This window comes from Oryx dammah, unplaced genomic scaffold (genome assembly GCF_014754425.2).
Source record: "Oryx dammah isolate SB20612 unplaced genomic scaffold, SCBI_Odam_1.1 HiC_scaffold_5, whole genome shotgun sequence".
Taxonomy (NCBI): Eukaryota; Metazoa; Chordata; class Mammalia; order Artiodactyla; family Bovidae; genus Oryx; species Oryx dammah.
In genome coordinates, this window is record NW_024070189.1 from 51,351,439 (window position 1) to 51,495,617 (window position 144,179).

The 144,179-nt window shown below is 43.4% G+C and overlaps 2 protein-coding genes across 5 annotated transcripts in view; one reads left to right on the top strand and one right to left on the bottom strand.

Annotated features, from left to right (window-relative positions):
• Positions 1–4,795: 4,795 nt before the first annotated feature.
• On the top strand, positions 4,796–121,597 carry DPYSL3 (dihydropyrimidinase like 3). Of its 2 annotated transcripts, none has more exons than XM_040239765.1 (14): positions 4,796–5,373; positions 83,668–83,756; positions 88,844–89,028; positions 91,703–91,867; positions 93,678–93,739; positions 94,814–94,894; positions 101,015–101,083; positions 104,831–104,951; positions 108,789–108,945; positions 109,640–109,781; positions 111,611–111,781; positions 113,197–113,376; positions 116,935–117,097; positions 118,386–121,597. In XM_040239765.1, the coding sequence occupies exons 1-14, from the start codon at positions 4,993–4,995 to the stop codon at positions 118,472–118,474; spliced, it is 2,055 nt and encodes a 684-aa protein (XP_040095699.1). In that variant the 5' UTR covers positions 4,796–4,992; the 3' UTR covers positions 118,475–121,597. The 2 variants fall into 2 exon arrangements, with proteins under 2 accessions (XP_040095699.1, XP_040095700.1); XM_040239766.1 differs by lacking the exon at positions 4,796–5,373 and adding an exon at positions 54,688–55,348.
• A 2,535-nt stretch (positions 121,598–124,132) lies between these two features.
• STK32A (serine/threonine kinase 32A) overlaps positions 124,133–144,179 on the bottom strand; it is a 142,006-nt gene continuing 121,959 nt past the window's right edge. The window contains exons 9-13 of one of the 3 annotated variants that reach the window (XM_040239768.1): positions 143,603–143,719; positions 140,890–141,015; positions 139,122–139,250; positions 128,193–128,257; positions 124,133–127,800 (exon numbers count right to left, since the gene is read on the bottom strand). In XM_040239768.1, the coding sequence (XP_040095702.1) occupies positions 127,707–127,800; positions 128,193–128,257; positions 139,122–139,250; positions 140,890–141,015; positions 143,603–143,719 (531 nt within the window). In that variant the 3' untranslated portion in view covers positions 124,133–127,706. Of the gene's footprint in view, positions 127,801–128,069; positions 128,261–139,121; positions 139,251–140,889; positions 141,016–143,602; positions 143,720–144,179 lie in introns of those variants that run through there. The other 2 variants (XM_040239767.1, XM_040239769.1) reach the window with 2 other exon arrangements.

Sequence of the window (144,179 nt, forward strand, 5' to 3'; positions counted from 1 at the left end):
TGAATTGCGGTATAATATATTTATGGTATTATATTAGTTTCAGGTATACAACATAGTGATTCAAATTTTTTATAGATTATACTTCATTTGTGGTTATTATAAAATATTGCCTATATTCCCCATGCTGTCCAATATATGCTGTGCTGTGCTTAGTCACTCAGTTGTGTTCAACTCTGTGACCCCATGGACTGTAGCCCTCCTGGCTCCTCTGTCCATGGAATTCTCCAGGCAAGAATACTAGAGTGGGTTGCCATGCCCTCCTCCAGGGGATCTTCCCAACCCAGGGATCAAACCCAGGTTTCCTGCATTGCAGGCATATTCTTTACCAGCTGAGCTACCGGGGAAGCTGGTCCAATATATCCTCGTTGTTTGTTTCATACACAGTAGTTTGTATCTGTTAAACCCCATCCCTATCGTATCCTGCCCCCATCTTTATAAAACGCTCCCTTCCCAAGACAAAACAAACAAAAATGACTGCAGTGCAGTTTATTTCACATCAAAGATGTCCTAGGCAATGCTATATCCGGATTGCTCCGCACATTCCATTGCTTAGCATCCAGGAGTCTCTGCCTTCCGCTGATCTATAGGTAATAGAAGATGCCACCGGAATACATTTCCCTGAAGTTATAATCAGATACCTTATGGGCTCACTTCACAGGTCATCTCAATGCAAACTGGCAAGTCATTTACTACAGTTACAGAAAATGCAAATCTGATCAGGTATGTGACAAGTGGAAAGCTCCATTTTGTTGCTTGGTTAGAGAAATAGCTTGCTGTTTGTATGTGGTTTTGGATAACTTTTTCACCAGGAAGTGACTTAAGGTGGCCACAGACATAATAGTTCTCTTATGTCTGTGACTGCCCTAAGTAATGTCTCCTCTACCTCTCTAGGGAGAGATGTGACAAAATCACCGTGTGTTCGTGGGGCTGTGTCCTTTGTTAGCTTGGCACTGGTAGGGTGTTTCTTTATGTGAATGTTTGTCTGATTAAAGTTAACCTCTGCCCTGAAACAGTTGGATATTGTTTAGGTATTATTAGAATAATTTTCTTTGTTAACATCTCACTTTTAGTCTTTCCTTTATTTCTCCCTTTGGGTCCTTACATCAGAACTCTGTTGTGAGGTGTTGTTTAAGAGCACAGGCTCTGAGTTAGCTGGTGAAGGATTTGAATTCTAGCTTGAAGTGCTAGGTGTGATACTTTGGGCAAGAAATTTAACTTGTCCAGGCCTTGTTTTCTCCACTGGTCAAATGAGAACAGTCCCACCACATTTATGGGGTTGTTATGAAGGTTAAGGCCATGCATGTGGAGTTCTCAGCACAATGTCTTACTCAAGGAATGAAGTCCTTAATAATCCTGTTAAGTGGGTGAGGCAAATACAAAGAAGAAAGACATCTAGAAGTTAAGTAAGATGCTTGGCCAGAGGCCACATACTTGCAGAACTGGAATCAGATCAGCCATTCCCATTTCAGTCTTCATTTCAGGACTGCTTGGCTTTCTTAATTAAACACATATGTGTATATGCAGCTGTTGACTCTTAAAGGTGATGTTTCATCAACAAATGTAATTATGGGGCATGTACATTGCAACAGTCATAGTGGTGAGGCAATGTAACTCGAATAATGGAGCATATCTATGCCCACACATGGGAAAACAAACAAGCCTTGTCTACCTTCAGAATGTGCTCCTCTCAAAGGAAACCTTGGATTCTTGGCACATATTTTGCTTCCAATTACCATTCTGTCATAGCTTGGGCACTTAAGAGCCTCAGCTTCACTAGTAAAATAATGGCATTTGACTCATAGTGTCATTAAGATTAATCAAGACACAGTGGAAATCCTTAGCACTGAACTTAGCACAGAATTCCTGATAAATGTTAGCTGGTATCTTTACTGTTGCTGCTCCTGACAGTGAAGGTGCCGGTAGTGTTTATAGAAAGTCAGAGAAGGAAGACTTCAAGTCTTTCCTGGCTGGCCAGTTAAAAAACTGGCTATCTTACTTTCTTCATAATTCTTGTGACTATCTGACCTAATCTTTCTTACTGTCAGTTCCCTGCCACTAGACTTGTGTTCCACCAGGGAAGGAACCCAGGACAATGCTGGACACATAGAAAGTGTCCTCCTAACAGTCTGAAGATGAATCAATTAAAAGAGGAGAGATGAAAGCAATGGGAAAGGAGAGGAAGCTAAGGTAACCTATAGAAGCAAAGAGGGAGAGAATGGCCTGTTTTATGGATATTTCACATGAATTTCTTTTTTTTATATACATTTCTTTAAAAAAATATTTATTTATATTTGGCTGTGCTGGGTCTTCATTGCTGTGTGCACGCTTTCTCTAGCTGCAGTGCATGGGTTTCACATTGTGGTGGCTTCTCTTTTTGCAGAGCACAGCCTCCAGGGCGCGCAGCCTTCAGCAGTTACAGTAGACGGACTTAGTTGCCCCACAGCATGTGGAATCTTCCTGGACCAGATATCAAACCCGTGACCCCTGCACTGGCAGATAGATTCTTAACCACTGGGCCACCAGGGAAGTCCCTCACATAAATTTCTGAATCCAACATCACCAGCATTTGTTAAAAAGGAAGTATAGACAGTTTTGATGGAGTATAGACAGTCTTTAAGGTCCTTTCTCCTCATTGTGGGGTAAGTATAATTGGTGTCAATGTACTTGTCTTTGAGTTTATGTCAACTTCTATCCTTCAAACCACCAAGGCTGTTACAGGCCTGCCACTGAGATCCCACTTCCCACAATCCCAATTTCCCCCAAACTGATGTTCAGAGTTTCAATTCATGAACTTCAGTGTAGATGGCTTTAAAGATCATGTCTATATGCACAAAGAAACCTTCCAAATGCTTATGGGCACTAAATGAATTAATACATATATGGGAAACAATTACATTAACAAGTGGCACCCAGCAACTGTACCAATGAATGTTCCCTACTGTTGTTTTTAATGTTATCATCATCATCCATTCATTCAAAAGAGATTTACGGAGTACCTTAAGTGCCAACAGATGCTCTCAACTCAAGATATTATTCAAAGGTAGACTAAACAGATCAAATATCTGCCTTCATGGAGCTTATATGTAGTGGAGAAATCAGAAGATGAAGTTGGGCAGGCCAGTGAATGACTGAGCTACCCAGATGGGTGGTTGCAGTCTATACTTTCAATGAGGACAGGCCCTCATCTGGCTTGTTTAACACTGTCTCTCCAGTACCTTCTGAAGAGCAGAGTGGGCGTGCAGTTCACTAAGTAACTGCAGGAGTGAATTTCCAAAAAAAAAAAAAAAAAAAAGAGTGAATTTCCAAGAAGGGGTCCAGTTGAAGGTGGGCATTTCAGGTTTGGAGCTTAGGCAGGGTGTGCAATACGGTGTGAGCTCTGAGTTTGTGAACTCTGTGTTCAGGGGGCAGTCTGGCATAGAGTGTATGTGGGTGGACGTGGAAGAGGCTGCGGATGTGAGAGTGTGCATATGCATGAGTAATACCTGCGTGTGTGTCCACTAATAGGAATGGCAAAGTCTTTGGTTCTCAGTTTTGAGGTAAATCTGGTCTTGTGTGTGGGGCCAAGTGTAGGGTTCTGGCCTCAGTAAGTGAGGTATCAGCCAGGAAGTTGTCCGATGAGGACAAAGTATTAAAGAGTACTTTGCAAGGCTTGTCTGATCAGTAGTGTAATTGTGTGTGATGCAAATCAAGGGTGGATAGGGACTTCCCTGGTGGGCCAGTGGGCTTCCACTGCAGGGGGCATGGGCTCCATCCCTAATCAGGGGAACTAAGATCCCTCATGGCTGGAGGTTCGACCAACAAACAAACAAACAAAAAACCCTGACACCTTAAGAAAAAAAAAATAGATGTGGTTTTCATCTTTTACCTATTTAGGTAAGCACATAGTAGAAAACCAGACAATTCAAACCAAGAAGATCTTTTAAGTGACTTCCTTGGTGGTCCAGTGATTGATCCTCCACCTTCCAATGCAGTGGCTGCAGGTTTGATCTGTGGTCTGGGAACTAAGATTCCACATGCCAGCAAGTCATGGCCAAAAGTAAATAAACAAATTAAGGGTGGATAAAAAGCAAAATCCAGGGTGAAATATATGAAGTAAGACTAGGTTGAAATGGGAATTCCCTGGTGGTCCAGTGGTTAAGACTTCCCCTTCCAATGCAGGGGTGCAGTTGGATCCCTGGTTGGGGAGGGGTCCACATCAAAGGAAAATTAAAAGAATAAGTTGAAGTGTGTGAGTCTGTTACAGGTTTCTTGTGATTGTCAATAAGATGATGTGTCTGTAGAGCTCTGTAAGCCAATAATTCAGGAGTTCATTATGTGAGGGTGCAGGTTTGTGAGGCAGATTCTAGAACCGGGAGCAATTGTGAGACAATTCTAAGATTAGGATGGGACAGAGTCTGGGATTATGGGTAAACAAAGTCTGAGTTTGTGAGTCTGGTAAATCTGAGTTTGTGTGTGTGTGTGTTGCTGTAAATCAGGAGGAATTTAGAGTTTATATCAACCCACCTGAGCCAACAAAGTTTCTTCACCTGAGTAGGGCAGAGACGTGTTTGGGAGGCCAAGTTGGGAGTGAGTGTGGGTAAAACAGGGTTTGTGCTCACATGTGAGTGAGGCGAGCTCTTGAGTGTCAACCTGGGGGTTGTTGGGCGAGCTGGAAGCGTGCCTTCTGTGTGTGCGCGCGCGCCAAGTTGGATTTCTCCTTTGGATGGGCGGCAGGGACGCGTGATCGCGAGGCCACGTTAGGGTCCCGGCGCGCAGGAGGTGCGGCCGGCTGGGCGGGCGAGCGGAATACGCCGCCGCTCCGGCCCAAGCGCTGCGCTCGCTGGCTCGGGGCTCGCAGGGGACTGGCAGGAACCGGAGCAGCACTGCCGCCTCTGGCGCGAAGGCTCAGGCACCTCCTCCCGCCCCAGTCACTGTGGCTCGGCGCACGCTGCCGGCTGCTGCCCTTTCCGCCTTTGGGGAAGAGAACCCACGGGCCGCTGTCGCGATCCAACCATGGCCTCGGGCCGCAGAGGCTGGGACAGCTCCCATGAAGACGATCTGCCCGTGTACCTGGCCAGGCCGGGCACCACCGACCAGGTCCCGCGGCAGAAGTACGGCGGCATGTTCTGCAACGTGGAGGGCGCCTTCGAGAGCAAGACGCTGGATTTCGATGCCCTGAGCGTGGGGCAGCGCGGCGCGAAGACTCCCCGGAGCAGCCAGGGCAGCGTCCGAAGCTCGGGGAGCCGACCTGGCGCCGAGGGGGATACCCCGCACCGGGGCCAAGGCCGGGAGGAGAGCCGGGAGCCCGCGCCCGCGTCGCCCGCGCCCGCTGGGGTGGAGATCCGGAGCGCCACCGGCAAGGAGGTTTTGCAAAACCTCGGCCCCAAGGACAAGGTAAGGGGGCCCGGGTTTCCTCTCCGCCTGTCCTCGCTCCCTTTTCAGCCCCGGGGCGCCTTGGCCCGGGCACAACTTTCTCTCGTTCACTTTGTTGGGGGGGGGGCGGTGGTGGTGGATGGAGGATTAGGGGGAGGAAAAGGGCACCCTCCGCCGAGTGCATCGAGACCTTCCAGCCCGAATCTGGATTATTCACCCGTGTCCCCACTGTAGCATCTTTGTGCGCGCGGGACACGGGGTGCGTGGGTCCCCTCCCCTCCCTGCCGCATCCCCGAGCCATCGGTTCTGAGTGGGTGTGTCAGCCCGGCCAGTGCAGGAAGGCTGAGTGACTTCTAGCCCTTCTCTCGGTCTGAGTACCCACCAGGCACAATTGTCTTCTTGATCTCCCTTCTGACTCTAGATTAAATCTCAACCCAGGTCACCAGGGCAGAGGGCAAACTGGTCCCGGGAAAGCGGGGTCATCTCCATAGTACCCGGATGAAAGTACAGGCTGGGCGGTTTCCCCTCTCACTCTTCCAACATCAGCTCTGCTCCTGAAACTTTTCAGTGTGGAGCCACCAGACTAAACACCCGAAACCCCTTGCTTCTCTTCTGCCCTGGGTCGACATTTCACATCTGTGTCTGTTAAGTGTATATTTGTGTAGGTAGCTTGGCGCGAGGCCGGGGAGCCAGCTGTCTGGGGAACAGTGGTATTGTATTTTTGAAAATAGGCAAGAGTATTAAGGGCGCATATTAAACTAGTACAGCTGCAAGTTCCCCACTGCTCTTCCATGTGCCAAAGCCAGTTTTTTCTGTGCGTATTTTTGAGAAACTCATGTCACACTGAGCTTAAGATATGGCACTTAAGATGTGGCACTGAAACTCGGCTTGTCCTCATTTATTTAATAAAAAAGCAGGACCATAGTTCAGAAAACTCAGGGCCTGGGCGGGAGGGATTGGAGTATTCAGGAGTTCAAACTGACCCTTTTGAGTTGGGGAACAATAGTAATCAGATACCTCACCCTTGTCTAGATAATGGCTGCAAAATCCAGCCTGCATATATTGTATTGGACTAATACGGTTATGAATCATAACCTGAAATGGAAATGTTTGCCTCAGAGCAATTAAAGTTAATGCTAACCCAAGTTTTAGATGTTTTTCCATTAAAATGCAGCGAGCCAGTGAAAGGAGAGAACTTCTCTGTGCTGCTTAATTTTTGGAAGTTTAAAAAAAAATAAACTAAGTTTTAAGAATTGATAACAGGAAAGAAAGTACCAAAATGAGTATGGTTTTAAGGTGCCTTTGGGGAACAATGTCACTGTGTCTTGGAATCACTTATTTAGTTTGTGATTTTCACATCATCCTTAGAATGTGGGATTCCTCTAGGTCCCACTTAGATACCCTTTTAGGAAAAGCTTCTGATCTTTTGGGAAGGGTTTGGCTGATTTTGAAACTGAAGTATAGCCCTAGGGAAAGATTACTGCCTCTTTTCAGATCTGACTTTGATAAGTATTGAAATGTCCCCTTCCTGATTTGAAGGGATGGGAGAGGTGATGGAAAAGGTCGGTAACAATTGCTATGAGTCAGTGCTATTCCCTTTGCTGGAACACCCCTGATGTAAGCCAGATAATATGCCTGGTTTGCAGGATTTAAGAATGGTAACTAGAGAAAGGGAAAATGTTCCTCTTTTAAACCCAACATGTCTTTCTTTTTCTTTCTTTTTGCAAACCCTGTACTTTTGGCTCTTAATTGAAAAATAATAATACAACAAGGATTTGTAGTGCTATATGCTTATTTCTAAGTTCGGGCTTGCTGTCAGCTTTATCCAGACCATGTTATTATCTCTAATTTAGTTGAATCACACTGATCGAAGAGACATCAGAGGTTATCTACTTCTGAACTTATTTCCTCCAGGATGAAGATAGGGTGTTTAGATTTATCTTTGTGGCTGAAATGCCTGGTACATTGGAGGTGCTGGATAAAAGTTTGATAAAACCCCCATAATGAAGCCATCTTTTTCACTATGTAGGTACAAAATCATCATCTGGTCTCTGTTTAAATACTACCATTTTCAGGGAGCTCACTTCTTCACATGAAGCAATTTTGGAGGATTTTACATAAAAAAAAAAAAGTCCAAGTCTACCTACCTTAGTTTCTACAAACTGTTCTTGGTTCTGGGAATATACGAATAACAATGTTTCCTTATGGCAAGATATTTTAATGAGTTTAAGCAGGTAGGCTTTTGTATCTGTCAGAAAAGCTGAGATAATGTCACAGTAACAAACAGTCCTCAAATCCCAGTGGCTTAATCAAACGATAATGGTTTGGTTTTTGCTCCTGTTACTTGTCTATCATGGATCTTCAGGACACCTGTTAATCATTGCCCTTCAGAGACCTAGACTGATGGAGGTTCCATGTCCTCACATCCAAGGTAGGAAAAGCATGTGGTAAATTGCTCATAGACTCTTAAACTCCCACACTAAAGTCATGTATATGACTTATGGCCACATTTCCTGGACCAGAGCAAATCATCAGTTCATGTTCACCTTCAGAAAAATTGAGAAAGTTACTAGGATTCTGTAAAATGGAGATTAGAAATATTTGGGAAATAGCTTTAATCTCTCTCCCAGATCTAGGGGTGGATTAGTGGGATGAAAACTGGCTCAACCGTTATAAATTATGTGGCCACAGATGTGTAACGTATTCTCCGGGCTTCAGTTTTCCTCTTTTGCAAAATGCAGATAACAGTGACTACTTTGCATATGGTACTCAATACATGTTAATTATTATTACTCTTTGCTTTTACTGCCTTTTATACGTTTTAGGGCAATTAGCACATTCTCCCTAAAATTCTCCTTTTTAGCCTTATTATTCCTAGTTTCTTCAGCTCTCCCTTCTATGAGCCTTTCACCACTTGGATTTCCTTTTCAGATACTTTATACATATTCTTTCAAAAATATAGTGCCCAGAACTGAACACAGTGTTCTACATGGGATATGGCCATGCCCAAGTGCATTAGACTAGTTACTTTCCCTGATTTATATACAACTTATGATTCTATAGTAAAGATTACATGTAATAAATCAGTAATCCATGTCCTGCTGTTGTCTCCATAGTAAATTCTATGTCATTCAAGCCTTCAGAAACTTTTCCACATAAGCCAGGATATTGTTTTTCAGTTGCTAAGTCATATCCAACTCTTTGTGACCCCATGGACTACAGCATTCCAGGCTCCTCTGTCCTACTATCTCCTGTATTTTGCTCAGATACCTGTCATTGAGTCAGTGATTATCTATCCGTCTCATCCTCTGTCGTCCCCTGCTCCTTTTGCCTTCAATCTTTCCCACCATGAGGGGCTTTTCCAATGAGTCAACTCTTCGCATCAGGTGACCAACCTATTGGAGCTTCAGCTTAAGCATCAGTCCTTCTAATGAATATTCAGGGTTCATTTTCTGTAGGATTGATTGGTTTGATCTCCTTGAAGTCCAGGGTACTCTCAAGAGTCTTCTCCAGCCCACAGTTCAAAAGCCTCATCTCTTTGGAGCTCAGCCTTCTTTATGGTCCAACTCTCACATCCATACATGATTACTGGAAAAACCATAGCTTTGACTATATGAACCTTTGTCAGCAAAGTGATATCTCTTCTTTTGAACAATGCAGTCTAGGTTTGTCATAGCTTTCCTTCCAAGGAGTAAGTCCTTTAATTTCATGGCTGCAGTCACTGTTCACAGTGATTTTGGAGCCCAAGAAAAGAAAATTTGTCATTGCTTCCACTTTCCCCCTTCTATTTGCCATGAAGTGATGGCACTGGATGCCATGATCTTAGTTGTTTGAATGTTGACTTTCAAGCTAATTTTTTCACTGTCCTCTTTCAACCTCATCAAGAGTCTATTTAGTTCCTCTTTACTTTTTGCCATTAGAGTAGTCTTATCTGCATATCTGAAGTTGTTGATATTTCTCCCCACAATCTTGATTCATCCAGCCAGGCATTTGTCGTGATATACTCTGCATAGAAGTTAAGTAAGCAGGATGTCAATGTACAGCCTTTTTGTACTATTTTCCCAATTTTGAATCAGTCCATTGTTCTATTACAGTTCCAACTGTTGCTTCTTAAAGCCAGGATATCTGCATACTGTGTTGCTACAGTTGAACTTAAAACCAAAAGGAAAGAAAAACCCTTTAACTGTAGGATTTTAACTTTCCCCCCCTCTATAATATTCATCACCACTTTAGCTTATTTTTCTACTATCAGGATAATTTTGAAGCTTAATTCTATAATAAAATATCCCTTATTCCAGATTTGAACTGTCTATAGATTTGATAATATCTCTTTTTAAACATTTTCTATGTGCCTGACATAGATAGTGGGAAGATCTGCCCTTGCCCTACATTATGGTTACATGTCAAGAACAGACATACACACACACACACACTCCCCACACACAGATCTTCCCACTACATGCACCTTAAAAACCATCTACATCTCCCTGCCAGCCCATTATTCAGTATGCTTGGAGCTCAGTTGCTCAATATTTGAGAACAGTCTTTGCTGCAAAATCCTTATTCTTGCAAGTTAATGCTGCAGCTATCAAAAGAGTTTTTTAAAAAATATCATGATAAAATTAAAATATGCTTTATTTCTAACATATGTAGTTATTAATTCCCACCTGAAGGAAATCAGTTTGGTTAATAAATGAATACCTTATGAAAGGATTAAATAACAAAAGTGTTTTTTCAGAATAAAAATGTAAAAAATGTCACTGAATTATCCTCCAAATGCCAAGTTCCAGGTTTGAGATATCTCTGGGTGTTTCTCTTGTGGTTCTGGATCTATTTGTAAACATTTTGTTAAATTGTATATTTACATTTTTCTCATGCTAGGCATTCATATTGCCAAAATTCTCCAAACAACATTTTGTTTATAATTTCTGACAGTATAAAAAAGGCAATTCTAAGTGAAAAGAAAATATTTTTCACCATTTGTCAAGATGGTTTCCACATATGCAGAATTTTCTCTAGCAGTGAAGAAATTACTAAAGGGAGGAGAATTATCATATATGGTCTGCCAAGAGCAAATGATTCTGCAAAGACTGTCATCCGTAAAAACAAAGCAATGACATTATGATTACATAGGTCTATTGATAACTCCCTTTTGGGAACTGGGGGTCCTTTCTAGTTCCCAGCTTCTCACATGGGCCACTTTTGTGCAAAATGTTTCCTTATGAATTCAGCAGGGCTTTTGGTTCTAGGAGGAGAGAATTTTGAAACAAATGAGATATGCCTTTTTACCTTTTACCGTTTGCGTTTTTTTTTTTTTTTTTAATCCTGGGTGATGGTTTCAAAATGATTCAGAGAAATGAAGTCTTTGTCCTTACCCTCCACAAAGGAAGACAGCTGGCAATGGAATTCTAGGTCTCTCTGGTCATCCCATCCATACTCTGTAATGTAAAGGCATTTGCTGCTCTGGCAAACTAAAGTATACACTCAGGCTCGGGGAACAGCTCTTCCTGGCCCTCAGGCCACACTTGAATTGGAGAGTATATTTACTTCGCTAAACCTGGAAGTGTTTGAAACCATTCAAAACTTTAGTTTAGTTTGACAGTAGGCATTTGAGGAACATAAAAACTGTGCCTTCTAAGTAATGCTATGATTGGCAGAGTTCCCTCAAAGTAATGGTCCCTGGAGACAGGGTTTTGCTGACGATGCTTGTTAGTAATGTTTTAGAAGACCAGAGGACTGTCTGTGATGCTTTTCTGTTAGTGATTTCTATAGCTGATTCTCTCTATGATTAGTTTCCACTGAGCATTATCCCTGCAAATACTGTTCCTGTGAGACAGCAGGTAAAGCTCCCTAGGAAGAGGAAGGAAATCTGGCTGAGAAGAGTGCCATCCTTGAGTGCAAGTTCAGCCCTCCTTTTGCAGGACAAGGGAGAAGGTCCACTTGGGTGTGTAAGCACATTTTAAAAATTAAACTTTTAGGAAAATGCTAAAATTTATCTCACGTGATATTTAAAAAACCATTCAACTCCGTCAAAATCAGTGAAATGAGGCAGAAAAAAAAAAAAAAAAGACAACTGAGTAACGCATTACCTTCCTTTAACCATTAGTTTTCTTCAGCTATACAGTTTAGGTAAGTTTAAACTTGCTTCCCAGGTGGCTCAAACGGTAAAGTATCTGCTTGCAATGCAGGAGACCTGGGTTTGAGTCCTGGGTCAGGAAGATCCCCTGGAGAAGGGCATGGTAACCCACCCACTCCAGTATTCTTGCCTGGAGAATCCCATGGACAGAGGAGCCTGGTGGGCTACAGTCCATGGGATCACAGAGTCGGACACGACTGAGTGACTAATAGTTAGGCAAGTTACTTCACTTTTCTGAGTTTTAGTTTCATCTTTTCTAAAATAAAGAGGCTGGACCAGATGGTCTATAACCTTTTCTGAATGTGTACCTTTATGCAGAAAATTTTAGAGCATGCTCTCTTTCTGTATGTATATATATATATGTGTGTGTGTGTGTGTGTGTGTGTGTACACAGATATGCATATATATATTACATATATAAATATATTAATATCTTATGGCATTATTAAATTTAAGACTACATATAGATGTTATTGTTGTTGTTTAGTCACTAAGTCATGTCCAGCTCTTTTGTGACTCCATGGATTGTAGCCCACCAGGCTTCTCTGTCCATGGGATTTCCCAGGCAAGAATACTGGAGTGGGTTGCCATTCCCTTCTTGAGGGGATCTTCCCAACCCAGGGGCTGAACTGATGTCTCCTGCTTGGCAGGCCATGCATATATGTAAGTTACATATACAAATAATGTATTAATATCTTATGACATTATTAAATACAAAGAAAAAGTACAAACTAAAAAAGAGATCGTCAGAGATACAAGTATGTCCTGATATTTTTTTCTTATACTCTGGTGGCTTGTCTTGCCCACCCAGTTGGGTGAGTACCTGTAAGTCTGTGGTCTTTGGAACAATGCTGTAGCAGTCAGTGGTTCTAATATTATAGTCATTAGTGAATTCATTGTCAGCCTGAGTTCTTCAGGGACATATCCTCTTTTATGGACTAGCAACTAGAGAAAAGTTCACAGCCCTTGAAGGTTTATGATGAGGCTGCAGACCAGGTGCTGGTTAGTGCTCAGTGTACTTTATAAAAATGTATGTGTGGGGTTGGGCCAGTGGGATATGGATAACAAGGGTCACCATAAATATAATGAAAAGTCCCCAGATCTCCCTTTATGCATTAATTTTTTGTTTTCTCATTGATTCAAAACCGTTTACTAAGCACTAGTTATGTAGTGCACAATCAAAAACTAGTATTGGAGGAACAAAGATGAATGAAATAGGTAAACATAAACTGCCTTTCATCATAGTCTCCCAGAAAAAACTGCCGTTAACAGGAGTCTACTTTCTCCATTTCAAAATACAAGTGGGAACATGCAGCATTATCTGTTTTTAAGCAATTTTTTTAACCACTTTTTGAAGCATTTACTAAACTTTATTTCTGAGAGTAAGTTTAGGTTCATAGCATAATTGGGTGGAAAGTACAGAGATTTCCCATATTTTTCATGCATAACCTCTTCCATTCTTGCATAACCACCTCCATTACCAGCATCAGAGTTTGTTGCAATTGAGAACCTATTGATACATTCTCATCACTTGAAGTCCATGGCTTACATTAGGGTTCACTCTTGGTGTTGTACATCCTCTAGATTTTGACAAATGTATAATGACATGTATCCATCATTATTGTATCATACAGAGTATTTTCACTGCCCTAAAAATCCTTCGTGCTGTGTATATTCATCCCTCTCTTTCCTCTAACCCCTGGCAACTACATTAAAAAAAAACTGTTTCTATAGTTTTGCCTTTTCCAGAATGTCATACAGTTGGAATCATATAATATCCAACATTTTCAGGTTGTTTTATTTTATCAGTAATATGGATTTAAATTTCCTCCACGTCTTTTCATTTTAGCACTGAATATTCCATTGTCTAGATTTACTACAGTTTACTTATCCATTCACTTACTGAAGGACATCTTGGTTGTGTCCAAGTTTTGGCAGTTAGGATTAAAGCTGTTGTAAACTTTCATTTGAAGCTTTTTGTGTGGACATAAATTTTTAATTTGCTTGAGTAAGTTGAGTGTGATTGTTGGATTGTATGATAAGAATATGTTCTGTTTTGTTTAAAAAAAATCTCTAAATTGTCTCATAAAGTTTTGTATTCCGACCAGCAATGAATGAGAATTCCTGGTGCCCCACACCCCTGTCAGCATTTGGTATTATCACTGTTTTGGATTTTAGCCATTCTAATAGGTATGTATGTGGGGCTTCCCTAGTAGCTCAGACTGTAAAGCGTCTGCCTGCAATGCAGGAGACCTGGGTTCCATCCCTGGGTCGGGAAGATCCCCTGGAGAAGGAAATGTCATGTAGCAGTATCTCATTGTTGCCTTACTTGCAACTATGTTGCAGCTCCCTAATGACATAACATGCTGAACATGTTTGTGTATGCTTACTTGTCATCTGTTTATTTTCTTCTTGTGAGGTGTCTGTTCAGGTCTTTTGCTCATTTTTAAATTGGGTTGCTCATTTTATTATTGTTTTAAACATTCTTTTATATTTTGTACAAGCATCCTTTATCATTTGTGTATCTTGCAAGTATTTTCTCCCAGTCTGTGGCTTGTCTTCTGATTCTCTTGTCATTTTGTTGTGTGGAGCAGAAGTTTTAAAATTTTAATCAAGTTCACCTTATTCATTATTTCTTTTGTGAATTGTACCTCTGTTGTATCTAAAAAGTCATTGCTGTACCCAAAGCCATTTAGATTTTCTTCTATCTTATGTTCTAGGGATTTAGAGTTTTGCATTTACATTGAGGTTTGTGATCCATTTTGAACTAAATTTTGTAAAGGGTGTAAGATCTGTGTCTAGATTCATTTTTCTCTTGTGGATGTCCAGTTGTTCCAGCACTATTTGTAGAAAGACTGTCTTTGTTCCATTGTATTCCCTTCACTCCTTTGTCCAAGATCAGTTCAGTTCAGTCACTCAGTCGTGTCCGACTCTTCGCAACCCCATGAATCACAGCACGCCAGGCCTCTGTGTCCATCACCAACTCCCGCAGTTCACCCAGACTCATGTCCATCGAGTAAGTGATGCCATCCAGCCATCTCATCCTCTGTCGTCCCCTTCTCCTCCTGCCCTCAATACCTCCCAGCATCAGAGTCTTTTCCAGTGAGTCAACTCTTCGCATGAGGTGGCCAAAGTATTGGAGTTTCAGCTTCAGCATCAGCCTTCCAATGCACACCCAGGACTGATCTCCTTCAGAATGGGCTGGTTGGATCTCCTTGCAGTCCAAGGGACTCTCAAGAGTCTTCTCCAACAACACAGTTCAAAAGCATCAATTCTTCGGTGCTCAGCTTTCTTCACAGTCCAACTTTTACATACATACATAACCCCTGGAAAAACCATAGCCTTGACTAGAGGGACCTTTGTTGGCAAAGTAATATCTCTGCTTTTCAATATGCTGTCTAGGTTGGTCATAACTTTCCTTCCAAGATCAGTTGACTGTATTTATATGGATCTATTTCTTGACAATATCACACTATCTTGATTACTGTAGCTTTATAGTAAGTATAGAAGTTGAATAATATTGGTTCCTTAGTTTCTTATCATCAAATATTCAGATTATCTGTTTCTTCTTGTGTGAGTTTTAGTGGATTGTGTCTTTCAAGGAATGAGTCCATTTCATCTGGGTTATCAAGTTTATGGGCATAGTTTTTCATAATACTCCTTTATTATCCTTTTAATGTATATGTTGATATCCCCCTCTTTTTTCAGATATATGTAATTTATACATATAATTTATGTCTTCTCCTTTTCTTTAACTATCTTGCTTACTTATCAATTTTATTAATTTTTTTTTGAAAAATCAAGCTTTTGGTTTTAATTTTCTGTTTTTTTTTTTTAATTGAATGGATTTGTTCTGATTTTTACTTTCTTTTCTTCTGCTTAATTTGGATCTAATTTGTCTTTCTTTTCTAGTTTCCTAAGATGAAAACTTAGACTTGATTTTAGGTCTTTCTGCCTTTCTAATTTATACATTCAATGTTATACATTTTTCTTCTAAGCACTGCTTTAATTTCATTCCATGGAGTCTGGTATGTTGTGGTTTCACTTTTATTTTCTCAAAATATTTTAAAATTTCTTTTGAGATTTCTTCTTTGCCCTGTGTGTTACTTAGAAGGGTGCTGTTTAATCTCCAAGTATTTGGGGGATATTCTGGCTATCTTTCTCTTACTGATTTGTAGTTTAATTCTACTATGGTCTGAGAATAAATATTATGTGATTTCTATTCTCTTAAATTTAGTTAAAGTATGTTTTATAGCCCAGAATGTGGTATATCTTGGTGAATGTTTTGTGTGAGCTTGAGGAGAAGGTTAAAGCCTGCTGTAGTTGGATGAAATAGTCTGTAGATATCAGTTATATCTAGTTAATTGATAGTTCTGTTGCATTCAACTAGGTCTTTATTGCTTTTCTGCCTCCTGGATTTGTCCATTTTCAATAGGGGGGTATTAAAATCTTAAAGTGTAATAGTGGATTTATCTTTTTCTGTTTGAAGTTCTATCAGATTTTGCCTGACATACTTTAATGCTCTGTTTTTAAGTACATATACATTTAGAATTGTTATACCTTCCTGGAGAATTAATCCCTTTATCATTAAATAATACCCTTCTTTATACCTGATGACTCTGTTTCTGATGTTCATTCAGTCTCTTCAAACTGTAGAGTGTGTGGTTTGTTTTGTTTTTTTTTTTGTTTTAGTATGGTTTGTTATTTTTTGTTGAAAGCTAGACACAATGTACTAGGCAAAAGAATCTCCAGTAAATAGACCTTCACTAATGTGGTGGTAAGATGTGAGTGGAGGGGAAGCATTCTGCAGTGCTCTGATTAGGTCTCAGTCTTTTGACGAGCCTGTACTTCTGAAATCTGAACGTTAGCAACTTCACAATCCTTCCCTGTCACCCATTAGGTGGGACAGGATGGCTGGAGGGGACTGGAGTTGTGTACTTTCCTTCTCCCACATGGAAGCCTAGAGGTTGTTAGTATTGGATATTCCCTCCCCTCCCCCGCCATCAGGTAGATTAGGCTCGATCAAACTCCAGCAAGTTAGGCTCTGGTGAAGTAGTTTCTTCTGAAGTGAAGTGAAGTCGCTCAGTCGTGTCCGACTCTTTGCGACTCCATGGACACCAGGCTCCTCCGTCCATGGGATTTTCTAGGCAAGAGTACTGGAGTGGGTTGCCATCTCCTCCTCCAGGCAACTTCCTGACCCAGGGATCAGACCCACATTGTAGACAGATGCTTTACCGTCTGAGCCACCAGGGAAGTCCTACAGGATGCTCTGGTGTAAACAAAAATACTCCTCTCCCAGCAAGAAGCCACAGGGCTTTTTCTCTAATATTCACTCTGAGGACGGGATGGAACTGTTGGAGGCAACAGGCACAGAATGTTTCGGGTTCTCTGATAACTGGATAACTGGGTCCCCTGGCATTTCCAACTCTCTGAGTTGGCCAAGCTGTGCCTCCGGCAATCCATCAATCGCAGGTCAGCTTTTCTTGCCTCAGCAGTGTTTCCTCTGGGAGTGTTTGCTCCTGACTTTCTGCTCCGGGATGGTGTGATTCTGCACTCACCCCTCTGTTTTCTCCAGTCTGGGAGGCAGTGGTTTTCTCTGTGTCCTCTCCTTTCTGCTGGATCTAAGAACTGGTACATTTTTCAGCTTTTTACTTGTTAGGATGAAGTGGCAACTTCTTAGCTCCTTACATGCTGGATCTGAACTCCTAAACTATATATATTTTTTAAATCTAAGTTATTATGGTACCTTTACAGAGCACCAAAGATTTTTCCAAAATATAACTTACAATAGCAATATAGTACTCTGCTGTGAGACATCATGTATTTAATCACTTATTCCTTCTAATTGGACCATTTGAATTTATGTTTTGCCTTCAATTTTGACTTCATTTTTACTTTCCCCTTTTTTGCTGTTGTAAATAAGGAAGTGGTAGACCTCCTTCTAGCTAAATCTTTTTGTATATCCATTTCATTATCATTTGTCTGTGGGAATTTCCTATAAATGGACACTTGTGGTATGGTCATTTTCATGCTGCAGCATTACTGAGCATGGGGTGGTTGCTTCCAATGTGGAACTTCATGGGCAAGATTCTACAGTGTATAAAGCCAGGAAAGTGTTTTGTGTAAATTCTGTAAGAAAGATAGATGCAGTCTAGGCCAAACTGCTCAATAGCAGATGAGATTAAGGGAACACAAAGCCAAGTAAATGCAGACAAAGTAAAAGACATGAGAAGAAGATTTTAAGTCTTATCTGGAGATAAAAACCAATGAAGAAAGAAATTTGTAAAGGGCTATCTACCAAAATTCTCCTTGGCAGAGAATTTTTCTCTACCAACATAGTTCCTACCCTAATTGAGTTTAGAGTACAAATATGAGCTTCAAGGTATATTCTAATGAAAAGATCATTTATGGAATACTAATTGATGCAAGATGCTGCTGTTTCTAATCCTTACAATAACTCTACAAAATAGATACTAACAACTCCATAGTGTGGAAGAGAAACTAAATCTCAGAGAGATGATTTGACTTCCTGTAGTCAAACAAAACTAGAAATGAACAAGATAGAATTTAAGCTCTTAGGTGATCCAATTGCTTTTTATACACCACTTTGCTGTTCCCTTAATATATGTGGGCAGTTAAGAGTTAGTACTGAATAGGGCCCAGCACCTAGAACTGGCTTGGTTAAGAGGATTATCCAAAATAGACTGTCTATTAGTGAGACCTGTGGGAGAGTAAGAGGACTGTACTCCTAGAATCAAAAGAGTTTGGTAGAGTCCAAAAGGTGAACTCAGTGGCTAAAGCTGAAAATATTGGAAGTGAGATGGCCCTAGAAAGAGACCAGGAGATAGAGCCAGGGAAGGAATGAGTAAACAGGAACTCAGATAGTTATCATGAAATGCTACAAATGCCTAATAGTTATTTTTTAAAAATTATTTTATTGAAGTATAGTTTATTTATAATTTCCACTCACTTCTGCTGTATAGCAAAATGATTCAGTTATACATACACATGAAGTGAAGTGAAGTCGCTCAGTCGTGTCTGACTCTTTGCGACCCCATAGACTGTAGCCTACCAGGCTCCCCTGTCCATGGAATTTTCCATGCAAGAATACTGGAGTGGGTTGCCATTCCCTTCTCCAATACATATACACTCTTTTAAATATTATTTTCCATTATAGTTTATCACAGGATATTTAATGCAGTTCCCTGAGCTATATAATAGGACCTTGTTGTTTATCCTGCATTTGCAAATCCCAAACTCCCAATCCATGCCTCTGCCACCCCATCTCCCCCTTGGCAACCACAGTCTGCTCTTTATGTCCATGTGTCTGCTTCTGTTTCCTAGGTAAGTTCATTTGTGTCGTATTTAGATTCCACTGTAAGTGATACCATATGGTATATGTCTTTCTGACTTACTTCATTTAGTATGAATATTTCTTAAGTCCATCCACGTTGCTGCAAATGGCATTATGTCATTCTTTTTGATGGCATATACTGACAATAGTGAGTAGTATTTCATTGTATATATGTACCACATTTTCTTTATCCTTTCATCTGTTGATGGACATTTTGAGTTGTTTCCATGTCTTGGCTGTTGTGAACAGTGCTTCTCTGAACATAAGAGTGCATGCATTTTTTTGAAATACATTTCTGTCTGGGTATACGTCCAGGACTCGGAGTATTGGGTCATACAGTAACATTGTTTTTTTGTTTTTTGAAGAACCTCTATCCTGTTTTCCACAGTGGCTGCACCAATTTACATTTCTACCAAAAATGTAGGAAGGTTCCTTTTTCTCCATACCTTCTGCAGCATTTGTTATTTATAGATGTTTTAATGATGGTCATTCTGACTGGTGTGAGATGGTACTTCATTGTAGTTTTCATTTGCATTGCTCTGATAATTAACAATGTTGAGTATCTTTTCATGTGTCCGTTGACCATCTGGAAGTCTTCTTGGAGAAATGTCCATTTAGGTATAATGCCCATTTTTTGATTGGATTGTCTGGGTTTTGTGGTTGAGTTGTGTGAGCGGCGGGTTGTATATTTTGGAAATTAAGCTCTTGTCAGTCACATCTTTTGCAAATATTTTCTCCCAGCCCATAAGTTGTCTTTTCATTTTGTTTATGATTTCCTTGCTGTACAGAAGTTTATAAGTTTGAATAAGTTTGAATCGGTCACATTTGTTTGCTTTTGCTTTTGTCTTATAATTATATTCATTTGGTGCTGTGGCTTGCTGGTTGCTTGATCTGGTTTAAAGTTGCTTGCTAAGGGCAGATAGTATTTAAAGGATGGTGGCAGAGATGGAGCTCAGATCCAGGTCTGCAGACTCCAGAGCCCATGCACCACTATTAATAACCGTTTCTTTTGAGAGCAGAATCACTTGGTTTATTTCTAAGAAGCTGGACTATATCCATCCAGAAAAGCTGCAGTCCTTACATGGAATGGGAAGCAGGCGATAGAGGAGCTGTGTTCCTCTGACTATATCCTGTCACATAGATAGAAACAAATAAAGTCAGCGAGGTGGAAAGTTGTGTGATAAATGGATACTGAGAATGAAAAAAATACTGTTGATGAATAGTGGTATCTCACACAATTGGTAGGCAGGGAAAACCTCTCCAGAGATGTAGTTTTTTCCTATATACCAGCAAGGGAGAGTCAGGAAGCCAGTGAGATTACAAGTGGGGAGCAGGGAGTGGGAAATAGGTGGAAGTGATTTGAAACGAAGACAATATCTGGCAATTCTTGTTTTCAGCTAAGTGTCTGAAAATAAAAGGATGAGGTGTCACTGAATTGTCTATAATAAGAGTTTGTAAACTTTATCTGTAAAGGTCCAGGTATTAATGGTAAATATTTTAGGCCTTTCAGGCTATAAGGTATCTGTCCTAGCTACTAAACTCTATACAGCAAAGCCATCCATAGACAGTGTGTAAATGAATGGATGTGGCTGTGTACCAATAAATCCTTAGTTGCAAAATCAGGTGGTACGCTGGATTAGACCCAAGAGCAATAGTCTGTCAATCCCTGATCTTGTGTACAATAAAAGGGACATAGGTGTGTGTGTGTGTGTGTGTGTGTGTGTGTGTGTGTGTGTGTGTGTTGGAATAGCAGAATGAATCATGGCAATTTGTCAATATGAAAAGATTTAGAAATTTGAAAGAAGTATAGGAACTATGCAAGATAATCTAAAAGGCTCAAAAACACCTGTCCACCTTTCAGAATGTCCAAGATTGAGGGAGAATATTAAAAATAAATGTGTATCTGACCATAAAGAGGAAAACAGTGCAAGCTATTTTTAAAAATATTTTATTTACTTATCTATTTATTTTTGGCTGCACTGGGTCTTCGTTGCTGTCTGAGACTTTCTCTAGTTGTGGTGCACCAGCTTCTCTTTGTGGCGGTTTTTCTTGTTGTAGAGCACAAACTGTAGCCATGCTGGCTTTAGCAGCTGTAGTGTGTGGGCTTAGCTGCCCCATGGCATGTGTGGTCTTAGTTCCTGGGTCAGGGATTGAACGTGCATTGGCAGGCGGAATCTTAACCGCTGGACCACCAGGGAAGTCCCAATGCAAGCTATGTTAGAGAATGAAATATGAAGTGGAGGCAAGGCTTTGTAAAGAACAGACAAGAAAAAGAGGGGTAAAGAGGATGATCTGGAAATGACAGTGAGGAAGAAAGAAAGGAAGTCTGAGCGATTAGGAGGAGGAGGAGGTCAAGCTTTGCTGGGGTGCTCGAAATAGGAGAGGTGCGAGGCAGCAAACAGCCTGGAGTTGCAGAGCGGAACGGGGCTGGTGGAAAAGACCTCTTGCCAATTGTGAACAGAACTCAGCAGTACTAAGTGAACAAGGAGGAGGCTAGACTCATTCACTCTTTTTTAAAAATTTTCTTCTGCCTACTTGAACCAGTTTAAAAAGAACCACGCTCCTACTCTTGAGACATGTCAGCAGATTGAAAATAAGGCGCTTTGGGAGTGGACATAGTGGCTCAGCCAATAGTGTCTTTAGGAATTTTCAGGGAAAGTGTCCTTGGGTGAGAGTTTATTACCTCTTGGAAGATGTGTGCTCACCGTTCAGGAAACCTGACTGTGGGGTCAGCTGCAGCCGATTACGCAGGAGGCCTGCTGGCAGAGTCAGTGGTTTTCCACTCCCTCCTTCCTTCGTTGATTCTCTCATCCCTCCGTGCATCCAACAGATATTTACTGAGAGTCCACCATGAGCCTCTTCTGGATCACCAGCAGTCAGGGATCTGTCAGGAAAAGGGAGATCTTTTGAAGGGACTGTGTGGAAGAGGTGCTGGCAACTTCAAAAATGAGTGTTCTGAAGCGGGGAGCAGGTCAGAGGAGGGGAGGGCAGGAAATGGATATTAGTGAAAAGAGTTTTCCATCACTAGACAAATTCATCCAACTAGACTGTGGTGTTGGAGAAGACTCTTGAGAGTCCCTTGGACTACAAGGAGATCCAACCAGTCCATTCTGAAGGAGATCAACCCGGGGATTTCTTTGGAAGGAATGATGCTAAAGCTGAAACTCCAGTACTTTGGCCACCTCATGCAAAGAGTTGACTCATTGGAGAAGACTTTGATGCTGGGAGGGATTGGGGGCAGGAGGAGAAGGGGATGACCGAGGATGAGATGGCTGGATGGCATCACTGACTCGATGGATGCGAGTCTGAGTGAACTACGGGAATTGGTGATGGACAGGGAGGCCTGGCGTGCTGCTATTCATGGGGTCGCAAAGAGTCAGACACGACTGAGCAACTGAACTGAACTGAACTGAGACTGTGGAATCTCGGAGCTAGAAGCAGTTTCAAAGATCATTTTGTCTCTTTCACTTTAGAAACAGGAAAATTGAGACTTCAAGAGGGGAATAAGGATGAAAAATAAAATTTATTGAGTGCTTATTATATGCCAGGCACCATTTTTTTAAACATTGGTAAAATATGACATAAAATGTATCATTTTAAAACATTTTCAGTAAATTTCAGTCATAGTAAGTATATTTACAAGGTTGTACAGTTATTGCCACTATCTAGTTCCAGAACTTTTCCATCACCCCAAAAGGAAACTTTCCACCCATTAATTAGTCACTCCCCATTCGCCCCTCCCTCCAGCCCTCGCCAATCAGTAATCAGCTTTCTGTCTCTGTAGATTTATCTGTAATGGACATTTCATATAAATGGAATTGTACAATATGAGGCCCTTTTGTGCCTGGCTTCTCACACGTAGCATAATGTTTTCAGGGTTCATCCATGTTATAGCACCTATCAGTACTTCATACCTTTTTTATTTTACCTTTTTCCAACTCTGATGTCCAGAGTGGCCTTTTCCTACCTTCTCCCTCTTGCCTTTACTCTGTAATACTTAAAAATCTAGTAGCTGCATATTTTTAAAAGTAACACTCAATGTGTGAACTTTACAAATGAACCACCCCACTTTATTCCTTTCTGTGGCAGGCTAACATTCCAGTGTTAGTTCAGCTCAGTCTCTCAGTTGTGTTCGACTCTTTGTGACCCCATGGACTACGGCACGCCAGGCCTCCCTGTCCATCACCAACTCCTGGAGTTTACTCAGACTCATGTCCATTGAGTCAGTGATGCTATCCAACCATCTCATCCTGTGCCGTCCCCTTCTCCTCCCACCTTCAATCTTTCCCAGCATCAGGGTCTTTTCAAATGAGTCAGTTCTTTGCATCAGGTGGCCAAAGTATTGGAGTTTCAGCTTCAGCATCAGTCCTTCAAATGAATATTCAGGACTGATTTTGTTTAGGATGGACTGGTTGGCTCTCCTTGCTGTCCAAGGGACTCTCAAGAGTCTTCTCCAACACCACAGTTCAAAAGTATCAATTCTTTGGCACTCAGCTTTCTTCACAGTCCAACTCTCACATCCATACATGTCCACTGGAAAAACCATAGCTTTGATTAGACGGACCTTTGTTGGCAAATCCATTTATCATGTGTTTTTTTCCATCTACCTGTTGATGAACATTTGGAATGTTACTTCTTTTTTGGCTGTTGTGAATGGTGCTGTGCCAGGCACTTTTAAAAGCATTTTACATTTCTTAATTCTGTTCACAAAAAACCCTGGAGAGTATTACACAGATTTTATAAATGAGAAAAGAGACATTAGGTCACATGTTCAAGTCACACACTTAGAAGAAGGGGGTTGATAGGGTGGAGCCAAGACCCAAATTTCCCATTTCCCTAGGTAGTGCTCTTTCCACTCTGCCCACTAGCTCAGCTCTAGGAGGGCACGACCTGCCACTTGCTCCTAACTGCTCTTCCTTAATTCCTCCACAGTCACGTGCTCAGTGTAGTTGCTGTAAACCAGGTGAACTGAACCTCTCTAATGAGTAACATATAGGAAACAAAGGAAGAGATGGGGCTTCCCTGGTGGCTCAGTGGTAAAGAATCCGCCTGCCAGTGTAACAGATGCAGGTTTGATCCCTGGGTTGGCAGTGTCTCCTGGAGGAGGGAATGGCAACCCACTCCAGTATTCTTTTTTTTTTTTTTTCCACTGCAGTATTCTTGCCAGAAGAGTTCCATGGACTGAGAAGCCTGGTGGGCTACAGCCCATGGGGTCACAAAAGAGTCAGATACAACTTAGCAACTAAACAACAACAAAGGAATGACTAGAGATTATTTATAGGAAGTTACTTTTTATTTTAACATTAAATGTATAGAACATCCAATTCAATAGCAGGATACTGTAAATTATTTATGACCTATTCATGGGACAGAATACTATGGAGCCATTAAGAACAATGCTATGGAAACACAGTGGGTGAGAAGGTGTTCCTGGTTAGGCCCACCCCCCTCTAAAGGAAGCCACCATCAACAACAGCTCAAGTAGGAAAACTCATTTGCTGCTGCTGCTGCTAAGTTGCTTCAGTCGTGTCCAACTCTGTGCGACCCCATAGATGGCAGCCCACCAGGCTCTGCCATCCCTGGGATTCTCCAGGCAAGAACACTGGAGTGAGTTGCCATTTCCTTCTCCAATGTGTGAAAGTGAAAAGTGAAAGTGAAGTCTCTCAGTCGTGTCCGACCCTCAGCAACCCCATGGACTGCGGCCTACCAGGCTCCTCCATCCATGGGATTTTCCAGACAAGAGTGCTGGAGTGGGGTGCCATTGCCTTCTCCGGAGAATACGTTTACAGAGGTTCAATAATCTGCCTGAGTGAAGACAGCTTGCAAAGCCAGAATTCTGTCTAAATCCCCAAACCCGCACTGTCAGCCACCATAAAAAAATTAAACAGAAATTTAACAAAATCTTAGCAGTGAGATAACTTGTGTTTTCTTCTATTTCTTCAGAACATTTTTCACATTTTTTTTTTATCTTTTGGCTACACCGCATGGATCTCAGCTCCCTAACCAGGGATCAAGTCCATGCTCCCTGTGGTAGAAACAGAGTCTTAACCACTAGACAGCCAGAAAAGTCCCAAGAACATTTTTCACATTTTTTTTTTTTTTACAGTGAGCTTGCATTGCTTTTGAAATTGAGTAAAAGCATTGCATTTTCTCTTACAAAGAAAAGAATCCTACTTAAATGAACTTCAAAACGTAGTTGAAAAAAAAAAGATTAAACTTCTCATGGAGGAAAATATGGGCCACAAGGAAAGTAAGGAACAGTGCTGGCAAGAAACCCTCCGTGGGGTCTGGTTTTAGGGTTGCTTTATTGTCTCAACATTTGGGAACTATTAATGGGTGCTGACCACTCCTTTTCCTTAAATAAGCATTTTTATTTCCCAGTTCCCTTGCAAAGCTCTTCTGATGATTTGAGAGAGTAGTTAACAAACCACACCAAATCAGATGCAGTTGTAGCCTGGCAGAAATTGGACATTTTCAGTTACTTAAGTTACATGCTTCAGTTCTCTAACCTATCTAAAATTTTACCTTGCTCTCACTTCTTTTTTTTTTTATCAGAACTTTTTATTAATGATGAAAACTTTGAAGATCTACTGTCTTAGTAATTTTCAAGCATGCAATATAGCATTATTAGCTATAGTTACCATGCTATATATTACATTCCATGACTTACTTATTTTATAACTAGAAGTTTGTACCTTTTGACCCTCTTCACCCAGTTTGCCCTTCCCTGCCTGTGGCAACAGCCACATGTATCTTTGAGGTTTTTTGTTTTTGTTTGTTTGGGGTTTTTTTTGAGTCCACATATAAGTGAGACTCTCATTTCTGGTTGTTGCCAGTGAGCACTGGCTTGGGGCCTGATTTTTATCTTCTCTGTGTCATCTCCACCAGGGATTTGAGAAATAACCCTTCTTCACATTATTAGTATAAGAACAATACTAGTTTGTTATTGTTTCTTACTGTGGGTAGGAACCACATTACGAAAAACAAGTCCATTGTCGCTAAGGACTTAGGTTGTTGATGTTTAATTCCAGATTTCCCCTTTCAAGTCCCGTCTCCTCATTCAATCAGCAGTGATGTGGCTTCACAATAGCTGTAATATTGTCATAATTTCCATAGAAACCGTCGGTAAAGCTGCAAACACAGGATTACACCCTCGCTGCAGACTGAGGCAGGAAGGCCAGATGGGCTCTGAAGGGGAAAAGGCCCTCAGTGGGACATAAATCACTTGGTGCGGGGGTGGGAGTGGGGAGGGGATGGGGGCGGGGTGGGGAGGAGGTAGGAGTGGGGAGGGGATCGGTGGGGAGGGGGAGGAAACCACTTCAGGAGAAAACCTGTATTGGTGCAGTCTTTGCCACAGGGTGAAATTCCCAGATGAAGTGGCCAGCCATGCAGGCTCCTGTCCAAGGCCAGTGTCTGGGCCTGGTTATTTGTTTGGACCCAGATGCTAAGGAAGCTGGAGACAGATTTCTTCCTGTGTGGGCTGCTGACTTCCTTGGTCTTCAGCCACAGGCAGACAGACAGACGTCAGTTCCTGGTCAGCTCCTGTGTATATGAAGATAGGGACAGAAGCAACATGCCATCCCTGTGTGCCAAGCTGGACTGTTCACATGAATATCTCTTTGGACCTTCACAGCATCTCTGAGGGGAGGATATTATTATTGTTTCCATTTTTCAGGTGAGGTAACTGGGTTTCTCTCACTCCCTCTCCTTCAGATCTCAGCTTCATCTTGAGTGTTTCCAGGACCTTTTTCCGGGCCCTCAAAGCCAGATGAGGTGTACCTGTGTACTCACCAGTGTACATCTTTTGGATACCTATCATTCTTGTATTAGAAATTCTTATTTACCTCTTTCCACTAGCCTGGACCCCACTGAGGGCAGTGCCTTTGCACAGCAGTTAACTCATAGTTACATATTTTTGAATGAATGAATAAGAACTTGTAACTTAATCAAAATTTATCTTTTTCACAGTTGTATTCTTGGCAGTTAACACAATCCCTGGTATATAATAAGTGAAAGTCACTCAATCGTGCCTGACTCTTTGTCCATGGAATTCTCTAGCCCAGAATACTGGAGTGGGTAGCCTTTCCCTTCACTGGGGGATCTTCCTAACCCAGGGATTGAACCCAGGTCTCCCACATTCCAGGAGGATTCTTTACCAGTTGAGCCACAAGGGAAGCCTGGTATATTTATAATAAACCCTCATTAAATACTTACATGAAATAGTGAATAAGTGAACATCAGCTCATTCATCACACAGTGTCTCAGGGAGTCATGCCAGGCTATTCTAACTTTTGCACTGTGTTTCATGAGCTGGTAGGAGGTCATTTTCATGTTTGGCCAGGCAACTCAGAGTGCATGACAGACACTTTACCGTCTGAGCCACCAGGGTAGTTCCTCAACTATAGATTGGAACAAATATTCCATCATGATTGGGTTTTATGAGACACAGAGTGATAACTACCACTCACTGTGTAATTACTAAGTAAAAACTTGGCATATTTTGTTGGGAGCAGCTATATCGCTGCATGTTCGTGCTGGCTCTGCCCCAAAGACAGGGCTCTGAACACTCTTGGATCATTTCTCGTGGCTATGTTTTCAAGAAGCAAGCTTGAGAGATGAGGTAACGTTTCCCCCAGACAAAGAGTCGTCTTACTTCAGCTTCCTATAAAAGTAGCGAATCCCCCAAGCACAGAATTCCCCCACAACACAACCCACTGTGTGTATAGGCACCCACAGTGGGCTCTTGGTATCATCCCTGTGAGACTTGAGGTGTAAGCTCTCCATGAAAACTGACACAAAACTGTCTAATGCTATTGTCCTGAGTAATAACACCCTTTGTCTCTGACCCAGGAATCTCCTATCTTCTACCAGCATGCAGGAAATAGTAACAAGTTAGCTTATTAGGCTGTAAGCAGGATAAAATCTCAGACTCTACACATTGCTTGGCATATATATATATGACATTAATTAAATATCACAATAGCCACAGGCGGTAGGTAGTTCAAGTAACCATATTTCATAGATAACAAAAGTTAGTTTCGGAACAAAGTTCAGAAACTTTCCAGAGATCATGCAGCTATTATATGGCAGAACCAAGATATTAAACTAATATCTATCCTATTCCAAAAGTTATACCTTTGATTATATTTTCTTCCTAAAGCATATGAAGTAATGGCTAGGAAATCCCTTCCAAACTCTAAAGCATTATGCACATATGTTATTGTTATTAATGAAAATATAATTACGATGTGAGCTCTAGGAAATTGACTCATGTCAACACATTTGTATTGTCTGCTATGGCCTTAGCTCCCCACGGCAGACAGAGCTGCCTGTTGAAACTTCTTTGGAGAACCTGGGCTGCATAATCTTCATGCTACTGGCTATGTGACGTTGGACAGATAGTTGACATCTTTGTATCAGTTCAGACTCAGTTATGGAAATAGACACCATAATCGGTACTTTGGAGAGAAGGAATTTAATCCAGAGAACTGAGGATATACATATTGGAAGCTGCCAGAGCAAAAAGGAACATGGCAGTTACTTCAGAGATAACTAGAGGATATACCAGCCATCCAAAGCAGAGGGAACAAAGAGATGGGGCTGCCAGAATTGGCATGGGGTGGGGGTGGTGTGCTCAGAGGGGCTGCCCTGCAAGATTGGCTCTCAGAATTCTGAGGAGAGAGCTCCACCTGGCTGCTCCCGCTGCCCTTGAGAGGGTGTGGCAAAACAGACTACTGTATATAAAATAGACAAGGACCTACTGCCTAGCACAGGGAACTCAGTTCAGTATCTAGTAAAAACTTACAATGGAAAAGAATCTGAAAAAAAGTATGTATAACGGAATCACTTTGCTGTACACCTGAACTGTGAGTCAGCTATACTTCAGTAAAACACCTGAACGAACAAACACTGGGAGTGGGAGAGTGGAGATAGGCTGGAGGCTGGAGATGACTGCAGCTGCAGGAGCAGGGGAGCACGGAAGAAATTCTATTTCCCTTTCTTTGGCTTTCTCTTCTCCATTGTCTGCCTTCTATTTGCTGAATAGGGTCCCAGGTGATGTAGCTTGCAGACTTCCGGCTGTATAGGGATTAGCGAGCATGCAAGGTGGAAGGATGAACGTGGGGCTGAGAAGTGGTAGACATGTAACAGACACAATTGCTTTGCCTCATCCCCTGTCTGTAAAATGGGGATACTATCTATCTCATTATATTCTTTTGGAGGATTAAATGAAATAATCCGTTGCTTGAGACTGATTGCAAGTGCCCAGTAAATGTAAGCAATTGTTACTCTTAGGCTAAGCTTGCTTTCTGAATAATCTGCTACCTTTGTCTGAGTTGGGGGAGGAGGGGGAAGCTTGGGTGTTATGCTTGCTTCAGGAATTATCAGGCCAGCTGGGAAGCTGGTTTTGCTAAGCCCCATGTGGAGAACAGGCTTCAGAACACAGCACTCCCCCTCGAGAGTCAAGATGGGAACCCTCTCCCCAGAGATCTTTAATTATCTGGTTGTCGGGATGGTGTTGATAGATGAAATGCCTGTCTGAGATGGACTCTGTGGTTGCTCTGATGTGGGATTCTCAGTTTACTTCATTTGTCATCCTGCTTCCTCTCTTTCCCAACATAAAGGCCCCCTAGCCTTTCACTTCCCTCTCTTGCAATTATCTCCTCACAGAAGATAAAATGTCCTTGGCAAAGTCAGCCAGATTTGCATTAACACCCAGCTCCTCAATGCTCCCTTCTGGAGCACCCTCTCTGAGTATACAGCCAGCTTCAGTTAGCCTGATAATTCAGGATGTCGATGGTCAAGTAGAAACAACAACAACAACAAAAAAGAAACAATAGAAGTTCACATCCCTACACCATGTTTTAGTAACTCTGTGACCTTAGGGAAATCACCTCTCTGAGCCTCAGTTTCCTCATCTGTAAAATGAGCATGGGAATTGTATATGTATTATAGGGTTTCTGGGAAAATCAAGGACCCTAATCCATGTAAAACCCTAAACCCAGCATGCCTCACATTTTGTAAACCCTCGATATACAGTAACTATTATGACTGCCTATCTGCACTATGTTTTCCTTACATGAATTCCTGAAATAGAGTTGAAGGTATTAATTTATTTAATCCACAGATGTTTATTGGTCATCTGTGCAAATAATTGGTGAGCCCAAAATGAGCAAGAAGCAAACCTGACTTGGTGAAAACAGAATAGCGTTCCGGCCTTTAAGGTGCTAACAGTTTGGCAAGTGGTGGGAAGGAGATTGGTCACATTCACAAACACACTTGTGATATGGTGGGTGTGATCAGTGTTACAGTAGGGTTTGGCACAAGGGGCCACGGGGCTACCAGACAGATAGGAGACTGAAACAGGACCTGAGGGGTAGGGAAGACTTTCCATGGCCCAGCGTGCATCTGTGTTAGCCTGGCAAAGTGTGCACGTATGTTATGGTAATGGACATTTATGCTGGTGTGTGTCGTGTGTTGAGACAGGTTGGGAGGTGGGGAGAACGAGGGTGTTTCCAAGCTGGTGATCTGTAAAAGAGAAAGCATGGCATGCTACAGAATATGGAAATCTACATGGAAATCTATCTATCTACATGGAAATCCCGTAGATGGTGAGGGCATACATTGGGCAGAAGTCAATATCAGAGAGGTCGGCCAGGGCCAAGTTTTGCAGTGCTTTACAGAGCATGTGCGGGCCACAAGCTTCTGGACCCATCTCGCATCCTCTGCTACCTCCTTCTTTCCAAAGGTGCCATGTGTCTCAGATCACACTTCTATATATTTTATGGCCTTTGCCTAACCAATACTCAACTGTCTCCTAAGACAGCCCTGACTTTGTTGAGGAAGGCAGTGTGCCCAGCTTGAAAAACTCCGTTTTCAAGCTTCCCTTACAGAGGGAAATAGGCATAGCTAAATGCCGGTCTTCACTGACACTGATGTGTACAGCCTCGAGGTACAATGACCATAAAAAGTCAGAGTGTGTATTAATAAGATCTGTAACTCACTTCTAAAAGATTAGTAATAACAAACACTTGAAGCTTTGAGAGATGTGTTATCTTATGCAATGGCTAACTCAGGATAAACCCTTTACTGAAAAACATTTTTGTAAGAGCAATAATTAAAGAGAGTGTGCAAAATGTTAGGACACAAGAGACATGAATTCTGGTCCCAGCTCTAAAAAGTCTAATTGTAATTCTGAATGAGCGATTAGCTATCAAATCATACAGTTCCCTGGGAAAGTGGAAACAAAGTCTCTACTGTATTACTATTGTGAAGATCAAATGAAATATGGTAATAGTAATGACGCTAGGTAATAGTCATCGAGTTTTTCATGTATTCCAGGCAGTATTTTAAGCATTTTACATGTATCATTTCACTTAAAACACAACACGTTATAAACTATGAGTGCTACCATTTTATAGATACATGAAATGAAACAGAGAGACTAATCACTGACAAAGTCAGAGCTTCTAGTCAGTTACAATCTCTGCCATCTGACTCCAGAGCCCAAGGTTACATTAAGACTAATCTCATCATGTAGTAGAGATTTTGAAAAGCTATATACTACATCCAAAGGGAAAGATTGTTGTCATTTTCACGTGTGACTTGCATGGGCCACTGAGATTCGGAGCAAATAAAATATGCTAAAACATTTGCCTTGTTAACGATGCCAGGGTTCATTCTTTCAAAATCTGATACAGTTTCAGATTTTGAATTCTTTTGTAGTCATCTTTCTTTCTCTCTGCTTGCCTTTAGCATCTTTGATTTTAATAAAGGTCCTTCATCTCTGAATTCCACATATTTTTGAATCTGAGGATTCATATCTTTTATGAATTATGAACAATTCTGGAAATGTCTTAGCCATTACCTATGGAGAATAATCTCTCTCTATTTCTTTCTGAAATGCCTATTAATTACGATGAACCATCGCACTAATGTCTCAGTTTCTTAACCTCTCTGTTGTATTTTCCATTTCTTTTCATTCTTCACCACAATTAGTTATTTGATCATATTTACATTCCAGCTCACAAACTTTCTCTACAGAAACTTTCTTAATCTGCTTGATAACTGTCTATTAAGTATTTCATTTCATTGGCTATTTATTTCCAAAAGATATTTTCCCTTCCCCCTTTTTAAAATTTGCATTTTCTGTTTTGATAGTGTCTAATTCTGTTCCTATACTTAAATGTTATTTTTACTGGGGAGTTCATCAATTTAAATATACTGATTTTATTGTATCTGACTATTTTATCATATGAAGTTTTCAGTTTTCTACTGTATTTGCTGTATTAGCTAAATCTTGCTCATGATACGTTATTTTCTTACATGTTTTGCAATTTCTAATTGTGAATTCATGTTAGGTAATATTTTTCTGAAAGAGTCTAATGAACCTGGATCCAGGGCATCTCTTTTTGAGTGGTTTTGCTTTTGCCAGGTACCCCAGTACTTTCTTTGCCATGATCATTTTTAAAGTTAATATCCCATGTTAAGAATTCCTACTGGTTTATAGTAAAATCTAAACTGGTGTGAATATCCTCTCACTGACAAATTCTGAGGAGACTCACCCACAATACCACATCAAGAGCATGGGCCAAGGTGACAGAGCTCCATGTCATCATCCTTCATTAATAAGAAGATTTTCCTATTTTGTTTTTTTCATGGAAGGACCAAAATGTATGTGTGTGTGGGGGTGTCCATTCTAATCTCTCTGCCTTTGGCGAGGACCAGATGGCCTCATTTTTTGTCCTCCCAGAGCTTTAAAACCCAGACACTTGGTTACCAAGATGAGCAACTTCCCATAAGGCAGCCAAGTGCCAGCTCTCCTTCTCCTTACTTCTGTTTTCAGTTCCCATGTTTCTGCTCCTAATTATGCATTTATATTTTCTGTTGGAAAGGTTAGACTATCTAATTTGCCGTACTGCTGTCCTCATCATTATAAACATCAATTGTTTTGTAGTCATAGAAATTGTTCTCTGATTGGACCCTTGATAACAGAAAGTTTAGGTTAATTCTAATAAAATCAATTTGTTTCTTCCTTTGTTAGGTGATTGAAGGACTAATTAGCATTATGGAGTAATTTTCTATGCTAGAAATTATAGACTAATTCATATTTTTTATTTAATGTTGCATCTTAAAATGGGATTTATGACCATTTGTAGCTATATCGATTTCAGTCTAGGTCCACCACTTACTTGCTATGTGAGTTTGGTCAAGTTACATATATTCATTGTACCTCTGTTTTGTCATTGTAAAGAGGGCTGTGCTAATAGTATCAATCCCGCCAGGCTGTTATGGGAATTATGCAATAGATATACAGCATTCAGGAAAGGTCTTGGGCACATAGCATTTAACAATTGTATTTCTTATCATTATTATTACTGCCTGTAGACGCAGTATAGTCATCATACATTTATTTCTGAGGATATGTACATTGGTGCTGCTTTGTGTCCATACTACTTTGTATACATGCTTTTAATCCAAATAAATTAACTTCAGATTTTTTTTCACTATAATTTTCCTGTCTAAAACCTTTGGGAGTGTTTTCAAGAGTTTGAGTCATCTTCCTCATTATGATAACATGTTAAGACGGTCCTTGATGTGGGGTTTCTTCTGTAGTTTCTAATCACTTAGATATTTCCACCCTTCCAAAGGAAGCTTTTACTTATTTTTAAATTGAGCTTATATTTATAAACTAGCTCTGAGGCTCTGCTTTCATCTGTTTGTTCGAGGTGTTCTTTCCGTTCCCTTGAATGATTTTCCATTATGAGCAATTTGGTTTGTGATATAGATCTTTTTGTCAGGTCTTTACATCAGTAACAGTGATGAACGATATACCCATGTTAGTTTTCTGGTCTTGGCATTGTACTTCTGTTACATAAGATATGACCATTGACAAAAGCTGAGTCAAGTGTTCAAAGAACTCTCTGTACCATTTTTGCAACTTCCTGTGAACCTATAATCATTTTAAAATAAAAAGTGAAAATAACCGTGTTTCAAAAGGAAAGTCAAAATGAGTTTTAAAGAAGATACCCAGGGACTTCCCTGGTGGTCCAGTTGTTAGGTTTCCTCACTTCCAATGCAGGGGGTGCAGGTTCGATCCCTGGTAGGGAATTTAGATTTCACGTGCCACACAGTCATGGAATTTAGATTCCACATGCTACACAGTTGATTATGATGTGTATAATTCTATGCAGTTTTATTCTGTGCATATTCATATAAGCATCATGATGCAAAATATAGAATTGTTTCATCACTACAAAGGAACTCCCACATGCTACCACTTTATTGTCCACCTACCTCGGCCCTGTCCCCTGGCAACTACTGATCTGTTTTCCATCTCTAGAGTTTTGTTTTGTTGAAGGTGTTATATAAGTGGGATTGTTATAGTATGTTACCTTGTGAAATTATTTTTGTTTTTAAGTGTGATTCCCTTAAGATCCATCCTAGTTTTTCACCTTTTATCTATAATTTGACCCTTTTTATTGATGGAGTGGTATTGCGTCCTGCAAATATACCAGACTTTATTTTTCCACACCCCTAGTGAAGGAGACTTCGGTTGTTTCCACTTTCCGGCAATTAGAAATAGGACTACTATGGACATTCCTGAACAACTTTTCATGCGAAAGTAAGTTTTCTTTTTTTTGGATAAATGCCCCAAAGTACAATTGCTGAGTAGAACAATTGATACATATTTAGTCTTTTTAAAAAAATTGAAATGTAGCTGACATACATTTATGTTAATATATATTTAGTCTTATAGGAAACAGCCCAGTTATTTTCTGGAGTGACTGTACATTCCTCAACCAACAATGTAAAAGAGAACTGCTATTTTTGATACAATGATATTTTCTCCTTTAAGAAATCTCTGAAAATCCAGATTTTAAAAAATAAAAGACCTGTCTGACAATGAAAACATTCTCTACTTAGATTGTGGTGATGTTTGTATAGCTCTGAATATACTAAAAATCCCACCGAATTGGGTACTTAAATGGTGAACCTTACGGCTTGTGAGTTAAAGCTCAATAAAGATGGTAAAAAAGTAAAAGGATATTACAAGAAGTATCTAATTATATTACAAAAAACCCTCCTTCCTTCACTAAATCTCTAGTATTAAGAACTGACCATGTGGCAGGCATTACATGGAATGCTTAACAAGACACACATCCACCCCTGACTTATCTATTGACAGCTAGCATGTCATTTAACCATTCTCAACATCTGTATCCTTTTCTGTAGTAAAATTACCTTCCTTTGTGAGGATTAAATGAAATAATGCATATAAAGCCATTTAGAATGCTGTCTGCATAGTATCATCATTCTCATATTAAATTCATGAAAAGACATTTTCATCTTAGCAGTTCATGACAGTCTGGTAACAGTATTATGAGAAAAAAGAGCCATGTGTATTTATAAAAGATGACATATTTTCCCATTGTATATGCAGGAGGATGAAGGAAGCAGCTGGTGTTTACTGATCATCTACTATGTACCAGGGACTGTATTTATGAGCCACTCTTCTGTGCCTTTAATACAAACACCGCTCCACTATGGGAGTAGTTGTATCTCCATGTAATGGAAGAGGAAACAAACTCAAAAAGCTTAAGAAAACTTTCCAGTTTCATAAAGCAAGTATTTGATGTAACTAAGGTAGTGAACCAGGTCTGTGTCCCAAGTTCATGTTTTTCTACTTTTCATGGATGAAAGGAATTACTATAAATTAGACTTTTCTTCAAACACTGCTATTAACTTAGAGTATGTAGTCCTTGTAGCTTTTCTTTCCTATTTATTCAGAAAGTAAAACTCAGCATAGATTGTTGGTTGTTGGGGTCTGAGATATTTTTAACATTTTTAATTTGGACAAAATTTGTATATCCTTATGAGAGTTCAGAAAAAGTACCAAGGTTTTGTTCATTTTTGGATTTCCAACTGTTTGGAACTTGAATCTAGAGTTAAAGTGCAAAAAACAGAGGTGCTGGTGGGAAAGCCCATGGCCAGAAGTGCTCGGGAAGAAGTGAAGAGAGAGATCCTGGAGACTGGAAAAAGGCAAAGCACCCCCTGCCAAACTGAATTAAAAAATGAAACAAAAACAAAAACAGAATCCCACGCCAAGAAGAAAAGAAAATTGTTTGCAATAGTATGACAGCGAAGCCATTTCTCAAGTTTATTCACCCATGGATTAGTCTTGAGTTCTTTCTCTTTCTTCTGTAAATTCCTTTGTCTTCAGAAGCTGCCAAGTGTTGTAATGGAAGCAAAGACAAGACTCTAATGTCAGCCAATTTATTGAGGAAAGACAACAAAGAGAAGCTGTTTCTTTGTAGTGAGCCTCAAAGATTATACCTCCCATTCCTCAGGTTTATGGAGGAACTTGGCTGCAGTTTTCTGCTGAAAAGAAACAAGTGCTTGGAATTCCACTTGGAAAACTTAGATCTTCCTGATTTCTGGATCAACACAGGGGCAAAAATCCCAGTGAGCACTTGCATCAATGTGAAACAGAAGAAGATCTTTGGTTAGGAACCCACGAATTGATTTTAAGGGCTCTAAGTGCCTGGTTTTGTGTGTTGGCATGTTATAACTTATCTTATTTTCCATTATTTTATTTACTGTGAGGAGGAGAAATGAGGTCTGATTCTCATATGATTAAAAAAAACCCAAACCAAACAGTCTTGGATTGGGTTAGGAAGTTCTCTAAACCATGAGAAATAACCTCAAAAGTGGCCGAAAAACCCAACAAGAATGAAAAATGGCAGGCTGCAATTTCCAGGAGGATACTGGAGAGATCGGCTTCAGACGCATTTTATTTTGCTTTGTTATTAATGGCTTGGCAAAAGGATGTAAACCTATTATGGCAATTATAGCTGCAGATGAGGGTAAATAGGATGGTGTTAGAGACACTAGTGAGGAAGAAACATAGTACAGAGCAACCTAGAGAGATTAGAAATATGGGCAGGAAATGAACAAATGAGATCAGCCTGGAAAAGTAGAAACATGCATCTGGAGAAATACGTAATTTGAAAAACAGAGAGGTACTTAAAGGAAGGGTCATACTTGGAAAGCAACAATGGTAAATGAGCTTTGGAGCGGATATCAATTTGGGATATGTTTGTAACATAATGGAAAAATAATACGAAGGCCTGGTGTTCAGATAGCCTTTTGGAGTGCTTTTAAAAAAAAAAACCAAGGGCCTTTCTATTATCTCATTTGATCATCAGCCCAAAGAAGTTGGAAGCAAATAATTCAGTCTCCATTAAAGAGATAAAGATAGGTTAAGTGAGTTGCTTAAAGTCAAGCAATTTGTTCATAAAATAGACTTGGCTAAAAGGTGGATATCTTGACTCGTTGTATTTTTTCTCTTTTCATGACAACACCTTGTTATTATATCTTAGAGCTCGGAATAGTAATTGTTTCTGGCTTAGCATTTACCCATCTCTTTCTGATATTGTACATGATTTAATTTCATCTGAGACTGAGCATAATGTTACTAAAGCTTTAGACAGGGCATGAACCCCACCCTCCCCCACACCTCTTCCTGTCTTTCCAGGATGAAGTGCTGCAGTGTGGGATGGACAATGAATCTCTGGCTTAGGAGCCAGAAACCTACACTAACAGTGTAGGTTTCCAAGTGGGCAAACCTTGTGCCTTCTCTACTTGTGTGTGTTTTAACTGGTAGGACTGAGTGGGTTGATTGCTTCTGTAGTCTCATGGAATTGATCTCTTTGAAGCTCTGAAAAAACTGAAAAAAGAATGAAACTAGTGCAAGCAGACAGAGACAGAGAAGCCTGAGAGGTGGCGGGGAGAGGGGGAGAGACCTCGACACAGATGCATGTGATGTGTGGACTGTGGACAGTTGTTAGTATATGGCAAGCAGGCAAACTTACATTTTCGAGGATCGTCATTGCAAAACCTTCCTCAGGCTCCTCTCTCGTGCTCTTGTCAGTTCTTCTCTTAAAGTTGACTGTCATTTTCTTTTCTTCGGTAATGCAGTGTGAGTTTTGGTACACCCTCATCTGCCCCTTTTTGTGGATGGCAGGTAGCAATCACCTACCTTTCTGGGTTCTGCCAAGGTCATGATAGCCTCTACACACATGGGTAGGCTCCTTGCAGCCAAGAAGCTGATTCCTTCATCTCACGTCCTTAGTTGATTAGCCTGTAGGGTAATACGTGGTTCAAACAGAGCCAGCTCCTTCCGGTTGGGAATCAGAACCAAGAGAAACTCCTTTGATTCTCTCAGTGTGATTAGAACAAAGAAATATGGAGTGACTGAATGTTTCGAGAAGTGTGGCTGATGTTAACAGTGAATGTCTGTGAGGCCTCAGAAGGGAAAGGAGGTGCTTGCTGACAGATCCTGATTCCAGTCTGGCTGCTTACACTGAATCTTTTTAATACAGTCTCTCCCCCTGCCCAGCTACCACCACCACTTTAAAAAATTGTTTTATTGAGATATGCTGTAACTTTTCAACAAGATGTTTTCACTAAGAGTCAACCAAATTGACATTTGTTGTATGTATGTGTGTGTGCATAGATCCATGTATGTATGTATGTATGTATGTTGGTATGTATCCATCCACGGTGATCATCTAACAAGTGTCTCATGAGTGCCTTTATGTGCTGGGCACTGTGCTGGCACCAGAACACAGTAATGAATGAACAGAGCCTGACCCTCAAGAATCATGAGGAAGACGGTGAACAAAGCAGATAATCGGCACACACCCTATAAGCACGGAGCTGCAAGCTGGCAGAGGCTCACGGGAGCACCAGGGGTCACAGGACAGGGGTCAGGGGAACCTTTCTGGAGAAGATAGGGGCTGAGTTGATCTTAAAGGGTTATTTGAAGATTTCCAGTTTAAGAAAGGGATGATTGTTTCAGGCACAAAGTATGACATGGGCCAGCACTTGTAGACAGCCGCATGACATGAGAGGAACTCTGGGTTCTTAGAGTGATGGGAACATAAAGTACAATCAGGACTGAAGAATTATGAAGCCCAGAGATGAGCAGAGAGGCCAAGGATGGGAAGTTTTGTCTGTCATGTTTGGAATCTTAGACTTTAACCTGAGAGGACTGGGGAATGATTGGAGGCTTCCATACAGGTAAGTGAAGAGAGGACATTTAGGCGAGACCAGAATGGTAAGAAGGACCCAAACTGATTGAGGCTGATCAAGCAGAGGGAGCAGACAGTGCAGAAGCACCCAGGGCTAAGACTCAGGTTTCTGGTTAAAGACTAGGTGAAGTGAGGTATCACTAGCTAGGTCACAGAGCACTGGAGAAAGTGCAGAAGGTTCTGGAACCTACTTGAGACATGAGTTTTCTTCAGTTTCCCTGGGAATCAGATCATAAGACAAGATTAGCATGCAGAAAGGTTTCTATGGGATGCCCTTGAGATCAACAATAGTGGATGGGAAAGACGAGGAAGGGAAGGAAGCAGAATTGAGTAGAGGGAAAGTGCAGCACCAACAGAAACCAGAACTGGCCCTGCCAGGAGGTCTAGAAAAGGATGAACCTTCAGCTCTCAGTCAAGTTGGGCTCAGAGAGCCAGGCCTCAACTTCCCATCTCTGTCCTTGGATGTCGGCCACGCCCAAGGCTGTGTCATCTTGGGCAAGGTGGACCGCCTTAGGTGAAGCAACATGCAAACGTGGCTGACGAGTGAGAACCTCTGCTGGTGGCACCTGCGTAGCTGGGATCATAAGCCCTCTCCTGCTGAAGAGGGATCTGGGTGGTGGACCGCAGGGCCCACTGCAGGGGTGTGGAGGTTCTGGTGGCTTCTCAGGTAGAGACACCCCTTCCGCTTTTGGATGTTAGAGCTTGGAGCCAAGAGAGGAGGTCTGGCTGGAGAGAAGACTGGGAGGCAGTGTAATATCAGTGATGAGAATGCTTGACCTTTGGGGGGGTCATATGTACCCTTTTGAGAATCTGAAGAAAACCAGAGACACACCCTCTCCTGGAAAAAAAAGTGCCAAAATATATACCCACAGAATTTTTTGGCTTTCTTTGGGTCTGTTTCTGTCTTGTATATAAGTTTCATTTGTGTCATTTCTTTTTATATTCCGCATGTAAGGGATGTCATGTGATATTTCTCCTTCTCTGTCTGACTTACTTCACTCAGTATGACACTCTCTAGGTTTTTGGCTTTCCTTGGACTGGGTTCACTCAATAACACTCTCTACCCTGAGAAACATCATGCAGTATTTTAATTAATCAGATTAATCAATCCAGTTTCTTGGAGCATTCAGAGAATATCAGATACCGTCCCTTTATTTCACATAAAATGAAAGTGTTAATTGCTTGGTCATGTTTAGCTCTTAGCGACCCCATGGACTATAGCTTGCGAGGCTCCTCTGCCCATGGAATTCTTCAGGCAAGAATATTGGGATGGATAGCCATTCCCTTCTCCAAGGAATCTTCCCAACCCAGGGACTGAACCCAGATCTCCTGCATTTCAGGCAAGCTCTTAACCATCTGAACCACCAGGAAAGCCTATTTTATATAATCCTCATACCATATAAGTTAACCATATTGCCCCATTTTACAGAGGCAGAAACTGAGTTTAAATAAACTTATCTGGAGGCACCGTTGTTAGCAGGCACCACAGAGCTTAGAATTGCAGTCTATGTCACTAGCATTGTTGGATTCCATTTCTGAGCTCCATAGTTGGCTTTCTGTACATCCCTGGGGACCAGTCATTAGGTTTATGGACAGACACTACCCTCCAGCAGCTGTCGGGGTGCAGAGACCTGCATTCCTGGGAAGGAGAATCTACTGCTGGCATCAGGCAGATGGCTCCCGAGTGTAGGGGAGGGCAGCACTGACTAAGACCCCAGGGTGATGTTAGCTTGAAGGTGGTCCAAGGTCATAGGAGTTTGGCAAGGGAGGGGGACCCGCCATTCCCTCACTCTGTCCCTAGTGGTGGGCAATTGGCTGCCTCAGATGTTTTTCTCTTGTATGGACGTTGTGATGGAAAATAGCCCACCTAATGGTCTCAAGTTCACTAGCTAGTTACTTTCTATGTTACTTGAAAAAAAATGCCATAGAGGTGTCATTAGTTCTGCCCTTACTTCTAAGAGCCTTTACCATCTTTTTATACTAATTAATGAGAAGTCATTTAGCAAGACCATAGCAAATCAGTCATCACAAAGTGAATGAGTCAAACTGGCCTTCTGTGGCAAACATATTGGGTTGGCCAAAAAGTTCATTTAGGTTTTTGTGTTACATCGAGTGGGAAAACCTGAACGAACCTTTATCTGAGTAGGATCTTTTACAGCACTTTGTGATAAAGTAGTTTCCTATGAGAACCTTTCATAGTCCCAAGGTTTTAAGTGAGGAGACCTTGCATTAAAACATTAGAAAAGCTTGAGGATTTAGAGAGAAACTCAACTTGATGCTGATAAAATAGTATGCATTCACCTTAAATTTTATTCTAATTGTATGAAATATTCAGAAATCTTTTCTCTTCAAGATACCCCTATGAGTGATTTGCAGAACTCCTGCTTAGAAAAAGAAAATGGCCCTAATTTTAACTTTAATTTTAATAAAAGCTGAGTCAAGGCTATGTGGGTGTTTATGTACTTGTTTTCCACCGTGGCATTAGCTTAAAACCCTCATTACCACAGATCCATTGTTCCACTGTTCAGCATCTCATTATACATTACTTTCCCTCTTGCTATAGAGAATCCCCATCAAATACATAAAATAGGCAAGTGTCAATAACAAAATGTCTTTATCCATCTTGTCAGCAATACTTTAGGGTTTTTGGAGGTCACTGGAAATTATCTGTGGCTATGAAATCATGAAAACAGGACTTGGTTACATTTAAAAATATATATTAATTAATTATGCATACCTTGGAAGATGCTCAGTATATAGTACTTTAAGTCCAGACAGTCCTTATCTGTTTTGGTTATGATTACAGCAAAGAAGCAAGAATCGAATTTGACTGGGGCCTAGGGTAATCAGGGGTTCTCCATTTTTATCCACTCACCAATATAGGGACTCCAAAACCTGTTCTTTTAATCATTCTGTGCCACCATGATGATATGCACCAGCAACTGCTTTTTAATGAATCAACTCATCTTTTTGTTTCATCGGACCTGTTCTTTCATGGTTGTGTCAACCTATCCACTCAGCTCTTCTACTGACCCATTTTACAGATGAGGCAAACTTAGAAGATGTTCAGACTCATTCCAAAGTCAACTAATTGGAAATGAATTTGGAAAATCTCAGTTTTTCCTCTGTTTCACTCTCTGGCTCTCACCTCTTATGTTTACTATCTCCAATAAAAAATGAGTGCCTGGATCTTAAAAAATGTCGAGGCATTCTGCCTGGGGCCAGGTCAGCATTTGTCTGGAGTCAGAAATCCAGGATTTCACTTGGGATCAGTGCACACAGGTGACCAGTCCAAGAAAGAAGTGCTCATTCATTGACATACCAGTGGCATGCGAGAGGAGCCTGTTTTCCACTCCACTGTTCCTTTGGGGATTTGCTCAGAGAAACCTGTGACTGCACCCTTGGGCATATGTTTCTACCATTCCTATTTCTCTGAAAAGATAGGGAGCCAGAGGTTGTTGAGGCCCTAGAGCATTTGCTACAGCCAAGTACAGGAAACTGGAGGGAAAAAAAACCCACAAAAGACACGCAGCCAAAGTCCCTTCCTGGAGACGGGTGGGAAACCTGGAAAATGCAAGCTGGGATTGCAACCTTGCACTTGGGGGTTGGCTTGCTCTTTTGAGCCTCTGTCCAAGAGTGAGTCTCACATCCCTCATCTCGGGGTGAGCTGTTGTGCTGGGCCCGGAGAGACCTAAATTCAATCACATATGTTTCCATTCAGCCCAGAGGCGAAACTGATTGCACATAACCAGAGATCCTGCAGCATCAGCCCAGGCTCTCAAACTGACTTTTAGCAGAGGGTCAGGGAGTTCCAGGGAGAAGGCAATGGCACCCAACTCCAGCATTCTTGCCTGGAAAATCCCATGGACGGAGGAGCCTGGTGGGCTGCAGTCCATGGGGTCGCTAAGAGTCGGGCCCGACTGAGCGACTTCACTTTCACTTTTCCCTTTCATGCACTGGAGAAGGAAATGGCAACCCTCTCCAATATTCTTGCCTGGAGAATCCCAGGGATGGCAGAGCCTGGTAGGCTGCCGTCTATGGGGTCACACAGAGTCGGACACGACTGAAGTAACTTAGCAGCAGTAGCAGCAGGGAGTTCCAGGACTCAAGTCTTGTGGCTTAGGGCCCCCATGGAGGTAGCGTGAGGGTATGTGGGGAGGAGGTGTTTCCCTGGAGATAACTCATTGCTCTCTTAGTCCTGAACAGGCATTGAACTCTGCTTTGGGAAAGAATAACCCTCACCTTTGAGACCAGAGTCCCCATTCCTTAATGCCTAAATAACTCAGTCTCCAAGTGTCCTGATATCAGAAATTCAAGTGACTCTGAGGCAGGGAGGTGACATAAAAATATGGAAACCAACCCTACGTGAAGGATCTGGAAGCAGCAGACATTATAGCTTATTGGGGAAATATTCTTTCCCTACATGTGAACGGGTTCCATTCCAAGAGCACGTTCGTAAGTTCAATTTGTTCATAAGTCCAACAAAGTTAGCCTAGGTATCCAACTAACACAATTGTCTATAGTACCGTAGTGTAATAGGTTTATAATACTTTTCACACAAATATTGCATAAAAAATAAACACAAAAAATAAAACATTTTAAACCTTACACTATAGTACCTTGATAATGAAAGTCAGGGAAACTTGGTGCGCTGAAGTCCATGAAATCAGTAAGAGACAGATGTGACTTAACAACTGAACAACAATAGTACCTTGACAAGTATAGTAGTATAGTACAACAGCTGATGCTTCCTAGCAGTACCGGCTACATCACTGCAGCTTTCATGCTTGCTTCCAGATATCCTGGTCTTGAAATAAAGATACTACTCTACTCTCTACAGTTGTTATTGCTTAGTTGCTGAGTCGTGTCTGACTCTTTTGCAACCCCGTGGGTTGTAGCCCACCAGGCTCCTCTGTAATGAGGATTTTCCCAGGCAAGAATATTGGAGAGGGTTCCCATTTCCTTCTCCAAGGGATCTTCCCAACCCAGGGACTGAACCCATGGTTCCTGCATGGGCAGGTGGATTCTTTACCACTGAGCCACCAGGGAAGCCCACTCTATACAGTACTGTACAGTAAAGTATACAAAAGCAGAACCACTTACAGAGGATGCACACATGTGACAATGTACGCCAGAGACGTGAACCAGCATGTGATTGGGCATGCAAACACACGTTCGTAACATTGAAAGTTCTTAGGTAGGGGACTTACTGTACATGTTTGTTCCAAAGAGCAGCCTATCTTCAGCTCTAGTTGATAGGCACCAATGTGTGTCTATGAGCTCAGAATTGCCAAATGTTCCAATTAAAAAAAAAAAAATCTAAATTTGAATATTAAATCTGTACATTTAAAAATATTGGCTAAATGAAAAAAGTCACTCCACATATTCACTTAATACCATTCTCACTGCTGCAGGCTGGATTTCCTGGGAAACAGATTCTGAGAAGAATAAAATGCGGGAAGTGTGTTAGGGAGTGTACTTAGCCTCAACATTTGTGGAAGGGAAGGGAAAGGAAGGAATGGGCAGAAGGGGAAGCTGTGATGTGGTCTTGACAAAGACTTCAGTTGACTTGATAGGCCTGAAAGCAGAATAACCCCTTAGAGTTGTTGCCCTTTTGTATCTGGGAGGCCAGGCCTTTATATGCTCACATTAGCAATCACTGGATCAGGCTGCCCTTGTGGGCTGGGTACCCTAGACAAGGACAGTTTTCAGGAAAGGGTTGGAGCACCTGAGCGGGGGGCAAGGGCTGAGTCCTTCAGCCCTGAACTGGGGGCTGGGTTGAGATTCATACGTCTATGCAGACTCCTCCTTGCCCTGCTCAGATTCACCTCTTTGTGTAATTTCTGGAAGCAAAAACTCTAGGATGTGAGTGTGCCTCTTTTCTTGGGGGTCTCAAGGCCTCTTTTCCCAGGCGGGTCTTAGAACCACACTAATACTCATTAATGTCCTCTCCTAACCATTCTAGATTCTCCTTGAGCATGTACATGCTAAGTCTCTTTAGTCACGTTTGAATCTTTGTGACCCTATGGACTGGAGCCCACCAGGCTCCTCTGTCCATGGGATTCTCCAGGTGAAAATACTGGAGTGGTTGCCATTTCCTACTCCAGGGGATCTTACCAACCAAGGAGTCAAACGCTGGTCTCCTGCATTGTAGGCATATTCTTTATCATCTGAGTTACCAGGGAAGCCCTGGGCGTGAAAGTAAGAGGGGTCAGTCCTGCTTCTTCCCCTAGGTTCTCGGATCCACATGTTCTTCCTTTTGAGACACAGCAGTGTATAAAGGGCATTGATTTACAATGCGCAGGACATCCCGGAGGATGGTGCCTTATCCTTGCAAGCGGTCTTCTCTGAATTGGTGCCTCAGTTGTGCCTTCAGTAGGCCATTCCTCCTAGCTCGGGTTGGCAGCTTCAGGGTGATGTGGTATTTCACGTAACTGGTGGATCCTTCAGTCATGTGGCTTTTCTTGCATCTTATTTGTTGTCAAACAAGTCCCTTGATCTGATGTGATTGCTATGTGAATCCTTGCCAGTGTATCAAAATCTCCTTCAGTCCTCAGATCGGGTTACTGAGGCCACAGCAGCAGAAGGTGTACATCCATGTCTAGAATATGTGTTCGTTTCTATAAAAATGAATCACCGTGCTTTCCAATGTGAAAGGGGTCTAAGGTTATCTACATCTGTGTGTATCTTTGAGGGATGGTACTATCTTGGGGAGGCATCTGTTCCTGGCAGGCATGATGTCTGAGAGTATCAGTGGTGGGATCAACACCGGTGTGTGGACATTCTCTGCATGGCCTCCATCCCGCCACCGTGTCTTGTCTCTTCCATTCTTGGGCCCATTGTGTGCCAACATTGGGTTGAGGATAGCTGATGTCAGCTAACTGAGACATTTTGTCTGCCTCATTGTTTCATGCCTCTTCTGTGATGGATGCTCTCTGGAGGACATTAAGATAGAATATATCTAGACTGTATAGAATAGAATATATCTAGAATAGAATATACCTAGAATATATACATACACACATATATATCTTCTCTCCTTATGCCCACTCCCATAAGTCTCCCATGTGCTTCTAGCTAAGGCTACCTTTTCCTTGATCTTTAATCCTTCCCCTTACCACCTAAGAATGCTTCAACACTATGCATAATCTTGAACCAGTTTTCTTTCCAAAGCAGATGACTAGGTGTACTGCCCGAAGCTCTGGCCATTTGGGAAAAGATCTCTTCACTGCTGTCTTTCAGCGCCACCCCTGAGTGGGACTGTCAAGTGGCCATGGTCAGATTTCAGTGTGGTCTACCTACCGAGCCAGCCCTTCTAGAAATCAGGCTCAGGTGTTCTCCTCCTCCATCAGCTGATCCTAAGGGCCAGAGGTGTGTGCAAACAAAAGGTGCTGGAGCAGCAGTAGTGAATAACATGGGAGGTAGGGCCGCTTGCTCAGACAGTGTGTTTGTGCCCTTTAGCCCTTCTCACAGTCAACTGCTGCTTAGCCAACTTAATCTTATGACTTGGCGGTTCTGATAGAACCCAGCTCGTGGTGGATATTTCTGACTGCATGACCACTTCTTGACCCAGGTCAAATCTTCTGTCTCTACCAAGGCCCAGTAACATTCAAGGACCTATTTTTCAAATACTGCCTAATTCTCTTACCCCAGAGCCCTAAGAGTGTCACCTGTGAACTCCTGTTGGAAGTGCATAACCTTCACGGGATGACTTTTCCCAGCACAAACACCTCCAGTGTGGTAGAATGTACTGGGGCATATGGCTAAAGGGACAGGGCCATTTGTATTACATCCTGGACCTTCTGTGTCACCCTTTCCTGTCCCAGGCGCCGCTCAGAACTGACAGCCTTTGATGTATATGTGCTGTAAAAGTGTCTCCAGATATGGATTAAGTTGTCTTTAAAACCTGAAGAGGCCATCCAGGCTTTGGAGAAAGCCAGAGGCCTGCAGAATCATCCTCCACTGAGGAAATCAACAACAGTGTCCATCCGGGAAGGAGTAGGTTTGGTGGCTCATTGAGAAGCAGGTTTGGTCCCTGGGTCGGGAAGATCTCCTGGAGAAGGACATGACGACCCACTCCAGTATTCTTGCCGGGAGAATCCTGTGGATGAAGGAGCCTGGAGGGTACAGTTCACGGGGTTGCACAGAGTTGGACATGACTGAGGAACTATAGGTTTGCACACCACCACAGGTTTGCACACCACCACAGGTTTGCACACCTTGCTCATGCTTATAGAAGTTTGATTTGGAATAAGCCCCTGAGAATACTTTTCTTTGGCTATCACGGGTTTTTCTTTTTTTTTCTTCTTTTTTTGGCTTATGTGTTTCAAGGATAGGATTCTTTGTCAGGTTATTTCTGTGTATTTAATTTGTAAACATCTAATAATAGCAGGTGAATCATCACTTTGATTTTCATTCTGTGACACTGGAAGTAGATGAGTAAGGTTTCCTTTGTTTGAAATGTAGGTAAAATTAATGGACCCAGATGACTTAATGGGCAGTTCTGAGATTAAATGTTTATTCACATTAGAATAGCCTGTGTATTTCACAAAAGCCTTGTGTGTGGCTTTTGCCCCTTCACAACTCTTCTCTGTTTTGCGACTATGTTTTTCTTCATCCTTCAAATCAGGACCGGGGGAATATTTACCCTTAATTATTTAGCAAAATATAAATGTATTTTTAAAAAATAGAATTTTTCAGTAGTCAAAACTGTGTGAATTACCAAGCACTTATTTTACATATTTGAGGGATTAAAGGGAAGACAGAATATTCTTGACTTTTCCCCGCATTCAATTAATTTTCCCTCATTGATTCTACTCTTCCAAGCCTTATAGCAGAGTTGGAGAGTATAAAGATAAATAAGACCTAGTCCCTGACACAAATGAGTTCAGCAAATAGTAACCAGAACATTAAAAAATAATGGTAGGAGTTGTTGTTGTGCTTAAGTTGCTCAATTGTGTCCGACTCTTTGCAACCCCATGGACTATAGCCCACCAGGCTCCTCCATCCATGGACTTCTCCAGGCAAGAATACTGGAGTGGGTTGCCATGCCCTCCTCCAGGGAATCATGCCAACCCAGGGATCGAACCCAGGTCTCCCACACCACAGCTGGATTCTTTACCATCTGAGCCATCACGGAAGCCAGCTGCCATCTAATTAATTTAGTTTGTGCTAAGAGCTTTGCATGAATGATCTTATTTAATCTTCAATATATCTACTGTCCTTTGGCCACCCCACCCTCCATACTTGTGCCCTGCTTTCTCTCACAACCAGCTTAGATCCCATGCTTTACCCTCAGTTCCCTGAGTTTCCTTCTCCCTTCTCAGCACTCATCTAGCAAAACCCTGGTGAAATTCCACAGGCTGCCTGCTGCAAAACTGCATGTATACAGCTGTATATGACTAGAGGCATACTTCCTGGTCTCTCTTGAAATTTATGGTTGCTACCTGGGACGGGGGAGATCCTTGGTCCTGCCAAGGAATCATACTGTATTTCTGTAGTCCCTTTAGTCTCCTAATAACTGATTTTATCCCAGCTCCTCACCCCTCTTAACTTTTAGTACCTTTTCTCCCAGACTGTCTTGGCTGATGGCAGAGAAAACAGACACAGTCAGAAGAGAACTACTATAAACTCCCTCCATGGAATTTACCCAGCTGCCCATCTCTGCGCCAGTGTACTCTAACCCTCTGGGTGCTGGTGGGGGAACACTCTTTGCTCTTGAGTAGGGGCATGCCCTCCATCTGAACACTAGGTGTCACCTGTGGCGTCCCATTTCTCTCCCGCATCATGAAGTGACCCCTTCTTTCTGAATCAGCCCCACTGACATTCAACCCTGCTGGGCTATTTCCTTCATACTGGATTCCACTTTCTCTAGTTACTGCTCTGTATCCTTGCCCCTGTTTACAAAATATCCCTTGAAAGTGTTGCTTATATTTGGGATTTCCCATTTACACTTTGATTTTTTTCTTGGAAATACTCTAATCAGATTTTTTTTTTTAAGAATAGTCTTCATTCTTTCTTTTTTTTATTTTTATTTTTGGTGGCGGAGGGGGGGCTACATTAGGTCTTCGTTGTGGCCCTCAGGATCTTCCCTGTGGCTAACGGGCTCTCCAGTTGTGGTGCTCGCTCAGTATTTGCAGACTTAGTTGCCCTGCAACATGTGGGATCTTAGTTCCCAGACCAGGGATCGAATAGCATCCTCTGCATTGGAAGGCAGATTCTTAGCTGCTGGACCACTAGGGAAATCCTTCCAATCAGATTTCATTCTCACAGCTTTGTTAAGACTGCTCTGACAACACACACAAATACATAGTGGATGCACAGTAAATATTACCTGAGTAATTTACTACTTGCTCTCACACACTCTCTCACACACACACACGTAAAACACTGTAAGATGGGTATGAAGATACGCATTCTGTAGGTGCTCTGGACAAGGCCCTTGGTGATTTCACACAATGACAAATTCTCAGCTCCCCTCGGTGCTTGACCTTTCAACAGCACGTGAACACTTCTTCTTATTTGAAATAATTTTTATTTCTTGACTTTCACAGCACTGTACTCTCATGGTGTCCAGGCTGTCTCATTGACCTCTGTCCCTGCTGGTTCTTCTGTTAGCCCCAGGATGCTCACTTACCTCAGAGCTCCATTTCTGCTCTTGTCCTTGGCCAGCTCATCCCCAGTCGTTACTTTAAATAACACTCAGAGGTTAACCGCTCCCAAATTTGTATCTCTGGCCTAGCTCTTCCCTTGGATTTCTGATTTCGAATATCAGCCTGCCTACTCCCCATCTCACTTAGGTGTTGAATAAGAATGTCACACCCATATTTCTGACTTTCCCTCCCAACCCCATTTCTCCTACAATCCCCCTCATCTTTCCAGTTGCTGCTGCTGAGTCACTCCAGTCGTGTCCGACTCTGTGCGACCCCATAGACGGCAGCCCACCAGGCTCTGCCATCCCTGGGATTCTCCAGGCAAGAACACTGGAGTGGGTTGCCATTTCCTTCTCCAGTGCAGGAAAGTGAAAAGTGAAAGTGAAGTCTCTCAGTCGTGTCTGACTCTTAGCGACCCTGTGGACTGCAGCCTACCAGGCTCCTCTGTCCATGGGATTTTCCAGGCAAGAGTGCTGGAGTGGGGTGCCATTGCCTTCTCCCATCTTTCCAGTAGCCCACGCCAATACAAGTAGTACAACCTTTGATTCTTCTTTTCCTCATACCCCAATCAAATCCAGCAGCAAATGTTATTGGCTTTACCTTGAATTATAGCTAATACCTGACCATTTGTCACTGCTTCCACTGTTACCATTTATTCTAAGAGACCAGACCACCATCTCACCTGACCTGTGACCCCTGATGTGGAAAATTCCAGCCTATCCTCAAGACACTGGAATGACTTTCACATCCCCATCCCTATCTTATTCCCAGTGTACTTGCTACCATTTTAAACACTATGCTTTTTTAAAAAACACTGCTGCTGCTGCTGCTGCTGCTAAGTTGCTTCAGTCGTGTCCGACTCTGTGCGACCCCATAGACAGCAGCCCACCAGGCTCCCCCGTCCCTGGGATTCTCCAGGCAAGAACAGTGGAGTGGGTTGCCATTTCCTTCTCCAATGCATGAAAGTGAAAAGTGAAAGTGAAGTCGCTCAGTCATGTCCGACTCTTAGCCACCCCATGGACTGCAGCCTACCAGGCTCCTCCATCCATGGGATGTTCCAGGCAAGAGTACTGGAGTGGGTTGCCATTGCCTTCTATAATTTTTTATTCTTGATTTATCCCTTCCCTAGGATGGAAGCTTCATTAGGGCATTTTGTCTATTTTATTCAAATATTTGTATCCCTAGTGCCTGGAGACCCATAATAGGTACTCAATAAGTATTAGTTGAATGAATTAATAAATCATCACAAAAATATTATGTGGTAGGTCATAAGATGCTCATTTAGAGATGAGGTAACCAAGACTCAGAAGGCTGAAATAATCTGCTGAAGATCATAGAAATAGGAACTGGATGACTTGGAATATGGACTGAGGTTCCTCTATTTCCAAGTCCAGATCTTTAAGCAATACAACTTCCTGGGTTCTAGTCCATAGTTTTCTTATGAATTCAGTATAAATTTTTTAAAAAGAAATTCTTTAAATTAACATAAGGCTTTTGATCTTCTCTTATGCTTTGAGGGCAACTCATTTCAAAGTCACAGCTCTCTAACCACTGTTCAGGTACCAGATCTATTTTATAGTCACTCCTTGGCCCATTTATTGCCTTGGATTTAGCAAAATGATTCCTCACCGTCTTGAATTCAGTTGCTCTGAAATCCAGAATCAGGAAACCCTAAGAAGGCTTAGAGGAACAAAAATAGATCTTCTTAAATGCCCTTTAAGGACATTTTAAGAACAGGACACTCTAAGAAATTTAAGAACAGGAAAGTTCTTCTTCCATCTGTTTACTCTTTCTTCAGACACAATTTGAAACATTTTTACATTCACTCACCTAAGAATTATTGAGCAATTTCTGTGGGCATGGCCCTATTTCACACACTCAGGACCCAGCAATAAATAAAACACACACATTCCTTGCCCTTAGGGAGTTTACAGTGACAAGAAGGAAGATAATCATTAACATATCATGTGAGCAAAAGTACTGTGAAGATAAATAAAGCATAGACAGCGACTAACAGGTGGCACATGGTGTTCCCTTGAATAAGGGTATAAAATAAACTCCCTGAGACCCAGGATATTATTATCATCTTTTTTTAAAAAATATTTATTTGGCTACATCAGGTCTTAGTTGTGGCGCACGGGACCTCTTCATGGTGGCACACAGACTCTCAGGTTGTGGTGTGAGCTCCAGAGAACACAGGCTCGGCAGTTGTGCATAGGCTTAAGGCTCCACGCACGTGGGACCTTAGTTTCCAGACCACGGATTGAACTGGTGGCCCTTGCATTGCAAGGCAGACTCTTAACCATTGGGCCACCAGGGAATACTTAACATCATCAGTATTATTATTCATATCTGTAGCACTAGATCCTAGGAAAATAAGTAGTATACACAGGATAAATGCTGAATGTTGTGAGAATGAACGAATGCATAACCATGAAGAAGAGAGCCCAGTTAGAAGGTTACTGCGGTAGCTCAGGTGGTAGCTGCTGCTGCTGCTGCTAAGTCGCTTCAGTCGTGTCCAACTCTGTGCGACCCCATAGATGGGAGCTGGTGGAGCCTAAACACAGAGGGAAGCTTTGTAGATGGAGAGAAGAGATCATAGCGTGTACATATGTAATAAACCCAATACTATTTCCAACCTTAAAGTTGGATGTAAACTGCAAATTGAATTGTACTGAGGAAGAGAAGTCAAAGTTTGGACAATGCCAATCAAGCTTTGGCCTGAGCAATAAGAATAAAGTAGCTTTGACTGAGGTGTGGAAATCTATGGATGTGGTAAGTTTGGTGGCCAAAATTAAGTTTCTTTGGGACCATAAATTAAGTCGCTCTGCATTTCCCTCTCATTCTCTCTTAGTTTCCTGAGATACCTAAAGCCAAATACTGCTGTGTATCCAAGGAAAACCATTCAGAGTCATTCTTCTGTGGAAAAGAGCAAAAATCCATGCTGGTTCCACCCCTCACTCTCTTGGCCAGACACAGAGGCATCTCGTGTTGATCGCTGCCTTTCTTCTTACTCCTTGAATAAGAAGGACACAGCCAACAACGGCTTTTCCTTTCAAACTCATTTCAGACACTTGATTTTGATTTAAAAAAGAGAAAGATGATTGAAGGGGATGAAAGGGGAAAAAATAGGGTTTGTTGTACATTTCTGCTCATGGCAACAGCTTGAACCGATTAGCTGGTTATTACGCATTCTTGTGCATGGCTTTTCACAGCAGTCTGATCCAAAGAAACATCTCAAGTCCTTTTCTGCATGGCTTCTTGCAGGCAAACCCGACCTCAAAGAGATTAACCAAGCCTTGTAATTTGAAAGAACAGACACACCCAAAATCATCAAGTGATCAAAAATATGGTATAAATAATTTAGCAGAGAGTGTTCTGGATTCTAATGACCGTAACAGAGGAGATAATTACCATGCAAGAAAGGAAAAAAAACAAAACAAAAACAAAAACCTGACAAACCCGCTAAATTAAAAAAAAAAAAGGAAGGAAGACAGTGGCATTTCTTTAGGATTGTAAATGTCCCCTACATATATATATATATATTGCTTCTCCTAAGAAGAACTTGCAAGATCCCTTTAAACAAGTTTAGGGCAGTAAAATCAATGGGAAAGATTCGGACCTCTGCAGGGTTGCATAGTATGCAGTTAATTCTCTTTTTACTCTGTTCTAAATATAATCCTGCTCATTTGCATGCCAATCCCCAGAATGCTTTGTAATTTCACAACTCTTGGCTAGTGGTCTCAGCACTTATGCTTTCAGAACAAAGCAAAATGTTTAGGGCGTGTCTTTGGCTTTAGTCTTTTTTTCTTTTTTCCCCCTGTGCTTTGCAAAGAGTACAGAGAGGTGACCTTTTCTTGGCATTCATTCTGCAAGCCAAAGGATCACAGAAATAAAGTGGAGAATGCTGTGGACTTTTCCTGTGAAGACTGCATTCAGTCTAGTTACCCATGAATAACCAGCCACTTGGATTAACTCACTCGAGTGAGTTTCAGGGGGGTTTGGCCTGCCCTTTAATTATGTGACCAGGCTGGTTCATTTTAGGTTTAGGAAAAGCCTAAACCGAAGTATTGTGTACCCACATTATCCCGATGCTTTATGTAGCTTCTTTATTGCAAAGGAAGCCTTTAAATTAATGAAAAGATGTCCCAAAGTGTGGTTGGTGGCCTGCCTTATAGAAATGTGAATTCAAGTTCCCTAACACAGACCTAGTCATGCTCAATGATAATCTGCGGAATTTCTGTGTGTGTTGGGGGGGGGGGGTGGCGGTTAGGATTCATAAGCGGGTGAAGTGATCATAAGAGACTCCAGAAGGGGGCTTTATGATTTTTGCACAGCAAGCCATTGTTGTTGTTTTCAAATGGTGTATTTGGGTATGTCTTTTTTTTTTTTTTCCTGGAGAGTTTAGAAAGCTCCCCCATCTGACCATCTCTCAGCCCCCAGCCTATTTCCTCCAAACATGCCTTCCTTGGCCGTTTAATTGAAGCATATAGCAAAATAAGAATATATTCCAGCACCAAAAGATCGTGTCTTTTTCTCCTAATAGCCCACTTACCTTTGTCTCTCAGCCCTACCTAAAGTAAACTCAGGACTGTGACCAGCACACATCGGACCCCTCACAAAAACCGCGGCTGCGCAGTAACGCGCCGGGGCTTTTGCCTTCTCACTACAGGTGTTTTCTGCTCCTTGCTCACGGAGCAGCATTACTGCTGTTTCATCGATTCTGAGAGCCAGACAGTGGAATTCCTTTAAAGCACATTATTTCGAGAATTATGTTTACAATACAGAGAACAGCTTTTGGTAGCCGACACGGGGCCCCCTCGCAACCTTCCGAGAGTGAGGGTTACTTCGCATTTTTTAATCTCCATTTTCATGGTCTCGGGATAGCAGCGGCTGGCCAGGCTGCACAAAGTCGGCGCGGTTCTCGGCTTTCTAAGGGGATCGCGCCGGCTGTTTATACACTCGGCGACCAGCAGAGGCGGCGCCCGGCCTCCGCGGTAACAAAGGCGGCGGCTGCGGCATTCAGCCCGCAGGGTGGCGGAGGAGAGCGGGTGCCCGAAGACAAGCCCGGAACTGTCTTCTTTCTGAAACAGGGTGGGGAAGGTGGGAAATCGGATCAGAGTCAGGTCGGAGGCGTGGGCTTGGCCCGCGGGGACGAGAGGTCGACGCTGGTGCTTCTCTGCCGACACTGGGGACTGCAGTATCCCCGCCCCGAACAGTCCCTCGCGCCCCCTGGTGGCGGTGGAGCAGGCTGACTCTGCTGCACTCGCAAGTCACCAGAAGAAAAAAAAGGAAGAAAAAGAAAAAGTGGGTGAGGCAGATGCAAAGAGGAAAATCAATAGGGATAAGAGAGAAGAGGGAGGAGTCGCGGATCAGCCATTCTTGTTTTACGGGGTCCCAGCTGGTACCGCAAAAGAAAAAAAAAAAAAAAAAGCCCGGGCGTGAACGCGAGAGAGGAGAGAGTGTGTGTGTGTGTATGTGTGTGTCTGTGGAGCGGGGGGAGGTCGGGGGTGAAAGGGGGACCAGGGAGATTTACTATTGTCTCTGGCAGCCGCCGCGGGAGCCGGGGAGGGGGGCGGAGGCGAGAGGAGGCGGCGGCCGCGGCCAGCGCACCATTCGCTCCACCTGATCTCGGGGCGCTGTGCGCTGAGGAAGACGCGGGCGAGCAGGAGCAGAAGGAGGAGGGAGGCAGGCAGCTGCTGCAGCCACCGCCGCCGCCACCATGTCCTACCAAGGCAAGAAGAACATCCCGCGCATCACGGTGAGTCGGACGCCACTCCGGCTCGCTCGCTCGTTCCCGGCTGCTCTGCAGGGGCTTGGATCCTGCCGGCTTCCGCGGGCCAGTCCCCAGGGAGGGACCGGGACCCGGGGTCCGAGGGGGTGGAGAGCGGCGGTCAGTCCAGCCGGCGCGGCGGGGCGCCACCCAGACGGAGCGACCCTGGGGTTTGGGGAAAACCAAACAAAGAGGAAACCCAAACAGTGACAGTGGCGTGGAGAACTTTGGGTTATTTATCTTCCTTTCCCACCGCTGGGTAGTTCCCAAATAACAGGCCCTCCGTCGACCCCCGCGCCACCTGGGTAGTCCGTGTGAGCTGCCCCCGGCGAGACCTGATTTTTTTTGTAGAAGATTCCTTTTTGGCGGGGTGGAGCGTGGAGAAGTGACACCTTTCCCCAGAGGTCTTGGTTAGCCCTGCCGCTCCCATCTCTGAGCTCCAGCCCCGTGGCTCTGATGAGGTACCTGAACATCCGTCCTCACCTTGGCCACTGCTTGCTTGTATTAACCCCAGTGCATATCTCGGTGCGTCATACTCGGGACTGGACAGCTAACGTGGCTGTAGTGAGAATAACCAACTTTTTGTTTGTTTTGGCTCGGTGCATTTGCATTTTTTCCTGTAATTTCTCCCCTTCACCCCAAGAAAAGGCTGAGTTTTTAGAGCACATTTTAGTTTGCCGTGGCAGGCGCGTGCTGTGTGCACGCCGTGTCCAACTGCCATTGTGTGCAGAGCCGAGCCCCTGCGGCCACCGGGTGTCAGACGCGTTGGGCGAGCCCCTAGGGCGGGGTGGAGCGGGGATGTGCCATTACCAGGTAGAGAAGCCTCATTTTCGTTGGCGTCCAGCAGGCAGCTCTCGCTGCAAAAATACCGCGCCCGGGTCTGGGATTTCTCCAGAATCCGCTGAAATGACCCCCCCCCCCGGAAAGGACACACGACAGGCTGGAATGGACAGTTTTTTAAAAGGGCAAGACAAAAGCAACAGAAACCCACTGGCATTTGTTAGTTGAGCACGAAGCAGTGCGGTTGTGCTTTGTCTGTAGCGAGTAAGGTGTGTGTGTGTGTGTGTGTGTGTGTAGTGTGTAGTGTGTAGTAGGGGAACGTGTGGCTACTCCATCTTTGCAAGATGAACAAAGGAAGTGATGAGCTGGCCCCTGGGAAGCTCTGCAGCTGCCCTAGGGCAGTGATGGACCGGCTTCTGTAGTTCATTTGCCCCATCCACTGGGTTTTGCTGTGGGCACGAGTCTGTTTGCACTTGTTCGCGTTAGGCTTGGAACAACCTGATTGCCGTCCAGGACCTTCCCCTCTGCAGCAGGCAGGAGGAAGCTCTTCTTGCTTTTAGCGCACTTTATTGTCAGGTGGTTTATTTCTCTTGCAATATCCTACCTTTTCACGCACCTGAGCTTCACTGGACGCACATATGCCACACCCCTACCTGCTGTCCACCTGGTCCCAGGGGAGGAACACTCTCCAGGGGGATAGAGTTAGGATGGGTAGGGATTCTTTCCCCAGGTAGAGGCACTGGGCTTAAGCCCATCCTCCTTGACCACTACCTGATAGTGTTGACTTCACATTATTATAAAAACATAGTGAGTCTTTTATAATTCACAGTATTTTCTCGGTGCCACTTGGCTTTGCAAAAAACTGTGGTGATACTTTTTTTTTTTAACTGATCGAGACAAAAGCACAATTTTTCTACTTATTTTTCTAACTCTGGAGAGATGAACCACCGCTCTCATACTATGACATGTGACAGCTACGCTGTAAATATGCCACTTGCTGTATATCTAGTATGCACTTGACATTTCTGTTTGGGATAAGCAGAGAACAGATTATTTTTTTCTTCCCAGTCTGACCGCACTGGTTCTTTTTAGATTCAGCCTGTGCCCTGATATTGAGGGCCACGCCCATTCTTCTAGGTATCACTTAAGCAACCTTTAAGGAAAGATACAGACGTTTACCCCATAGGGTAATAGCCTTACAAGCCCCTGTAAATGTGTTGGTGCCCCAATCCCAGGGCCCGGTTTGCAGGGGCTCTCTTTTGTTCCCGCTTGGATACTCTTCCCTGGGGCGCATCCCTCGTTTTCTGTGAGGCTTCCATCCTTTCTTTGCTCGTGGGGCGTGGCGCTGCATAGCAGCCTCCACCGCGAAACCCGGGCTGTGCCTACGGCAACTGAACGGCGATAGACGGCGGTTGTGAATTTCTTCGAGCCAACCTGCCTTGCATTCATTGTGGAGAGGGATGTGGGGTGGGGAGAGGCAAAAGGGCAAGACAGGAGGGGGCTTTTGATCTTTGGGGGAAATAATGCGTTGGTCGATTTTTCTCATGCTTTGTGTTTGTATTTCTTAGAACATGGATTCTATTTTAGAAGAAAACGTTGTAATTCTTGTACTCTTGCATGTCCAAAGAAGAGTATGGTTATGTACATACTACCAGAGGCTAACTAGATATAGGTAAAAACATAAAAATATGGACATAGGTCTATATATTCACAGAAAATGTGATTAAAGATCTAAATATAACATATATCCCTTGCTGTCTAGTCCAAATTTTAAATGGTAAGATTGTGGAATTTGACTTAATTTCCTATCCTCTATATTCCTTTCTGTGCAGACTGCCCCACCCAGTAGCTAAAATGTCACTGTAGTCTGAGACCGATGGGGGCAGTCTTTCTTGCCAAGCACCTCTGCTTCTACAGGCACCACCCTCTGCCACAATTTGGGGGACACAGGAAGGTTTTGTTTGTTGGCTTGTTTTCTGTTTTTCCTTCCTTCTTGCTGCCCCCCTGCGAGGAAAGCATTGCTACTACCCTATGTTTATTGGTCTCCTGGAAGGGGTTATTTCTCTGTCGCTGGTATAATTGGCTGGGGCTTTCCCTGGGAGTAGGTCCAGACCCAGATCTCATTGTTCTTCTCAGGTCACCCTCCTGCGTGACCTGCATGTACTTATCCCAACACTAGCCCTTGCTTCTAGATGTCAGAGACAGCAGTTTGGGTGGTCCCGCGAGTCAGAGCAGGGACCTGGTATTGTCATCCACCTCCGTCTCTGTCTCACACAGTTCCTGGCATACAGATGCCTAATGAGAATCGGTTAAATCAATATACGAGTTAAAAATTGCTCCTACCAAGAAGAGCTCATACCTACTGAGTGTTTCTTTGGTTTCAGATGTTGCACCTTACATACATTGTTTCATTTAATCCCTCAAATCAACACTGTCTGAGAGGTACTATCGTTATCTCTGTTGTATAGATTTTTTTTTTTTTCCTCTGCCCAGGATCAGAGATATAACAAGTATTCTGGGCAGGACTCAAACCTCCACACCTGACTGAAATCGAAATGCCTCACTGCCACACTGGTCTTAGTGGCGCCGCCCCGACCATCATTCTGAGAAGGTGACAATGGGGCAAATGGTTTAGATCCTATAACATGGTCTCTCTTATTTTTTACATTGAATAATGTAAACTTGAGAGATGGTAGCTGACCGTCTCGACTCTGCAGGTAGAAAGTTTGCTAGTTACACTTTCTGTTTTCTTCTGAGAGAGGCTGCAATTTGAAGCTGGCAACAAGAGTGGGTGGAGATCTAATGCTTAAGTTCCAGTGCTTTCCAGGTATTCTCTTATCGGAGTCTCTGCAAAAACCCACTTTACAGTTAAGGAGATTGAGACCTGGAGAGAGGAAGTCAGTTATCCAGAGTCACACACAGAGGATAGGAGGCAATGCTGGAAATCAAACACAGGTCTCATCTGACCTCACAGCCTCAACTGCCTGCCTCGCAGAGGCGCCTGCAGTGGGGATTTTGAAAGGTGTGGATTAAGAGCTCCAGAATTTCCTCTAGGAGACAAATCACCGAGAAGTGCCTTTTTGCAAATACTAACTGGATTTCCGTAACAACAACCTTGCAACTAATGCATTTCTGCTGTATTGGAGATTGGGGTGTATGTGTGTGATGTTTGAGAATTGCTGGAAGGCACATACTCTGTCTGGAGCATGACCTGGAAGGTTCGGCCTCTAGGGTGTGTAGTCAGGGCCCCGTGATCTCATTTGAAAGGTATCATTATGAGTGTCATGGGAATTTTTCATTTGGGAGGGGAAGTGAAGGAGCTGTGTGAACTGGAGGAATACCCAGATCTTTGCAGCGCTTGAGCTGGGGGCCTTAGGCTAGACTACAACCCGGGGAAGGGGCCAGTGAAACCCCATCCCTGGATTTGTTTCTGCCTTTTGCTTCACGAAGTGTCACTTTGGATTGGGAGCAAATATTAGGAGATGCAGGATAAGAATTTGGGAGACCAAAAGAAGAGATGTCATCCAAAACCAGCTTGATCCGTGTAAGGTGTATTGGAAGGGAAGTTCCAGAGAAAAGACAGGAAAAATATCAAAGACTTAGAAATGGGAAGCATCTTACATATCTGATCATGAAAATCAAGCCCTGCCTGGGTTGTTCATGTGTTACTCTATTTTTTGGACAGGTTTGTGGGGACTCGCAGCCAGGATATTCTTCTTGCTCAAACACTAGTGAAATGCCTCAGGTGGATAAAGAGAGCTCTGACTATGAGTAGCTATGACTGAGCCAGCTGGGCACTTAGGGGAATTCTGGAGAAATAGATTTTCTGAGAGGATTCAAGTCTATGTAGTCGAACTGTCAATTTACAAATAAAAATCCTCCCTTCTTATCTCACTGGGCTCTTGAAAGGCTCAGATGAAGGAGTGACGTGGACAATGGTCTCTGAACCCCAGATGTATTCAAGCTGGGAAACATTTCTTAACTACTTTGGAATGAGGAAATTAGTAAAGGAAGATTGACAAAGGTCTAGCTTATTAAGAGACTAGTTTAGGAATCAATGTTTCAATAAAAGTTTTCAAAAACAAATGAAAATCAGCACAGTGTTTTAAACAACGTGTGTCTTCTGGCTTAGTTATGTTATGGTGTTTCTCAGAATTATGCTTACCTTTCATTTCTGACAGGCTACTCAAGACTATTAGACTGCCTTTGGACTTTGATACGGAGATTCTCTGTTAACCTAAAGAAAGGGCATTTTCCTTATTTAGGATGAACTTTGCTTTCAGTCCTAATCAGCTTCTAGCCTACACTGACACAGGTTATGGATACCCTTTCTAGTAATTTCTTCACAACTCCCAGTTGAATGGCTTTTTCTCTGTCCTATCTCCTTAATTAGGGAAAAAATAGTAAAGTTGAGATAGAACTGAAAAAGTCTTCATGTCCTAAAGGGCTCTCTCTTCTTTACCCATTGACATATTTCCTAGAACTGTTTGTCTGTTTATTATATTTGAAAAAAATCACAAAATGCTTACAACAGTAGGAATGTCTCCCTAGGAGGTAAATGTGCCTCTCTTTGATTAAATCACTGCTTGTAATCATAAACGAAGTGGAAATGTAAATATGCCATCCCCTCTAGGGACAGATGATAATCGAAGGACTGGCCTCTCCCTGGTCACTCCCTCCTCAAGTCAGTGCTGTTTACCTGTTCTCCCATTTTCTGTAGCTAGAGGGAAATAAATGAGAATGAGTCTGGACAACCCAGAGAAAGAGGTTCCTCTGTTTTCGCTCTTTTACTGTGAAATCCCCCTTTCATCAAATTCAGTATGTGTCTATTTCACATATATTCATTGTGAAATAGACGATGATACATATGTAATACACCAAAAGATAGTTTGGTAGAATAGGATGAGCCCTGCAACTTGGCCGCTTCCTTGGCCATAGTCTGTACATACAAAAGCTGGGGGAACATTTCTCCTGTTAACTAGATTATAGGGGACTTCGTGCTTGGGTTAAGCGAAGTGGAGCTATTATATATTTATCGTTACCATTTATTGAGAGCCTTAGCACAAGTGATGTGGATTATCTCATGTGACTCATAACAGCTCCTATAGCTCCAGTGTTAACCATCATTCTGTGTTCTGGATAGAGTCTCTGAGAGACTAAGTAACTGGACCAAAGTCACACAGCCGCAAAAGCAAGATTCTGGGATTGATCCCTCCAGGGTTGAGTCAGTTCACAGGCAGGAAAGCAGTAATTCCGTATTCACAGAGGACTGTCCCCACCTGCTTGCCACCAGCTAGCCACACCTGTTAGCTCACTAATGGGGGCCAGAGTTCACAGAGTGGAAGGGGTGGGGATGGTCAGGCCAAGACCTCTCATATCACCGTTGGAACAACTGAGTCCACGTCCCCCTAGTAGTGATTCATGCATTGCTCTGCCCGCTGTCTGAGTTAGCTTCTGGCTTTCCCCCAGGAGCATGTGTGAGCGCAGGGTGGAATCTGTCTTGCATAAGTACGGATCTGGGCCCAAGGTTCCTTCTCACTGTCTGTCCCTGTCCTCTTCCCAGAAATAGAAGGAGCCAGGCTCCCTGTTCTCCTTCAGCAGGGCCGGGAACAGAGCACACGCCCAGCACTCTAAGCCAGATGGGGAGCTCTGCTTAGGAATGGTCCGGGAACGTAGGGGACATCTGGAATTCAAGGGCACAGTTCCCTTGGCTAAGTTAGCCTTTTTTTTCTGTGGAAGGGCTGGGAAGTGAGCTTTCAAAGATAAAATGAGATTTGATTTTGTAAGAGAGGGGTTCCTCTGATGGGTAGAGCAGAGGAACCCTTTTGTTTGGTGACACAGGAAAAGGCAGGAAGCCCCTGATGAAGTGTCAGCACGTTGTGGTTCAGGCTGCCCTTACCTCTGATTTCTCTGTGACTCTGGGAAAACCTTATCATCCCTCCCAGACTCTGCGTCAGTCGGATGAGGGCATCGAACTAGATGGTCCTTGAGTCCCTGCCAGTGCAGATGACCCTGTGAGCCTTTATTTTGTCTTCTCTTTTCTCCTGAGATGGTCAGCCATCTATGCTGTGTTCTAAATTGGAAGAGAGGAGTTCTGATCCCTCCCCAGAAGGGAAGAGAGAGCAATGAGAAAGTGAATGAGGGTGGTAGTCATTGACTTAAATTTGGTGGGAGCAGCCCACATCTGTGCTGGATAGAAGGGTCTTTGGTTGCTTTTTTTCCTTAAAACCTTAGCCTGTTTCTCATTCAGAGAGTGAACTTGGTTAATAGACTGTGTGCAAGAGAGCAATGGAATGATGATGACTGATAGGTCCTTTCCTTAGCAGAGCTTTAGTACTCATTCCAATGAGTATTATTAAAATGATACCATGATTCATTTGCTGGCATGTACGGTGTCTCTTCTGGATAAGGCTGCCATTGATAAGGGTACAAAGGCGCCAGTTGCTCCAAAACTAGACTGGTCAGATAAACAAGCAAACCAACAGGGAACAGCTCTCAGTCTATAGATGCTCTGCAAGCTCTTTTCACTTGCTCCTGCCAGTATCTGAAATGCGGTGGCTCCTGTCCAATGGAAATAGCCTCCCACCCAAAGGCCAAATAATGTCCTGGATGTGCCTTCAGGTAGGGGTGGGTTTTAGTTTCATTGTCACTGAATTTCTATCACTTTTCCTTTGGCTGGCACATTTTAAGCCCTCTGTAAACATTTATTGAATGAGTGGGTACATTTATTTAACATTTACTTTGCAGGAATAATGTCAGGTGAGCAGATGATCAGAACGTGTGTACATTTGTGGTTCTACATCATCTTCTCTTTCACTGACAACTTTGTAGAATATTAACTTTTATTTATCTACTGGCTGCATCGACACGTGGGATCTTTGTTGCAGCCTTAGAGATCTTTTTTGTTGCAATGCACGGGCTTCTCTCTAGTTGTGATTTGTGGGCTTAGTTGCCCTGAGGCGTGTAGGATCTTAATTCCGTAACCAGGGATTGAATCTGCAACTCTTGCATTGGAAGGTGGATTCTTAACCACTGGACTGCCAGGGAAGTCCCTTTTCACTTCCCTATATTTCTGTTATTAGCTTTCATTATAAAATTCATTTTTGGTTTGAGGGGTGGGGACAGTTAAAACATATTTTTCCAAGCTTATCTCTGGCTGTAAGTCATACAATCGATAGTCTCAGTGATCTAAGTGTAATTATAATCATTAGATCCTTTAAAGGGGAGCATCTATAAGGGAAGGTAGAAGGGGAGAATTAAAGTATATTCATATAATCTAAAATACTGCAATTTAAGTACCATGTGTATAAAGATGTATCATATATAGTTAATCAGGTATAATAATACCTTTTCCTTTTTCGAATGAATATTTTGCCAACGATCATCTCTTTGCTTAGCAATGTGATGCTTGTCACAGGAGCATCTGACAATAATCAGAATTAGCATTTATTTATCCTGTATTACAGCTTCCCTGGTGGCTCAGTGGTAAAGACTCTGCCTCTTATGCAGGTGCCTCGGGTTGGATCCCTGGGTTGGGAAGATCTGGAGAATGAAAAGCAAACCCACTCCAGTATTCTTGCCTGGGGAATGTCCATGGGGTAGCAAGAGTTGGACATAACTTAGCGCGTAAACTAATATCACCACATTCTGTATTAAGTGCTTTTTATTTCTTATCTCATGCAGTCGTCAAAACCACTCGGTTAGGTGGATGGCTTTCCAACTAGGTCTTCCCATTTTATTGGGAGGAAACTTTGAGAGATCAGGCAATTGGCCTAAGATCACAGAAGCCTTTCAGTGGTGGAACCAAAATTCATACTGACTCAGAACCACATTCTAAACCCCATTCTACAAAGCTGCCTTAAATTCTGCCTTCTTTTATCTTCTTGTACCCATGGGGTCATGACACACCTGTCCAAATCGGAGTTTGTTACCGAAGGCATGGTTAAGTCCTTCTCCACACCTCTTTCCTGAGGGACAGGTTATGAGAGATCGGAAGCATAGTCAGTTGGTCCCCTTCTCTGCATGGATTTGGATGCCGGAGCCCTGTCTGGTTCCGTAAGCTCCCCCTCCTTCCCCTCAGAGCAGCCTCGCTTCCAGGCTTGTTAGGAGAAGCTCCTCATGGTTGTGTTTAAACACAGCCAGCTTTCCAGGGAGGTGCCCGCACTCAAGACTGTTGTGCATTGAATTATTAAAGGATACCCATGAGGGGGCTCCTCTTCAGGTAGACTTGAATGCCTTCTTCTCATTCTGTGTCCCATGCTGCGGCCCCCCCACCCCAGCTTCTTTAATAAATCTTAAGCAAGATTCCACCAAAGGGTTGACTTAATGGGGCTCTGTAAAACTCAGAGAATCACAAGATCCTAAGAGAATGTTTCAGTCTAGTCTCCCATTACAGATGAGGAAACTGAAACCCAAGTCTCAATTTGAGACTGAATTAGAGCTTTTTCTACTCTCTGGTTTACTGTAGGGCACTAAAATTTACAAAATGAGTAGGTATTTCCCCCCAGTTGTGACCAAAAAAACCATGATGTTTGTAGAAAAATTTACCCCCCCCCAAAAAAATGAGGACAATAAAAATAAGTGAAATTATAGTTTGAGTATACCCATTTAAAGTATTTTCTTCATACTGTGTATACTGTTTATTGAAATAGCACAGCATCTTATTCATCCTATTTTATGTCCCGCTTTTCATTCTACAGTGCATTATGACATGATATCTTTCCATGTTTTAAACATTCTTTCATGCCATAATTTTATTCTTTTTTTAAAATTGAAGCATAGTTGTGTTGTAACGTTGTGTTAATTTCTGCTGTACAGCAAAGTGATTGAGTTATACATAGATGTATGCATGTATATATATCTCTTTTTAATATTCTTTTCCATTATAGTTTATCACTGTTTACTGAATATAGTTTCCTGTGCTGTACAGTAGGACCTTGTTGTTAATCCATCCTATATATAGTAGTTTGCATCTGCTAATTCCAAACTCCTAATCTCTCCCTCCCTCCACTTCTCCTCCCCCTCCGCCTTGTCAACCACAAGTTTGTTCTCTATGTCTGTGAGTCTGTTACTGTTTGTAAATAGGATCATTTGTGTCATATTTTAGATTCCACATATAAGCATGCGGTATTTGTCTTTCTCTTTCTGACTTACTTAATATGATAATCTCTAAATCCATCCATGTTGCTGCAGATGGCATAATTTCTTTCTTTTTATGGTTGAGTAATATTTCATCGTATATATGTACCACATCTTCTATATCTGTTCATCTGTCAGTGGACATTTAGGTTGTTTACGTGTCTTGGTTATTGTGATTAGTGCTGCTATGAACATTGGGGGTGCATGTATCTTCTTGAATTACAGTTTTGTCCAAATATATGCCTGAGAATGCGATTGCTGCATCATGGCAACTCTGTTTTTATATAACACAATTTCAAATATCTACATATTGTTCCCAGTGCTTCAGTCAATTCTGTTTTGTTTGAATTTTCGATTGTTTCCGAGATCTTGTATTCAACAGCAAAAAACGAAATGGTGGCTGTGTTTTCAGTTGCTGTTTTGTAGCTGGAGTTAAAAGTTACCCCCATGCTAAGCTGAGTACCTTGCCCACAGCTGCTCAGCTTGTGTTAGATTCTCATTTGAGTCCCAGTATCTTTGATGTTAGTCTTATATTCTTGTCATCACTCTACTTGATCCAGCAGTTTTGCCATTTTCAGCGTGAAAAGTCTACTGTCCCTCTCTATTTTCTCCTGCTCTCCCCATGAGCATGTGTTTGTCACCACCACCCGTGCTTACCTCCCTGTCCAGCTGAGGCTGCTGACATCTGTAGAGATACACCGTGTCTCAGGACCAAAAGCTACGCCCCTGGAGAGGAAGTATGCCTGTTCGCCTTTCCCCTCCTCCTCCTTAATGGCTTAACCTATAAGCTTGGAAGCTGGTTTTAATTCTACGTTTTCTGTGTATATGTGTGTTTGTTTTTAAAAAATTTCCCTCCTTAATTCTTTCAAGGGGAACTTTATTTGAAATTATGCTCTTTCCCCCCCAAGCCAATCTGTGTCCCATATCTTGATGCGATTACTTTGTTTGGGGAGATTGATAAATTCAGAGTGGAGTTTCTGGTTTATCCAACCAAGTTGGTTTAAATTATGGCCTTAGAAAGGGCTTGAAACAACCTAAAACATTTTAGAACAGTTGAATGTAATCCTCTTCTGCTTCTAGAAAAATCCATCCTTATTCCACAAAGAAGGTATGTTTTTGTTTTGTTGTGTTGTCATTCCAATTATTTCATTGCATGCTCTATCTCAGATTCTTTGCTGTGAGAAATCAACTTAGCTTTGCTTGGTTAAGGCCAGGAAGAGAAATAAGAGATGCATTATTCTAACCCTCTTATTTTAACAATTAAGAAATGTGGACCAAAGAGGGAAGATAACTTGCCAGAGGTCATGCAGAGAAATAGTTTTTGAAAACATGAGGCAAAGGACTCTTTTCCTTTGCTCTGGTTCAGTGCTTTTCTCACAATTATTTTTCAGGGGTAAAATGTGAAGGGTGTGTTATGAGCAGATTTGTATCCACTTGAAATTCATGTGTCAAAGTTCTGACCCCCTAGTACCTCAAAATGTGAGATAGGGTCTTTAAAAGAATAATTAAGTGAAATGAATTTGTCAGAATGGGCTCCGGAGAAGGCAATGGCACCCCACTCCAGTACTCTTGCCTGGAGAATCCCAGGGACGGTGGAGCCTGGTGGACTGCCGTCCATGGGGTCGCACAGAGTCGGACACGACTGAAGCGACTTAGCAGCAGCAGCAGCAGCAGAATGGGCTCTGATCTGGTGTGATGGGTGTTTTACAAGAACAGATTAGGACATGGACACCCAGAGAAGGACACAGGGAGGAGAAACTGGGCAAGCCAAGGAGGGTGGCCTCAGAAGGAACTAATGCTGCTGACACCTTGACTTTGGACTTGTAGCCTGCAGAACTGTAAGAAAATAAATGTGTGTTGTTTAAGACAACCAGCCTGTGGCACTTTGTTGTGGCAGCAGCAAACTAATATGGAGGGAAGTTAAGAACAATGACATTTAAAATTCAAAATTTCAGATTTGTAAAGCTCTTAGTGAACAGGAAAGGGAAACCCAGGTAATTAGTTTTTTAAGGAAATAATGCCATGCCAAAGCCTGTACTGACTTGATTTTCAATCATATTACTAGCTCTACCTTATAGATGAGGAAACTGAGGCTCAGACATTTAACTTATCTAAAGGTATGTATTTATTGACTAAGTGGTGAAGGTTCATCCAAATTCACCTCCTCTCTTGACTTTAAAACCTTCATCCATTATATTGAAGTTGACCTGAGCTATTTAGTAACCATTGTTAGGAAGTTGCTTAAAGATAGGAAGGGGAAAATTTCAGTCACCTGGAATCTACTTGATCGATTGATCAGGAAATATTTGGCCATTGATTTTAGGATAAAAATGGAGATCAGGAAAATTTTAAGATAACATATTTGAGTATCACTGCACTCTTCCCAGTGGGTTCGCATGTCAAAATAAAACCACATTCTCCATATAATGAAAAATTCATGTTCATAGTGATGGACCCTAGGCCTTAAAGAAATCTGACCCATCAGAAAAGAATCAGTTACCCATGCTGGGTCACATTTGCTAAGGTAGGAGACTAGACCCATACATACATCTGTAACACGAGGGGGCATGAAAACAGTTTATGCCGGAGTTTTGCCACTGCATATTTTACTTTTATTTTATTTTTATTATTTCCTTACTTATTTTGGTATTTCACTTAGGGTCCTAGCTCCCCAGCCAGGAATCAAACCTGCATCCCCTGCAGTGAAAGTGTGGAGTCTTAACCACTGGTCTGCCAGGTCTTATTGCTGAAAAAAGACCTGATAAATGTGTAATCAACCAAAAAAATCAAATGAACTCGAGCTGCTGGTAAAATCACTTGTTAGGATATGGGAAATAGAAGGTGCTTTAACTATTGAATGTTGACAACTCTCTTGCAGCAGTGTCATCCCTGTTTTAAGGTAGTGTGGTCTATCATTTTTAAACATATGGGTTAAACTTATTTTCATGTCCCCCTGGCAGCTCAGATGGGTTAAGAATCTGTCTGCAATTTGGGAGACCTGGGTTCAATCCCTGATCGAGAAGATCTCCTGGAGAAGGGAATGGCAACCCACTCCAGTATTCTTGCCTAGAGAATCCCACGGACAGAGGAGCCTGGCGGGCTACAGTCCATGTGGTTGCAAAAAGTTGGACACGACTGAGCAACTAACACTTTCAAACCTAGTTGGACTTTATCAGTAAGAAGATACAAGCAAGTTGAGAGGTGGCTGGGCTTTGCTTACAGCAGATCCTGGGGATAAGGCCCAGCCCAGCTATATACCCGCTGTATAACTTATTGGGCTCTATCTTTCGAAGAGACTCTTGATCCAGCCACTTTTCCCCATTTTTTCATCCCTACCACCACCACCTTGCTAGAGCTTCCATCACCTTACTGCAGGAGCCCACCACTGGTCTCAGTGCCCCCACGTTGCTAGCCATCAGATCATTTCTTCATGCATGAGCGAAGTGATCCTTTAAATTGTAAATCAGATCAAGTCACTCCCCAGGTCAAAAATTTGTTTAGGAGACTTCCCTGGTGGTCCAGTGGTTAAGAATTTGACTTCCAGTGCAGGGGACATGGGTTCAATTCCTGGTCAAGGAATGAAGATCCCCTGTGAAGGCGATGGCACCCCACTCCAGTGTTCTTGCCTGGAGAACCCCAGGGACGGGGGAGGCTGGTGGGCTGCCATCTATGGGGTCGCACAGAGTTGGACACGACTGAAGCGACTTAGCAGCAGCAGTGCCTTAGGGCAACTAAGCCCACGTAATGCAGTGAAGACCCAACATAGCCAAAACAAACTCTGTTGCACTTGGAATAGCACCCAGACAATGGCGCTCAAGGTTCCACGTGGACTGGCCCCTACTATCTCCACTGCCTCTGGGGTCTTGGCATCAGCCATCTCCTCCCCCCCTCACCTAACATGTGCAGCTCAGAGCTCCTGAACTTTCTGCACCCTTGGAGAGGGGAGCAGTCTTTTCTAGGAGTCTCTATTTGTGAAGCTCAGTTCCGCAGACAGCTTCTTAGATGTGCCTTTTCTTGAAAACCTAGTCAGAAGCAGTCCCAGACCATTCCAAGCCTCCACCATCCCCATCACCTTCTTTCTAAATGTCACTTGTCACTGTTGAAATTACACTACTTAGTTAGTAGCTGACTTAATCTTTGCTGTTTCAACTGCTGCAGTTGTAATGTCAGGGATTTAATTTTGGTCACTTGTGTGTCTCTAGTACTGTGAATGGGAGGCATTTACAAACATTACATGAAGGGATGAATGGATAAATAAATGAATGAATGAAAAGGCACACTGTTCCTTTACCTTAAACTCGTGTGCTTTTCCTCAGTAGGCAGTCTGGGGAGGACAGGTGTCCAGGAAACAGGGTTCTCAGAAGACAACTATGTCTGTGAATCTGTTTCTGTTTTTATATAGATGAATTTGTATTCTTTTTTAGTTCTACAAGTGGACAGGGAGGCCTGGCGTGCTGCGGTTCATGGGGTCGCAAAGAGTCAGACACGACTGAACGACTGAACTGAACTGAAGTGATATCATCTAATATTTATCTTTCTCTGACTTATTTCACTAAGCATAATATTTTCTAGGTCCATTCATGTTGCTCCAAATGACAATATTTCATTCCTTTGAGGCTGAATAATATTCCATTGAATAAATGTACCACATCTTTAAAAAAAACTTTTATTTGTGTATAGTTGCGCGTTATATTGTGTTGTTTTCTGCTGTGTAGCAAAGGAATCACTTATGCTGCATGCCCAAAACTAACTCAATATTTTGAATCAATTATACTTCAATTAAAAAATTAAAAATTAAAAAAAAGAGAGCTAAACTATCTGTCTCATGGTCTAATCTCAAGTAAATGAAGTGACCAATGAAAGATGAAAAGACTTGGGATAATGGACACAAGTCCTAACACACAGAAGAAAAGCTGTTGCTTCTGAGATGACTTGTAAAGACTCGCAAAAGTTGTAACTTATGCTGTTTTTTAGACACAATTAAATACATGTCACAATGTACATCTTACTCTAGTATGCAGAAGATACCTGCAACTGTAAACGTCAGCAGCCCAGGCACTTTTGGAAACATTCCTGAGCAGAGACATGTCATAAAAGAATGGACTAGTGTGGAACTATTCCAAAGAAGGCTGTTCTCTGGTGTTAGAATCACAGAATGTGAGCTAGAGACCACTGGGAAGAGAAGCTTGTAACTCATGGCTTCGCAGGTAGGGATGAAGTTGGTGGCCTCCCAGGCACAGAGAATCAGTTCCTGTAATGTCAGCATGGCATTTCCAAATAGAAAGCAGTCTTGAGTATATTCCAAGACGTACCTTTTGGGTAAGCCTTGGATCTACCTTGAAGGTGAAGAATCCTTTTTTTATAGTATTAACTGCCTACTCATCTCATTTTAGAGTTCTGGTTATTTTTAAGTGGTGCCTCAATTGTATTTATTTCAAAGTTTTATTTCATTCAAGGTCTGCTTGATTTCTTGAAGTCTTTGTTTTCAGGAGTGTCTGCCATTTTCTCTGTCAGTAGAACTTGGAGAAGTTTGGGGCTTCAAAAATAGTCCAAGAGTCAAAAATAGTGCTTAACCACCTATTGATCAAATGAAAGCAGAGCTGTGGGTTTGCAGGTTCCTAGGCAGTCAGAAGGCGCTCAGTCATCACCATTGTCATCTTCTTGTGTCAAGAAAGAGCCAGGCAAAAAGAGAAAGTGCCTCATCCGCCTTGTTTCCCACACTTCTAAGAAAGTGTGTTTGGGTTCTGATAGGAAGGTAGTTAAGACATATATGTTAACTAAAAAGAGGTGGAAAGTCAGGCTACTTTTCAAAGATAGAGACAAAAGTGGGTAGTCATCCAGCTGAGAGACATTGACCTGAGATCTGAGTTCATCTTTTAAAGAAACATGCATTTCTTGAGCACCTACTATGCACTGGGATTTGGGCTAGACTCCTGACATTAGTCCTTTGGGACAGATATCATTCCCCTCATTTTACAGCCAGGGCTGTGACTCCAAAGCTCTTCTCATTTTCATCGTTCCATTGAGCTGCCCTGGCACTGACTCACCACCTGGACTTAACGACAGAGCAAACTGGGAGCATCTCAGCTCTTTGAAACAGTTCCTCCCTCCCACACTCTCTGTCCAAGGGCCCTTTCCACGGCAGCGTGGTGTGAGCTACAACACGGTAGCTGTACATTCTTGACACATCCGCTTCGGGCCAGTTTTACGAAGCTGCAGAAGCCAGTGGTTGTGTGCTTGCAACCGCAGTCGCCAGGCAGCCCCCGCCAATTTTAGAAGTACAAGGTCAGCCTTGGAGGACAATCCCCGTAGCCTCCACAAATAGATGGGGAACAATTGCCTGTCATTTGCAGGTGCTGCTCACACATTCCAAGACTCAAGCATGATTGCTCCTCTTGGAATTGCATTTTGGCTGGCTTTCAGCTTTACTGAAAGAGTTTTTTGTTTCTGAGAAGCAATAGGGTGGGGATTCACTAGGCTTCCCTGTCAGTCCAACGACCCAGTCAAAGCTGGCTGCCAGATGCCCGTGATCAAAGTGGAGAGAGAACTGCTTCTACAAGAGGGAAATGGGTCCCATTCAGTGGACAGCAGCCCCAAGAGGCGAAGTGCTTTGCTCAGAGTCGCAGAGCTGGGGCCAGAATCCAGGTCCTGACTCCCATTTCAGGAGCCTGGACTGTCCTTCATTCTCATTCAGTTGGTATATCCATCTTAGTGTGGAGTTAACTCAATTCCAGCCATCAGCTTCTGACCAGTCTCTTAAATCGCAGGTGCTTTTTCCTACCTATTTGGTGTGTGACTGACAGCACCTCAAAATTATTCTTCATGTTCTTGCACCCCAACTTCCTGACTCACCTTTCAATTCTCCATTTTTATTAATTGGTTCTTCCTGACCAACTTGCCTTGACATGTCCTTCACCTTTGGCACATCACTTCCTATTTGTTTATCTGTCTGTCTATCAAAATGTAGTTAATTTACAATGTGGTGTTAGTTGTAGGTATCAGTAAAGTGATTCAGACATACCCGCATATATATATATATACACACACACATACATATATATTATTTTTCAGATTATTTTCCATTATAGTTTATTACAAGATATTGAGTATAGTTCCCGGTGTTGTCCATTAAGACCTTGTTGTTTATCTGTTGTATATATAGTAGTTTGTATCTGCTAATCCCAAACTCCTAGTTTATCTGTCCCCCACCCCTTTCTCCTTTCTTAACAATAAGCTTGTTCTCTATGTCTGTGAGTCTGTGTCTGTTTTGTAAATAAGTTCATTTATGTCATTTTTTTTAGATTCCACATATGAGTGATATCATACGGTATTTGTCTTTCTCTGCCTTTACTTCAGTTAGTATGACAGTCTCTAGGTCCATCCATGATGTTGCAAATGGCATTATTTCATTCTTTTTGATAACTGAATATTGTTCCGTTGTATATATATGTACCATATCTTCTTTATCCATTCATCTGTCAGTGGGCATTTAGGTTGCTTCCTGGCTACTGTAAATAGTGGCACATCACTTTCTATTACCCTTCCTTGCTAAGCAGATTCCAGCTTTTCTCCGAAGTGTACCATATGTGTTCTAATCAATGCTCTTCCTGTCACCTGGAGCACAGCAAACTCCTTGGTCTCTTTTCTTTTGTATAATTTTCTGTATTAAATCACTTTTGAAAGTTATAAAATGACATATGTATTGTGCAACTAGTGAAATAATGTATAACTAGAGGAAAAAGAGAGAAAAAACATTTCTCTACCTCCGCCCTTTGACTCCCTGTCTCTTGCCATTCCTAATGTCGATGATTTGATGTGCATCCCTCCAGACCTTTCTGCTGCTCACATAGAAACGTAATAAACATATTTACATGTAGTATATTTGTTTGCTTTTGCAAGAACAGTATCGTATTTCACACATTGAAATGTATTTATGTTAGAAATTGCTTCAGTTCAGGATTAAATTTAACCTGTTTAAAAGTATCTGCGTCATAATCCACAGTGTGACTGTGTTCAGTTTATTAAATCGTGTCCCATGGTTGGCTGTTCAGGGGCTGGACTGGATGTTTTCTGTCTGCCTCTCCAGCTGCCTCTCCAGGATTTCTGTCTTGCTCCATGCCCTGGGCCTGTCTGGGCTGCATCAGTAGACCCTTTGCCCTTGGGCTCCGGGTTGGATTTAGTTCACGTGGTGCCACTCGGTGTTGAGGGCGGGTGGACAGTAAAGTCAGGGTATTTCGCCCTGACTCCATGCTGCTGGGTTACTGTGGGGTGGCGGTGTGCCCCTGCTGCAGGTCACATCTCCTGGCAGCGCCCTCTCCGTATATCTGCCCCCACTTTGACTCTGGTGATCACTCCTCTGGCCTCGTTGGGCCTGAGGATGGTGTGACTCCCTGCGGTTGGTGGGCCCTGGGGGCTGCCCATCCATTTAATCTCCCTAAAGCCTGCCCATGCTTTGTTAAATAATCCCTTTGTTAAACGCTCTTTGATAATCCACTCTGAGTCTTCCATCTCTGTCCTGGCATCCTGAGCAATAAAGATCTTCCTTTTTTCCCCCTTGTCATTTGCTATTACTTTCTAACTAGTTCCTTCCTTTATCTCTGGCATGTTCATTCTGTCAGATTTTCTTTCAAACTCTGGGGTTGTATTTCACTCATTTTCTCAAAATCCTTCCTGAGCACCCCAGGACCCATGGGATAAAGGTGAAACCCAGAGCCAGTCATTGTTTGCATTGCCCTGATATGAAGTATCAAGGACGCCACCCATTTCTACAGTTTCCTCCCTGAAATGCATTTCTTGCATTGATATATTTGGTGCTCAGGGTGACTGGTTCTGTGACACCAGACCCTGTGCCATTCCTCCCCCGCCCCAGGATGCTGTGTGTTCAACTCAGTGGGGAGAAGAGCAGATAATTCATTTCACGGAGGAGTAAGTGAACAAAATGTACATAAAGCTTGTAAGAGTTTCTGGCATGTTGGAACTTTTCAGTAAATGCTGGTTACAAATTACACTTCACCCGCTCTGATCAGAATTGCCCTTCTGCACATCTAACGCAACATCTTCACACCCAGTAGTCACACAAGTGTACATTTCAAGAATGAATTATTAAAACTGCTTATCCCTAGAATCAAGGCCGGGTTGAAATTTCAGGCCCTCCTCCCTGATGAACGAGGCATTTGGCTCTCGCACAGGCTGTTGGCCAAGGGGACACAGTCTGCTGTTTGAACGTAGCTGGACCCCGGTTTTCTAGTCTGAATATGGATATGGAGCTTTCCTCCATAGCTCATGGATTTGAGGCCTCAAAGAACAATGCCGCACAAATGAAACAAACAGGAAAAAACCCAAATAGCAAACAAAACACAAAACTTCATATAAATCCAGACCAAACTTGGTCAGGAATTAAGTCTCTAAACTATTGACTTTTTGTCAATCTCTGTCCTGAGCAACACAATGTGTTTCTCAGGTGCTTTATATCTAATAGTAGTAGCAACCTTACATTTGTACTGCACTTTAGATTTGCCTTTAATTGGACATGTCCATAATCAGAGCAATAAAATAGAGGTGGTAGCACAATAGAGAAATTAGTAGAAATATTTGTAATGCCAGCCACTCGTGGAGCCTTTTCTATAAGTGCCCAACACTACATCATCATATTTGCTTCTCACAGTAGCCCTGGGAGGTAGGCAGTTACCTGTATTTTACAAATTTAAAAATGGACCTTTCACTCATCCGGAGACGCTGAGGCCCAGAGATGGATCCATTGAGTCACTTGCCTAAAATCACACAGTGAGTCAGTAGCAGAGATGCCAACACAGCTTTGGCTTCCAGACTCCCTTGGTCACTGCTGCAGTTCTGGATGGCTCTGAGAACTGCGATTAGGGCTGGTTTCCATCCAGACGGCAGCCTTTCCATTTTCCTCTCCCCTAAGCCCAGCTGAGGATGTACCACGTTTTTTCCTTGTGCCCAGATTTGGCACATCCTATTTTCTGATGAGGCATGCTTCTCCTCACTTTAGATTTACTCTCCCCTGCCCCTCTCCCTCCTCCTCCCTAACCTTTTGACCCAGTGAGCCTCCCTAATCCCCAGTACCCTCCTCCCTCTGCTCTGCTGCCCAGTATCTGGGACATCCCTGTGACTCTGCTTCGGGCACTGCTCTTACTTCTGACAAACCAACCCATGGTGACCCAGGTAGCTCCTTGTTTCAAGAGCAGGGATGGTGGTCCTGCAGTTATATTACGTCGTTTTAGGTGATTCTGAAAGGGGGCATTCAATAACATTGAACCACATAGAGAGAAATTTTGTCTCCTTTCTAATTCTTTTCCCAACCTTCTGAGCAGATGAAGGGAAAAGTCTTCAGGTAGTGCTGATTTGTCTTGAACACCCTCCTCCCTGCCACCCCAACTCTGGGTAATCTACCTTTTAACAGAGGTAGCAGATCTGAAGCTCATCCTTCAAAATCCTTTTGAGGACGGCAGAATGTAGCCAAAATTTCATGAGGTTTTTATTGTGTTCATTCCTAGGTTTACTGTCTATTTTTGGTAAGTGATACTGGCTTAGAATTTATGGGAGTGAGACAGTGTTTACTTTTAAAATACATTTATTTCAGGATAATATTAAGTAAATAACAGTACAGTTTGTACCAGGATCTGTCCAGTGTCTTGAAAATACACAGTGGGAACTGAGGTTTGGGCTTCACGAGCCCAGCTGACCTTCCTGCTTGAGGGTAGGATGACTGTGGCTCCTTCTGTTCAGCGCTGGGTCATCCCTCCCCTTGTCGTCCTCTGGTTCCTGGCCAGGTTTTCCACTCGTGCTTATCCGTGTCTGGGACCCTGTTCAAGACTGGGAGAGCGTTATCGGGGGCTGGGATTAAGATGCCATCCACAGTTCATTCCGCCACTCCAGTCTGACCCAGGCAGCCACATCACTTGTCTGGCCCTTTGATAACCGTGTCTTCAAAATGGTAAACGTGGACTTGTAGGGGGAGTAATGCACACAGCTGGCTTTGATGTTCCGGTTCAGAAGACGGGACCGCCACCCTGCCCTGGTTAATCCTGCCCTTGGCCACTGCTTCCTCCACCTTATGGTTGGCCCTCCAGGGCCAAATCGAACCCTGTAAAGAAAGTGAAAACAGTGCTTGCTGTTCGTTATGCATTATGTGTAGTGGGCTATGTTCTGAAGGGGATGCCCCCTGTTAGCTTCCATGGTGCACACTTGGTCATAAGTATATTTGGGTGATGAGAGAAAGGAGGTATTTCTTTTTCTTGTTTTTTTTTTTTTTTTTTGGCAATGCCATGTGGCATGTGGGATCTTGGTTCCCTGACCTGGGATTGAACCCATGTCCCCTGCTCTGGAATCGCAGAGTCTTAACCACTGGACCACAAGTGATGTCCTGGAGGAATGTTTTTGAGATTTACCTGTAGCAGTTCAGAGTTGTGGAAGAGCCAACCCTGTATAACTGCCCCCAGCTTCAATAAAGACTCAGCCAAGAGGCTGCATTGCCCTCCAGGAAGTCTTCTTTTCTCCCTGGCCTCCCTCTGTCTCTGTCTCCATGGCATGTTTGTCACTGAGGGGCCTGGAAACTGATCCATGCATTGGGCATGGAGAGCGAGTTTGGGGGCAGGTTTCAGACCTCGCCACCCGCTCTGCATTCTTGAAGGGGGAGGGCATGAAGATTGTTATCTGCTCACGGAGCCTTATTTCCAAAGGAAGAATGACCTGGAGGGGCCGTGGGAACCTGCCCTTTGCGGGTGGGTGTAAACAGAGACGTTTTGGCTGACCTTGGCTGCTGGTGGCAGGAGCTGAGAACAGTTGTTGGGGGTTGGCTGGGGACTGGCGTCTCTGGAATTCCCTTTATGGAAAGGCCTGTTAGATTTTGATGAACGGAGTGTTGGTTCAGTTCTTCCAGAGTGTTTGTGAGCAGGGCACTGTATGGCAGCCATTATGATCGGAAGAAAGAATAACCATGATAGCAACTCCCATGTACTAAGATCCATACATTGCCAAGCAGAGACTCACCATCATCCTAACCAGCACCCTCAGAGAAAGTGATCATTGTCCTCATTTCACAGATGAGGTAACTGAAGCCTAGAGAGGTGAAGTTACTCATCCAAACACAGGTAGTGTTTCTTTGAGAAGTCAAACTCCTCACCCAAGGTTGCATATTCAGCAGCAGAGGTGGGTTGAGAAGGCTGCTCTCCTGGGAGCCTTGTCAGTACCTTTGTCTGAATCCCACAGTGAGTCAACCAGGACTGTCTTAGAAAGCCTTCACTCGTCTTCTTTAAATGATGCTGCTTTAGAAAAGAAAAGCAACAAGATTTCATCTGTGTAGTCTATCTATCCTGTTTATTCTTAAGAGTGGGAGTGTTTTTAGGGAGTCAAATCTAATTATCCAGATGGGATTTTATTTTAAATAACCACCTGTGCCTTCATCTGGACTTAAAAGGATCTTGAGTACCCACTGAGGGTCAGAGTCTATGCTTTGTGATTTGAACACAGGTAATAAAAGATTTGACTGTAGAAGATTCCATCTCCAGTTTATATCCTCTTTTTTTTTTTTTCCTTCCTCGGATTAGAGTTTTTATTCTGAGCTGCTGGAATGTCTGCAGAGTAGAGAACAGATGTGTCCTAAGTGCTGTTCCGGGGCTGACTTTATTGCCTGGGAAGAAATCCATGGAGGGCTCTGGTTTCTCTGGGAAACATATTCATATTAGCTCAGATAGAGGTGGTAATTTAAGTCCTTCAAGTTGAATACTAGGTGAGGAATACTGAAATGGGAGCCAGCATCCCCAGCCAGCTTGAGGTCAAGATTCTGTCCTTGCATTCTCTAGTCTAGTTGGAATCACGGCCATTGTTAACAGCATTTGCTTGTGGGTTTTCTTTCTCCTCCCTTCCCTCTCTTTCTCCCCCTTCCTCCCTCTGCACCTCTGTCTTTCTCTCTCCCTTCCTTCTTCTTTTTTCTCTCTCTCTTCTCTCCCTTTTTTCTCACAAACTCTTAATTTTTTATAGTTGATTTTTCTAATCATTATAATACTCTAGTGAAGGAAAAAGAAAGTTGGACTTTATCAAATGTCAAGGGCCTCTGCTATCCGGGATAGTAAATCAGGTCTCTCTGTAAAATGCATTAATTGGGAAATTGGGATTGGCATATATACACTAGTGATACTGTGCATAATATAGATAATGGCTTCCCTGGTAGCTCAGCTGGTAAAGAATCTGCCTGCAATGCAGGAGCCCACAGTTCGATTCCTGGGTTGAGAAGTTCCCCTGGAGAAGGGATAGGCTAACCCATTCCAGTATTCTTGGGCTTCCCTCGTGGCTTAGACAGTAAAGAATCCGCCTGCAGTGCAGGAGACCTGAGTTCGATCCCGGGTTGGGAAGATCCCCCGGAGAAGGGCATGGCAACCCACTGCAGTATTCTTGCCCGGAGAATCCCATGGACAGAGGAGCCTGGCGGGCTACAGTCCATGGGGTTGCAAAGAGTAGGACACGACTGAGCGACTAAGCACAGCACATAATATAGGCAACTAATGAGAACCTGCTATAGCACAGGGAACTCTACTCAATGCTCTGCGGTAACCTGAATGGAATAAAATCCAAAAAAGAGAGGATATATGTATATGTATGGCTGATTTACTTTGCTGTATAGCAGAAACTAATACAATATTGTAAAGCAACTATACACCGAAATTAAAAAAAAAAAAACACAAACACCTTTAGGCCATAAGGAACAGGTCTGATGTGCTGATTTTATAAGGAGTGGCTTACAAGTGATTTGATTCCTGAAGTTTCCTATCACAAAGAAAGCGTTCCTGCACGGTACCTGTCACATTCAGTATCAGAGAGGACAGCCCTGTCAGAAAGAGCCACTTGGCATAAGGTTTACTGATTATTGGTGTAGTAGCCTCAGGTGGAAAGCAGTCAGGAGCCAAGAGATGGAAGACCTGGATTTGCTTCCAACTGCGACTAATCAACTCTGTCACTTGGAGAAAGTCATCTATCTCTCTGTGTAGATCTTCCATTTAGAAAATGGGAACAATAGTCTCTCCCCCATAAGTTTCTTAATTCAAAACATTTTATTAAAATTTAAAGTACTGTAAATAATGAGTAGAATAAACGGAACTAGTATTTATAGGTATTTACTACGTGTTAGCCTGTTAGATATTTTATATATACATGTACACACACACACTTTTCCCCCTTCATACCATTATTGCATTCTGGCAGCCACCCTGTGAGGGGAGCCTGGTGTTATTAATATTTCCACTGTGAGCTAATAAAACTGGGGCGCTGAGAGGTTAAGTGCTAACTCAAGATCACAACCCTGGTTAGGTAGTCAGCCTGATTCTCCCAGTACTGGGAGAACCCCACGGAGCCCAAGCTTGGCAGCTGGCACACCTGGAACCTGGCTGGGCTATAAGAGTGGGCTGCATTGAGTCCTGGTGTCCGTGCAGCACCTGAGGCAGCCACAGTTGTTTGGTGCTTCAGTCTCTAATTAGCTTCATCCTGGATTCCAAACACCCTCCAGCTTATTCCCATGTGCTCAAGAAGGGCCATCATTCCTTATAGGTGTTAATGCATGAGAAACATTGGTTTGCTCCCGCCTGCCAATGCAGGAGACAGAGATGCAGGTTTGATCCCTAGGTCAGGAAGATCCCCTGGAGAAGGGTTTGGCAACCCACTCCAGTATTCTTGTCTGGAGAATCCCATGGACAGAGGAGCCTGGTGGGCTACAGTTCATAGGGTCGCAACGAGTCAGACACGACTGAGGTGACTTAGCACACATACACGCATGCATTAACCACTTTAATAAAAGTTTGGGGGACAAGCTAAGGACCCCAGGAACAGCATTTGCTTGAGCTCTGTGAGTTGTGGTTTTGATACGTCTGCTCTCCATGATAAAAAACAAATAATAATACTGTACTAAATAAAGCAGGGGTTTTATTATTCTCATATCTGAAACCTGTGCAAGGCCCCCACTTCATTTTGTGCTCATTTAGATTTTTGATGATTGGGTCAAAATTATTTCAATAGCATTTGAACAGTTTTGAATGATGCCATCTCAGTGATGTTAATTCCACTTAGGTCACCTCTCCCTATCCCTCTGATGTACAAGGTGCCGGGGATAGCTTTTGCCCCCTTGTTGAGATCTGATGCTTACTGAAAGAAGCGATGATTCCCAGTGGCTTAGGACTGGATGTCCCCAGGCAGGAGAGGATGGTCATGTTTCATGACGGCTTAGTTCAGGCAGTAACTGGCTCCTTTCCCCCAACCAGCTTATTTCAGCTCTTTGCTAGAAAGATAAAGAATATCAGAAAAGCACTGAGCTGTGAGAGGGAACTCTTAAAGTTACCAAGATTATTGTTAGTGGGAAACTCCTGCTGGAGAAGCTTCTGTCACCTTCACAGACACATAAACTGTGTCTGGGGTGTGACTTGGTACTGGGCTGGCTGATGGCTGCCTAAGAGCCATTTATAGAGCTTATCAAATACAGATTTGTTGACCTAGAGCAGGACCTGGAAATCTATATTTTTCTAATGTGCACCCTCATTTGGGAAGCACAGTCGTAGGAGTGCCTCATATAATTTTGCAATTACTGTTAAAACAGTCGATTACAATAGCCTTCAATTAAAATTTTTTCCTTAAAAGCCCAATTTTCTGACCATTTCACATAATTTTCTGACTCAGACAGCCTTTCTATTCTGATATAATACACCCTCCTATGTCCCACCCTTCATCCATTTATTTGACCAGCGTTTAACAGCTGTCTTAAGATGGGTCCCAGCTGTCTAAGATAGGGTCACAAAGAGTCAGACATGACTTAGTGAGTGAACAACAAGAGATGGGCCCCAGGAAATGAGCTAAAAAGATAAAAAGACACATAGTTCTAAGCCCACAGGAGCTAGTGGCGTAGCTAGGAGACCATTAAACAGTAAACCAATTCTTATGGAATAATATCATTGTTTCAGCTGCAGTGGGAACACCTAAATTTTGCTGGAAAGTCAGGTATTACATCCTGGGGAAAAAACCCTTTGAGGCTTAACAGAAGAGATGATGGTTGCCAATGGCAGGTGAACATGGGAGACGGCAGAGAGAACTGCTTTGCAAAGGCTTAGTGGCCAGAGAGCCCTTGGTGGCAAGAACTGCACATGCTTTGATTTGCCGCCATATATGTAGAGTTCGTGGTAAAGAATCCTCCTGCCAATTCGGGGGACACCAGAGATGAGGGTTTGATCCCTGGGTTAGGAAGATCCCCTGGAGGAGGGCATGGCAACCCACTCCAGTATTCTTGCCTAGAGAATCCCGGAGCCTGGCGGGCTACAATCCATGGGGCCACAAAGAGTTGGACACGACTGAGCAACTAACATGCACACACACATTGATAAAACACGTGATAGAAACGAGGGTGGATGTACTGACAGAGGGCAGCTCATGAGGGGCTTGGAGACTGTATGTGGTGGGAGTTTGTATTTGACTTCATTAGTTCATTTTCTTTGCCACATGTCTAAGTTTTTCCTCAACATCTCATTGATGTGTATCTTTAAAAAAAAGTCCTTCTCCCAACAGTACAGCATGATGAAATTGCTTCTTCTCACGCAATACCTTGGAAGCAGGAGCGACTCAGCAATAATTGGCTACATCCCCAGTGGAGCCCTAGCTTCAGTTCTCATCTTCTGGCCCTGTTCATAGTCTTTGATTTCGGAAGCCAGAAGTCAGCCTGTTCGTGGGGTGTCCTCCATAAAGCCTAGATCCCTTTTGAAAGCCCTGTCTCACCAGTGTCATCTCCTGTCCTCATCAGGTCCCTCCTTGATCCCTGAGATCCCTCCACACTGATCTATTTCAGGTTTTCAAAGAAACACAACTTTTCTCCCACCACAGAGCCTTTGCACACACGGTTCCCTGTCTGCAGTTCTCCTCCATTCCTAGCCTCTGTTTTAAAACACCCTGTGCCGTGCTGTGCTAAGTCATTTCAGTTGTGTCCGACTCTTTGTGACCCTATGGACTGTGACCAGCCAGGCTCCTCTATCCATGGGATTCCCCAAGAATACTGGAGTGGGTTGCCATTCGCTTCTCCAGGGAATCTTCCCCACCCAGGGATCCAGCTGGTGTCTCTTAGGTCTAACCTGCAGTGGCAGGTGGGTTCTTTACCACTGGCACCACTTGGGAAGCCCAAAAAATGGGGACAGGGGTGACAGCAAAGGTGGTCCAAAAAAAGCCCCATTCCCCTTTATTTGTGATGCTTGACACAATTTTACATTGTTTTACTTATTCTGGTGACTTTATTGCCGGACTTCTGCTTTAAGTTCCATCAAGCCAGGGACCTGGTGTGGCTCATTCCCTGCCACATCCTTACTACCTATTTAATAAAAAAAGGTTAGATACCTATTTGCTGAGCGAGTGGATGTGTGAACGATGAGTGGATGAATGGATGGATGGATGGGTGTAGTTGAACTCTGTATGTTGAATTTGTAACAAACTACAGCCCGCCATTGTTTTTCAGACTGCAGTTCCCCTCAGCCAGGCTCCTAAGAATTCTCTTCTCCCACATGAACCCAGCAAAGCTATGTCCATCCTTCATGCTGTGATCTAAGCTCCATTCATTTAATGGAATCTGTGATCTCTAAAGCTGACAGTGATCTGTTTCTCTCCTGACTTAGACATAAAATATATGTTTGTGTTTTGTTAATTACCTCGCAATGTCTGTGCTTTGTTTCCAGTTGGATCACTTACCCAGCTTTCATTTAGTTACGACTTTTAAAAGACTTTTCTCATACGAAAAGCAATAAAGAAATATATTTCAGAGAATGTGAGAAATACTGAGTGTAGTGTACTCAGTATACTGAGTGTACTCAGTTCATATATGAATCCCGCATAATTTCTCCTCCTTGAGTTATACATTCCACAATTTCTGTGCATATGTGTGCACATAATAAGCCTTCCGAATTTTAAACATAACATGATCCCCCTGTCATAAAGACTTTTCAAGGCTATCTCATTGTATGCCTGACCCTAAGTTCCGTTTTTGCGACTTACTATTGAGTGGCAACAGAACATCAGACGGGATGCTAGACACTGAGGTAAATGTTATCCTACTTAGTGTTATTTAGTGCTTTCTGGAAAAAGATAATATAAAGAGTAGCTACGTTTCTAAGTGGCTCTGATAGGTTGCAGAATAAAGAAGTGAAACTCAGAATAATTTGAGTTATGGTTAAACAAGAAAGATTGGATCCCCAAGAGATACAGCCACTCAAATACTGAGTGCACTGAACTCACAGGCGTCTTAAGACAGTGGTTCCTGCTAAACCTCTGAAACAAGGACTTGGGAGAACCTTGGGAGACCATTCTTCTCTGAAATCCTAGCTGTAAGAATGACTCCTGTTTTCCTTCTTTTCTAGAGCGACCGTCTTCTGATCAAGGGAGGCAGAATCGTCAATGATGATCAATCCTTTTATGCTGATATTTACATGGAAGATGGCTTAATAAAGTAAGTATATAGCACCCTTCACTCTATCTTTTGAACCTTCTTCACTAGAGACTCAGAAAGAAACTTGCCTCTTTTGCTTAGTAGACCAGTGCTTCTGTGTATTTCATTTCTCGTTCTCCTTAAAAATGAATCTTTCATTTAGCCCTTCAGTCTGGATAATCCCTTTAAAATTGGATTTTAAACTAGCCATAGTTCACTTGGATCGCATGGATGAAGTGACAGATCTGAATTCAGTCACCCAAATGATGCTACAGGCCCCTTTGGGCAAGCTGCATTGATGGGCGCTCTATGTGTTGTGGAGAAGTGGTTGATGTGACCACTGTCCTTAAGATCATTGAAAAAGTCCACAAATTACCCTAAAAATATAAGACCTAGTATAATAGGTCCATTCCCTTCTTTAGGGGTTCTTCCTGACCTGGGGATTGAACCCAGGTCTCCTGCATGCAGGCAGATTCTTTATCTGAGCTACCAGGGAAGCCCCATAATAAGTACCAAAGGAATTCAGGTAAAAATAAGTAATTTAGAAGTGCACGAATGGAGAAATCCCTTCAGAGGACAGTTTTGAGATGGAGAGGTCATTTAAACTGAACCTTGACTTAGGAAGGACTTTGAAGGTTTTGAGGTGGAGAGGGTATTTAAACCAAACCCTGACTTAGGTAGGACTCGGTAGGGCAGTGTACAGATAGGACAAACATGTCAGGCCAGGTTTCCCAGTAGACACTTCAGGGATATGTAATTACTTTACAGAATGGTTTGCTATTGGATGCCTGAAAGCAGCATAGCCAGATAACCTTTATGTGCAACTTCCTTACACAGTGATCTTTTAAAAAGGATTTGACCTATACATAGCCTTTCATCACATAAAGCTGCTTCCCCACACTGATAAGACATAGTTTAGAACTAGTGTATCCAGCCCACCAAATGAGCCATCCCTGGCCTCATACAGTTTTATTTTTATATTATTCAGCTTCATTGGCTAGCTTTAAGATTCTGGTTATAGATCACTTACTTATCTTTGAAATCTTGGCTTAGATAAAACTTTCTGTGGGTGGACATTCCTTACCAGCCCCTAAATCTAGGCTAGTTTTCCCTTTGATGAGTTTTGTTTTAAGATTTTTTTTTTTAATGTGGGCCATTTTAAAAAGTCTGTATTGAATTTGTTATGGTATTGCTTTTGTTTTATGTTTTGGTTTTTTGGCTCTGAGGCATGTGGATCTTAGCTCCCCAGTGAGGGATTAAACCTACACCACCTGCATTGGAAGGCAAAATCTTAACCACTGGATCACCAGGGAAGTCCCTTGATAAGTTTTTAAAATACTCCATGCTTTTATCAATCATAGCAATTCTGACACTGTTAGGCCCCCTTGAGAGCAAGCACCATATTGGGTTCTTCAATGTATCTACAGCACCTAACCCAGTACTTGATACACAGAGACTTTTGTAAGAGCTGCCTTTTATTGAGTATATATCTTAGTGTGTGCCAGGCATTAGAGTAAATGTTTTACAGGACTCATCTCATTTAATCTGCCAGCAGTTCTATGAAGTAAGTACTCTTATTACCCTCTTTTTGAGAGGAGGATAGAGAAGAAAGAGGAACAAATTTGCTAAAGATCAACATATTAATTCATTGAATGAATGAACAAATGCAAGAATGAAGATGTTCATACTTAGTAGCTTTGCTGATTTGCATACATTTTCATAATAGAAGTGGGAAAATTGGTGTTATTAGACAAGTCAACTGATGGTAAAAAATACTTTCTTCAAGATATAAGCCACAATTAATTTTATATTTTTTTCTTACTAAAAAATTATTATGTGTAGTCTGCTCTCTTTGGAGCAAATGTGTTCCTTCATTTAGACATTTTCAGAGTTAGAAAAAAAAATTCAGTGCCTCATGCTTCTTCTTCATTCCAGAGCTCATTAATTGATCATGGAACTTTTCGTGGTTGACCCTTAAACACAGGCCCTGAATCCTTCGTGCAGTGATTCAGGCATCTACTACCATAGTTGAATATATCAACTGAATCTTCTTTGCCTTCACTATTAAAATAGACCAGAAGGCCACTTGCCAAGGACATTATGGAAGGAATTTAACCATCCAACGTGTGTGTTGGTGGTGGAGAGAAGGGTGTATAAACATGATTTTCATCTTATCCTATAATTTGATTATCTTCAGCAACTTTCTTAACCCACAGAACTTTGGAACAGAAATAATTCCTTTCAGTTTTTACAGAGTTGTGTGCCTATGAGGGTTGGTGGAGTGCCTGCTGTGTGCAAAGCAGCCGACTCAGGCCATGGACCTGTACCGTGTCCCGTGCCACGGAGGATGTCATTGGAAACCAAATCAACTCTCTTCCCCCAGGGACCTGACAGTCTTTTAGGGGAAATGATATGTCTGTCCATACAAAGCACATATGACGTTACCCAATAATATCAATGTGTGTGTGTGCATCCCCAGCCACTCAGTCATATCCAACTCTTCATGACCCCACGGACCGTAGCCCACCAGGCTCCTCTGTCCGTGGGATTTCCCAGGCAAGAATATTGGAGTGGTTTGCCATTTCCTCCTCCAGGGAATCTTCCCAATTCAGGGATGGAACCCACATGTCCCACATTGGCAGGTGGATTCTTTACCACTGAGCCACCAGAGAAGCGCAATAATATCAATATCATGCATTAAATTAGTAGAATAGATGAGATCCAGAGGAACAAGAGGACTGTGTGAGATTAGAACATTATAATTATAATGTTATAACTTTATGACAGCTGATATTTATTGAATTTTTATGTGCTTTACAGGGTTATATGGGCTTAACACAGATTAACATTTAATCTATACAATAGACCTATGAAGAAGGCTTTTTTTTTTTATAAATTACGTCTTACAGATGAAGGAATTGAGACATGGTGAGGTTAAGTTACTTGGCCTAAACCATAAAGTGAGCATTAGCAGAGCCACAATGGTGAAGCCAAGGGAACCCACATGCAGGGCAGAGCCACACTCTTCAGTACTAGACCTGGCTGTCAGTAGAAGCTTGACCAAGGAGGGGAGATGGAAGCTCAGCCTTCAAGGATTAATATGACCTTGATTGGCTCAGTGGAGAAAAGTGGGGGAAAGCATTTCTCTTTGAGACTAGGTATTATACCAGTTGTCAAAAATGGGTGGAAATGTGCCTACATAGACACACCCAAAAGAGGCAACTCTTCCTGCTCTTGGTTCTCAATTCCCTCAGAGGTGAATCAGTGAGGGAGGGAAGTGGGAACACATTGGCCAGTATCTGGACTAGAATGGAATTACCATCAAGGCTGCATTTTTTCCACAGTGTGTTTTGAATTGTGGTGACTCTGGAATGGCCCAGTGGTGATGTGGTAAGAGTGAAATCTTAGGGATGTCGGACGGCTTAATTTTAGTTGTAGAGCTTACATTTTGTCCAACCAGTGGAAGACTTCTTACCACCCCAAGAGAATGTCTTTCTTGGCTGGGCATAAACAAAAGCAGAAAGTGTTCATGCCACTGGCAGCGGGTCCATGTGTTGCAAGGTAGGAGATGGTTCATAATAATGCGGATCCTCATGAGCCTTAAGTCTGCCTGGAGTTAACTGGATGTTTATGTCAAGGATGTGAACTGAACATCGTTGATCTATGAGGTTACACTGTGCTAAGGGTAGTTGTATTGGTCACGTGTCTTGTATAGTATGCACTTGGCCTGCTCATTGGCTTCCTCCCCAGCCCAGTTTCCCCCTCTCTGCCTCCCTGAGATGCTCTGAAGCTTCTTGGGCGAAGCTGTGTCTGGTGGAGGTTATCACAGTCCACTTGCTTGGCTTGAAGCTTCTCCTGAGCTGCTGACCACACAGAAGCAGCTGTTGTACGCATTTGCATCTTTGGCATCCTCTTTGAGAATCTGCCATCGGTTGTGATTGATAGATGAGCTATCAGGGAAGGATGGACTTGGGAGTGGGAAGGGACTGGGGAATGCCCTAGACATATTCCATTTGTCCTTAGGAGCACAGACGAACCCATTTAGATAGCACAGTTCATGCACTTGTTTTTAAAATGATTCTTTACCACCTCCTTCAATCTTTTTTTAACAGTTCATTATTTTACAGCTGTTCAATCCTTCTGCAAATGTTCTTCCTGATTCTTAAATAAAGAGCTAAATGAAAATAAAAACACTGGGCTTCCCTGGTAGCTCAGCTAGTAAAGAATCTACCTGCAATACAGGAGGCCCTGGTTTGATTCCTGGGTCGGGAAGATCTCCTAGAGAAGGGGTAGGCTACCCACTCCAGTGTTCTTGGGCTTTCTTATGGCTCAGATGGTAAAGAATCTGCCTGCAATGTGGGAGACCTGGGTTTGATCCCTGGGTTGAGAAGATCCCCTGGAGGAGGGCATGGCAATCCACTCCAGTACTCTTGCCTGGAGAATCCCCATGGATAGAGGAGCCTGGTGTGCTGCAGTACATGGTGCTGGAAAGAGTTAGACATGACTGAGTGACTAAGCACACAGTAAAAACATTCATTAAAATATTTATTACACCCCCTATATTCCAGCCACAGTCAAACCCTTGGGGTGACAGTACTAAGCCAGGACACATGGTCTCACCGAACACCATACTGGATTGTTTTATGTTTATAAAAATTGTTTTCTGGATGGAGCTAGAGATTATCATACTAAGCAAAGTAAGTCAGATAGAGAAAGACAAATACCATATGATATCACTTGTATGTGGAATCTAAAAAATGATTCAAATGAACTTATTTACAGAACAGAATCTGACTCACAGACAGATAACAAACTTATGGTTACCAAAGAGGAAACAGGGAAAGGATAAATTACGAATTGGGGTTAACAGATACACACTACTATGTATGAAATAGAAAAACAGCAAGGTCCTGCTGGTTAACACATATTCATTGTCTTAGAATAAAAAATGTTTTATTATTTGTTTCTAGGTTGCTAAGCTGGAAAGCTTAATCACTTGGAAAGACTACTTTGATAAACATAGGTTACAACTTTTAAAATCCTCACAATACCATGTTTGTCTTGGAAGTCCTTCTTTTAAATTGCTGGTTGTTTCCCTGTCTCACCAGGCAAATTGGAGACAATCTGATAGTCCCTGGAGGAGTGAAGACTATCGAGGCCAATGGGAAGATGGTGATCCCTGGAGGCATCGATGTCCACACTCACTTCCAGATGCCATACAAAGGCATGACCACAGTGGATGACTTCTTCCAAGGGACCAAGGCTGCCTTAGCAGGGGGCACCACCATGATCAGTAAGTTCCACAAATTTACACACTCTTGGAAAGCGTGCTAGGGGTCCTAAGAAGTGAGTTTAACTAATGTGTTAATCGCAGTGCTCTCTGATGGTAACTCATATACTTCCCCTCAATTCAACGAATAGACTTTCTACCTGACGAGACCTGAGAAAAGTTGGTTATAGAGAGGACACTGGCAGCTTCTGTAACCGCATTAAGAGACACAGGAGGCTCATCACCTTGAAAGCAGTATACTCTGTCTGCCTTAGAGGAGGGGCTGAGTATGCCATGGGTGGGGAGTCAGCACTTAGCATCTTTGGGCCAGACCCTGAGGAAAGTGGACTTGAAAAGCTGTGAGCCTTGGGCAAAAGGTGATCTCAGAACTTCCCGCTTGGGTGTGAGGCAGGACGGGCAAAGGGCATGAGCAGAGCAGTGCAAACACAGCTGAGAAGTATCCCAGAGAGAATGACAGTGAGACGGGCAGTTCTTGAGAACTTAGAAGGCTTCAGTGGTGGTTAGTGTTATTTGGTCTGTGCTGTATCGTGACCAATTCATAGCTTTAAGATTGGGCAAGCCGGGGAGTTGTTTCCCTTACTTTGTTTTTCTGGTGACTTTTGCAATTCCAAAGAAACCTAGGAAGTTGCATGCCATTGGATTACTGAAGAGATAGCATTCCAGGGCACTCCTTCCTGTCCCAAAGAAGTTCCAGTGAACTGGCCCCAGCCCAGCCCTGGCCCCCAACTTGGTCAGCAAGAGCACTGTTACCACCCAAGAAATATGCATCCACCCAAGAAATCAGAATGGCCTGAGTCGTAGACTTAATCACTGTCTTTTGCTTCCTTTCTACTGGAGCAGTAGTAGGGTTCAGCTTCAGCTAGGGGTGTGGAAACCCAGGAAAATGGCATCAGGGCCATAAAAGGTGCATTTCTGGGAGCCTGAAGCCTTTGTCCAGCCAGAAGAAAGAAGCCAGCCGAGTTCTCAGCAGCTGCCTGCCTACAAAGGCTCTGGTGCGGGTCCAGACACAATAACACAGCTCCAGGCCTCTGCTTTCAGATAAGTGCACTTGGGCTGCCTGTGCTAGAAGGCTGAGGAAATGAGTGATCTCGGCCTGGCTTTCTGCCATCTGGCCGAGGAGCTGGACCTGTTCAGAGTCCTAGACATATGGATTAGGCTTGGGCTTCTGCGTTAGGCAGGGAGCAGGAGGAGAGTCAGCGCTCCACATGAAAAGAGAGGAAAGCATGTGAGAATCACAGAAGTGTCTGGGTCCTTTCTGAGATAATTAAACACCCTAGGTATGCAAACACACACACACACACACACACGTCTCACCTCACTGTCACAGTTTGGCTGTATTAGTTTTTCTGTTTAACAAAAATAGGGTTGTCTTCTGTTCACTAGTTAATATGTCATGGATGTCTTTCCATTCATTTATTTTTATTCTACTGAATTTTAAATGGACTTATGACATCCATTTTATGAAGGTATCACGATTTATGTATTTAAGCTTCCCTATTGTAAAACTTTGTTTCTAGCTTTTCACTTGCATAAATATGTGAATAGTGGCAAATATCCTGAGGACCCAGATTTTGTGTTCAGGCACATTTATCTCCTGAAGGATGATTTTTAGGCAGAAGAATAATTGTTGAGTTTAAGGTATGAAAAACATCAAGGATTTTGAAACACATTTCAAAATTGTTCTTAGGAAAGTTGTTCCAGGTCACACGTTCTCTCAACTGACATGGGGAGCAATTAAAGAGTCACATTTGTCTTACCCTTACCAGTGTTACTGGTGTAAACGTTATTCTTTTTAAAAATACTGTCCACTATGGCAGGTACTGCAAGAGTAGGTTTGGGCCTCAGAGAAACCGTATTCTTTTTATTTGTTTGTTTATTTAGCTTAGTTAGGCATCTGGCACCTTCCTTGCGGCACGGAGACTCTGCTGGTGGCTTGTGGGCTCACTAGTTGCAGTGTGCGGGCTTCGTTGTTCTATGGCATGTGGCTCTTAGTTCCCCAACCAAGGATCAAACCCGTGTCCCCTGCATTGAGAGATGGATTCTTAACCCACTAGACCACCAGGGAAGTCCCAGAAACCGTATCTTTGATGAGAAGTTTGCATGAAAATAAGATCTGTGGGCTAGGCATCAGGCTCACTTACCTGACACCAGCTCTTTCCTACAGCAATAGGCATGAAAATGTCACCGTCTTGTGACCTGACATAACTTTAAAGACCGTCCTTCTGCCCTTAGAAAGAAGGAGTCCCACTTTGAGCACTAGCAGTAACTCCCACAGTTACTGGTAATAATGGCACCTAGTAGGAGCTCATCAGTTGACAGCCAGCATTTATCGAGCACTTATATGTGCCAGGCATCATGTGAAGCCCTTTCCATGCTTTTTCCCATTTAATCTCTTCACAGACTTAGAGGCAGTGGTATCCCCATCCCCACTCCACATTGAAGGATGAAAAAAACCAAAGTTTAGAGAAGCTAGTCATTTGCCCAGGATCACATAGCTACGTAACGGTTGAATCATCAGCAACCACCATTGAAACCACCCAGGACCCCTTTCTGAGGTTAACCCTATGCTCAAGAGATAGAGACTCTGCCATCGTAGCTAAGCAAACAGGACAGACCTGTACAGAGGGGACCAAAGGCTGTGTTGGTGAGTCATCCATGTGGGGCCTCTCTTGTCCAGTTGACCACGTGGTGCCCGAGCCCGAGTCCAGCCTGACGGAGGCTTATGAGAAGTGGCGGGAGTGGGCCGATGGCAAGAGCTGCTGTGACTACTCCTTACATGTGGACATCACCCACTGGAACGACAGCGTCAAGCAGGAGGTGCAGGGCCTCATCAAGGACAAAGGTGAGTGTGGACACACCCTCCTCCTTTCTCCCTTGTCTGTCTTTCTCATGCTCTCCACTCACTAGGTTGCAGGGAACCTTGAGCGTGAATGCTGGATGGAGTGGTGCCTCTATGAACCAGGCACTTTATGCCATTCTGCTTATTCCTTACAGGATCCCCATGAGATAGGAATCATTATCTTTACAGATGGAGAACCTGGGGTTCAGAATAAGTAGCCCAGGATCATAGAGCTAGTAGGCAGTAGATCTCCCCAAAGTCCATTCTCTCAATCCCCATGCAATACTGCCCATTGTATAGATAGAGAAACTGAGATCAGGAGAAGTCACAGCTTGTACATATGCACTTAGAAACTGAGAAATTTTTAATGTCTATCATTTTTAGTCCAAATATCCAAACATCACTCTTATACAACAAGAGCATCCTCAGAAAAGGCTATTCTGCTGGTCAGCTGTTTCACACACGCACCAATCCCTGTACGTGCGACATGCAATGTACTGGGCATCCTAAGCGGGGCTGGAGGACCTGCGGGAGTAGGAGGAATGGCCTCTGCTGAATAGCCAGGGCAGAAGGAGGCAGACCTGTGCAGAGTGATAGGATAAGTGCCACAAGATGCAGACGATTGTCGTAACAATAATGGATAAGACTCATTATAATATATCTTAGTGCTAAGTCCTTGTACTATGATACTGGTATTAATACTAATGTTATAAAAAACGCTAATTTTATAATAGTTATCAGCGAGCAGTCTGGATGCAAAGGCCAGGAGTGCAGTGGAAGGCAGTGTGCTGGGATGAGGGGAAGGAATGACCTCTCAAGGAAGGAGCTCTCCATCCACTTCCCCCTCCCACCCTCAAACTCTGCCCAGTCCTGGCTGATTCAGAGGGTGAGGTTAACCTCTTCCCACTCTTGTGTCTCCTTCCACACCGTGCATCTCAACTAGGGTAGAAAAGTGAATGGATTTAATACTCCCGAGGCTTGTGAGAAGGGTCGTGTTGGGAAAACTGCCCTGAGTTGCACGCCTTTGGGTGGGGAAGTCCTCAGATTATGTCTGCTTTTGGCCTGGAGCACTGTGGGCTGAAGTGACCCTCATGGTTGGAGACCAAAGTTACTCTCCTTTCCTCAGCATGACTCTCTATTCCCCAGTCCTACCTATGTCCGTAAAATAATCTATGAATAGTGTATTTGGAGGGAGAAATTAAATGGCTCTTTCCTTTTAACCCTGATGACTTAGGTATTTAAGCCCAGGTTGAACCTTGATTTCTGCACATTAGCTCTGTTAGTTCCCTGGGGACTGGCTCTAGATCTCAGTTCTGTCTCAGACCCAACACCCTGCCCAGGCCTGGTGGAGAGCTGACATTCACAAAGAGCAAAATCAACTGATCCCAGGAGTTCAACCATATGCCAGTGCTAAGAGCTCTGCCTGTGTTATCTCTTTTAAAGTTTCCAACCACCTTATGAAGCAGGATGGTGCTTCATAATAATGGAAATTATTTTTCCATTTTACAGACGAGGAAACCAAAACTCAAGAGGCTGCCCTGAGCAGTGTTCAGGCTTGTTGACCCTCTGGGCTGGGAACAGTGTAGGGGGAGGCAGAAAAGAGGTGCAGAAGAAGAGACCAGACTGCTATGACGTCATAGGAATTGTCAGTTTTTCAGAGTAGAGGACATAGAGAAATGCTCTTGGAGGATGGGACATTTCCACTCTGCACTGGGTGGGGGCCTGTGGTGCTCTCAGGGCGGGAAGCACAGGATCCAACGAGATGATGACCACAATGTCCTCCTCCTGTCTCCCCTCCCCTCCTCTCTTGCAGGGGTGAACTCCTTCATGGTTTACATGGCCTACAAGGATTGGTATCAAGTGTCCAACACGGAGGTAACAACCCACCGTGTGTGGTTTGGGGTCTCTGGATGGGTTTCCTGTGGTGGCCGGTGACCTTGGCTATTGGCACGTGAGTCACTGTGGTTCGTGTGGGAGAACGCTGGGCAAGACAGCTTCTTGAAGTCCTCACCATCCATGCTACATTTGCAGTAAGGTAGCAGGCAGGGTGCCAGGGGCAAGGCAGACTGGGAGCTAGAATTTCCACTGGGAGCAACTTTCTCAAAAGGACAAGAGGAAGGGTGTGTCTAAATCTCCATCTACCCAACAAATTCTAAGCCTCTCAGGAATTCAGGGGAAGTATACATGCTCAGCCTTGCAGGATAAAGGAGGGCCATCTGCTCTTTGGGCTCATCATACCAGCTTGCCTTTGACTTTCTTCCTATGAAATGCACGGGGTGTGCTTGTTTTAGACAAACCTTAACTTCTCAGAAGAAATGCAAAACATGAATTCCCATACTTCCCAGCAAGGAGATGAAGCATGGTCTGCCCTGAGAGGCTAAGAGACAGAGATTTCAGCTTTTGAGTTTGCTCCTGGCTAGCTGCAGTGCCCATAGGGAGTGTTAAGAAGGATTTTGAAGCACTATCTGAACTTAGTGGGAAATAATTCCATTTAAATGGAGACAGTGGTGGGGTTAGTATCGCTTTGTTAGGTGTTCTCCCTGTCTGCCTAGGAGACGTGACGGGTTTTCCTTCCATAGACAGTTTCTGAGAGTTCGTAAAGTTCCTCTGGACTAGCTCTCCTCTTTGGCCTCTTCGGTGATGCACCTTTTAGTCTGTATGTCTGCCCTGGTCACTTATTTCCTTTGGTTGATCCCATTTATTTTTTTCTTTTAATGATTTACTTATTTTGGCTGCACTGGGTCTTAGTTGTGGCATGTGGGATCTAGTTCCCTGACCAGGGATGGAACTCAGGTTGTGTTCATTGGAGTGTGGAGGCTTACCTACTGGACCACCAGGGAGGTCCCAAACCCATTTATTTTAGCTCCCGCTCTAGTCATGGGCCCGTGCACGCGGTTAACTAAAAGCATGGTGTCCTAGGAAGGTAACAGAGCCTCATTTCTGTTTCAGCTGTATGAGATCTTCACGTGTCTGGGAGAGCTGGGGGCCATCGCTCAGGTGCACGCTGAGAACGGGGACATCATTGCCCAGGTAACACGGCACGGCTCCCTGCAGTGCAGGGGCTCCTCAGGCGAGCATCTATGTCCCATTTATTTTCTCATTTCTTCAGTGTTGCTGGAGCTCTCAAGCTCTAAACCCTCCTAAGCACTGTGCTAAAAACAGAACCTGGCCTCAAGGACTTCACAGTCTAGGAGGAGGAAGTATGACGGCAAATAGACAAGCAAGGGAGGAAGTATCAATCGAAGCGTTCTGGGAACCAGGGCAGACCTCCTGGCAGAGGAGGTTCTCACATTGGGTCATTTGGTGGGAGAGCATCGCTGATTCTGTTTTGAAAGTGAGTCCGAGCTACATGACACGCTCTGTCCTAAAGAAAAACTCTTTAAGACAGCATTTCTCAGAAGCCGGAAATCTGATCCAGGACTGCGTAACTCCTGGGCTTAGATAATGAAGAATTCGCGTCTTGTGGGGATCAGACGTCCCACTGGTTTCCTAGAAATCATATTAAGCAACCCGAGGAAAGAGTGATGAAAGCAAGACCCCAAGGCCCAAACTGATCATTTGTAAGGAAGTAGAGAGCACTTCTGTCTCCATCTCCTGGGGTGCTTAATGGGCTCAACGCACAGATGTGTCTCCGCCAGGGTCTGTTTATCTCAGAAGTGTTCAGGGTTGGCTTCCGCTGGGAGGAGGCGGCCAGCAAGGAGTGCCAGCTCTCTCAGTCCATTTGATAACATTAACAGCAAGAGCGCTTTATTCATTCTCCCTGAGAGTGCTCCCGAGTACTCTGCCAGGCACTAGGCTCTAGAGGGAGTCAGCACAGAGGCAGGCCAGCGCTCTTGAGTACTCAGGCTGTACTGTAGAGGTTGTCCGGGACGTGGCGACGTGGTCAGGAGGGGTGTGGGGGCACGTTGAGAAGCACCCTCATCTCAGCTTCTGCCACAGGTCCCGTTGGACAGCACTTCCTGCTGTGTGCCGGGCCCTGGTCAGAGCTCTTGTATGTTCCCATCCAGGTCTTCACCCAACCCTTTCAAGATGCCACCAGCCTCCCCCCGCTTCTATAGATGAGAACACTGAGGCTCTGAAGGGTGAGGTCACCAGCCCAGGGAACACAGCTAGTAAGTGGGAGAACTTAGTCTTAGCCTCTCAGGGGGTGTCCCTCCACGGGCATCTCTACCCGGAGAGAAGGTGCCCTCTCTACCCATCCAGCTGCAGGCTCCTGAAGAGACCAGCACTCGAGCTGTGTAGGCTGCAGCTGTCAGGCTTTCAGACTCTGAGTGTTGTCTCTCCAGGGGAGGAGGTGAGCTCAGTGTGCAGTCTCCACTCCCTTATGACCAACGAGGCTAATTAGTTGGGCCCCTGACAGCCTTCTCCCATGCCCCCCACACACCCAGATAATGAAGTCACTTTCCAAGCAGGCTCCAAATGCCTTGCTCCCATGGGAGGCATCCCAGAGGTGTTGGAGCTGTCACTTCTCTCCTCCCCATCCTCCAAGGTTTCAGGGCAGCGGCCAGATGCCCCAGTCCTCCCTCCAGATTCCCTCGCAGCCAGACTCCCTGCTTCTTCATGCTTGACTCTGTGGAGGCAGATGGGCTCCAACTCTCAGCCCCTTTCCAGCTTTCTCTGTGGCTTCTGAGCACAGAAGTGGCTCTGGTGTTCCCCGCCCCCACTCTTCCACCACCTTGGGCAGATCTGTTCTCCTCAGGAAAAGAATAAGGGTATTTTTCCCCCCATTGGAATGAGTTTCTCATGTGTGTCTATTAAATTCAGCTCGAGCTGAAAGATTTTATCACCTTCTTTAAATGGAGGCAGCTGCTGTGCTCAGAGCTTCTTGCTGCACTTTATGCGAAGTGACTAATGAGCGAGAAGAAATATTTCCTATGGGTACCAATAAGAGACGTTTTCAAAAGTTTCAACAGCATCTTTAGCCAATCATCCAAATACCTACTGAATGCCTACTATGTGCGAAGCCTTAGAGAGGGAAGGTGAAAAAGACAGGGTCCCTTTCTTCATGGAGCAACCAAAACTGTGATGTAATTATAGCAGTGATCAGTACCTCAAAGAGCCCACACATCCCCCACCCACATCAGGTGGCATCCATGGGCCTTTACACGCTATTCTTAACCATCGGGCTGTAGGGACCCCATGGTTTTGGGAATAGGTCATCCCAATGAGAACAGTGCTCTAGAATCAACTATGGAGCTTAAAGAATGATCTCTGGGATTCTCTGAGCTCCAGGGATCCTGAGTGGGGAGGTCCAAGTAGAACTTGGTCAAGTGTATCCTGGAAAAATTGGCTTGCTGATGGGAGTGCTCAGAGACCATTGCTTGAGCACGTTTCATCCCGTGCATTGTCCTAACACTTTTGGACAAGGTAGGAGTGAGAATGTTGTGTGAGACAGAAGATCTTTAGTTGAACATCTCATCCCTTGTGTGGCTTCACAAAGCAGTTCAGAGTCAAAACCCACCAGAGTTGGGAAGAAGAAATTGCATTCAGTCCAAGCTTTGATGGGAGGGGAAGAATGAAAAGTGGAGGTGCTTTGCTGGCAGTGTCAGCCTCTGACCTTTCGTCAAATTCTGTAGAGCTGGAAGCAGTGACCATTTTACTTCTCGTGGCTGCTTATAGTAAATGCATCTTCCTTCCTCCAACTCCCTAAAATATTTAAGTGAATAAAAACATAAAAAAACAAAAAGTGTTCTTTTCCAGGGAGAAGGAATCCCCTCCTTTCTAAGCGTCTCATAGTTTCTTGATGAGATACAGACTTGTTCAGCTCACTCCTCCCTTTATCTCCTGTGTCACCAGCACGAGGTTCCTAGGAACTGGCCTCAGTGCTTAAGCATGAATGTCTGCAAAAATGCAGCTCTGCTGCTGAGGACTGGTGCCAGCTCCAATTAACCTAGCCACCTGCTTCTTCCAGAAAGCCAGCCAAGTCTGAGGAACTTAGCCATCAGTGACAAGGGGTAGAGAGATCCACAACCGAGTTAAATAGAATTTGACCAAAAGGCTAAGTCAGGTAATGCTGTATTTAGAGGCATTATTTTGTCTGGTTAAATGCTGAATCTACTTATTGTAACCATCCATTTAAAGCATGAGTGTCTGAGGGGCTTATTAAAATGCATAATCCTAGATTCTAACTCATATATTCTGATTTGGGAGACCTGGGTAGAGCAGACATCTGCACTTTTACAACAGCAACTCAGGAGATTCTGATGCAGGTGGTGGGTGGACCATCTTTAGATTAGAATATTCCAGCATCACTTTTTCAAGCCTCAGTTCAGTTCAGTCACTCAGTCATGTCCGACTTTGTGACCCCATGTACTACAGCGCACCAGGCTTCCCTGTCCATCACCAGCTCCCAGAGCTTACTCAAACTCATGTCCATTGAGTTGGTGATGCCATCCAACCATCTCATCCTCTGTCATCCCCTTTGCCTTCCGTATTCAATCTTTCCCAGCATCAGGGTCTTTTCCAGTGAGTCAATTCTTACCATCGTGTGGCCAAAGTATTAAGAGTTTCAGCTTCAGCATCAGTCCTTCCAGTGAATATTCAGGACTGATTTCCTTTAGGATGGACTGGTTTGAATTCCTTGCAGTCCGAAGGACTCTCAAGAGTCTTCTCCAACACTACAGTTCAAAGGCATCAATTCTTAAGCACTCAGCTTTCTTTATAGTTCAACTCTCACATTCATACATGACTATTGGAAAAACAACAACTTTGACCATATGGACCTTTCTTGCCAAAGTAATGTCTCTGCTTTTTAATATGCTGTCTAGGTTGCTCATAGATTTTCTTCAAAGGAGTAAGCGTCTTTTAATTTCATGGCTGCAGTCACCATCTGCAGTGATTTTGAAGCCCCCCAAAATGAAGTCTGTCACTGTTTCCATTGTTTCCCCATCTATTTGCCATGAAGTGATGAGACCAGATGTCATGATCTTCATTTTCTGAATGTTGAGCTTTAAGCCAACGTTCTCTTCTCTCTTTCACTCTCATCAAGAGGCTCTTTAGTTCTTCTCTTCCTGCCGTAAGTGTGGTGTCATCTGTGGTTATTGCTATTTCTCCCAGCAATCTTGATTCCAGCTTGTGCTTCATCCAGTCCATCATTTCTCCTGATGTACTCTACATATAAGTTAAATAAGCAGGATGACAATATACAGCCTTGATGTACTCCTTTTCCTATTTTGAACTAGTCTGTTGTTCCATGTCCAGTTCTAATTGTTGCTTCCTGACCTGCATACAGATTTCTCAAGAGGCAGGTCAAGAACATTTCTCAAGAACATCTGGAATTTCATGGTTGACGTATTGCTGGAGCCTAGCTTGGAGAATTTTGAGCATTACTTTCTCGCATGTAAGATGAGTGCAATTGTGTGGTAGTTTGAGCATTCTTTGGCATTGGCCTTTCTTTGGGATTGGAATGAAAACTGACCTTTTCCAGTCCTGTGGCCATTGCTGAGTTTTCCAAATATGGTGGCATATTGAGTGCAGCACTTTCACAGCATCATCTTTCAGGATTTGAAATAGCTCAACTGGAATTCCATCACCTCCACTAGCTTTGTTCGTAGTGATGCTTCCTAAGGCCCACTTGGCTTCTCATTCCAGGATGTCTGGTTTTAGGTGAGTAATCACATCATCGTGGTTATCTGGGTCATGAAGATCTTTTTTGTACAGTTCTTCTGTGTATTCTTGTTACCTCTTCTTAATATCTTCTGCTTCTGTTAGGTCCATACCATTTCTGTCCTTGATCGAGCCTATCTTTGCATGAAATGTTCCCTTGGTATCTCTAATTTTCTTGAAGAGACCTCTAGTTTTTCCCATTCTATTCTTTTCCTCTATTTCTTTGCATTGCCCTGAGGAAGGCTTTCTTATCTCTCCTTGCTCTTCTTTGGAACTTGGCATTCACATGGGTTTATCTTTCCTTTTCTCCTTTGCCTTTTGCTTCTCTTCTTTTCACAAATGCTTGTAAGACCTCCTCAGACAACCATTTTGCCTTTTCGCATTTCTTTTTTCTTGGGGATGGTCTTGATCACTGCCTCCTGTACAATGTCACAAACCTCTGTCCATAGTTCTTCAGGCACTCTATCAGATCTAATCCCTTGAATCTATTTCTCACTTCCACTGTATAATCATAAGGGATTTGATTAAGTCATACCTGAATGGTTTAGTGGTTTTCCCTACTTTCTACAATTTAAGTCAGAATTTGGCAATAAGGAGTTCATGATCTGAGCCACAGTCAGCTCCTGGTCTTGTTTTTGCTGACTGTATAGAGCTTCTCCATCTTTGGCTGCAAAGAATATAATCAATCTGATTTTGGTATTGACCATTTGGTGATGTCCATGTGTAGAGTCTCCTCTTGTGTTGTTGGAAGAGGGTATGTGCTATGACCAGTTGTTCTCATTGCAGAACTCTATTAGCCTTTGCCCTGCTTCATTCTGTAATCCAAGGCCAAATTTACCTGTTATTCTTGACTTCCTACTTTTACATTCCAATCCCCTATAATGAAAAGGCATCTTTTTTGGATGTTAGTTCTAGAAGGTCTTGTAGGTCTTCATATAACTGTTCAACTTCAGCTTCTTCAGCATTACTGGTCGGGGCAGAGACTTGAATTACTGTGATATTGAATGGTTTGCCTTGGGAATGAACAGAGATCATTCTGTCGTTTTTGAGATTGCATCCAAGTACTGCCTTTCGGACTCTTGTTGACTATGATGGCTACTCCATTTCTTCTCAGGGATTCTTGCCCACAGTAGTAGATATAATGGTCATCTGAGTTAAATTCACCCATTCCTGTCCATTTTATTTCGCTGATTCCTAAAATGTCGATGTTCACTCTTGCCCTCTCCTGTTTGACCACTTCCAAATTGCCTTGATCCATGGACCTAACATTCCAGGTTCCTATGCAACATTGCTCTTTACAGCATTGGACTTTACTTCCATCACCAGTCACATTCACAACTGGGTATTGTTTTTTCTTTGGCTCCATCTCTTTATTCTTTCTGGAGTTATTTTTCCACTGATCTCCAGTAGCATATTGGGCACCTACTGACCTGGGGAGTTCATCTTTCAATGTCCTGTCTTTTTGCCTTCTCATACTGTTTCATACTGTTTCAGGCCTCAGTTGAGCTCATATAAAAATTGTTCTCTATTCTTTTCTCATTCTAGGAGCAAACCCGGATGTTGGAAATGGGGATAACTGGCCCAGAAGGCCATGTACTGAGCAGACCAGAGGAGGTAATTTTCAGGAGCATGGGGGTGGGGGGGTTGGGGGGGCAGGGAGAGAAGTAGGAGCAGTGGAGGCTCTTTTTCTTTTTCTCCTGGAAGCAGTGCAACATAGGCATGGTATCTGTTGATTTGTATATGGTGACAAGGACATCCAGGTACACGTTTCCCACATGTAAGATGTATGCTGATTAGCATCACTGCTTAAGAGCTGAAGAGTGAATGAATGGTTACTAGTGGCTGATTGGACATGTCTGGGCTGTCAGCAACTTCAGTGGCTGGCACAGGCCCAGAGCTGGGAACTGGCTACTATGCCTGAGAGCACATTGGCTTTCAGAGACCAGCCTGGCACCTGGAGGGAATTCCAGGCCCTCTGTGTCAGTGAAGTGAACCCTTTCCTGTTCTATCATTCCAAGCCTGGCATCCTGCAACAGGTAGGAGATGGATAAAGAAACAGTGGTACATATATACAATGGTACATATATACAATGGAATATTACTCAGTCATAAAAAAGAAGGAATCTGAGTGAGTTCTAGTGAACTCACTAAATGAATGGATGAATCTAGAGCCTGTTATACAGAGTGAAGTAAGTCAAAAAGAGAAAGACAAATATCATATATTAATCATATATTAGTATACGGGTTTTAGAAAAAAATGGTATTGATGAACCTATTTGCAGGGAAGGAATGGAGATGCAGAGGTAGAGAATGAACTTGTGGACACGGCAGGAAGGAGAGGGTGGGGCAAATGGAAAACGTAGCATCGGCGTATCCACACCACCATGTGTAAAATAGATAGCTGGGGAGGAGTTACTGTATAACACTGGGAGCCCAGCCTGGCATGCTGCGATGACCTTGAGGGGTGGGATGGGGGGAGGAGAAGGAAGGGATGTATATATAGTTATGGCTGATTCACGTTGTACAGCAGAAACGCACGCAACATTATAAAGCAATTTTATTTCAATTAAAAAAATTTTTTAAAGACAGATAGGAGAAGGAACCACAACCAGAAATCACAGTATTCCCATTGTTCATCTCTGTTAGAATCTTTTTAGAGAAAGAAAATGTAGCGCACGTAGAGAAAAGTATTCCTGTCCTAAAGGTGCAATGGATTTTCCCAAACTGAACACACGCAGTCACACAACTACAACCCAGCTGGAGAAACAGAACATTATCAGCACCCTAGAAACTCCATGTTTTTAATGCTGTTTTTGTTGTTGGTTGAAATAATGTGTAATTTTGTGATCAAGGCTTTGGTCAAAGTGTTCCTGACAAGTCTGTCTCCTGCATACCAAGTCCCTTCTCTGGGATACTTGCTTGTAGCTAGCGTTACGCTCATTGCATATAACAGAGATCAATGTCCTTTCCCTGGTCTGAGTACTGGCTATTACTGTTATGTAAAGAAGCTCAAGAGAGATGAAACCACTGGCCATCATGCTTGAAGGACTGGAAAACACCCAGTGTGAGCAGGCCAGGGTGATCAGCAGTTTGTGCAACTTTTCTTAAATGCTGGTCACTGTGGAGATGTGCTGGCAAGACAGAGTCCTACAGCAGCAGCCAGGGGATTTCTGAGCAAAGTCTATTTTTGTTCCTTGGTTTGTTTTTCCAACCCCCCCATCCCACCCTTCCTCCCTGTTCCTGTCTCCTTTTTAGTAAAAAGCCTCTCAGCCATAGATCTCCACAGCCCTGGAAGCCCTTGTGGGTGAAGCTGGAGGGTGATGTAACCTTCCAAAGATAGTCGTGTTGTCAAGGTGCTGAAAACCCTGCAGTGCTCGGGGTGGCCGGGGTGGGTCTGGGGCCGATGAGATCAAAAAGGCTGGGCCCGTGGTCATGGGGGAGCTGAAGTGGTCAGCATAGGCACGAAGAAGGAGGCCTGGGCATATAAGGAGCAGCCCATCTTGAGTTCAAAGCACACGTGGAGAGCATCTTGAGTGATCCTGTTCAGAGAGCTGAAGCCAAGCTCAGAGATAGCTCCTGTGATGTCTGGGTGCTTCAGGAAGGTGGCCACAGTCACTTGTGCTCCGGGCTCCAGGATCTCGATCTTGCCACATGGAACAGAAAGCAGCCTGGAGGAGGCTAGCTGGACCAGCCAAGTGCTTAGAATCTGTTTGCTAAGCCGCACCCACAGAGGGCAGTGACTGGTTTGCATTATAAAAGTATTAAGCATCTATCTGAAAGCTATTTTGATATTTTTTAAAGTGTTGGGCTGCATGGCTAACCAGACTGTCATACTTATCCAAAAAGAAACTGTTGCCAATTGAAAGGAAGAATGCCAGCATGTCTGCTTTGGGCTGAATTGGACTAATTCGGGTTTTCGGTAGTAACGCAGGCTCTCTCCCTCTGGTCAGAAGCTGTCATCGGCCATACAGCCAAATAGCCAGCCTTCAGGGAACACTTGCCTTGTTCCAGGATTGGGCCTTACAGGATTGCCTTACAAGGATGAACTATTTTAGTCCTCTCAATAGCTCTGTATGTCAGGTCCTATTATTATCCCCACTTCACAGACGAGGAAACTGAGCCTTTGGGAGGTTGTGTAACATTCCTGAGGTTACCCAGCTTCTAAATGGCCGACTCAGGACTTGGACCCAACTCATGAGAAGAGGCCAAGCTCTAAGATCCTGCTTTGTTAATAGAACAGGGGAAGATTCATTATTTTGTACTTATTACAGTCAGTTGTGTTGGTTGGCACGTTCAAAAACATGACTTCTACATTAGGGTGGGCTGGAGAAGATCAGTAATAAAAAAATCTTGGAGTTGAGAAGCCTGGGGACGATTAGTATAAGAAACGCCTGCAAGAACTGACCCATTGCTGACCATCCAGGAAAGGATTTAATACCTAGTAGCCTTCACTGGGGAGAAGGCAATGGCACCCCACTCCAGTACTCTTGCCTGGAAAATCCCATGGATGGAGGAGCCTGGTAGGCTGCAGTCCATGAGGTTGCTAGGAGTCGGACACGACTGATCGACTTCACTTTGACTTTTCACTTTCATGCACTGGAGAAGGAAATGGCAACCCACTCCAGTATTCTTGCCTGGAGAATCCCAGGGACGTGGGAGCCTGGCTGGTTTCTGTCTGTGGGGTCGCAGAGTCGGACACGACTGAAGCGACTTAGCAGCAGTAGCCTTCACTGGGGGCTTCCCAGGTGGTGCTGGTGGTAAAGAACCCAGCTGCCAATGCAGGAGATGTACGACATGCAGGTTTGATCCCTGGTTTGGGAAGATCCCCTGGAGGAGGGCATTGCAAGAGAATTCCTTGCACAGAGGAGCCCGGCAGGCTACAGTCCATAGGGTTGCAAAGAATTGGACATGACTGAAGCAACTTAGCATGCACACAGGCAGCCTTCGCTGGTTATTTATACATACTGCTTTTGGGGTTATGTTTTGCCCAGGGATTCTGTCCTGGGCAGATTGGGGAGCAAAGGCTTCCATTATGTGTGGCCCTTGTGATAATCACAGGAAGAGGAGAGAAGAGGCCATTGATGCAGTGCCCACTCTGGGCAGGCACTGCTTTCACCTAACAGTCCCCTGCTTACACACCCTGCTGATCTCCACTTCCCAGGAGAGGGGCGGGCTCTCAGATGCCCAGTGAAGGGACAGAGTTGGAAGCCACAGATCTGAGGTTTGGATCCAGGGTGTGGAGCTCCAGGTCCTCAAGGCTTATAACCTCTGTTTGGCACTGCATTCTCAGTCTGTGGACGCTGGGGGTGGTGCTTGGAGACAGCCCTGTTCCCTTTGACTCCCAGGGATTGTTTCTTGCAGCTGGAAGCTGAGGCTGTGTTCCGCGCCATCACCATTGCTAGCCAAACCAACTGTCCTCTCTACATCACGAAGGTCATGAGCAAGAGTGCGGCCGACCTCATCTCGCAAGCCAGGAAAAAAGGTGACTTGGGCTCCAGAGACCTCAGAACCCTGAAAGAGCCGTGTGACTCCTCTCCCAGCTGTCCTGTATCAGCGGTGCCTGTTTGGCTCATTGCTCTGCTCTCTGGGAAGCCCCTCATCCTTGTTAGTCCGTTGGATCCTTTCTGCATCCTATGTGGATGGCAGGATCTCAGGGTTTCTTCTACTTGGCAGATGAGTAAACTGAGGCGCAGGAAGGGTAAGTAGTCTGCCCAAGATGATACAGCTTGCATCTGTTCTTCGGAGAGTTGCTACATTTTTTTCTCCCTGTGATCTTTCACTGTCAGTTCATATTATCTGAACTTTATAAATGGACATATTAGTCAGGATTATATTGAGTGCAGCAGTCAGAATCCCAGCCAAACGGACTTAAACAATTATTGGCTGAAGGTGTTTTAGGTGTGGCTGGATCAAGGGATTTAAAAAATTATATTATGGCTCTGTCACTCTTACGCCTTTCTGGACTCTGCTTTCTTCTCTTTTGGCTTTATCTTCAGTATGAACAGTGACAAGAATTAATGCTAAAAGCTGCTGTTGTCCTCCACAGTTGGTGGGGGCATGATGAAGGAGTGGAGAATGTCTTTTCCAACAGCTCAAGCAAAAGTCCCCAGAAAGACTGCCATTGCCTTGGCTTGGGACGTGGGTTCATCTCTGAACTGGTATCTGCTCCTGAGATGGTGTAATTGGCCAGGGTTGAGGGGAGGGAGTGCAGGGGTGCCCAGCCCCTGAGCCATGCAGGTCAGCACAAGTTATTTCAGAGCAGGTGTTGAATGGGTCTCCATATGATATCCAGCTACGGTATGGCTGTCATGACCCCAAGCTCTGTAATCCAGACCTTCTGATGTCTGCTTCCTTCCTCCATGGCTGTTAACTTTGCTTCCTGTGCTCACCTTGTGCCAAGCTCGAGTTTATCTTCATTTCAAAGGTTGGTTTCTTGCTCTCTGTTGTTGTCCTTAGTGGCACCTTAATGGGCCCACTAGTGAACAGAGTGGGTTGAGACCTAGGGGCCGTAGGGGTTTTTGTTTAGTTGCAAGGGAGGATTTCCTAGGCCCGGCTATACGATCATGCCCGCCGTGTGCCGGTCGGGAGACCCACGATGAGTGACTCATTTCCCAAACTCAGAACTGGTCTGTGAAACTCCACATGTGAGTGTCTGAGGGGGATAAAAATAGTCCCAGTTGACTGACGGCCGAGTGTGTGGCTGCCCGGCCTTCCGGCCCAGGAGACCCTTTTCTTCTGGGAGGGGAAGCTTCCTAATTGCTCCAACAGCCTTTCTAGCTGGCTGATGGGGCACTGCCTGCCTTACCCTGCTCACAGGAAGCCTGCTGGTTCTCCCTCGGCTTCTAAGTGTCTCCATATGATACGGCGTGGCTGCTTCATTGGGTATGAGTCATCGGGACAGAACCAGGAGCAGTCCAGTGCTCCTTACCCAGTCTTCAAGAAGGGAGAAAAAGGAAAAAGGAGAAGGGATCCCTGGTAGTGGGGACTACTGTGCTTCCAGTGCAGGGGGAACAAGTTCTATTCCTGGTCGGGGAACTAAGATCCCACCTGCCATGGAGCCAAAAAGAGAAGGGAAAAGAGAAGTTCATGGAGGACACCCGCACACATCTCCCCCTGGCCACCTACCATCCTCACCCTCTTGTGCCTTCTGCTGGTGGCTACATCCAGCCTGGGACCTATTCTTGGATGACCTGGGGGCTTCAAAGACAGGGTGTTTCAATTGTATGCTGAGTCTTGTTTTAAATTTCATGTAGAAAAATTCTTCACCCTTAGCCTTTTGGATCATGACTCTAGCAAGGAGAACTGGTACAGCTTGGTCTCCAAGGTGGAAGGAAGGCATCATTTTAGTGATGAAAGACTGGCTGCTGAGATTGAAGCCAGTAAACATGTCATGAACTGTTATCCTCAGGGAAAGTCAGGAGCATTCAGAGCGAGAAGACAGAGTATGGCAAGATTCATTCTTCCCTCTGGACCAGAGGAGTTTAAGTCCTAGGGTGTTTAATCCCCAAGTGCTCTGTAGCATGTCTGCCTGGCTGCTCAGAATCAACATTAGGAATTTCAGTTTAGTGAGGACCAACGCTATGCCTTGCACTGAGAGAACTACTTCAAAGGTATTGTCACGTAGAACTCATGAAGGACCCTGAGAATTTGGCATTTGTTGTCACCATTTTTCCAGTGAGGAAATTGAAGCCTGTCTTGTCCAGAATCTCCCAGCCGGGAGAGGTGGACTCCAAAGCCAGTTGTAAATTATAATCTTTGCTTATTCTAGTCTTCCGTCTAAATATAGTCCAAAGGGAGAGGCGTCCACGTTTAAGTTTTTATTTCTCTTAATACTATTTGAGGGCTTGCTTTTCATTTTTTCATGTCTTTGTTGCTTTAGTTCAGTAAATATTTTTGGAGAGCCCTTGAAGTTCTCATTGGTCCTGTGTGGATCCTTCTCACTACCATCCCAAGGAGCAGGACTATCTTGTGGAAATCATTGCTGTTGCTTCCTTATTTTGCACGTGGCAGACATTGCAAGTCAATCATGAGTGTTCTCTAGTGAGACCAGAGCATATTTAGAATTCTTCCCAATACAGGCAACCAAAACCATTTGATTGGAGTTGAAGCAAGGCAAAACCTGTAGTCTTGGCCATAGAGCTTTCTTAGATGTCCATTTTGTGGGGAATCTGAATGTGGAAGACGGAGCACCAAACTCCAAGAAGCCAAGGGCTGCACCAGCATCTTTAGCCCAAGAATCTGGCACAAAGACACTTGGTACCAACCCACCCTCTATGAGATGGCATTTCCCTTCTGTATCACCATCCCTTCTTTAAGAAGCTCAGCTGCGGTCAGTATGTGTTCCAATATCCTTCCTCCTGTCTTCTGGTTTGGGCATTTCAGCCCCACATTCCAAAAACAGCCTCCTAGAAGCCAGCCTCATCTTTGCTGTGTCCCAGGTTGTTGGGTGTCCTTGAGCAAATTCCCTTGTTGCCATAGGTTAAGGAGTAACAAACAGGATGGAAAAAAAGATCATGAGGCATGTCATCCTTGGGAATGGGTTTTACTTTGTGGAGCCAAAATGTGTCCACGCAGCAGCAGAATCTAGCAGTTCCCAGTGACGTGGGCACATATGGGGCTTTGGACTCTTACAGTGGAAAGGAGTATGAGGCATAAAGAAATCACTTTTCCTTAGCATCTCTCAAGTGCCAGACACTCTGTGTATGCCAAACCCTTCATTTTCACAAGGCTGGGAAGTAGAATTGTCTTATGTGATCAATTCCAGGACTGATTTATTCCACATTTTCACATTCCTGAAATGGGGATGAATCTTATAGTTAATGTATATATTTTTTCTTTTGCTTCAAATTTTAATTTACCTCAAAATTTGAGAAGAAATGCTGCATTTTGTGGGGCTTCCCAGGTGGCTCAATGGTAAAGAATCTGCCTGTCAATGCATTCAATCCCTGGGTCAGAAAGGTTTCCCTGGAGAAGGAAATGGCAGTCCACTCCAGTTTTCTAGCCTGGAAAATCGCATGGACAGAGGGGCCTGGTGGGCTACAGTCCATGCGGTCGCGAAGAGTCAGACACGCCTGAGCCTTTGAGCAGGAGTGCATGCTGCATCTTGCAACCAGTGGCTTCTACCAAATACAAATGGTTCCCATTTAGAAGACAGAAAAGCAAAGGCTTAGAAAAGCTGGGAATGTGCACTTGAACCCCACCTGCCTGACTTCAAAACCACATCTTTGAGAAGGCTGAGTAGGGGCCATGATTATCTAAGCCCGTCCCAGGGCAGCACATACAGTATGCAAACCCATTGTCTCTCACCCACCCCTTCCAGGAAACGTGGTCTTTGGTGAGCCCATCACTGCCAGCCTGGGCACGGATGGGACCCATTACTGGAGCAAGAACTGGGCCAAGGCGGCTGCATTTGTGACATCCCCACCTCTGAGTCCTGACCCGACCACTCCAGACTACATCAACTCCTTGCTGGCCAGGTTGGTGCAGAATGACAAGCAGTGGGTGTTGCGTGGAGACATCTTAGGGCCAATGGAATGAAGACCAGGGCCACCCATCCATCAGCTAGACTAGAGTCTGCAGTGAGAAAAGCACATCGGGAATTCCCCTGCAGTGCTGAGTACAGACAATGGGCTCTCCGCCAGTGTATTTTAAAAGATATTCTAGTAATCATTTTAGTAATGGTAACAGCAGTTAATACACATTGTATGCCAAGCACTAGGGTGAGATTACACATGTAATCTCAATGTTCCTTACAACAAACATCACCCTGAGTGAGGAACTATCATCACTGTTTTACAGATTGAGCAACTGGAGGTCCAGGAGACAAAAAATCACTTCCCTAGTTTTAACAGCTGGTCATGAGGACCACCGAACCAAAACTATAGGGAGACTCGTTTGCTGCTGCCCTCTATGGATAAGTCCCATCACTCGTCTGGGTCCCTTTTTTACTGTTACATAAGAAGTGATCTAATCCACTCCCTTCATTTTCCAGATGGGATAACTGAGTCCCAGGGAGTGAAAGAAATCACCCAAGGTCATAGTTGGCAAGAGGGAGGGGAAGGATTTCAAACTCAATGCACAGCACTCCACATCCTTATCCTAAACCCTTGTTTCTGGGCCCCTGGGGAGCCTCTAGTCTCCTTGTTCACATGGATCTCTTTCCTCGGCCAGTGGAGACCTGCAGCTCTCCGGGAGTGCCCACTGCACCTTCAGCACTGCCCAGAAAGCCATCGGGAAGGACAACTTCACTGCCATTCCCGAGGGCACCAACGGTGTGGAGGAGCGCATGTCTGTCATCTGGGACAAGGCTGTGGTGAGGATGGAGGTCACACGAGGGCAGCTGAGGCCAGATCAGAGTGTCCTGCTCCTTGCTCCTGTTCACCCCTGGGGGCGCTGGGTGTGCAGATGAGGCCTCATACCTGCCCAGTTATCTCTGGAACCAGGTGGTCTGTGAATGTACCTTCTAGAGTGATGAGTCCCGAGGGCTGGGTTCTGTGGAGACCTCCTAGATTGTGAAGGACTACGAATCAGTGGTGCTAGTGGTAAAAAATCAGCCTGTCAACGCAGGAGATGTAAGAGATGCGGGTTCGATCCCTGGGTTGGGAAGATCCCCTGGAGAACAGCCTGGCAACCCACTCCAGTACTCTCACCTGGAGAATCCCATGGACAGCGGAGCCTGGCGAGCTACAGTCCATAGGGTAGCAAAGATGACTGAAGCAGCTTAGCATGCATGCACATGAACCAGAAACATATCCTTCATCTGATGGTACGAATAAAGGATTGGCTATAATCCTTTGACATGATAGGCAAGGGGTCTATGACCAAGACTCAAGTCATTTGCTCACCAAGAATGCCCTGCACTGGGCTGTGTGGTCATCCAGAGTGTGCAGGTAATTGTTAAAGTCTTCTGGCAAATTGGTGTGGTTTTACTTTCCTTGTTAACATCACAGAAGCTGACAAAAAACATAGTCATGCAAATGAAGTCACTTCCTAAGATTTGACTGACCTTTATAAAACTCGTTATTAAGTTGATCACTTCCTTCTGTTTTATTTAAAAAATCCTAGACACTCATTTCAGAGCCAAATAAAATACACATCTACACCATGTAATCGTAATCCGTTTCCTTTTTTTTTTCCCCCCTTCTTGGTTCCCAAATTCTTCTTTCCTTACCCAAGCTTTCTGTTTTGAAAAGGGGGAAAGTATAAATATTTTTGTCTCTTCTCATATAAACTTAGGTTTTTTTCATCTTTTTGTACATTTTTATGTATTTATGAGTGTTTGTGTATATATATTTATTTTGGCACTATCTGGAACTGCTAAAAGGTAATGCATATCTTAAAATTACTCACATGATACCTGCTGAATAAAGAACACTTGGAAACCAAAGAAAAGTTCACACATTAAAAAAAAAAAATCAATCAAAATTCCATAACCCAGGGATAACCATTGTTTTCAATTGGACAAGGTTCTTCCATATTTATTGGGTGCCTATGCAAATAGAAATATCTAAAATATGGGCTCACAGTTACATTTGCTTTTACTTTGAAATCTCTATAATCCCTTCTGGAGTTAGAAGGGATAAATAAGTAAGTAAATATATGTACATATCTGGAAAAAACATGCATACTTCCAGAGCAGTAAATTCCATCCTAAGCCATGCAGCCATGCATTTGTCCATTTTGTCTGGGTGATCCTGACAGCCCAGAGCTACAGCTGATTCTTCTGTAGCTGGGGTAGACTTCTGTGCTCACCACTTCTGAAGCCCCTCTTTGTATTTCTGGGCCTAAGCCCACCCAGTGAGCTACAGAATCATTGGAAGGACTGATGTTGAAGCTGAAACTCTTAATACTTTGGCCACCTGATGTGAAGAGCTGACTCATTTGAAAAGACCCTGGTGCTGGGAAAGATTGAGGGCAGGAGGAGAGGATGAGATGGTTGGATGGCATCAGTGACTCAATGGACATGAGTTTGAGTAAACTCTGGGAATTGGTGATGGGCAGGGAGGCCTGGCGTGCTGCAGTCCTTGGGGTCGCAAAGAGTTGGACACGACTGAGGGACTAAACTGAACTAAACTGTGGTCACCCTGCTCTGAACTCAGAAGCCCTGGAAGGACCATTTTGTGTGTGTGTGTATTTTTACAGGCCACGGGGAAAATGGATGAAAACCAGTTTGTGGCCGTGACAAGCACAAATGCTGCCAAGATTTTCAACCTGTATCCTCGCAAGGGAAGAATATCCGTGGGCTCTGACAGCGACCTGGTGATCTGGGACCCAGATGCTGTCAAGATTGTCTCTGCCAAGAACCACCAGTCGGTATGGCCTGAGTGGGTGGGCGTGGAGTAGAGTGGGGACCATGGGTGGGGAACCGGGACAGGAGAGATGTGAGTTTGTGGTGATCCAGGGTCATCGGGCGAGGATGTGTTGCAATAACCAATCATCCTGAATTCCCAGGGATATAAAAGCTCAGCAGTTGATTTCTCACTTCTGCTTTGCAAAATGGGTGGGCAAAGAAGAGGGGCTCTGCCCGTCACAGTCACTCAGGGCAGGGGCCTGTATAGGCACCCTCTCTACCTGCGCTATGTGACTGCTGAGCCCGGGGACCAGGACGTGGCCCTGAAAGCTTTCTCAAGACATTACTTCCTCTCCCCCAGCACTGGCCAAAGCCAGGCCTGTGGGCATACCTCACTCCAGGAGGGCCAGCAGTGCAACAATACCTGGTGCCCAGAAGGAGAAAGCACAGGAAAAAAATCAGTCAACAGCTCTGATAACTTCCCCGTGAGGAATTTCATGTGAAAGATAATAAAGCCTAGTACCCTTGTGGCTCAGTGGATAAGAATCCTCTTGTAATGGAGAAGATGTGGGTTTGATCCCTGGGTCAGGAAGATTCCCCTGGAGAAGGAAATGGCAACCCACTCCAGTATTCTTGCCTGGAGAATCCCTTGGACAGAGGAGCCTGGTGGGGCTGCAGTCCATGGGGTTGCAAGAGACAGACGTGACATACCACCACCACCTGACAGAACGGGGCATAAAAATATTTGTTAGGAAAATGTATTTCCAAGCACTTACGTTTCAGGCACTGTGTTTTTAATTTGTTGATTTTTTGTAACACTTGTCCAGATGTCGCTCTTATTATCCCCACTTTTTAGATAAGGAAGGAGAGATGGAGAGAGATTAAATAATGCAGCAAGTAAATGTAAAGCTAGGATTCAAACCCAGATAACTTGACTCCAAACTGATATCCTTAACCACTTTGCAACAGTGCCTTGCACTTACTGAATAAATGAGGAAGGTAGGGGGAAAGCCCATTTTGGGTGGTAGTGGCCTTTGCTTAAACATTGTGTCAAATCACATTATTGAATTTTGAGCTAGTAGGGACATAAGTGTTGTATAACCCATCCACCCAGTACAAGACACCATATACACCATTGCCGCCAGTTACTCACCTTCTCTTTGAACACTGCCAGTGACAAAAATTTACTTCCATGCGAGGACCCTAAAAAAGACTGGATGCTTCTCTTTACCAGGAAGCCCACTGTTAGCAAGCATTTGTCTCCTGGGGTCTCGCTCACTGAAAGGTTGCGGACAGTTTGTAAGCTGTTCCCAGCTTACCTGTTGAATCAGTTTCTAGGGATGCTAAAGGCGGGATCCCAAGCCCAGGAGAACTGTGTTTCTCTTTCTCTCCCCACTATACCCATAATCAAAACTTCGTCCCTCACCCCTGTCTCTAGGCTGCAGAGTACAACATCTTTGAAGGCATGGAGCTGCGTGGGGCTCCTCTGGTGGTTATCTGCCAGGGCAAGATCATGCTGGAAGATGGCAACCTGCACGTGACCCAGGGGGCTGGCCGCTTCATCCCCTGCAGCCCCTTCTCGGACTACGTCTACAAGCGCATTAAAGCCCGGAGGAAGGTGAGAAGCAGGTGGAGCCCAGAGGTGGGGGGAAAGGGCTCTGTGACTCATTCCGCACAGGTGTAGGAACCACTAGATGGGGAGGGGTTTGTGTGCCCTGCTGCTGCTAAGTCGCTTCAGTCGTGTCCGACTCTGTGCGACCCCACAGATGGAAGCCCACCAGGCTCCCCCTTCCCTAGAATTCTCCAGGCAAGAGCACTGGAGTAGGTTGCCATTTCCTTCTCCAATGCATGAAAGTGAAAAGTGAAAGGGAAGTCGCTCAATCATGTCTGACTCTCAGCGACCCCATGGACTGCAGCCTACCAGGCTCTGCCATCCATGGAATTTTCCAGGCAAGAGCACTGGAGTGGGGTGCCATTGCCTTCTCCGCTGTGTGCTCTAGATCCTCCCAAAGAGATTCACAGCAAAGGTCTCTTCTCAAAGGACAACTGTACAGATTTAATGGACTGAAATCCATTTTGTAAAAGGGGGTTTCAAAAACTTTTTTAGCTAAAGAAAGCTTTTTTCCAACGATTTCTCCTCATCTTTAGAGTGCTTTTTCTCAAAGTAGTATTGAAATATTTTAATAATTCAAAATAATTCTGTATATATTTTTAAGAAATAATTTACTCTTTAAGGCTTACAACAAGAACCAGCAGACCACGCCCACCCCTGTGTGTCCCATCTTGTATCTACCTGGTGTCGAACCATCCATCGGGACAAATGTTTATAACTCTTTTAGCAAGTTCTGTAGTTCAAATAAAATCTTATGTACACCCCTGATTTCACAGATAAATAGGTAGGTAGATACACATACAATAGGTAGGCAGATACACTCACGTGTACATGTTTATGTATGTGTCTACCTGCCCCCCTACCTCCCTACACATCACAGACAGGGTAGTTCTGGCTGATGGAGGGATGAGGCCCAGAACTCTGTTCGGCTCCCTGTCCTATCCCCGCACCATTCTCCAGGTCACCTTCCTGTAGGGAAGCCTTAGGGCTCTGGGATTGTGAAATCTGAGCCCTAGTCCTGAGGACCTTGCCTTATAAAAGGGATAAAGTCATCTGTGCACACGGTGTGTGTGTATGGGGGGAAGATGGTGGGGGGAGGCAGGAGGCAGGGGGTTCACTTTGTAAATCAGTGTGGGCCAGGCTGGACCCAAACTCACTTCCATGCCTGGACCCATGCAGGGGTCTTCAACCTACCTGCAGAGCACATGGCCTGGGAAACAGGCTCTGAGAGGGAGGTTGGGTATTGCTTTCGGTTCACACCTTGTGACACAGCGTAAACAAAGCAGGACAGGACAGAGGGATGCCGGAATGCAGTTACAAGCAAGGCCTCAGCTGGACCGGTCTTGAAAGGGATCTGGGCCTCATAATCACTCCCTTTGCTCCCTCACCTTCCCACCCCGGCCCCAGCCAGAGGGTGAGGCGTTGGGCCAACGGCTCTCTTCATCTGAGGGCAGTTGGGTGCGAGTCCAGTGAGACCTTCCTGTTGCCAGCACCCCCAGCAGCTGCCAGAACGTGGGGTGGGGCTTGGGGACAGGAAGTGAGTACCCTTCGTGATATCATTAGAGAGATGTCCCGCCCGACTCCTAGAGGCCAGTTAGTACAGTAATCGGTCATCTAGCCTTGTGTGGATGTTTGCAGCACCAGGGGCCTCCCCATCTCATGAGGCAGCTGGCCAGCCTTGTCTGTAAGAACCGATTTCTTTTTTTTCCTGTTTTTATTTTTACATGTAATGTTTTATTGGAAGGTGAACCAATAATCCAACCGGTTATAAAAGCAAAAGTAGAGGATTCTAGAATGATAGAGATATAAGCATATATTAAAATAAATAAAACAGAATTCTGAGAAGCTAGCTACTTCTGTGTAGATAGCCCCAGCATGATATTAGTTGTCCAGTTATTAAGCTCAGATTTGGGGAGTTCCTTCTAGTTTCAGACACAGAGTTACTGAGGCAGTCACTGAGTAGAAGCCAGAGAGAATCCATTTTGTCCAGAGCCCCACGGGTGGCAGCAGCCTTATCTGTAGCCTCCATAGGAGCCTGCTGGGCTCAAGTCTGCCTCCCTGAAGTTCACTTCTGCTCCAGGCACCTGCAGAGAATGAGCTGAACCCACCTCTGAGCATCTCTGTGTTCCCAAAGTCATCTGCTCTTCATTCTAAATATCCCTGCAGCCTTTCACTATTCATTAATGATAGTGCTCTCAGTCCCTTTCCCATCCTTCTCTATGAGTGATCGTTTTGAAGGTAGGTAACATGGAGTAGAATTCTATAGTCCATTTCTGGCCTAACAGAAAAGAGAAAGACACTCAAACATCCTATATATCAGTTTTGTATTTCCATGAAAATGACTTTGCCTCTGAACCCCAAGAAATGTTGATGAAATACAGTTATTGGTCAAGGTTTTGAAGGAGTACAGATGTAGTCATCCTCTTACCGGAATCCTGAGCTTCTGCAGATTTGATGAGCTTTGCCTCTGCACTGCACCTGAGTCACAGACGGCTCTGTGTGGCTTCCTTGGAGTCTTACAGTGGGCCGTCCTGTGCCGTCAGGCTCTCTGGAGGCCTGTCCTCGTTGCCTCACCTCTGGCCAATGATAAGAAATAGGTAAAGGTTGCATGCTGGCTGTTATGGTGCCTTGGGTGGTCTTGCAGTGTTTGCATAATAGACTGTGAGCGCCTTTGGGGGAGGCACTCCGTTTCCTGTGAGACCATGAGCCCTCATCACACCATGCCTGGCACAGAGCCTGCAGTTGGGTGGTGGTGCTGGTGGGCTCCATGGTCCCAGGCCAAGCGCACAGCCACAGCCAGAGGCCAGTGGGTCAGACCCCGTAAGCTGCTGCTTCTGATCTGTGCTGAGGCGCATGAGGATGAAGCCCCCACGGGGACACATCCCTGCTAGCAAGGACCTCACCTCAAACGGCTTCCCTTCCCACCCGCTCTGCTCCGCCACCCAGGTGGTTCTTCTGTTCATTAATGTTCGCACTGTCGGTTTCCTCTGCTGAGAAGTCTGCCATCGGGCGCCACTCTGCCTCCCCAGCCTCCTCCTTTTATAAGGTCCCACACAAGCACAAGCACCTTTGAACCTTCAGCTAGAATCTTAGCTAGAAGCGGCCTTCACCCACCACCTCCGTGGTCACTCTATCACAACACCCACTTTGTTTTATATTGCTTCTCTTTTCCTTAAAATAACCTTTTAATTTTTCCCCAGTTTCATTGAGATATCATTGACATGAAGCACCAACATAAGTTTGAGGTGTACAGCATAATGATTTGACTTACATGGAATGATTCCCACCCTAAGTTTAGTGAACACCATCATCTCATATAGGTACAAAGGAATAGAAAAAACAGTTTCCTCTCTTAGGATTTACATTCTTAACAACTTTGATTTTTAATGGACAGCAGTGTTAAATACCTTTATCATGTTTTACACTGCGTGCCTAGTATTGGAAAATAATATGATTATTTTCTAGCTCTCACCACACACACTTGATTCACTACCTCATCTGTGCTGCCTGGAACAGACCCTTGTCTGTTGAGAGACTAAAGGGTGCCTTCTCTCTCTGCTGCAGATGGCGGACCTGCATGCCGTGCCAAGGGGCATGTATGATGGGCCGGTGTTCGACCTGACCACCACGCCCAAGGCGGGCACTCCCGCCGGCTCCACCCGGGGCTCTCCCACGCGGCCCAACCCGCCGGTGAGGAACCTGCATCAGTCCGGATTTAGCCTGTCAGGTGAGTCGGATCAAGTTGATGGTTTGCTGAGCCAAAGAGAAGTCCTGGCAGGAAAGGAAGCCAAGGTTCAGCCAGATAGAACACCAGGATTAAAAGATGACCAGTTCTGCTTAAAGAGCACACCTGCTGGGGGCGGGGCGAGGGCGGAGCGAGGACCGGGCGAGGGCGGGGCCAGACGGCTTGGTTTCCTAATGAACTGGGTATGACTTTCTGCCTTAGATAGGGTGAGCTCCGCAGTATATTTTGTTTCCATTGCCCAGGTTAATAGATAATTTTTATGCTCAAATTGCAATAGCTTCTTCCAGCCTAGGATTTTATTTATCTTCTCCCTTTCCTTGTCATAATAATAATGCTAGTAACAGCTACCACTAACTGAACATTTACCATGGCTTAGCTATATCATGAAACTTTAAGAACTCTCTGATATTCTTAGAAAATGTTCAGCTGCTCCATAACCAGTAGTGTAGATAACCAGTAAGTGTAGATTTGCATCTCTCTGATGAAAACTTTCAAGTGAGGGAAGTGAGATAATAAGAGAAAGACACATGTAAAGGGACAATAATTGTGTGGGGAAGAAGAGGGAGAAATGGATAAACAGGGAGGAAAAGATATAAGGGGAGCAGGGGGCAGAGGAGAGGAAGACAGGAAAAATGCTAAAACTTGAGGTGACAGTATCAGAGATCGCATATACTAGTTGCCTGAAATTTTTCAGTGTTTTTGCTATGTTTCATTGCTCCCTGACTACTGTCATGCCTAAGCTTTTTTTTTTTTTTTGGCTACTTTCTGAAAAGGAGTGCGTATCAGTGTTTCATTTTAGCTGTATCCCCAGGTCAGACCATCACCACTCCAAGTTGTGAGACCCCCCACAGGCAAGTTGCCTGATCTTATACAGCCTCAGTCACCTCTTCTGTAAAATGGGGTAATAACAGTACTCCTTTCCAGGATGGTGATGAGGACTGAATGAGATGATCTGAGAAGCACTTCAGAGTTGCTTATCACAGTGCACATGAGCAGCTGTTTTTCATATCACTCCTGTTGTTCTTTTTGCTGTCACTGTTATGATGCAGAGGGTCTGACGAAATCCAATAAGAATCTGGCTTCTCCTGCAAAGGGTTGTTTTCAGGAGAGTGGGTATGGAAAGTCTGGACTACCCGACAGACTGAAATTGAAGTTTCTTGGGAGATAAGGAGGACATTTAATATCTTACGCTCTACAAATTAATCCAGTTTCTCTTTTGTCCACACCCCACCTCCCTTTTTATTCCCTGGGAATTTCTTGTCACCTGCAGGCACCCAAGTGGATGAGGGGGTCCGCTCGGCCAGCAAGCGCATCGTAGCGCCCCCTGGAGGGCGTTCTAACATCACATCCCTGAGTTAAGCGACCCCTCCCCCAAAGAGAGGGGCAGAAGCAAGAAGAGATTCTTTTGAAGCCAAAATGGTACACCAATATTTAAGAAGGAAAGCGAATCCAAACAGTTTCGATCTAAAGAATCAATAAGCCTCAAGCCTTATGTTCTCCAATGTTAACGCTCGCTTGCCTAGCTTTACGAATATTGCTTTGATTTCTGTTGATGCATAGCCTGGATTTGTTTGACGCCCCTCCCCCATTTACATGCATGCAATCGGGCCACTAAGGCAAAGCGTCTGCTATATAGTGTTGAGAGCGTGTGTAGTGCTGCATCTAACGACAAGGGGACAGAAAAGCGGGGACGGCAGGAAAATGAACAAAAGGGACGCCAGTTAATTGGGGTGAGTGGGTGGTGGGAACCCAGAGCAAGCGGAGGGTTCAGAGGGGCTGGGGTAGGGTGTGGACGGGGGAGGCGGGTGGGTGAGCATAGGGGGTCTTGTGTATTGTGTTGATGAAGTATGTTAATTTCCACGAAAGATGGCCGCTCGGGGCAGCCGGTACTCCACCACCGGCCCCTGAGGTCCGCAGACAAGGAAGGCGATCTTCGAGTTCGGGACTCTGTCATGTCCTCTCCTAGTAGATTTTATCCCTTGGAACATTTTATTAGAACACCAAAACCCAACCATTGCTTCCACCTTTTTGGTCGTGCCAGTGTATGGTCGGGCCTCTTTCTCAGTGTTGCTTTCAAATTCTTCTCTTTCCTGGACTGGGAACCAGGAGGAGAGAGAAGCAATGACCTTTCTCTTCCTCTTGCCCTCCCTGCCTCTTTGGTGCTCTTAAAAGGCAGCAGCTGGGAGCACAGCGCCGGCCCGGGGGGTAGGGCTGCCGCACTTAAGTAACGCCTCCCTCTAAACACCTGGCAATCACCTCTCTAGCTCATTAAATGGAGACACGCAGGTGGCGTCTCAAGTTAGGCCTGGAGCTGAGATGGACTTCCCTTGCCAGGGGTGAGTGATTCTCTTGCTCTCCTAAGATCCAGGCACATCTTTTATTGAATATGATTTTTTGTTATTGTTGGAAATTTGTTTTCTTAGATGTTCCCCAACTTTTATTACTAACAGAATCTCGGCTTATACAAGAGGCAGCAGAGTCGTGAGAAAGGCAGTCTGAAGCAAAAGGAACACGTTCTGTTGCCGTGGTTCTGTTTGTCAGTTCTGAACCATCTCTCGCCTTTTCCCCTAGCATATCCCGTGGGGGAACTTTTTGTTTCAGTACCAGTGTCTCCCAGTGAGTGGAAGTGACATGACACGTAAAGGAAACTAGCCTAGTGTTAGCATCAGCCTTGTCGGTCAGACCTGAATGTCCAATTCCCTATCGTTCCACTTCTGAAAATTCAGTTTTAGAGCAAGTTTGGTGATCCCGCTGAGGTCCATATTGCAGTGAAAACATGTTCAACCCAGTATCAGACTTCTGTGCTTAGGGGATCCAGCTGGTAGGTCCTGCAACCCCGTGAACTAAGTACTTTCAAGAAAAGAGCAAACACCTTTCAAGTGCTTAGGAGAAGCCATTATCTCTGCAGGTTTTAGTAAGTTGAAGACCAGAGAAGAGGGGGTACATGGCTAAAAAGGAGTTTGGAAATAGCCAAGAAAGAGGATTTCCCTATCAGTGTACTTTTCTGTTCTAATTGTGAAAAAGATTATTTCCTTTCATAAAAGGAGTCTTGCTGTTTTTAAGGCTTGTTTCATGGTGCCTTTATCTTAAGGGAAACTTAAGCGAAGGGGAGGTTGCCGCTCTTGATTTATATACTCAGAGATTTGGGGGCCTTTGGTAGAACTCAGAATGACAGTTTTGCAGGCAGAGGGAGCTAGTCAGATCAGAAGCTTTCATATATACCTCATTGGCTGGGCTGTGTTTTAAGGTACATTGCAGTACCAGCCACAACCACCAGATGGAGGAAAAGACACATAAATGACTAGTCCAGGCACCCTCTTGTGTGCGTCTGCCGCTCTTACCTAATCCCTCAGTCCAGCTCAGCCTCCCTACGACCTCTGTGCTTTGAAAACTAAATCTTTCATGGCCAAATTGGCTGCGTTTAGGACTTGTGAATGAAACACTGAGCCAAAACTTTATATTCTGCTCAAGTTTGGTTTTTTTTTCTTTTCTTTCTTTTTTTTTTTTTTTTTTGGCTGAAGGAACAAACCCCTATATGCATTCACAATGGGCAACTTAACTCTCCCTGTCTTCATTTACTATTAGTAACTTTCCAAGCACAGAAATTTCTGAGAAATACAAGAAAACTCCCAGTATATTGTTAACGTTGAGTTCTGGTTCCTTGTAACTTAAGTTAAAATTTGTATTCGAATGTGCCCTAATCCATGAGACCCATCAAAGAGCCCTGTCCAAAGGGTTTAGGAAGAGAACATGGCGGCCCTCCCAGAATTCCCTGGCATCTCATCCGAGGGTGGGAGGGCATGCTGGGTCATCCGTCTCCTCCAAGCTTTCGTTGGCTGTCCCATCTCTTGGCCTGGCCCCTCTCTAAGAGGGGATGGCAATTATCTGTGCTTCTCTCTGGGATGGCCGCCATCTTTGGTAATTGAGAAGGTATTAGATAAATCAGCTACCCCCTCTAGAGATATTTCCTCTAAGTTTTCTAAAGAGAGCAGGGCTGTAGTTATCCCCAAAGTGCGTTTCCTCAAAGTCCAGTCATCCTCTGGCCTTTTCCTTTGTGACTCCACACAGAGAGTCATGTTCTGCCCCCAAAGGCGTCCATTCCAAGCCTGGACTTGGGCCCCCCCCCCGTGAGAAATCGTCCCAACAGCTTCTTGGCCCAAGCTTCCCAGACCTCCTCCCCTGGAACCTCCAGCTCGAGTCCCAGTGTACACGTGGGCTGTCCCAGGCAGCCAGCATCCCTTGTCAGTTCCCTCTTTGGAAGTGGTGTGTGGGTGTTCAGTTCTGTGTCTGGTGACTATGGACAGACAGTGACTCTCCCTGTGACCTGTGGTAGCTGTGAAGCAGCTCTGGAACGCCGAGAGCTGTTTGCTTTGAACTGTAAAGAAAACTGTGTTTTGAGTTTAGCTGAGATTAAGCAGAAAAAAAAGTTCATCAAGTGACTGTTAATGTAAACCTGGTTATTAAAATAACTCTGAAACCACAGCCATAGTTGTCCAGCCTTCTTCATGTGTGTCGTTCCTGTCCACCTGTGACAACTGCTTAAGAGAACGGACGCGGTTAGTAAGAGGGACATGTCTGATGTAAACCGTTGCCCCGGGAAAATCTGAAGTTTCTCTTTTCAGTTGCACATGAGTTTTTGTTCTGGCCACAGAGTTAAATGACTATTATTGAAATGTTGGGGAATAACTAAATTTTTTAATGGGTCATCAAATTCAGCAATAATATAAAGGCATTGTCAATTGGGAAAAACATAGTTGAGTTCAGAACAGATCCTGAAAGGTTTGTTTTATTCTGTTTTGTTTTTTATGCCATTCCCTTAAAGCATTTCCTCTACTTCTAAAAGCCTGGACTTTGAGAAAAACTAAGCATGTGCCAAAGTATATTCTTTAGCAGACTGTTCCTAAGGAATCTAATGTGTATTCTATAATAATTGGAGAGATTTAGAGCATATGTTGTCAAGTTAAAGGCTCAGAAATTTTGTATATTTCAAAAGTTATTGAACTCATTCATGGTTCTGAACCCTTCTGTATCACATTGTATTCCACTAGACCTGTTACACTAAACCCTTTTTGGGGGGAACAGTCCTGGATCCAATTAGAACTTGTGTAGGACATTTTTAGTTGCAAATCTTAGGTGCCTATTAAGAAAACTTTTTGAAAAAGATTTTTTAAAGTCTAGCATAACTCAAAACTTCAGGGATAGATTTGGGTAGGCTGAAAAATAGCTGCATCTAGGACATTGTTTCTCTCCATCTCTTAGCCCTGTTTGCCTTTAGGAAATGCTTCATTCTTAGCTCATTCCACTTGGGAGCAAAACTGGCCATCAGCACCTCCAAGTTTGCACTTTACTTGATTAGCAATCTCTGGGTGTGGGAGTTGGGTGGAGAGGCTCCTTGGCTAGTTCCTGGCCAATGAGGGTGATTTTGATTGGTTCAGCTTGGTCACATACTCCATTGTAGTTGGCACTGTGTGTGAGATCCTGGGATTGGCTACACCTGGTAACACACAGGCTCTGGAGCCACCCGAACCAACTGGACTCTCAATAACTCGAAGAAAATCAGTTTGTGATTTCAGAAGAGGGGGGCATGGAGTCTGGGAAAGAAAGGAGGTAGCCACGGCACCATTCTCAAGCTGCAGGGCACAGTATCTGTGTGTAAATTGGGGTAGGTGGGGCAGGAGATCAGGGAATGGTAGTTCCTGGTGAATTTTGTGTGTGATGAACACCCCCCCCCCCCCACCTTGGTTTGGCAGAGCAGTGTCTTCAGGACAGGAGCTCACAGTGATAATAACTTTTAACACGGAAGCTCAGAAACCACATCAGAAGTTCCTCTGTGCATATTAAGTGTGACGTGCAAGGCTTCATGGTTAAAAAGCTTTTGCCCACAATCCTGTTTTGTGGGTTGAACTCAAGATGGGTGAAACACCTCTCCCAGCTCATGATCATGGCAGAATGGAGCTCTCCTTAGGATTAGCCTAGGTGTCAAGAGCAGGGTTAGTGCTTAAAATGAGCTCAGCCTGCAGGGCTCTAAAGGGGATGAAGCAGTTTTTTCTTTAAGTTAGTGCAGTTCACACATTGAATTTCACACCTCTGCACTCTGGAGCTATTAGGGCTGAGTCACATCAGCCAGGTGGGGAATGATAACACTGACTAGGAAAAACAAGGTCCCTCTGGCTTCAAAGAATTTTCTGGTATCAACTTTACTACCATCAGGCTCTCACAAGGAGGAAGGAAATGAGCAGGAAATGGAACGAAGGGGCCACAGCAGCCTGCAGAAATGAGGTCGCATCCTTAAGACAGGCACTCCTCAGAATGGAAAGAGGTCTAGATCCTGCCCTGTGCTCACCGGACACTGAGGTGGTGACAGGATGCTTCCCAAGACCTGGACAACAGAGCCCACAAGATTAACAAGATCCTGTCCCAGGAACCAGCTAGCCTGTGGCTGCTAGACTGTTGGGAGTCAGAGAGATGACTGGAAGACCCCTTGATCCTCCCCGAGGCAGAAGTTGCTTCTAGCTGCAAGAGTTCAGAGCTGTTGGTTGCCTTCCTGTCCTGGGTTCTGGGCTTGGAACATCCACCTGCTGCTTGGATATGTAGAATAGGACAGGACAAAGATATTGATGGGTAGGAAGACACAGTGCTGAAAAAATAGGTGCATGAACTGTCCACGGCCTTAAGATCATAGTGAAAGGCAAAATCCAGAGTCCTGGCCTGTGCTTCCTTAGGTAACCGCAGGAGGGGTCAGGTTCTCAGTTTCTACACATGTGGATCAGCTGGATTGTCCTGCATCTCATACTTGCAGGACATCATCTCTAACATTCCATGGTTCTGAAACATCCTCTCTAATACCGCCTTGTCTCTGGTGAAGGACATTCCTCTCAGCAGGATATGGAAAAAAGAACAGGTGACTTTGGGAACCCACAGCCCTACCTCTCGGGGAAACGATTACACACACACACACCCACACACACACCCACACCCCCTCCACACACACACAGCTGACAAAGAAAGGACAGTGGCTTCCAGTGTACAGAAGACATTTTAATACATACAGGCACACTGACGGTACATATGCTACAGCTCAACAGAAGCACAGATTTCCCAGCAAGGGCTACCCATTCACAACAGCACAGTTTGTAAACTGGGTTTGGATTTTTAACAGTGTTAAATATCAGACACGCTGAGATTGTAAGAAATGGTGATCACAGGCAGAGTCTCCAGGGATTTGTGTCGACAGAATACAAGGACAACTGGATACTAAAACAATTTACTCTTTTTCATGCCTTTTCATTGAGCCCTTGAAGAATTATAAGCCTTAGCATTACTGCGTTAGCCAAAAGCAGCAGCACTGGCTCCTGCTAGCTGTGTGACCCACTCTTTCTCCCTAGTTATTTATTCATCCATTCAGGCTAGAAAAGCTATGATGATATAGTTGTTTCTGGTTAAAACTTAACTATCAGAAGCAGACTAATTGCCAATTAATTAAGTTACCCTCATTAACAGAGCAATGTTCTGTGTTCTTTGACATTGATTTCTGCCCTAGCAGTGCCCTCAGGTAAGACCAGTGCTGCCCTTGGGGAATGAGCCATTAGCAAAGCATTTCCTTCCATGGGGTTCAGGTCAAGGACAGGGTCACAGAGCACCCCAACCACCCACTTGTGGTCCCTGTGCTTGCGCTGGGGTGGGTGGGCCCCTTTGGAGTGCCAGTGTGTTAGAACCAGGATGCTCCTGGACTTGCAAACCTGCTCAGACCTTTCAGACGTTCCACACAGGTAAGGGAGCTGTGAGGGAAAATAAGATGCAAGAAATGCCAGACAAAAGGATTTAAGAGTCATCCTATTTTTTGTAATTTTTTCTAAAAATTCTTAGCCCTGAGCCTTGGCAGTCATAAACCTAGATATGTTTCACCCAGTAGGGTAGTCAGTTTTAGCCCAGGTTATGGAATGAAACCCAACGATCTGATTTCAACAACTGGCAGTCATGGTAAGGACTTAGTGAAGTCGCTCAGTTGTGTCCGACTCTATGCGACCCCATGGACTGTAGCCTGTCAGGCTCCTCTGTCCATGGGATTTTCCAGGCAAGATTACTGGAGTGGATTGCCATTTCCTTTGCCAGGGGATCTTCTCGACTCAGGAATTGAACCCGGGTCTCCCGCACTGCAGGCAGACGCTTTACCGTCTGAGCCACCAGGGAAGCCCCGGTAAGGACTTAGGAATCCTTTTATATTTGGGGAAACTTTTGTCCTAGCACTCAAAATATTCAGTGGAGTTTCTTGGGATCAGTTTTTCAACACTGATAGATGCAATGCCTTTTATTTTCTAACTTGAATTACCTTGTGGCTCTGTAACCTGATGAGGACTAGAAATCTTATCTTAACCTCTCTCAGGCTGTGCCCTCTAGTCATTGGATCCAAGGTTCCTGAAAGCCCACAAAGGTGCTGCAGACACAGAAGAAGGTCACTGGAAGTAAAAACTAGATATTCGCCCTACAGAAATACCTAGTTGTATTGAGTTCCTATCCCATTATTAACTGAGTAGGCATTAAATGGCACAAATGATTAACTCTCATCCCAGTGGAGACCCTGCTAATCCCATTGTCCTTGGGTAAATCCTTCCCAAAGTCTCTCCACTGGGATGATAATAGACAAGGTCAGAGAAAGGGGGGAAACCAGGTGGCTGGAGAGGTGAGTCACGCACATCAGGGCTTGACTCCAAACAAATGAAAGATGGAAGTTGGTAAACATGCACGTGGCCCCTGACACTCCTGATTACCAGCGAGAAGCAGAATCTGGTCACCTCCTTACAGATTTGGTCAACCCCCCATTTGGGAAACTGAGCCATAATTTCTATATGGGAGAAAAACTAGCACAGACAGATCATGTGGGGGAAATGTAGAGAAAAAGAATCAAACAGAACATAGGATCTGGCCTTTAATTCTAAACAGAAATGTGGTTACTCTTAGAGCAGAGAGGCACTGTGTAGGTTTTCAAGCCAGAAGTCCTTAACCATCATTGTTGCGTTTACAGTTCAGCACGGCTTTTCTTCTCATGTTGAGTTGCCCAGAGTGACCTCCCTTCTGGAAAAGTCCTATGTACCAGTGTCTTACTTCTGCTTGTTTCCACCTGTCTGGTCTCCCCCGTTGACAACTTACTGCCGCCTTGATGAGCCCCATTCGCTCCATAAGGATGGACAAGGTTTTGATGATCTGAATGGCTAAGAGTTACAACAGTCCCCCACCAAAAAACAGTTGCCAAAAAACAGTTCTTCTGCAAAGATCTTCTGTGTATCTGGAGAGTAGAGTTACATCTTAACTTAGGCAAGTTAAACTTTGCATTTGGCAGATAAAGAAAATATTGTAGATAGGCGATTCGGCCTGCCATTCTTTGCAGTAAGCACAAGTAGGTACTGCTGTTCCCTTAGTCAGTTTCCATGACCTTAGACCTCGCAGATGTGTGGGCATTCCACAGTTTGAAGTGTGAGTCTAGTCTACCAAGCCAATCTGTTCAATATTTTAGTGCATCTGGTATTAGCTTAAAATGAGACCCAAAAAAGTGAATCAAAGATGACTCAGTTCATTAGTGAAGGGCCTGAATGATATTGGGCTTCTCTAAGAAAACATACTCACCATATGTTAATGTATATTAAAGGGATTTTTCAAGGGTAAATTTTACTCTCTTCCAAATTCACCTCACATTCTAACTTAGACTATAACTCCTGTGTAAGATACAACATCAGTGTACTATTAGTTGGATGTGTTTTCAATATGACAATGTTCTTTCTAATCCTGTCTGGACCCAGGTCTCTGATAGTCTTAAGAGGTAAACAGTTCTCAAGGAACATGCTTCTAGAAGAAGGCCAGTGGTGTGCTAAATATTTCAGAACTGGCTTGCTGGGAGGTGGGAGGGAAGCCCTATTTGTAGCATCTGCCAGTTTCCATGGTATAAATATTTCCACCATCACCAATTTCAACTTCTCAATGTCACATCACCAAACAGGGCATTGGGGCATTTATGCCTAGCAGCTCTCACTAGGTGATACAAGCTGGTATAGTGTTCAAGTCCAGCACACCACTGGAGGGCCCTCACCAGTATGTGTTACCTCTTACCTGGTCCCACTCATTTCTTCCTGATTGCTTTCCTTACTCCTATTCAGTTGGGTTTGAGGATTCTGGCTGCCTTATGAAGTTTTCTAGCTCTCAAGGGCTTCACTCCTTCAGCCACCAATGTCCATTTGTCACAGTGTAATGAGGAGTGGAAAAATAAATCTACATCCAAATATTCCTTTTAAAGTAAAAATAGAGGCTATTAAGAGTAACAGGATGGTGGCAGTAAAAAGGCAGCGTAGAGCTCATCTAGTATTAATTTCTCGTTTTAGATGAACAAACTGAAGCAGAGAAAGGGATTAAGTGACTTGCTCAAGGTCACACAGTTATTTGTGAAACTAGTTCCCAGGAACCCAGGGACTCTTCCCTGCATCGTGCTGCCTCCTTCCCAAGGCATTCATTCACATTTTCTAAGGTGTGTGAGGTGTGGAGAGGTGAGAATTATTGTCAGCTCTTCCTGATGTGGAAATGTCCCAAGAAGATGATGAGGACTTCACAGGTTGCTATTCTGACCATCCTCTCCTTTTGGGTCTTTGGTTTGTTCCAAGGCTTGATTTGCTTGTCTTTTATTAAAGTCCTTTTTGACTCTTAAAAGGAAAATATAAAGTAGGTTTATTCACTGAAGTGAGAAATAAAAGATTTAAACTTTTGAAATGATAGCATGAAGCCAAACAATTTATAAAGAAGCATGAATTGGGTAACCTTCTTAAAAATATCATTGATTTAAAATTTTGAAGTTCCCATTCTTCTGCCTGCTTCATCAACAGAGAGCTCATGCTAAGCTAATTTACCTATTATAATTTTTGAAATCTCTTACAAGAAAAAAGATTTATGAAATTTTTAGATTTTCTATTATGGGTATGCATCATTTTTGTAATTAGAATAAAAATGTTTAAAAATATATCAAGACATTGCAAGTCAAATCTGACTTAAACAGTCCATCATTTGCTGAGCTGCTGTTCTTCCAGGAGTTACTTACTTTTCTCTGTTGAAAATTATGAACTCCTTTTGGACAGATTCAAGGTGCTCTTGAAGAAGGCATGTCTTCTGGGTGAACATTGGGGAGAAAAATAGAGACATAGTTAACAGACGAATGGAGAGTCTCAAATAGCCAATAACTTACTTAGTGTCTGTTTAACTGAGTGGCCCAAATCAATTAAGACCAATGTGTCCTCAAAATAGATGGTTTCTGAAAATTTGTAGCCACAATCAGATTAACAGAGGAGCAAATAGGAAAGAAAGAGAATAAAGTACAGCAACCCTCTGCTCCCCACAATGAGGCAGCAAGGATGAAAAGACCTGGGTTATGGTTTATGAGCTTGATGTCTTTCAGCCATTTAGCACAAGAACTCATGGCTTTTCAAGACAGGTGGGTTCAAGTCTGTAATAAAATCCTTCCAAAAAACTTCTGATGAAAAATGTTCTTCTCAAAAGAAAAAATATTCTTGTTTTTAAATCTAAGAATTAGAAAATACGAAGTCAAGTACTGGAGTTTTTTTTTTTTTTCTGAACAAATATTTAATTGTTAGAAGAATAAACTATTAAAAGGAGAGTAGCTCACATATATGCATTAATATATGATATTTGTTTTTCCCTTTCTGACTTGCTTCACTCTGTTTGACAGTCTCTAGGTCCATCCATGTCTCTACAAATGACCCAGTTTCATTCTTTTTTACGGCTGAGTAATATTCCATTGTATATACGTACAACATCTTCAATCTATCCATTCATACAGCACAAACTAACAACATTGTAAAGCAACTATACCCTAATAAAAATAAATAAATTAAATGCTTTCAAAAAAAAAAAAGGAGAGGAAATTTCAGAGAAGTGGCAAAGGAAGCAAAACAAAGGAGAGAAAGAAGACTCTGTTATACCTCCCTCTTATCCTCAAACTGGGGGATTTGCGACCCTGAGGGTTTCCAGTATCAGTCATAGGGAATCCCTGTGATCTGATAGAGCTCCTTGGAGCAAGATTTTGGAAAAAAATATTTTAACATTAAAATATTATATCAAAGTATATAAATAAATGTTTAACATATTTATATAATACTTTATATATATTTTATACACATACATGTTTATACATTTATGTGTTTACATTTTACAGACAATATAATATAAACATAAGTAAATATATAAACAAAAGTTATACAAAATTTAACATGAATATTTAAAATATTAACATTTTAAAATATTTTAACATTAAAAATCAATATAATCAAATAAAATGCAGAAATTTACTCAAGTTTTGTTTTTTTCCTCTGTCATATATCTCTGCTTTATTTTAAAAAAGATGTAAAATGCACACTCAGAGATGAATTTGTGATACAGCATTGCAGATGTCATGAGTCCCAACCCTGGCCCTAAGGGCTCGTGTGAAACATGTTCTCTTTCCTCTGCTTTAACTGGAAAAATTTAAGAAGGGCAGCTACATGGACAAGTCCAAAGGATAAACAAGAAAGAGTATGAGGGAAAGGAGTGGGGAGCATTCAGAATGGAGGAATGAATGGGTCTTAGGTGATTGAGAAGAAAACTACTGGTTAAAAATCTTGGGATGTGCTTCTTAGGGATGAGAGAGCAAACAATGATTAGACTAGTATAAGTACAAATGGCATCAAAAATATCTGAAGGGTTTAGGGCAGGTGGAAATCTCAGGAGGCAGAAAAAGAGGATTTAGGTCATTAGCTTCCATGGCAGACAGACTGATGTGCATCAGTCTTTTTGCTTCTTTACTTTAAAGAGGTTGGTGAGCAGAGAGGGTCAGTGGAGAACACCCATGAAGCAAAGAAACAACAGAGTGTCTCCCATGAGCATGAACAGAGGCATATACCATGAGCCATGGAAAAGAATGAAGCAAGAAGTCAGGAAGCAGAGTGGAAAAAGAAAACATAACAACAGCTAGCTTTTTTATTTTTTTTAGGGTTAGCAATTTTAATTTTTTTGTTTCTTTAAAAAAATTTTTATTTTGTATTGGACTATAGTTGATTTACCATGTGTTAGTTTCAGGTATACGACAAAGTGATTCAGTTATACATGTATACATATAGCTATTCTTTTTTCAAACTCTTTTCCCATTTAGGTTATTACAGAATATTGAGCAGAGTTCCCTGTGCTATACAGTAGATCCTTGTTAGTTATCTATTTTAAATATAGTAGTGTGTACATGTCAGTCCTAAACTCCTAGTTTATCCCTCTCCCATCCCCTTACCTTTCCCCTTTGGTAACCATAAGTTTGTTTTCTAAGTCTGTGAGTCTATCTCTGTTTTGTAAATAAGTTCATTTGTATCATTTTTTTTTAGATTCCACATATGAGTGGTATTATTTGATATTTATTCTTCTCTGTCTGACTCACTTCACTTAGTGTGATAATCTCCAGGTCCATCCGTGTTGCTGCAAATGGCATTACTTCATTCTTTTTAATGGCTGAGTAATATTCCATTGTATATATGTACTACATCTTCTTTACCAGTGGCTACCATTTTGGCAGACATGTGCTAACTGACTCAGAACAGTCTAGGAAGTAGGTACCAATACTAAAACTCCATTTTATAAATGATGACACTGAGACACAGGGAGAAAAGGAAAACAATAGTGCTTTTACACTAATCAGACTAATTCTACAACTGTAGGTTGTAACCTTGACTGCAAACCCGAATCACCCAAATAACTTTTTAAAAAATTGCAATGCCCTGCCACACCCTGAGATTCAGATGAATGATGATAACGTAGTGAGCTGCTAAGATGGGTCCTCACATTTTAAGATCCTTGAGTAGAAATAAAGTGCTACTTTGAGATTCATCATCTTTCTGATCTTTCTTTGGGGGAAGACTGCTCGTTGTTTTGAAGCACAATCCTTTTTGTTTTCAAACTGACGCTGTAACATTAGGAGAAACTAGAGCCAAATGATGGTACAAGCAGCTCCAAACTGCCACCCCTCAGCAGAAAAAAAAAAAAAAAGCAGAAACTGTCAGGGCCCACACTGTCAAAACTCTGGAAAGCAATCAAAGGTTTACAGAGACCAAATGCCAAATCAAGAAAAAAGCAACTTAAAAATGGTCCTGCTGTTTAAGGAAATCTCTATCAAAATGTTAGCTGAACACAAGCCAAAATAAGAAAGATTGCAGTGATGATGCATGACAAGGGATAGTCTTTGCAAAAACAGTTTGTAAAAGTCACTCAGAAGTGCAAGGGTTGCCTTCAACAATCAAATACCAGCAAATCCTAGAGGAGGGAGGAGAGAGTCCAATTTCTGGAGTTACCACATTATAATTTTCAAATGTCATTTTTCGACAATAAGTCACAATGTATAAAAAGAAACAGGTAAGTATGACCCACTTGAAGAAACCAAATAAATTGACATAAGTCATCCCTGAGGAAGCCAAAATACTGGACTTACTTGACAGACTTCAAAACAACACTGTTAAATATGCCTGGGCTTCCCAGGTGGCGCTGGTGTTAAAGAATCTGCCTGCCAATGCAGGAGATGGAAGACACGTGGGTTTGATCCCGGGGTCGGGAAGACCCACTGGAGTAGGAAATGGCAAGCCACTTCAGAATTCTTTCCCAGCAAATCCCATGGACAGAGGAGCCTGGCAGGCTACCGTCCATGGGGCTGCAAAGAGCTAGACATGACTGAATGACTGAGCCCATAAATATGTTCGAAGAGTCTAAGGAAACCACATATTAGGCTACAAGACAGATCTCAATACATTTAAAAAGATAAACATCATACACAATTTTCCCTAGCCACAATGAACTGAAGCTAGAAATCAATAATAGATGGAAAACTGAAAAATCCACAAATATGTGGAAATTAAACAACACATTCTTGGCGACGGGCGCGGGGCGAGCGGGCGCGGGCGGCGGCGGCGAAAATTCTGAGCTGTGTAGCCCTAGGAAGTGGAACACTCGTTCAGAAGAAGGACATAGCCTGTCTTAAGAATACATTTGGCTCTTCACCATGCGGTTAGGGAAACCTAAAGGAGGTATATCTCGGAGCTCAAGCCAAGGAAAAGTCTATGAGAACCAGCGCAGAACCGGCCGGCAGCGGCAGAGATGGGGGGTGACTGTCCGATTTGACTCAAGCTTCAGGAGACTGAGACGAGGCCTGGATGAAAAGCCTTATAAATGTGTCGAATGTGAAAAGAGCTTCAGTCAGAGCTCGACTCTCTTCCAGCACCAGAAGATCCATACTGGAAAGAAGTCCCACAAGTGTGCGGATTGTGGGAAAAGCTTCTTTCAGAGTTCTAACCTCATTCAGCATCGCCGCGTCCACACCGGGGAGAAGCCCTATCGGTGCGACGAGTGCGGAGAGAGGTTTAAACAGAGCTCAAACCTCATTCAGCACCAGAGAATTCACACTGGAGAAAAACCCTATCAGTGTGACGAGTGTGGCCGGTGCTTCAGCCAGAGTTCCCACCTCATTCAGCACCAGCGAACCCACACTGGGGAGAAGCCCTACCAGTGCAGTGAGTGTGGCAAATGCTTCAGCCAGAGCTCGCACCTCCGGCAGCACACCAAGGTGCACAAAGAAGAGCAGCCCCGGAAAGCCCGGGGCAAGAGCATCAGGGCAAAAACTCGCTTGGTGTCCTCTTGGAAAGCTGGTAAAGGAAGGAAGTCAGTGGCTGGTCTCCGCTAAGTAAAGGGCACTGCATCAGCCCTTTTTTAAAAAATAAAAAAGTGTTTCTTTTAGAACTGGAGGTATTTTTTAAATTTAATAGTGTACTTAAATACTGTATCCTTTCCTAGCATGAGGACATTGGGAGTTTAATGACATTGGGATCAGAGAAATTATGAGTCCAGCCTTCCTTATTTTTTATGTAACCTGCAGTACAAAAAACAGGAAATGTGTTTCTAGAGAACATAAGCTCCTTGAGCTCTTTTGAAATTGCTTCCTGCATCATTTCGACCAAAAAAAAAAAAAAAATCATGTTTTGATGACGTGTAAAGATGTAGAAATTCCAGTGACTGGTCAGTTTCAGGACTTTCCTTGGAAAGAATAATTAAAAGGGAGAAATTAATTCCATCAGTTTTAGAGTTCTGTCATAGATGAGAGTTTATGTTTTTAAAGTTTTGTAGTATATTACCCATTGGTTTGTAAGTATGTCTCAAGGTTCAGCATACTAAAATGAATTCACATTCACAGAGTTTTAGTCAGTGAAGTACATCACTTTGTGTTAGCTTTTTTGGTTCATTTCTCCTGTTTATAGATAGTTACTAATTAAAGGAGTAGAGCGTCCCTATTTTTCATCAAATTCTTAGTAAGTGACACTCTGGAAGCCAAAGAGAGCAGTGAGTTCGACCGCAGACCTCCTCCCCCCGCTGATGCTGCCCTTTGTGGTGGTCTGACACCGAGCCACTTGTTTCTAGAAGCTGGAACGGCTTCTTGTTAGTCCTTACCCACGTCTTTGAGCTCTCTCTTGTGCTCTGACAGGCCGAGCCAGCCTTTTAGAGCTAAATGAATAAATAAAATTATTTCTTCAAAATAATCTCAACTTGCAAATTAAAAATCTACAATTTATATGCCTCCCCCTTCAAGAGCTTCTTATAACCCTGGTTGTCTTAAATGTTTGCCAGTAGCATAGTGAAGTTTTGAAAAAGTCAAGTGTTACTGCATTGTAGCTTTTTTGAAATCTAAGTTTAACTTTTTCTGAGTTACCTGTCTTATTTATAAGACCAAACAAGTTTCTTATCTTTCATGAGAACAGTGCCAACTATCAAACGTTTTGATCAGCCTTCAGCTCAGGTTTTAATTTCTATTAAATGGTAACATTCTTTTGATTTTTTTTGTATCTTTCATAATCATATCTGATCCTGCTGTGTTAATGACAGTTCTCTATAAAAAAATTTTTTTAAAGAGTATTTTGCATATTACTACCTTCTGTTTATTTTTCTCCTGGGAAGTTTCTTTGATGATGTAGGCAGCATCTAAAATCACAGCCTGGGAAGAACCTCTTGTTTTGCTTGTCTTTGATTGCCTCAAACTTGAACTTTGCCTTCCTCATGGCCTTGTATTTGGGCGCCAAGTCATGGCAGATGGCTTTGTCAACAGCAGTTTGATCCAGCAGGATATTCAGTGTTGTGTGAGTGCAGGCATGCCTTAGAGTGCCACAATAAAGCAAATATCACAGTAAAGTGCGCCACATGGACTTTTTTGGTTTCCCAGTGTGTAGTGAAGTTGTGTTCACGCTATATTGTAGTCTATTAACTGCAATAGCATTATGTCTAAAAAAATAATGTAATACTGTAATTAAAAATACTTTATTGCTAAAAAAAAAAAAAAAAAAAATAAACAACACATTCTTAAGCAACCTGTGTGTCAAAAAATAAACCACAAGAAGAATTAGGAGATACTTTGAGATGAATGAAAACAAAAATACAACATACCAACAAGTATGGGATGCAGAAGAAATAAATCAACAACTTTATACCTTGAGGAACTAGAAAAAGAAGAGCAAACTAAACACAAAGCAGAAAGATGGAAACAATAAAGATTAGAGCAGAGATAAATGAAACGGAATAGAAAGACAATAGAATCGATGACATCGAAAGTTGGTTCTTTGAAAAGATATCAAAACTGAGAAATGTTTAGTCACAATGATAAAGGAAAAAAAGAGAAAAAATGCACATAACTAAAATCATAAAAGAAAGTGGAGACATTACTTCCAACCTTAAAGAAATAAGAATACTGTGAATAACTGTACACCTACAAATTAGAACATCTAGATGAAATGGACAAATTCTTAGAAACACAAATTACCTAATTTGACTCAAGAAGAAATAAGATCTCAGCAGATATTTCACAAGAGTAATCTACAATTGAGAATAATCAAAAACTTTACAACAAAGAAAAGTCCAAAACCAGATGGTTTCAAAGGTAAATTCTAAATACTTAAAGAAGAATTAAGACCAATCTTTCTCAAATTCTTCCAAAAATACAAGAGGAAAGGTTTTCTAACTTATTCTATGAGGCCAGCATCACTCTGATACAAAAATAAAGACATTATTAGGGAAAAAATGACAGACTAATATTCCCTGTGAAAATAGATGCAAAATCTTAACATACAGCAAATAGTCCAAAAGCATATTAAAAAATTATACATTGTGACCAAGTATGATTTATTGCTGGAGGGCAAAAATGGTTTAACATAAAAAATGCAGTCAATGTAATACTTCACAGTCATTGAACACACACACACACACACACACACACACGATGTCTCAACTGACCCAGAAAAGGCATTTGAAGAAATCAAAACCCTTCATGATAAAAACACTCAGAAAACCAGGAATAGAACCGAACTTCCTCACCATGAGTAAAGGCATTGACAAAAACCCCACAGATAGCATAATACTCAATGGTAAAAGGCTAAAGTCTTTCCTCTTAAGATCAGAAAAAGAACAAAGATACCTGCTTTCACTATTGCTAGTCAACATTGTATTGGAACTTCTAACCAGAGCAACCAGACAGGAAAAAACAATAAAGGAATCCAAACTGGAAAGGAAGAACTAAAAGTATCTTAATATACAGATGACATAATTCTATATATTAACATAGAAAACTACAGAGAATCCATCAAGAAGCTACTAGAGCTCATAAATGATTTTAGTTGCAGTGTACAAATTAATACCGAAAAATCACTTGTGTGTCTACACACCAGTAATTAATCATCTAGGAAGAAATTAAGAAAAAATTCTATGTCTCCAAAAGCATTAAAGACCTAGAAATAAGTTTAACCAAGGAGGTGAAAGATTTATACTCTGAAGTACAAACATTGCTGAAACAAATTAAAGAAAGACCAGCGGTTTGGGGAGTATTGAAAAATTTTGGATAGACAGTGGTAGTGGGTACACAACATTGCAAATGCATTTAATAAATTGTACACTTAATAGTTAAAATGGAAAATTATGCTATACATGTTTTACCATAATAAAAAGGTTATAAACAAGACAAGCAAAAAGACTGTAAAGAGAATGTAAACTTCGATTAACAATGTAAAGGCCTTTCTTTATCATGAGCAAAGCCACCTCTTAGCAAATGATTCTGAGATTGACATGATACCTGGGAAAAAGAAGAAATTGCTTTTCTTCTCTTTGGCATTAGGAACTGTCAGAGGTTCTGTACTGTGGGTGAGTGGCTCATAGCCTTTCCCATGGGAGATGTAGGAGTTTGCCCCTGCGACCTGGTGGCTGGGCACAGGTTAGGTCTAGGACAAGAGGGGATCACAGGAAGATGTCCTGTGGATGGAGCTTGACCTTGTAATTCTAAGAACAGCAATGACCAGTCTTCACGGTTCAGTTTTAGGTTTTTGTTCTTTTAATGTGTTGATCAAACACTGGTTGAGCCTCTACTATATTACATGCACTCTTTGGGTACCATGAAGACAATGTGGGCAAGACTGACACCTGGTCTTTGCACAGGAGAAGCCTTATTTTAGTGGGACAGAAAAAGACACACAAATAAGCATAAATAAAATATTTATAAACTATGGGTTCAATCCATGGGTTGGGAAGATCCTGTGGAGGAGGGCATGGCAACCCACTCCAGTATTCTTGCCTGGAGAATCTCATGGACAGAGGAGTCTGGCCTCCTCCTCCTTCCCAGAGGAGTCCATGGGGTCGCAAGAGTTGGACACGACTGAGCGACTAAGCACACAAGCACAAGGTCACAAAGGAGGTAAAAACAGGGGCTGAGAAAGAGGGCACCTCACCTTTGATTAGGAGGCATTTGGGATATAAACAGGGGAGCAAGCCCCCTAAGTGTAGGTCCAAGAGGAGAACATTCCAGAAAACGGAAGAGCAAGGGCCAGACACTAGCAGGGCCTATGTATCTTGAGGGTTTTGAGTGAGGTCAAGAATGGCATAGTACAAGGATGGGGAGGAAGGTAGACATATCATACAGAGCAAGGAAGGCATGGCAAGAAGTTACTCATAAATTGCTGTTTTCTCGGAAACTTGAAAAAACTTATAATTAAGGTGATGTCTTGTTCTTGGCTCGGAGAAGGCAATGGCACCCCACTCCAGTACTCTTGCCTGGAAAATCCCATGGGCGGAGGAGCCTGGTAGGCTGCAGTCCATGGGGTCTCGAAGAGTCAGACATGACTGAGCGACTTCACTTTCACTTTTCACTTTCATGCATTGGAGAAGGAAATGGCAACCCACTCCAGTGTTCTTGCCTGGAGAATCCCAGGGACGGGGGAGCCTGGTGGGCTGCCGTCTATGGGGTCGTACAGAGTCGGACACGACTGAAACGACTTAGTAGCAGCAGCAGCAGCAGCAGCTTGTTCTTGGCTACATTTGGAGGTCTGTTAACAGAGGAGCCTACATAGGCAGCTCTCTGGGGGAAAAGGAAGAAGCTAGCCAGGAGAAGCCAGTTGGTTATGATATGAAGAGCAACAGATCATTAGGAGGAAGATGGGTAAAGTGAAAAGCAACAAGCAAGATGGGTTTGTGGTACAGCGAAGCACTCCTTGGAGAGCCCTAGAAAACTCTTAAAGATGGGAATCCACTCAGAGGCCAGTTCTGCGGACAAACAGGATGTGGACTTTGGTTAATTGACCATTAAAGGGTACAGTATGCCCTGAGGACTAGAGAAACTAGGAACATTGAGAATAGTTGCTTGTTTGCAGCGCCATTTTAACCACAAGATTATGCAATCTCTGAGAACAGGGATGTCAGTGAATGCAGGAATTATATCTCATTCATATCTCTTTCCAGTGTCTGGCACAGAATGTGGCAGATAATAGGGATTCAATAAAAATAGCCTAAGCAAATGGATACAGAGGGATGGAAGAATGGATGACCATTAGTTGAGTGTGTAGGGAGAGGGATGGATGATTGAGTGGATGAATAGACGATCATTGTTGTTGTTTAGTCGGTAAATTCTGTCTGACTCTTTGGCGACCCTGCAGACTATAGCCCACCAGGCTCCTCTGTCCATGGGATTTCCAGGCAAAAATACAGGCAGACTATAGCCCACCAGGCTCCTCTGTCCATGGGTTGTCATTTCTTTCTACAAAGGATCTTCCCATTGGCAGGTGGATTCTTTACCACTGAGCCACCAGGGAAGCCCATGGATGATCAGAGGCAAGGTGAATATTTAATGCTTCACCATCATTATTATACACAAAACCTTACTGTGTAAAATCCTACTGAGCCCCTGTAGGTTACTTTTCTGAAATCTGACCTCTAAACTCTGACACAGTATAATGTAGTTAGTTATAAAATTAATTTGATTCAGCCTGAAATCCAGCAATAATGCTCAACCATATAATTTCATCTTTTCTGTGACTGGATACTCCCTACTTCTGCTAACCCTAACATCAGGAGATTCTGCTTCTAGCAAAGGCCAGATATGCCCCTCTAGAACTGGCTGTTTCCAGTGATTCCTCAAAAGAATGGGGCCCAAAACAGCTGGGACACAGCTTAGTGACTGAACAACATTTTCCATCATTTTAAGGATAGTAACCTGACCTACGGAGAAGGCAATGGCACCCCCACTCCAGTACTCTTGCCTGGAAAATCCCATGGATGGAGGAGCCTGGTGGGCTGCAGTCCAGGGGGTCGCGAAGAGTCACACGACTGAGCAACTTGGCAGCGGCAGCAGAACCTGACCTAGGCTTCGCCAATTAGATTCCCTTCCAGGAGATCGCAAAATTTGAATTGAGAGTTACAAGAAGGTACTAAGGGAATCAAGTTAATTGCAGAGGCCTGGGTAGGACATTCAGATGTAAAAGATTGCTGCTGGGATGCCCAGGGCTTCCCTTTCAGAAGCTGGGGTGTTCAGCTCCTTCTCACAGTCACTAAGCTGCCAGTTCCTGCGGGAAGCTCACCCACCGTAAGCTTTCCAACAAATGGGAGCAGTCGTGAAGATTCCCACAACCCTGAGTCTGAGGGGACTGCTTACCTGAGAGGAATCGCATTTCCTCATCTCCTTCTCCTTCTTGGCCAGACGCTTCTTTTTCTTGTGAAGAGGCTTGGACTCCAAAATCATTTCTTCGAGTTCAAAGGTGGGGTCACAATTCAGCCTGCCTTTCTGCAAGGAAGACAGGTTGACTGATTCCTTGCTTTTCTGTATCATTCTAAAAATAGACCAGACTGAATAAGGAGATTATAACTCAGTCCTGCAGGAACAGTCCAAGAATAACCAGCTGGGATTTCCACTCAAAGTTTTAGTTAATTTATCGCCAGCCTTGTTTTTTGTGTTCTTTTTGTATTTTGTTTATTTTTCTAAACTCCCAAGGAGCCTTCCAGGAGTTAGAAAGAAAATTCTATTATAATTATTGTTCTGAAGTTTGCCTTCTGGGGCTATGTTCCTCAAAGTAGGTTCAGGGGTGGATCAGAATGACCCTAAGTTGATTCCTAGTTCCTCAACCAGACTTCCAGAATCAGTGTTTCTGAACACCAGGCCAGGAAATTGCATGTGTAACAAGCTCCCCAGATGATTCAGATTCACAGTTAAATCAGAGAAGCACACACACGGGTCTCTGGAGGCAGCGCTGATGGGGTGGTGCGTGAAAGAGTAGAAAGGTGCCTAGATCTCCAAGGCGCATGTGTCAGCCAGGAGTGCAAGCTGTCCCTGCTGGACCCCGAGGAGCGGCCAGGTAGGACCCCACCTCCTGTTGCTCCAGAAGGTAGCATTCCCCCATCCCAGAATTCCTCCCCATTGCCTTCTGGTGCCTCTTGCTTTGTACCCCAGCCACCCACCTGCTGTCTGTACGTGAAGGGTCATACCCCTACATGCCCATCGCAGGTGTCTGGCCTGGGCTTAAGAACAGAAAACTCTGAATTGTTTGTGCAGGCTCCCTTAAGAGATGATTATTCTGCCAATCTGCCTACAACTGAGTGTGTAGAATCAGGCTGTGGGGAGAAAGGGGTTAGAGGTCTCAGTTGGCTCATTGGCTGGAGCTCAGTAGACTGCAGTAAGCCACAGATGTTTTTTGGCTAGGTACATCTGGTGGGACTTATTTCCCTTTGCTTATTAGTCATTGAGAATATGGTTCCCAGTGTAGAACCACCAGTGAAAGTGAAGTCGCTCAGTCGTGTAAGACTCTTTGTGACCCCATGGACTGTAGCCTACCAGCCTCCTCTGTCCATGAGATTTTTCCAGGCAAGGGTACTGAAGTGGGTTGCCATTTTCTTCTCCAGGGGACTTCCCAACCCAGAGATCGAACTTGGGTCTCCCGCATTGCAGGCAGATGTGTTACCAGCTGAGTCACCAGGCAAGTCCGAACTACCAGAGGAAGAGGAATGAATGCTAAAAACAAATATCTAACCCAAACAGCTTTCGATCCTCTGACTCACAGAACTCCTTGGATACACATTCCTACATCTCTGGAATCAGAGAGAATGTTTTAAATTGGCAGATTCCTGGAAAAGACGATTTGTAGGATTAGAACTTGTTTCCACTAAAAAGTAAGCCACAAAAAAGTAGTTAGGAGCTAGAACTCCCAACACTGACCTAGACCGGAATCCCAGCTTAACCACCTGCTAGCTATGTGACCTTTGTCGGCCAACTTACCCTGTGTGTGCCTTGTTTTTCTCATCTGTAAAACAGGAACGTTGACTGTCTTACAACACTGGTGTGGTTATCTGATGAGACCAGGTATATATCTGGCACACAGAAGAATATGCAATGAATGAGAGTTATTAAGGGTTTATTAGGATTGACTCACGTTAGGAACAAATCCTGGAATGAGCCTCTTCTGCAGAACTGCATCCCAGTTCATATCATTCATATATGGGAAGTTTTGAATATCAGACAAATGGGAAAATCGGTGGTCCGGATTCAGTTCAAGTAGCTGCCAATGGAATACAAACACCAAGATCATGAACAAGGTCACTTGGGGAGCAAAAACCCATAAAGATTCCCTATAAATATTTTCAGGAATAGGATTGACGGAAACAAGCAGTGTTTTCCTTCCTTAGTCCCATAAACATAATATAGACAATAATGAATGGTCAGAATGAAATGTAAGTTGGTCATGTGGTGAGTGAAAACAGCTTGTCCTCCTGAGTCAAACATGTTTGATTCCTGATTTTGTAACTGATTAATGATGCACAAGTTTGTTCTCTAAACCTCAATTTACCCATCTGTAAAAAAGGGATAATAACCTGTTTCATTAGGTTTAGCTATGACTAAACATGGCTATGTTCAAATAAGGCTATGTTTAAAGTGACTAAGAAATCTGTTCTTCTTGAGTGGAAAAATGTACATTGGATTTAACACATGAAATTCATTTCACACTAAAAGTTTTAGCAATGTTTCTAACTAATCAATATATACTGGGACTGATACAGATAAGATATCATTAAGATTACTGCAACAGTTCTGGGTTTTGTGAACTGAAATTAAAGATTTTGTTTCCTTACTCGAACCACCCTAGAACCAATATCATTATAGTCCTGTGGTTCGGATGGGAAGGAGCAATTCCTCTTGAGAATGGACCTGAAGGTGATCACTGTGGGTCATCAGGGTGCAATTCTGGGGTGAGAAGGCTGTCTTGGAACTAAGGAAAATTTGCTTATGGAAAATGACCTCTGCCCCTATTCTTTATATTTGGCATCACCAACAACAGTATCCCTATTGGAAAACAGAACACTTGACCCAGAGACAAGAGACATAGGTTTTGAAGTCTTAGTCCACAAAGCTCTTTTCCTTGACCAGCTACAACCTGTGCAGTTTTCTCTCTTCAGAAAAAAGGCAAGTTCATCCTCTTGGGTTCCTTATTTTTCTTTTACATAATACACATGATTGAGATTCTGGCTCAATTATCCTTAATCTTCCTGGTGAACATGGGTATGTTGAAAACTCTGATGAAAATCATTGGACCTCATTAGTTCAAATTCCAAATTTTAGCACTTGTCAGGCTGTGTGTTAGGTGCTGAAGACACCATGGTGAACAAGTCAGATGTGATCCTTCCCTCGTGCAGCTTGAGAGCAATGGTATTAACCCAAGAGTCACATATGCGCAATGTGTAATTTCAAATTGTGAAAAATACAATGAAGGAAAGTTCATGCTTGTGTGAGCTGACAACAGAGGGAGGCTCCCTGAAGAAGGGAGATTTGAGCTGAGATCTAAAGCTGTGTTTCTCAAACTATGCAGAAGGGCTAGATATTTCTCTTTGGTTTAATTTCCAACCCACTGAAACCAATATGTGGTGTTATTGTGTGTGGCTAGTACGGAACTCTACACCATGTGCAACTGGTGATTTGAGCTTGACATCACCACATAGGCTGGTACCCTGTTCAGTGAGAGGAGTCCACTGACCATGTGATTTGAGGCATCAGCAGTATTAAACTGCTATACAAGTTTTTTTTTTTTTTTTTAAACACTTCTCTGCATTTCTGTGTTTTGTTATGGACCTGGTGGGGAGTAATTAATGTACTTGGACCACTTAGTGAATCACATTGAGTAGTAATGATCTAAAGAAGGGAGCCAGGAGAACTGGGGATGGGAGCAGTGTTCTAGGCATGCAGAGGCCTGTGGTGAGAGCCTGGTGTATGAGGGTGAGGTCGGGGAGGGGAAGAGAAGGGAAAAGGAAGCACAAAGCAGTTTGTGTGTCATCAAAAGGGGGACAAAAGTCCAAAATAAGACTCGAGGGGTAGTTAGAACCTTTACACCATACAAATTATTTTGATCTTTATCCTAAGAACAGTAGGAAAACAATGACCTGTGCTTTGAATGGGTCCCTGTGGGGCGGAGCGGAGAACAGAATGGAAAGTGTTTGAAAGTGTGCAGGGCAAACAAAACTGGATGGCGGTAGGACTGTGAAGAAGATAGGGGAGAGGGAGAGACATGTCAGGTTCAAAAGGTATTTAAAAGGTCAGATAACAGAATGTGGTGATGGACTGGATATGAGGATGATGAGTGATCTCTGGTTCTGCCTGTATAAGTGGGTGGATGGAGAGGCCAGTGACGGAGCGAGGGAACACTGGAGAAAGTCCAGGAAATACAGAGTTCAAGAATTCCATCTGGGGCACACGGAATTTGAAATGTCTTTTGAGACATTCAAGAGGACATGTGCATTGCCTTATTAATGAAGCCAGGTATTTGAAATCTGTTAGCTGCAAAACCCACTCCAGAAATGTATATTATGACGGCCTCCAGTATCATAACCATTTTTTGTTTTGATGTGGACTGTTTTTTTTTTTTAAGTCTTCATTGAATTTGTTACAATATTGCTTTTGTTCTTTATGTTTTGGTTTTTTGGTGGTAAGGCATGTGGGATCTTAGTTCCCTGGCCAAAGCTTGAACTCCCAACCCCTGCATTGGAAGGCAAAGTCTTAACAACACTGGACATCCAGGGAAGTCCCTGTAACTTAAATTTCAAACCAGATTGCCTGCTTTTTATTACTTCCTTTTGTCATGCATTCATTCTTCTTACCTTTTTAAGAAGGGATACCATCTCCTGTGACCAGGCAGAAGGGTAAGTCACTAGTGCTGTCTCAAACATGTGTGCAATTTCCTTGCTGGAAGTACTGGAGCGAATATGATAAGGTCTCTTAAAAGAGAGGAGTGAGAGTCTTCATTTTTATAGGGTAAAAGGAAAAACATTGCTTTGTAAATGTTTCCAAGCTAAATTTTCAACCAATAAAATATCAATAGGATTTTCTAATCCCCTCCAGCTGATTGTTTTGTTGCCATATGCAGATACAGTACATGGTTGCCACATTTCCTGCTTTTTAAAAAGATACAGAAAGACTACAGTTTCTCACGAAACCTCCGAGTTCTTAAAAGCTGGCAATCCCTCTGGGTAAAAGAAACTTTTCTGTGAGCTAAATCCGCCTCTGAGATGGCAATTTGGAGCTGTCTTATAAGGTTAATTTAGAGAGGATTTACCTAAAATACTGAACAGTGCGTAGTGTTAGTTGCTCAGTCATGCTAGACTCTGCGACCCCGTGGACTGTAGCCCTCCAGGCTCCTCTGTCCGTGGAATTCGCCAGGCAAGAATACTGGAGTGG

What these genes read in the sequence shown, in the direction of transcription:
- DPYSL3 (XM_040239765.1), top strand. Translation starts at nt 4,993, where the DNA reads ATGGCCTCGGGCCGCAGAGGCTGGGACAGCTCCCATGAAGACGATCTG. An exon ending in ACCTCGGCCCCAAGGACAAG is followed by an intron (nt 5,374 to 83,667) that starts GTAAGGGGGCCC and finishes CTTCTTTTCTAG; the next exon opens with AGCGACCGTCTTCTGATCAA. An exon ending in AGGGGGCACCACCATGATCA is followed by an intron (nt 89,029 to 91,702) that starts GTAAGTTCCACA and finishes TCTCTTGTCCAG; the next exon opens with TTGACCACGTGGTGCCCGAG.